This window comes from Hibiscus syriacus, unplaced genomic scaffold (assembly GCF_006381635.1).
Source record: "Hibiscus syriacus cultivar Baekdansim isolate YM2019G1 unplaced genomic scaffold, ASM638163v2 tig00110450_pilon, whole genome shotgun sequence".
Taxonomy (NCBI): domain Eukaryota; kingdom Viridiplantae; phylum Streptophyta; class Magnoliopsida; order Malvales; family Malvaceae; genus Hibiscus; species Hibiscus syriacus.
In genome coordinates this window covers 947,216-1,091,394 of record NW_024062743.1, presented here as the reverse complement: position 1 = coordinate 1,091,394, position 144,179 = coordinate 947,216, and the positions used below count along the sequence as shown (strand labels likewise).

The 144,179-nt window shown below is 34.3% G+C and overlaps 1 long non-coding RNA gene, 1 other non-coding gene and 2 pseudogenes across 2 annotated transcripts; 1 reads left to right on the top strand and 3 right to left on the bottom strand.

Moving 5' to 3' along the window:
- Window positions 1-11,286: 11,286 nt before the first annotated feature.
- On the bottom strand, window positions 11,287-11,392 carry LOC120126237. Its single transcript, XR_005516441.1, has one exon. It is a non-coding gene; the product is annotated as a small nucleolar RNA R71 (small nucleolar RNA).
- Window positions 11,393-52,411: 41,019 nt separating this feature from the next.
- LOC120126032 lies at window positions 52,412-56,907 on the bottom strand (annotated as a pseudogene).
- LOC120126033 lies at window positions 54,928-81,599 on the top strand. The gene is made up of 4 exons (XR_005516421.1): window positions 54,928-55,043; window positions 69,120-69,136; window positions 79,988-79,991; window positions 81,587-81,599. It is a non-coding gene; the product is annotated as an uncharacterized LOC120126033 (long non-coding RNA).
- A 6,866-nt stretch (window positions 81,600-88,465) lies between these two features.
- Window positions 88,466-114,961, bottom strand: LOC120126120 (annotated as a pseudogene).
- Window positions 114,962-144,179: the final 29,218 nt, after the last annotated feature.

Sequence of the window (144,179 nt, the reverse complement as noted above, 5' to 3'; positions counted from 1 at the left end):
AAGATAATAAAGTCCATATAATGACATAATTGTTATTATTAAAAGATCCCTAGTCAAGTATTATTATGGGCATGGACAATAATAATACGCTTAAGACTAACATGTTATTGATTGATGACAATGAGTTGTCATTGACATAGAGATGTCAGAATTGATACATGATTATATTGTTAGAGAATAATGTATTGGATTGACCGACCATGAGCATATGTCTTGGATTATTATGTGACAGTCATAACATTGCTCATGGTGATGACTATATGTATGATCCTCAGACTTGAGATCAATACTATCTCAACATATATTGTTGTATGTTTTGATACAGCTAAACAAGCTCTTTAAATGGTTGCTCTATAAAGACTGTTATTGAATATATCTCAATATATGTAGTGGGTGTGTATGATTAAGATAGGATTTGTTCTTCCTACATAATAGGAAATATATCACAGGCCACTTGATTGAGTAAGACTAGAAATGCATGGCCATGCTCGAATAAGTTGATATGAGATATCATAAACTATTCGTTAATTAAAGTCTACTCTAGATATCAAGAAACAATAGATGGGCTATACAAGTGTGACTATTCCAAGACTTGTGCCTATTATAGATATAAAGGACATAAGGATGTAATACATAAAAGAGTAATCACCAAGATGATATGTCGAATCATATTTTCTTGTAACTTAGGTGACAATGATATATTGCTAGATGTAACTCATTGTATGTAATATTAGAATTGTTTTAATAATTACTGCTAACGTTACAAGAACCTACAAGGTCACACCCTAGGATTGAAACGAGCAAAGATGTACAATTTGTTGTACGTTACTAAAATATATGTTTTAATAATCCCGAATATTTAATTTCAATTAATTAATTAAATATAAATTTAATTAATTTGAAATAATAAAATCCCCAATATGATTAGGGTAACTTGGATATAAGAGGATTATTAAATTCCAATTAATTAAATATAGATTTAATTAATTTGAAATAATAAAACCCTAATATGATTAGGGTAACTTGGCTATAAAAGGGTGTGTTAGGTCTAGCAGCCATTTTTGCAATAAACACACAAACCCTTCAGTCATTTTCTCTCAAAATAGTTTTGGGGAAAACAAATATTGCTCTCAATCGGGTGAACTGAGTAGAGGCCGAGACGTGATTTCGTGGAGGCTTTCGATTCGAATCGATCTACACCACCGTATTCACTGTTGTTCCTGCTGTTTTCAAGGAACCCACTGTAAGTATTCGTATCTCTTCCTCCCGATTTTGTTTTTTCATACTTGGATCGCTGGTGAGACCGCCGAGTTTTGTTTCCGCTGCGCCATAGGGTGCGCCGATGGTCCCAACAGTGGTATCAGAGACACTTGTACGATATGATTTTGGGTTAAATTTTTGGTTGATGCGATATGTATGAGATGCATGTTCTAGTTTTATCGATTTCGGTAAATATGTTGATATCATTGTTCGCCGTGCCTTTCTATATCTCTGTTGTATTTCTTTTCTCGTATGAAAAACGAGTTTCTTTTAAAATTGTAAATCTATAAAGATTCACAAGGAGCAGAAGAATGGCGAGAAGATGCCTATAGAGCAGTCTTAGGCTTTAGGGTTCTTGGTTCTCCCATTGGCTTGAGATGGGCCACCTTAATCATTGGTTTGGGCTATAACCATTGCATCTTATTTATTGCTATATTTGTTATGTATGAAATGCATCAAATGATATAATAAGAATAAATATTGATGAGATCAATAAGGGAATAATATTAAAATGAACAATGATGAGATAATTACGCAAATCCCTCTTTATATTGTGTGGGCTTTGCCAAAGTATTGGCACATAAATCTATCTTGGTTAAACGCGAAGAAAAGCAAGTGATATTCACCAGTTGAAATATTGGTAATAACTTAGCTAGGTTATTCTAATAGGATTAGAAACCTAGAGGTTAAATATTAGGATAAGTCATGAGATGACTTGAACAAAAGTTATTCACCAAAATGAGGAGTTACATGAGATATAACTAGTCAAGTGTTACTTACCTAAATAATCACTATCCTAAAAGAAAAGCCAAAGGTGATTTAGGAAATTGTTGTATTATGGATCCTCACCCACTAAAAAAAATTCGTGGAATTTATCCGAAATTAAAACAAATAGGGTTTTTAATTTTGAATAAAATAGTGGGAGTAATTTGTAAATAAAGTCTTATTTATAAATTTTAATTCGGTAAATTTAGATACTTTAATATTTCCATTGTTGTAGATTTAATGGCAAACAACACTTTATCACTGCGATCACTCCTTGAGAAGGATAAACTTAATGGCATAAACTTCCTTGACTGGTTTCGTAATTTGAGAATTGTTCTCAAACAGGAAAGGAAGGAATATGTCATTGAGGAACATATTCCTGATGAACCGACAGCTAATGCTTCAAAAGCTGACAAAGACAAATTCAAGAAACATATGGATGATATGTTAGATGTTGGATGTCTAATGCTTGCCACCATGACTCCTGAGCTTCAGAAGCAACATGAGCACATGGTTGCATATAAGATGATTCAAAATCTCAAAGAAATATATGAAGGGCAAGCACGTCAAGAGAGATATGAGACCTCTAAAGCTCTATTTCAATGTAAAATGGCAGAGGGAACTCCTGTAGGAGCTCATGTCATCAAGATGATGGGCTACATCCAAATGTTGGAAAAGCTGGGATTTCCTCTCAAAGATGATTTGGCTACCGATGTTATCATGCAATCGTTGCCAGATAGCTTTATCCCATTTGTCCTTAATTTCAACATGAATAAAATTAACAAAACTTTGCCATAGTTACTTGGCATGTTACGAACTGCTGAAAGTAACATGAAAAAGGTTGGACCTAAGCCCATTCTGATGAACCACAAGGACAAAGGAAAGGGAAAGAAAAAAGTAGTGGCAAAGTCTAAGGGAAATGGTAAGACCAAACCAAAAGGGAAAAATGCATTGAAACCCAAACGGGGAGTTAGCAAAGAAGGAAAATGTTTCCATTGTGATAAGACCGAACACAGGAAAAGAAACTGCCCTATTTACCTTGAATAGGTCAAGAAGGCAAAAGAAAACGGAATGTTTGTTTCAGTTATTTATGTTATTGATGTTAATTTGTCAATATCTACTTCTTGGGTATTAGATACCGGTTATGGTTCTCATATTTGTACTTCTGTACAGGGACTGCAAAAGAGAAGGAATCTGGCTAAAGGAGACGTGGACCTACGATTGGGAAATGGAGCAAGAGTTGCTGCATTATCTATAGGGACATATGTTTTATCTTTGCCTAGTGGACTTGATTTAAATTTAGAGGATTGTTATTATGTGCCTAGTTTGACTAAGAACATTATTTCGATTTCTTGTTTGGACAAGATTGGCTTTGAGATTATTATTAAGAAAAATTGTTGTTCTTTTTATCTCAATAATGTTTTTTATGGTTCGGCACAATTGGTTAATGGTCTCTATATTTTGGATCAAGATAACACCTTCTATAACATAAATATTAAGAGATAAAAAAACAAATGATCTTTGGCATTATCGTTTAGGCCATATAAGTGAGAAACGCATATCAAAACTTCATAAAGATGGATTCTTAGATTCATTTGTTTTCTAACAATATGATGTATGTGAATCTTGCTTGTTGGGAAAAATGAGTAAAGCTTCTTTTAATAGTAAAGGTGAGCGAGCAAATGATTTATTGGGGTTAATACATAGTGATGTATGTGGACCAATGAATACACAAGCCAGAGGTGGATTCCATTACTTCATTACTTTTACCAACGACTTCAGTCGGTATGGGTATATTTATCTTATGCACCATAAATCTGAAGCCCTTGAAAAGTTCAAGGAATTTAAAAATGAAGTACAAAATCAACTAGGAAAGAGTATTAAGGCATTTTGATCAGATTGAGGTGGAGAATACTTAAGCATAGAGTTTGATGAACTGCTAAAAGAATGTGGAATTGTCTTACAGTTTACACCACCTGGTACACCACAGTGGAATGGAGTTTCTGAAAGAAGCAATCGAACATTGTTAGACATGGTTTGATCGATGACGAGTCATAGTGATCTTCTGACTTCTTTTTGGGGATATGCACTTGAAACAATCGCTTTCACTCTAAATCGTGTTCCATATAAATCGGTTCAAAAGACACCATACGAGATATGGACTGGGAAACATCCCAGTATGTCTTTTATGAAAATTTGGGGTTGTGAAGCTTATGTAAAACATCAGATGTCTACAAAGCTCAAACCTAAATCTCATAAGTGTATATTTGTTGGATTTCCTAAAGAAACTAAGGGATATTATTTCTTCAACCCTAACGTGAATAAAGTGTTTGTTGCTCGAACAGGAGTTTTCTCGAAAGAGAATTTCTCTCAAAGAAAGGGAAGGGTAGAAATATTGAACTTGGAGAAGTTCAAGAGAAACAAATAAATGAACCTGAAAATGAGCATGTTACACAAGTTGTTGAGGAGCATTCAATAGATTTAGAAACACAATCACTGCATAGATCCACAAGAGAACATCGTGCACCTGAGAGATTTGGATTTCTCGTTACGACACATGGAGATGTTCTTCTTATGGATCAAGATGAGCCCATGACTTATCAAGAGGCAGTGTCTAGCCCAGACTCTGAGAAATGGCTTGGAGCCATGAGATCTGAGATGGATTCCATGTTAGTAAACCAAGTATGGACTTTGGTTGAACCACCTGAAGGGGTCAAACCTATATGGTGTAAATGGGTTTTCAAGAAGAAAACTGATATAGATGGTAATGTACAAACATACAAGGGGAGATTAGTCGCTAAAGGTTTTCCACAAGTCCATGGTGTAGACTATGACGAAACATTCTCCCTTGTAGCTATGTTTAAGTCCATCCGGATCCTGCTCGCAATAGCTGCATTCCATGATTATGAAATCTGGCAAATGGATGTCAAAACCGCCTTCCTTAATGGAAAACTTGAAGAGGATGTGTATATGACACAACCAGAAGGTTTTGTCTTTCCAAGAAATACTGGGAAGGTTTGTAAGCTATAGAGGTCTATTTATGGACTAAAGCAAGCTTCTTGAAGCTGAAATCTTCGTTTCAATGATGCAATCGAAGAGTTTGGTTTTATCAGAAATGAAGATGATCCTTGTGTTTATAAGAAGGCTAGTGGGAGCATTGTTTCTTTCCTAATCTTATATGTAGACGACATACTCATCATAGGAAATGATATACCTACTTTACAGTCTGTTAAAACTTGGTTAAGTAGTTTTTTTTCTATGAAAGATTTGGGTGAGGCAGCGTATATCTTAGGAGTTAAGATCTATAGAGATAGATCAAGATGACTTCTAGGTCTGAGTCAAATTACATATACAGACAAAGTGCTGAAAAGGTTCAGTATGGAAGAATCCAAGAAAGGATTTTTGCCTATGAGACATGTCATTTCTCTTTCTAAGGAAATGTGTCCTTCAACTCCACTAGAAAGAGAACGGATGAATAAGATTCCATATGCTTCGGCTATTGGTTCTATAATGTATGCCATGATATGTACTCGACCAGATGTATCATATGCTCTAAACATGACGAGTCGATATCAAGCAAACCCTGGTGAAAATTACTGGGTTGCGGTTAAAAATATCCTTAAGTACTTAAGAAGAACTAAGGATAAATTTCTTGTCTATGGAGGGGAGAAAGAGCTTAGTAAAAGGTTATACTGATGCCAGCTTCCAAACTGACAAGGATGACTCACGATCACAATCGGGTTTTGTGTTTTGTCTTAATGGGGGTGCTGTGAGCTGGAAAAGTTCGAAGCAAGACACAGTAGCTGGTTCTACAACAGAGGCTGAATACATTGTAGCCAGTGAAGCAGCAAAAGAGGCTGTTTGGATCAAGAAGTTCATATCGAAATTAGGGGTTGTTCCCAGCATATCAAATGCTATAGAACTCCGTTGTGACAATAATGGAGCCATTGGACATGCAAAGGAACCAAGATCTTATCAACGATCCAAACATATTCTTAGGCGCTTTCATCTCATTCGAGAGATCATTGATCATGGAGATGTGGAAATATGTAGAGTACACACGGATGACACTATTGTTGATCCCTTGATAAAGCCACTTACATAGCAGAGGCATGATCGTCACACTGAGTCACTCGGTATTAGATATGTGAGTGATTGGTCTTAGTGCTAGTGGGAGATTGTTAGAGTATGCTCAAAGACCAATCATATGATGATTGTAATAATAATTTTATTTACCGATTTTATTGAATAAAGGCATTGCCGCTATTATTTTCATCTATATATATGTGTCTAACATAAACTGGAAGATAATAAAGTCCATATAATGACATAATTGTTATTATTAAAAGATCCCTAGTCAAGTATTATTATGGGCATGGAAAATAATAATACGCTTAACACTAACATGTTATTGATTGATGACAATGAGTTGTCATTGACATAGAGATGTCAGAATTGATACTTGATTATATTGTTAGAGAACAATGTATTGGATTGACCGACCATTTGCATATGTCTTGGATTATTATGTGACAATCATAACATTGCTCATGGTGATGACTATATGTATGATCCTCAGACTTGAGATCAATACTATCCCAACATATATTGTTGTATGTTTTGATGCAGCTAAACAAGCTCCGTAACTGGTTGTTCTATAAAGACTATTATTAAATATATCTCAATATATGTAATGGGTGTGTATGATTAAGATATGATTTGTCCTTCCTACATAATAGGAAATGTATCACAGGCCACTTGATTGAGTAAGACTAGAAATGCATGGCCATGCTCAAATAAGTTGATATGAGATATCACAAACTATTCGTTAATTAAAGTCTACTCTAGATATCAAGAAACAATAGATGTGCTATACAAGTGTGACTATTCCAAGACTTGTGCCTGTTATAGATATAAAGGACATAAGGATATAATACATAAAAGAGTAATCACCAAGATGATATGTCGAATCATATTTTCTTGTAACTTAGGTGACAATGATATATTGCTAGATGTCACTCAATGTATGTAATATTAGAATTGTTCTAATAATTACTGCTAACGTTACAAGAACCTACAAGGTCACACCCTAGGATTAAAACGAGCAAAGATGTACAATTTGTTGTACGTTACTAAAATATATGTTTTAATAATCCCGAATATTTAATTTCAATTAATTAATTAAATATAGATTTAATTAATTTGAAATAATAAAATCCTCAATATGATTAGGGTAACTTGGATATAAGAGGATTATTAAATTCCAATTAATTAAATATAGATTTAATTAATTTGAAATAATAAAACCCTAATATGATTAAGGTAACTTGGCTATAAAAGGGTGTGTTAGGTCTAGCAACCGTTTTTGCAACAAACACACAAACCCTTCAGCCATTTTCTCTCAAAATAGTTTTGGGGAAAAGAAATATTGCTCTCAATCGGGTGAACTTAGTAGAGGCCGAGACGTGATTTCGTGGAGGCTTTCGATTCAAATCGAACTACACCAGCGTATTCACTGTTGTTCTTTTTGTTTTCAAGGAACCCACAGTAAGTATTCGCATCTCTTACTCCCAATTTCGGTTTTTCGTACTTGGATCGCTGGTGAGACCGTCGAGTTTTGTTTCCGCTGTGCCATGGGGTGCGCCGACGGTCCCAACAAGGCTATCGTATTCTGCTAAAGAAACTCGGTGTAGTGGATGTTTTCTGAGCATCAAACAAGGTTAGTTATGTGTTATCCCAACTTTTACTATTTCTAGTTGTTCTATGTTTATTTATTTTTCACTTGTAGTCTTATTCCATGGTAATATGATATTATGGGCACCTCGAACCTATCCCTTAACCTAATAGATTTTTATCCAAACATATTTATGGGTATCGATACTAATCCCTTTAGTATTAGTATTGACCTCTGGGTATCGATACTAATTGGGTATTATGAACTGATAAGGAAGGGCAGTATCGATACTCCTAAACCAAGTACCGATACTCTATACTAGGTATTGATACCATCCAAAATATCGATGCCAAATTAAGTTGAGTTAGAAAAATCCACTAAAGTTCTTGTCGTGGAATCTAAAGAGGCTGACATTATTGAGGAAGAAGAGGATTTGAGCAGCCAACAGTAGAAAGAGAAAGCTAGTGAGGAAGAGGATGATCTAGCGAAGCAAGCTGTTAAACACGTGTTAGACTTTAATGAGGCCAAAGATGTGAAGGACTCTGCAGCTGCTGAAGAACCTGAATTGGTTGCCACCAAAGTTATAAGCAATGACATTGCAGTTGTCTACCAAAACACTGTTGTGAGTACAATTGAGAACATTCTTATTACATTGGATGTCGGTACTAAGAGAGAAGAAGAATAAGTGAAAGTGACGACCTATGCATTTATAATGAAGGCCAAGCTGGACGCTACAACATCTAACACTCTAGTCTTTGATGCTACTACGGAAAAAGCCACGTCAACGTGCGAAAAAGTTCAGTGAAGACTAAAATGAAAGTGAAACATCTTCGTCCCAACATTCTCAGCCAAAGAAAAAGTCCAAGCAAAACCAACCTAGGGAGCTTCTACATTCTTTTCTCATGTTTTAGTTGTTGTTATTTTGTGTTGATGTTTTTTGCATGCATTAGGGATAATGCATCCCTAGTTGTTAAGGTGTGTTGTTAGTTATGATTTAATTATTGCATTTAGGAGAGTAACTTTGCATATAGGAGTTGTATTTGTAATGTCATTTATTAATTTTGTAGAAATCAATGAAGTTTTAAGAGAATTTTAGTGATGCCCGATGATGGGAACTATTTTAGTATGAAATGCCATGGGATACTATAGACTCCTATTGAAGTTAAGATCTTTAAGAATAATTTTCACACTTTAAGTATATATCTTCAGTACTTAGATAATTTAGAAATTTTTAAGCTGTAAACTTCTTATCTTTATTAGATGTTATAGCAATTTTATTTTGTGCTAAAAAAAGTGAGAGATAAGTAGGAAATAAGTTGGGTAATCCTGGTAATAACTCTAACATAGTTTTAGGAAATAAGTTGGGTAATGCTGGTAATAGCTCCAACATAGTTTGAGAAATAAGTTGGAAATCAAACATTGGTAGAGAAATATTATTGTAGCATTGAACATCTTTAACAAAGTAGGTGCAATTTTTCTAAATTAGCTAAATATTGATTAGATACACCTAAAGTACACACACTACACTCTGAGGATCCTTATTTTGATTGCATTAAATTGTATTCCCTAATTGAATAATATAACCATGATATGCAACATTGGCTGAGTGTTGAGAAAAAATAGAAACTTGCTTCATGAAGTTATTTTATGGCATTACAGTTGGCTAGTACATTTTATGCATTTTTTTTCTTGAGGGCAAGCAAACATATAGGTTTGGGGGTGTGATAACTCTATAAAAAGAGTTATCATTAAGATCCTTTACACCTAAGTTTAGTTTGAACTTGAGTATTTTTAGGAGCATTTTAGGATCATATTCGTTTAATTTTTACATATTTTGCATATTGAGAGTTGAGTGGGTTGTCTAAGGCTAATTTGGAATTTTTATGCTGAAAAACTATTACATTGATGTTGTAGCATTGGTTGAAGCTGCAAGAGATGTTGAGTAGATACTGCAGCAACTAATGAGTCATCAGATGGTTAGGAGAACCTTCTGGATGAGACAACTGGCTCGGGAAGCTGTCATTTTGTTGGAAAACACCTAAAATGTTAAGACATAATTAGAAGATGGAAATTCCCTCAAACCTATAAATTGAGGTACCTTGTGAGCTGAAGAAGAGAAATTTTTCTGAACTATTCGAAAGTACTATTCTTCACTTTATTTAGTCATACGCCATGGTAGCTTAAGCCCCTACCCAGAGAATGTTGAAGCATTAGTAGAGCTCGCTGGGTAGTATCAGCAATCAATGAATCATCATTTGAAGTTTACTGTTTAAGATAGAGAATGACTTCGAATGTTCTTTAAACTCTATGGATGTTATTTTGTGCTGATTACTTTACACTTTTCTATGATACTTCTTTTGTGTGATGTTTTGATTCATGATTTCAAATAGAAATAATAGTAATTAAATGTATGGTATTTAAATTATTTTCTAGAAACAAAGTTGATTGAATTATTGTGTACTTTTGATAGCATTGGTATTGTTTAGTGGCAGTGTATACATTGAGGAATATACAACCAATTGTTTAGTATTGTTAATACTTTGAACTACTTAGTTAATGAAAGTTAATTACGTAGCTCAAAGGGTTTCAATCATCGATAATCACATAGAAGTAGTTTTCTTGGTTTAATTAAAGTAAAAAATGTAATTTATCATCTCATGTGATTGGATTGTTATTTGATGCTCTCTACAGTGTTGTCGCATGACCTGGATTTTTAAACTTTGATTTTCATCTCATTTGATCTGCATATTTGAACACCCATAATTTTTACTAACATAGATTCACAAATACAAACACATTGATCCATGTGGATACGATACTCGTAGCTCTTTGAGATACCACTTACTACTTGGGCCTTAGTGTACACTTGCACTTTCTCTATAGTATTTAGCAAGCATCAAGTTTTTGGCGCCGTTGTCGGGGAACATCGGTTTTACTTAGAGTCTTTTTAATTAACTTGCTTATTTTACTATTTCATTTTTTAGGTATTTCTTAGTTTTAAGTTCTAGTAGTTTATGCCCCATAGCAATGATGAATTAAAGCCATTTGATCCAGAGATATAGAGAACTTTTAGAAGACATCATCAAGAAGTTGCAAGGAACCAAGCATCTATGGCTAGACAAGGGAATGATGTTCTAACACCACAGAAGAATGGTGAAGATATTGAGTTATCTGCTGGAAATGGAGCAGGACAACCATTTTATAATATGGATGATCATAAAAGACTCATCTCAGAACATGTAGTGTCAACGCTTATTGATCTATATACGGGCGTAGTGAGTCAGGTGATTAATACTATAAAGTTTGAGTTGAAGTTAGTCATGTTCTAAATGCTATAGTCTATAGGATAATATGTAGGGTCTGCTGCCGAAGATCCTCGATCCCATTTGCGAGCATTTATGGAGGTCTGTGATTCGTTTGTTTAACAAGGTACTCCTAAGGAAGCACTGAGCTGAAGTTATTCCCTTATTCGTTACATGATAAATCTATAGCATAGTTGAATTCATTATCTCTTGGCAATATATCATCCTGGAATGAGCTGGCATATAAATTCTTGTTACGATTTAACCTGCCTAATATAAATGTTAAGCATCAAAATGATCTTACTTCATTCAAGCAATTGGAATATGAAAGTTTGTATGAAGCATGGGAAAGATTAAAGGATATGTTGCGGAAGTGTCCGATGCATGGGTTTCCACATTGAACTCAAATGGAGATGTTTTACAATGGGTTAAACATACACACTCGTATGACATTCAATGCTTCAACAAACAGAGCTTTGTTAGATAAAACATATGATGAAGCCTATGATATTATGGAGACTATATCAATTACTTATTGCCAATATCCTAATACGAGGAATATGTTTGGCCGACGTAATACTACAACAGTAGATTTTGAAGCTTTTAAATATATGGCATCTCAAATTTCAGCATTGATGGATATGGTGAAGAAGTTACAAAAACCAGGGGAAAATAATAGGTCAAGGTTGTATTTGTCATTACTTTTGTTTATCGTCGAGAAAATCACAACTTTGATGAATGCCCTGAAAATCCTGAGTTTGTTTTCTATGTACGAAATTATCAAAGAAATTACAATACTTTTGGTAACACATACAATGCTATCTTTTAGAATCATCCAAATCTTTCTTGGAGAATTTAGAACATTGCTAATCCATAGCAGTAGTATTATCATCCATAACATTACAATCTGCAATAATCAATGACGCATCTACAGGCACAACATCAAGTTACAGAGTCGTAACAAATACAAAGTCATCAAGGATAATCTTCAACACAAACTTCCACTCTATCATCTCTTGAAGCCTTGATGAAAGAGCACATGGAGAGTCAATCAGCATTATTGAGGGCTTTAGAGAATCAAATAGGCCAAATGGCTAATGCCCTAAATAATCGTTTGTAAGGAACACTGCCTAACGATACTAAAAGTACTTAGCAGCAAGGCAAAGAGCATTGAAAGGCTATTACTACAGGGAGCGAAATTCATATTAGTGTGACAGTTGAAGAGCCTATGAAGAAAGATGAGGAGGTTACTAAGCATAGCAAGGGAAAAATAAAAGAAGATGAGTTAGAGCCACTTGTGGATCATACCACAACAAAAGTTGTAAGACATTGCAATAATTTAGACTCATTATCGATAGTTATACTTTTAAAATCAGACACTTCGTCAACTTCAATGTCGCAACATCAACAACCAATGATGCTTTCACTATTTCCTCAAAGCTTAAAAAAGACAAATGAAAATCGACAATATAAAGCTTTCATTGATGTGCTTTGCCAACTCACAATTAACATTATGTGGATTGATGCATTAGAGCAAAACCCAAACTACATTAAACTTATGAGAAAATTTCTTTCGAAGAAGATGATACTTGGAGAATTTGAAATTGTCGCTCCTACCGAAGGATGTAGTGCTATGGTTAAAAGTCAATTGCCAACAAAGCTTAAAGATCCAAGGAGTTTTACTATTCCTTGCAATATTGGTGATAAATTTGTATGGAAAGCTCTATGTGACTTGGGTGTTAGCATTAATCTTTATGACATTGTCAATTTTTAAGAAATTTGGGAGCGACGAAGCAGCTCCCACTATGATTACATTACAACTTGATGATCGTTCTACCGTGCATCCTAATGGAATTATAGAAAACATGCTTGTGAATGTAGACAAGTTCATTTTTCCTATAGACTTTATCATTCTATATTATGAAGCTGATAAAGATGTTCCTATCATTCTTGGTTATCCATTCCTTGCTATTGGATGAGCCTTAATTGATGTTGAAAATGGGGAACTCATCATGCATTTAAATGATGATCATATAGCTTTTAATGTTTTGAATGATGTTTTTTATATGAATGATAGTGTTGAATGCTTCTCACTTGATGTGATTGATATCTTTACGCAGTAACACTGGGAAGAGTGTTATAGCACAGATGTTACTACTAGTGATGTGGTGGTAATTAAAGAATTATTTGAAGATGAAAAAGGTGCATGTTGTGGTAATTATATGCAACATATTGAACCTCTAGAAATGCCTAACCATATTATCCAAGATCCAAAGGCATCCATTGAAGAACCATATGTTCTCAATTTCAAACCTCTACCGAGGCATCTAAAGTATTTGTACCTTGGAAAGAATGATACACTGCCAGTTATTGTGCCAACATAACTTATAGCCTCATAGGATGCTAAGTTGATCGATGTGATGAAGCAGCATAAGAGAGATATCGCCTGGAGCATCGTCGATATAAAGGGCATTAGTCTAGCATTTTTATGTACAAGATTCTTTTGGAAAACCCTAATAGTAGTTCAATTAAACATCAAAGAAGGTTAAATGTAATCATGAAAGAAGTGGTTAGAAAGGATATTATAAAATGGTTGGATGTTTTTATATATCCAATTTTGGACAGTAATTAGTGCTGACAAGAACCACTACGGGGTAGAGGATATGCATGGACTATAGAAAGCTCAATAAAGCAATGAGAAAATATCAGTTTCCATTACCATTCATAGATCAAATGTTGGATCGTCTTGCCGACAAAGCTTTTTATTGCTTTTTGGATGGATATAGTGGTTATATTTAGATTGTTATAGCACAAGAAGACCAGGAGAAAACTATTTTCACATGTTCGTATGGTACTTTTGCTTTTCGTAGAATACCATTTGGGTTATGCAATGCTCCAACAACATTCCATCATCGTATGATGGCTATATTTTCCAATATGATTGAAGATTATCTAAAGGTATTTATGGATGATTTTTCTATGTTTTGGCAATATTTTGAGCATCGTCTAAATAATTTCGCTGCAATGTTGAGAAAATGTAAGGAAACCAATTTGGTTTTGAATTGGGAAAAATGTCATTCCATGGTTACTTAAAGTATAATGCTCAGGTACCATATTTTTTACCACGACATTGAGGTGGATAAGGAAAAAGTAGAAGTCATTGAGAAACTATCACCTGCTACTAGTGTGAAAGCATATCGAAGCTTTCTAGGTCATTTAGTTTTTATAGAAGATCTATCAAGGATTTTTCTCAAATTGATATGCCATTGTGTTTATTGCTGGAGAAAAACAGAAAGTTTGTCATTGATGAAGAAGTGTTTAAGTCCTTTGAAACAATTAAAGTGAAGTTAGTAAATACTCCTATCATAGTAGCACCATATTGGAGTTTACCTTTTGAGCTAATGTATGACGCTAGTGACTTTGTTGTTGGTGCAGTGCTGGACAACAAGGAACAAGTGTTCTACGCTATCCATTGTGCAAGCAGAGCATTAAATGATGCTCAAATAAACTACACCACAGCTGAAAATGAATTGCTTATATTCGCCAAGAAGGATACAAAGCTTAGGTTGATTCGATGGGTGCTTTTACTTAAAGAATTTTATATTGAGATTCAGGATAAAAAAAGATCTGAGAATCAAGTGACTGATCATTTATCTATATTAGAATCTTGTATCAAATATGGATACATTCTAGTAATTCCAGATGATTTTCCTGATGAACAATTACTCATTGCTACAACATTACCTTGGTATGCTAATTTTGCTAAATATTTAGTTATTGGAATGATGCCACCCAATCTTAACTTTGAGGTAGAAAAAATCGTGCGGGATGTAAGATAATACCATTGGGAAGATCCATATTTATTCAAAGAAGGCAATGATCAAGTTCTACGGTAATGTATTCTAGAGTGTGAGTAGCAAAGCATTTTACAGAATTGCCACAACACTACTTATAGAGGCCATTTAGGTGTATACATAAAACAGTGAAAGTTCTTTAGTTTGGTTAATACTAGCCATCGCTATTCAAATATGCAAATGAGTACGTTAAATAATGTGATCGCTACCAGGGAATGGAAAATATTTCTCGAAGAAATAAGATGCCAATTCAACCTATTTTGGAGATTGAACTTTTCGATGTTTGGGATTAGATTTTATGGGACCTTATCCATTTTTGTGAAACCTTTTATTTTAGTTGTTGTTGATTATGTATCCAAATGGGTTCAAGTTATAGCTTTGCCAACTAGCAATGCTAAAGCGGTGCTAAAATTTCTACACAAAATATCTTCACTTGTTTTGGAACACCCCGAGCATTTATCAATGATGACGTATCTCAGTTTATTGGATCACATGTTGCTAGAGCATTGAACCATTATAATGTAAAACATTGAATTGCTATAGCATAAGATCCACATACCAATGGCCAAGCCAAAGTGTTCAATCGGGAAATTAAACAAATCCATGAGAAGGTTGTAAATCCCTATAGAAAAGACTGGTCACAACGCCTGGATAAAGCACTATGTGCTTATAGGTATTCTTAAAAAACTCCATTGGGGATGTCCCCTTATCGCCTTGTTTATGGCAAATGTGGTCATCTACTTGTCAAGCTGGAGAATAAGGCTATGTGGACATTGAAGAAGTTAAATTTTTACTTAGATGCTATAGGAGAGAAACAAATGTTTGAGCTTAATGAGTTGGGGGAGATCTGAAATAATGCCTATGAGAGTTCACAAATTTACAAAGATAAAAGTAAAAAAGTAGCATGATCAACACATTTTGTCAAGGAAATTTATCGTTTGACAGCATGTTGTTCTCTTCAATTCTCGATTGAAGTTGTTTTCAAGAAAGTTGCGATCTCATTAGTCAAGTATTTTTAAAGAACTTGAAATTTTTCCTCATGGCGCTATGTTACTAAAGAACTTGGTGGATGAAAGCACATTCAAAGTTAATGGGCAACATTTAAAGTATTGTTTCCAACAACAAAACCCTAACATTACTTCAATCACACTAAGTGATCCTTATTCGTTTTAATTTATTTGCATTTGAAATAAGTCAGTATTTTTGACATTTTTATTTTTCTTAGTTCTTATTTTAATTTTCTTTGTACATGATTTTGTTGTTGCATTACTAGCCTATCGCATACTCTTGATTTGATATTCGCTTCACAATAATCGTTGGCCTGGTGATAATTCAATGTTGTTCTTGATGTTACAGCAGTAGTCAGCTGGAAGCATTTCTTCTATGGTAAAAGTACGTGTGAGCTGTAATCCATTTCTACCCCTGATTTTTAACCGTCCATCTTAGCCAAGTATAGTCATCCGTTCAAAAATCTTATCTCTTCACCCTTAAATTTTAATTTTAAATCACAATTTTATCTTCCTTTTTCACACTACCCTATTTACTCACATTTACTTTACCTTTCCTCCCTTCACATTCCCTTCTTCTCTGTGACTCTTCGAAGACTCCATTTCTCTACTCAAACCTTATCCAACTTTTTCCATGGCTCCTAAAAAGAAAGCTAGCATGAAGCTGTCAGGCCGAACACTCACATCAACGTCATCATCATTTACCCTTTAAGAAGTCGCTTCATCGAAAGACGTGATATAATTCATGGAGGATGAGCAGCAAAACTGGTATGAAAAGGAGTTTCATGTTGTGATTTTCTATTTTGAACAAGGCTTTGATTTCTTTAAAGTGAAAGACCCCTAAGTGTTTGATTATATCTCTTAGATGATTACAAAGAGGGGATTGGAGAAATTTGGAAATTACCTGGGTAAAATAAATCTGCAAGTAATGTGGGATTTCTACAGCAATCTCACTGACCAAACTAAACGGTTGGTTCTCGTTTGAGAAAAAATGGTCACTGATGGGAAAACCCCATAAATGCTTTATTGGGTATAACTGATGAGCCTTGTGAGCATTCTGAGTTTGTTGAGAACTTGACTAAAGATGCCTTAGAATGGGTTGGGAGAGAAGTTTGTTTTCCTGGGCGATCGTAGACCATATCAACTACTAATGTTCATACCATCTACTAATGTTCATACCATCAATAGATTGGATCTTGACCGTGATGCTAGGGTGTTGTTTATATTTCTCCGAACTCGATTAATGTCTGCTATGCATTTTTCCATCACTAAGGATAGGATCTTGTTGCTACATTCTCTTCTGTCTAGCAGAAAAATTGTCATTAGAAAAATTATATCTTCTGAAATATTTTCATATGCTCAAAAGATGTTAGGGTATCAATATTTTCCTTACGTAAATACAACACAATGCTATCAAGACCAAGTGGTTTCATTGTCTTCATAGCATGTTATTAATAATTATAGCTCGATTACATTTATTGCTATTAGACGCACATTGCTGAAGGAAGGGTTGGATCCTAGCACAACCCATGATGAGAGGACTAGTCCCGCTACAGCATAGCTTCTGCCTCTGGATAACCAAATTTTGGAAGATTTAAAGAGTTTCATGGCATATTTCAATTAAGCCGCACTCTTCAAAACCAATCCCAAATGCACAATGCGTAGGTCCAATTTTAGGAGTATGCTCGGAGTAGGGATATAGCAACTCAGAGTATATTTACCAAGAAGTTTAAAGGAGTTGAATGAATGTTCTCGGCCTTTCTTGCAAACATCCTTGAAGATTTATTACAGCCAACTATGTATGATACTGAAAACAGTTCAACAAGTACTGACAGTGCTAATGCTACCCAACCATATGGCAATAAAGAGGCAATGGTAACTGACAACAAATCATCTAAAGTTGAGGAAGAAATAGATGGTGAAGAAAATGAATAAAAAAGTGAGAAAGAAGTTGAGTCAAACAAATCCACAAAGTTCTTATAATGGAATATGAAGAGGCTGACATTATTGAGAAAGAAGAAGATTTGAGAAGACACCAACAAAAAGAGAAAGCTAGTGAGGAAGAGGATGCTCCAGCAGAGCAAGCTAGAAAACACTTGTTAGACTTGAGTGAGGCCAAAGCTGTTAATGACTCTGCAACTGTTGAAGAACTTGAATTGGGTTCTGTAAAACTTATAAGTAATGTCATTACAGTTGTCGACCAAAACACTGCTACGAGTATGCTTGAGAATGTTCATGTTACATCGGTTGTCGACACTAAGTGACAAGAAGAAGAAGTGAAAGTTCTAACCTCTACACTTACAATAAAAACCAAGTTGAACATCACAACATCCAGCATTCTAGTCTCTGATGCTACTATGGAAAAATCCACGTCAACGTCCATAAAAGTTCGGTGAAGGCTAAAACAACAGTGAAACATCTTCATCCCATAATTCTCATCCCAAGAAAAAGCCCAAGGAAAACCACGTAGGGGAGTTCTACTCTCCTTTCTCATGTTTTTGTTTCTATTATTTTGTGTTGATGTTTGTTGCATGCATTAGGGAGAATGCAACCCTTAGTTTTTAGGGTGTATTGTTAGTTATGATTTAAGTATTGTATTTAGGAGAGTAACTTTGCATAAAGGAGTTGTATTTGTAATTTAATAGATTAATTTTGTAGAATCAATGAAGTTTTAAGAGAATTTTAGTAATGCCCGATGATGAGAACTATTTTAGTATGAAATTCCATGGGATGTTGTAGACTCCTCTCGAATTTAGGATCTTTAAGAATAATTTTCACATTTTGGGTGTATGTCTTCAATACTTGGATAATTTAGAAATTTTTAAGATATAAACCTCTTATCTTTATTAGATGCTATAGCAATTTTCTTTTTTACTAAAAAAGTGTGAAATGTAGAAAATAAGTTGGGTAATGTTGGTAATAGCTCTAATATAGTTTTAGGAAATAAGTTGGTAATGCTGGTTATAGCTCTAACATAGTTTTATGAAATAAGTTAGGTAATGCTGGTAACATCTCCAACATAGTTCGATAAATAAGTTGGAAATCCAACATTGGTAGAGAAATATTGTTTTAGCGTTGAACATCTTTAACAGAGCAAGTGCAAATTTTTCTACTTAGCTAAGTATTGATTAGATACACTTAAATTACACACTACACTATGAGGATCCTGATTTTGATAGCATGAAATTGCATTCCCTAATTGAAGAATATATCCATGCTATACAATATTGAATGAGTGCAAAGAAAAAAAAAGAATCTTACTTGTTGAATTGATTTTATGAAGTTATTCTATGGCATTACTGTTAGCTAGTACATTTCATGTATTTTTGCTTGACGACAAGAAAAAATCTAGGTTTGAGGGTGTGATAACTCTCCAAAAAGAGTTATCATTAGGATCTTTTATACATAGTTTATTTTTGAATTTGAGTATTTTAAGGAGCATTTTAGTATCATATTTATTTACTTTTTACATATTTTGCATATTGAGAGTTGAGTGGGTTGTATAGGGCTGATTTGGAATTTTATTACTACAAAACTATTACACTGATGTTGTAGCATTGGTTGAAGCTACAAGAGATGCTGAGTGGATCCTACGGTAACTGATGAGTCATCAAGAGGTTATGAGAACCTTCTGGATGGGACAGTTAGCTCGGACAACTGTCATTTGGATGAAAACCACCTGAAACATGAAGGCATATAATTGGAAGATGGAAATTTCTTCAAACCTATAAATTGAGGAACCTTGTGACCTGAAGAGGAGGAATTTTTCTGAACCATTCGAAAGTATATTCTTCATGTTATTTAGTCATACGCCATGGTAGCTTAAGGCCCCACCCAGAGAATGCAGTAACATTAGGATAGATCGCTGAGTAGCATCAGCAGTCAACGGATCATCATTCAAAGTTTATTGTTTAAGATAGGGAGTGACTTTGAATGTTCTTTAAACTCTATGGATGTTATTTTGTACTGATTACTTTACACTTTTCTATGAGACTTTTTTTTGTGTTGTTTTGCTTCATGATTGCTAATAGAAATAGTAGTAATTAAAAGTATGGTATTTCAATTATTTTCTAGCAATAGAGTTGATTGAATTATTGTGCACTTTTGATGCATTGGTATTGCTTAGTGGCAGTGTGTATGTTGAGGAATATACAACCAATTTTTTAACATTGTTAATACTTTGAAATACTTAGTTAATGAAAGTTAACTACATATCTCAAAGGGTTTTAATCATTGATAATCACATAGAAGTAGTTTGTTTAGTTTAATTAAAGTGAAAATTGCAATATCATCTCATGTGATTAAATTATTGATTTGATGTTCTTTACACTGCACGACATGGATATTTTGATTTTCATCTTGTTTGTTCTACATATTTGAACACCCGTAATTTCTAGTAACTTAGATTCTAATGAAAACACATTACTCCTTGTGGATACGATACTCATAGCTCTTTTAGCTACCACTAACTACTTGGGCTTTAGTGTATACTTGCACTTTTGCTATAGCATTTAGCAAGCATCACTAACTCCAGCTAAATGCATAACTTGGTTAACAACCCATCTTTACTAGTTAAACTCAAATGTGATAGGAATGCTTACAAATTTGTCATCGACTACTCAAGGCATCTGCTACTACATTTGCCTTACCTGAATAGTAATCGTAGTCCTTAAGCAACTCGGCCCACCTATGATGTCTCAAGTTCAACTCCTTATGCGTAATTAGGTATTTGAGGCTCTTATGATCGGTAGATATGTGACACTTCTCACCAAATAAGTATTGTCACAAAATCTTCAAGGAAAACACTACTTTCTAGCTCAAGATCATGGGTGAGGTAATTACGCTCATGAGGTTAAAGGTGATAAGATGTTTAAGCTATAACCCTACCCTCCAGCATTAATACGCATCCAAGACCATTCAACGAGGTATCACTGAAAAATGTGAAGTCTTTAATTGACTCTAGTTAAGTCAACAGTAGGACTTGAGTTAAGATGACTTTCAAATATTCGAAACTCTTCTGCCGCTTCTCATCCCAAATGAAAGAACTCCTACCTGAATCAGTTTGGTCGACAGAGCAGCTATCAACAAGAAGCCTTGAACGGATCGACGATAGTATCCAGTTAAACTTAAAAAAAACCACGCACCTCTAAAATTTGAATGGTTCTCTCATACTGTCCATCTGTCTGAGGATGAAAGGTTGTACTAAAGTTCAATCAAGTTCCTAAGGCTCCTTGCAAAGTCTTCCAAAATCTCAATGTGAATCGAGGATCTCGGTCAGAAAAAATCGAAACAGGCACACCATGAAGTCTAATTATCTCTTTAATATACATCTCATCATACTTTTCCATAGAAAAATAGTTCGAACATGAATGAAATACGCTGACTTGATCAATCGGTTAATTATTACCCAAATTGAATCTCTTTTATATGGTGTCAGAGGCAATCCCGTCACAAAGTCCGTCGTCACATTCTCCCATTTCCACTAAGGAATAGAGATTGGTTGCAATAATCCTGAAGGAACTTGATGCTTAGGTTTGACTTACTGACATGTCAAACATTTAGACACAAATTTTGTGATACTTCTTTTCACTCCCGGCCACCAACATCGACTCTTAAGATCCATATACATCTTGTTTCCACCAGGGTGCATCATCAACTCACTACAGTGAGCTTCTTTCAACAGATTATTTTTCAAATCCTCATCATTCGAAATCACAAGCCTCCCTCGATATATAGATTTATGTCAAGCTTAACCTCAAAATATTTATTTTCTTCATTATTTAACTGCTCCATCCTTTTCAAAATCTTTTCATCTTTACTCTGCAATTCTTTGATTTGATCCAACAACGTTGGCCCAAGTTTTTAATTTTGTACATAAAGCACCATCTCCATTCAATGACAGTCTTGCATATAAAGATCGTAAGGCTGAAAATGTTTTTTGACTTAGCGCATCAGCTACCATATTTGCTTTCCCAGGATTGAAATCAATAACTACATCATAATATTTGAGAAGCTCGATCCACCTTCGTTGTCTCAAATTAAATTCCTTCTGGGTCATCAGATACTTCAAGCTCTTATGATCGATATAGAGATAGCAACATTCACCATATAAGTAGTGACGCCATATCTTGATAGCGAACACTACTGTAACCAACTCCAAATCATGTGTCGGATAATTCTTCTCTCGGTTTTAATTTTCTGGATGCATATGTCACTACTTTCCCTTCTTGCATCAGTACACATCCCAAGCCACTATAGGATGTGTCACTATAAACCATGTAGTTCTTGCCAGACTCAGATTGGACCAACACTGGAGCTTCTATCAAAATTCTCTTTAACGTTTCAATACTCTCTTGACATTTAGAGGTCCAAAAAAAAGATTCATTTTTCCTCATTAACCTTGTCAAAGGCAAGGCTATCATCGAAAAGTTCTTAACGAACCTTCGATAATAACCTACAAGACCCAAGAAACTTCGAAATTTAGACACATTCTTTGGAATTTCCCATTCTAAAATAGCTTTGATCTTTTGAGGATCTACACGAATACCCTCTACACAGAAATCACATGTCCAGGAAAAGCCACTTCATTTAACAAAAACTCACATTTATATAGCTTGGCATATAACTTCTTATCTCATAGAGTTTGCAAAACTATCATAAGATGCGCATCATATTCCTCTTTACACTTTGAATATACCATAATATCATCAATGAAAACAACCATGAACTTATCCAAATAGGGTTGAAATACTCTATTCATTAAATCCATAAATGCAACAGGTGCATTAGTTAACCCAAATGGCATAACAATGAACTCGTAATTACCATATGTTGTTCTGAAAGCCATCTTTTAAATGTCTCTTTCTTGAATCTTCAATTGATGATACCCATAATGCAAATCGATCTTAAAAAAAACTAAAGCTCCCTTTAACTGATCAAACAAATCATCAATTCTTGGGAGGGGATACTTGTTCTTTATGGTCACCTTGTTGAGATGTCTATAATCAATGCAGAGACGCATTGAATCGTCCTTATTCTTTACAAACAACACTAGAGCTCCCCAAGGTGATACATTTAGTCTGATAAATCCCTTATCTAACAATTCTTGCAACTAGATCTTTAACTCGTTCAATTCTTTCAGAGCCATTCTATAAGGTACCATTACAATCGGTGTTGTTCCAAGCATTACCTCTATTTGAAATTCAACCTCCCTATCCGGAGGTAATCTCAGCAACTCAACACGAAAAACATCTAAAAACTCTCTGACCGTCGGAATATCCTCTTTTACACTTTCCTTAATCTGAGTATCAATCACATTAGAAATAAAGCCTTGACATCATTGTAACAATGACTTATTTGCCGACATCACTAATATTACACTTTCTAACGGATAAATTTTCTCTTAACACTATAACTTCTAATCCCTCTAGACTTATCAATGTTACCCTCTTCAGTCTACAATCAACGTTGGCATGATAACGATACATCCAATCTATTCCCAAAATCACTTCAAATTCATCAAAGGGAATTCAATTCCCTGAATCCTTATAGGACAAACTCGACACACCTGATTTACTCGAGTACTATACCCTAATAGGTTAGTCACTATCACATCGCTACTTGTTGCTTCTAGTTAGATTCTCAAATCTTTCACCAACTTGCTATTAATACACGAATAAGTGGAACCTGGATCAATCAATGCTAAAATAAATTTATCAAGTAACTGGAAAATACATGCAATGATCTCTGGATCATCGAGATCTTCATTGGTCTTTATGTTGTAAACCCTGGAAGTTGAACGTACTTCTTGTTGGGTGGAGGACTCAAATTGATTTCTTCCTCTACCTCTACCTCTTTCTCTCTAGGATGTCGAAGCAGATCGTTCAGACTGTACAGGCTCTTCAGCCATCATTAGACAATCCCAGATAAAATGTCTGGTGTCCCGCATCAAAAACAATCTCCAGAGATTACTCGACATACTCCGGTATGGTTCCTTCCACAAAGCTGACATTGTTTAGCTTGACCTTGATTAGATCTCCCAGTTTCATACCCAACAGATTGAGTCTTTCTGGGTCTCATCGGATTTGACCTCTAGTATAGGATACAACTAACTCAGACCTTGCCTGAGATCGAAAACCAGAATCTATGCCCCTTTTTGATGGTGTTAAATTCGACGAAGCACCATCTTTCTCAGACATCTGAGCTTTCTTCTGTCCAAACCTCTCATTTTGAGCTTTCTCAGAAGCTTTAGCATTGTTAACCAATTCCTGGAATGACGACAGATTCAAAACTATAAACATTTCTTTCAATCTAGGACGCAATCCCTCAACAAACCATTCACATGCATCCTTCTTAGTCAGAACAAGCTCAGTAGTAAAATGACTCAACTTTTTAAACTCGCTCTCATATTCATACACGGTGCGATTCCCTTGCTTTAAACTCATAAACTCTTGCTTTATTTTCCTCACAAACTGATCTCCAATATAATTGCGTTTAAACTCTTCCAAAAACATAGACCATGTCACTTTTCCACTAATCATTCTCATGGTGACATTCGTCCACAATACTCTAGCTTGTCCACGAAGCAATGAAACCACTCCATCTAGTTTCTCCACCTCATAACAGTGGACTCCATCTAGCATTATCTTTACATCATTCAACAAAAGGTATGCCGCAACAGGACCTTCCTCTGCTTTACCTTTGAATTCAAGAGCTCCTAGTCCTTTCAACTCTTTTTGTGATATTGATTCTAGTAGTTGAGGGAGCCGGAGGTTGGAAACGCGTCAAGATTGCATCCAACATACTGAAGAACGCTTCCTGATCTTGTACATGCACTCCCTGAGGTGCATGTTCTTTACTTTGCCTGGCCATTAAATGTAACACCTTCAACCCGTATACGACCCGGATACGAATATGATGTGTCACATTATCTTTTCAAATTTACTTTGAAAACATAGTGGAAATTCAAACATTTATTAAGAATAAAATAATAGAACCTTTTATCAAAAGTAAATAAGCAAAAAATCAACTTATATTGAAATTAAAACTATATAATTTACATAAATATAGTAGTGGGAAACTATAAACCATGTAGTTCTTATCAGACTCAGGTTGGCCCAACAATGGAGGGTCTGTCAAAATTCTCTTTAACGCTTCAAAGCTCTCTTGACATTCAGAGGTCCAAACAAAAGATACATTTTCCTCATCAACCTTGTCAAAGGCAAAGCTATCATCGAAAAGTTCTTAACGAACCTTCGATAATAACTTGCAAGATCTTATGAACTTCAGACGCATTCTTTGGAATATCCAGTCTAAAATAGTTTTATCTTTTGAGGATCTACTCGAATACCCTCTGCAGAAATCAAGTGACCAATAAATGCCACCTCATTTAACCAAAACTAACATTTAGATAGCTTGGCATATAACTTCTTATCTCGTAGAGTTTGCAAAACTATCGTGATATGTGCATCATGATCCTCATTAGACTTTGAATATACCAAAACATCGTCAATGAAGACAATCACGAACTTATCCAAATAGGGTTAAAATACTCTATTCATTAAATCCATAAAAGCAGCAGGTGCATTAGTTAACCCAAACGGCATAACAATGAACTCGTAATGACCATATCTTGTTCTAAAAGTCGTCTTTGGAATGTCTCTTTCTTCAATATTCAATTGATGATACCCATAATGCAAATCAATCTTAGAAAAGACTGAAGCTCCCTTTAACTTGTCATACAAATCATCAATTCTTGGGAGAGGAAACTTGTTCTTTATGGTCACCTTGTTGAGCTATCTATAATTAAAGCAGAGACGCATTGAACCGTCATTGCTCTTTACAAACAAATATGGAGCTCCCCAAGTTGACACACTTGGTCTGATAAATCCCTTATCTAACAATTCTTGCAACTGGATCTTTAACTCGTTCAACTCTTTCGGAGCCATTCTATAAGGTGGCATTGTAATCGATGTTGTTCCAGGCATTACCTCTATTTGAAATTCAACCTCCCTATCCGGAGGTAATCCCGGTAGCTTAGAAGGAAAAACATCTGAAAAGAATCTGACCATCGGAATATCCTCTATTTCACTTTCCTTAATCTGAGTATCAATCACATTAGAAATAAAGCTTTGATATTCTTGTAACAATGACTTCTTTGCCGACATCACTGATATTACATTTGCTAATAGATAAATCTTTCGCTAAACACTATATCTTCTAATCCTTTTGGACTTATAAATCTTACCCTCTTAAGTCTACAGTCAATGTTGCCATGATAACGATATAGCCAATCCATTCCAAAAATCACTTCAAATTCATCAAAGGGTAATTCCATCAGATTAGCAGGGATTTCAATTCCCTGAATCCTTATAGGACACTCTCGACACACCTGATTTACACGAGCACTATACCCTAATAGGTTAGTCACTATCACATCGCTACTTGTTGCTTCTAGTTGGATTCTCAACTCTTTCACCAACTTGCTACTAACATACGAATAAGTGGAACCCATATCAATCAATACTAAAATGAACTTATCAAGTAACTAAAAAATATCTGCAATGATCTCTGGATCATTATGATCTTAATGTTGTAAACCTTGGTAGTTGAACGTACTTCCTATTGGGTGGAGGACTCAGACTGATTTCATCCTCTACCTCTTCTTCTTTCTCTTTAGGATGTCGAATTATATCGTTCAGACTGTGCAGGCTCTCCAACCATCATTGGACAATCTCGAATAAAATGTATGGTGTCCCCGTATTGAAAACAAGCTCCGAAGATTACTCGACATACTCCGATATGGTTCTTTCCACAATACTGACACTGTTTGGCTTGACCCTAATTAGATCTCCCAGTTTCAGACCCTACAGATTGAGTATGTCTAGACCTCATCAGATTTGATCCTCTAGCAGAGGATACAACTGACTCAGACCTCGACTGAGATCGAAAACTAGAATCTATGCCCCTTTTTTATGGTGCTAAATTCGACGAAGCACCAGCTTTCTCGGACATCTGAGCTTTCTTCTCTCCAAACCTCTCATTCTGAGCTTTCTCATAAGCTTTAGCATTGTTAACCAATTCCTGGAATGAAGACAGATTCAAAACTATCAACATTTCTTTCAATCTAGGACGCAAGCCCTCAATAAACCATTCACATGCATCCTTCTTAGTCGAAACAAGCTCAGCAGCAAAACGACTCAACTTATTAAACTCGCTCTCGTATTCATACACGGTGCGATTCCCTTACTTTAAACTCAAAAACTCTTGCTTTAATTTCCTCACAAACTGATCTCCAATATAATTTCTTTTAAACTCTTCCAAAAACATGGACCTTGTCACTTTGCCACTAATCATTCTCATGGTGACATTCGTCCACAATACTCTAGCTTGTCCACGAAGCAATGAAACCACTCCATCTAGTTTCTCCACCTCATAACAGTGGACTCCATCTAGCATTATCTTTACATCATTCAACTAGAGGTATGCCACAACAGGACCTTCTTCCGCTTCACCTTTGAATTCAGGAGCTCCTAGTCCTTTCAATTATTTTGTGATATTTATTCTAGTAGTTGAGAGAACATGAGGTTGGAATCGCATCAAGATAGCAACCAACGTCCTGAAGAACGCTCCCTGATCTTGTACAAGCACTCCCTGGGGTGCATATTCTTCACCTTCCCTGACCATTAAATGTAACAGCCCCAACCCGTATGTGACTCGAATATGAATTTGAGGTGTCACATTATCTTTTCAAAACATTTACTTTTAAAATGTAGTGGAAATTCAAACATTTATTAAGAATAAAATAATATAATATTTTATCAAAAGTAAATAAACAAAAATTCAACTTATATTGAAATTAAAACTATATAATTTATATAAATATAGCAGTGTTTACAAAAAGGATAAGACCATATGTGATTAAAAATTTAATTACATGCCAACATAATTAATACAGCAAAATGACATACATTTTAAATCACTTTTGATCTGATCTTCTTTTAGAGATATGCTGCCTTGATCGATCCTAACTCTGTTCTTCCTGCTTCTTTGTACATACGTGTGAAACACTCACAAGCTAAGTCATTAACATAGTAAGGCATATAATACATGAATGAAATCATGACACATGAAACCACATACTTTTATTATGTACATAAAATATCATATATGCAATTAACAAGAATACATATATCGTTATGCACTTAATCCAACAAGAACTTATCACATTATGCATTATTAGTTCATCTTATGTCTTTTAGTAGCCCATGGTACATTACTGAGAACTTAAGGTATGTGAGTGCATTGGGGTTGTGCACAAATGTTGTCACCACAGCTCGTATAAATTGCACCGAAGTGCCATATATAAATGCCCCAAAGGACCACAGTATTATCCCGAAGGACCGCGTAGAAATGACCCGAAGGACCACCTAGAATTATCCCGAATGACCGCGTAGAACCCTCGACTCTTGGCATTCCAATTATACCCTCAGCTCTTATATCACATACTATGGGCTTTACCATTTATAATAGTTCACATAACTTATATCACATAGGCATGTCACATTTTCATATGGTCACATAGATCATTGTCATATAACTCATATCACATAGGTTCATACCACATAACTTGTAATGCAAACAAGGCATATTAATATAGTACAAAGTCATAATCATGCTTTTACTCATACAATCATACATTCAAAGTATCGAAAATAGACTTGTCGTAAGTTTATTTTCTATATAGCAATGCATATATCCTAATAGTATGCACTCACCTTGGCCTCACTAATCAAATCAAACACTTGTGACTCTTGAACACTCTAATGGCTTCGAATCATCCTAGACTTACCTCCAATCGATATATACACAAATATACGACCAATATGAATATCGAAGTTCAATTACTATAAATAATTCCTTAAGAACATATGCTAAACAAAGAACTTAATTTCATAATTTCTATATGAATAGTATCGGTACCTTAGGTACAGTACTGATACTTCTTTACTATGGTATCGATGCTATACTTCAGTATCAATACCCTTTCTCGGTTTTGGAATTCCATTTCTAAAAATGGTATTGATACTTCTACATTAGTATCGATACCCCTAGTACCGATCCTACTACTTCAGTATCGATGCTCCATGAATAATTTACCAACTTTTGACTTATGGTATTGATACTGTTAATCCAGTATAGATACCAATACCCAAATATCACCTATTTTTACTTTGAAGTATCGGTATTGTTCATCCAGTACCGATACCCTTAACCCAGAACTGACTCATTTAACTCAAAAATTTTCAAATCTTTGCTAACTTTCTCATTTAACTTTTCTTTAAATCTTTTAAACTCAACCTATACTCTCACAAACCAACTTATTTCACTTTAGTACTCCTAAACATCCAAATTTTCAATACTATACTTTGAATAAAAAAAATCATATCAATTTTTCAACTTTGTTATAAAACCTTTTTAACCTCATAAATCTCTTATTCTAATGATGACAAGTCAAATTTAACCTCAAACTTTACTTACTAACTATTTCTCAACAATTCACCTAAAAACCTCTTATATTCAATCTCTTATAACTTATTCATCTTTGAGTTTTAAGCAACCTTAAGCTTTCCTTAAGTTTTCCTAATACCTCAAGAATCAAAACCTCTTATAAATTACAAAGAATAACTAATTAGAAGAATCCTTACCTTAGCTTATGGAGTCACAGTAAGTTGAGAAAGAAATGATGAAGAAAATCTCAAGAGTTTTCTGATTTTTTTCTCCCCTCTTCCACATGGTTATATAAAACAACCATAATGAGTTTTTAATTGTTTTCTTAACTAATAACCAAGATTCCCTTCCTACTTTCCTTATTTGCTATTCAACCCTATACAAAGATATTCCAATTAAATCCCTGTACTTTTCAATTTATCACAATTTAACCACCAAGCTTATAAACCTTACAATTTTGGTCACTAGTCTGATATTTGGGATGTTAAAATGACACTCTAATACCACTAAATGTAATATTCTAATCCAATCAGACCCGAAGACCGATGAATCAGAATGTCACACGAGACCACCAAAGTGGCTAATCCAATTTTTTTTTAAACAAATTGCTGTCAATTAGTATATAAAATCCATCCCAAGGTAGAATGAAATAAAAACATAATAATCAATGTTTACAAATATGTGTTAGCTCCAATACATCCAAAATCATAAAAATATTGAGTTTAAAACAAAAAAGAGTTATGATTGAATACAAACTGGTCTACAACAGTACATGACCTCTATATAAATTAAGATGCATTATGCATCCTCGGTTGATCTTGAATATCTGATGACGATAACGCTCCATGGATTGTCTCCTAAGAACCTATGCATGGAAACATATTACCAACACTGAGCTTACGAGTTTAAAATCTTGCTAATAATTGTACTATAGTGTATGCATTCATTAAATAGACATGTTAGTGGCATAGGTATAAAGGCATGAGAAAATGATGTTTTGAACTACTAAAGTAGGCATCATGATTTGGCTAAGGGTTCTGCATCTCAGAGCACACACTCCTCTAGCCTTCCTAAAATACCCTCGGGTATATTGGGTGAGATATGGAAATGCATCGAAAATGTATACCCGACCAACTTACTTCGTCGAATCTTGGGGAATTTGTTCCCAATTGGCAACTAAAGTGCCTTGGCATTGACTGGGATATATCCAACTGAGAAAATCGTGTTATGCTAAAGGAACTTGGGTGTCGTGGCTGTTTCTCGAGCTTCAAACAAGGTTAGTTTTATGTTATCCTAGTTGTTATGTATTTATTTCTATTCTTACTTGTAGTCTTATTCCATGGTAATATGATATTATTAAGCCCCTCGAATCTAACTGTTAACCCAATGGATTTCTTATCTAAAATTATTCGCTGGTACTGATACTAAGCACTTTAGTATCGATACTGACCTCTGGGTGTCGATACCGACCCCTGGGTATTGATACTAGCTGGCTATTATGAATTGATAAGGAATGGTAGTATCGATACTCCTGAATTGATTATTGATACTTATGTACTAGGTTATCGATATTGTCCTGAGTGTCAATACCAATTTAAGCTTCAATATTTTGAAAATTACCCAGTATCGATACCCCTAGTGGGAGTATCGATACTCTACCCCTAGTATTTATACTCCCATGAGTATGAATACCAAAATTGGCTACTAAAATTTAATAAGTGACTAGGTTTCGATATTATGACCCGGTCTTGATACTCCTACAGAGAGTATCGATACCCAACCCCTAGTATTGATACTTAATGAAAGAGAATTGATACTTATATCCTAAAATCCCTGTTTTGAACCGTCTAACAAATAATATTGGTATTGTTCTTCTAGTACTGACACTCGTTCTTAGAAATACCCTATTTTGGGCACGAAAAAGACTAACTATCCTTCCCAAAGACCCTTGTGAGGTTCTCAATTGTTATTAATTTTTTATGTATGTTTAAAAGGATCTAAAAGGGCTTTTATCATATTGAAAAACATCAAAATATGCAATCTACCATGGACATGCTTCAAAATTCATGCAACCTACCAAAACTCATCTAATGATATACATGTGGTAGAGTTGAGTTAGAAGTGTGTTACCTTAAGTTCTAATTACTAAGAACTCTCAAAAATCAACAAGTACTAGCTTCTCATTTCCCTCGACCTTAGAGCTTTCCACAACTTACCTCACTAGACAAAATCAAGCATATCGATTACTAAAATCCTTCAAAAAATAAGTTAGCTAGCTAAGGCTTCTTTAAACCCCCTCAAAACTTACTTGTGGAAACCATAGCCAAAACTTGTAAAGGATGGCTTGAATTAAAGCTTTGGAAGTAAAGATTATGATTCTTACCTTGGAAATCTAAAACAAAGCTAGCAAGCTACAAAGTTTTGATCTTTACTAAAGCTTGATGAAGGCAAATGGAAAAGAAAAGAAAAAGACAAACTAAAGTGGAAGGGGGGAAGAGAAGAAACATGCTTGAGATCATCTATCATTAAAGCGATTTCATCTTTTTGAATTTAAAAAGGGTATAATTACTCCCTTGATCATTCTAGATTTGCCCAACATTTAAAAAAGTCCCTTTTCATTTACTATTGAGCTCAACTAAGCCCAACCCCACACCTATTCGGACCAATCTTCCTTCCAAGGTTAATGGTTCATCTAAATCATTATCGAGTTAGCCCAAAAATCCTAACCCAGTATTTAAGACGTTACAGCCTAATTACAAAAAAATCCCTTAAATCCTAATCATCAACTGTCCACCGCTAACAGATCATGGCCGTTGGATCAAATCAACTATACAATGACCCAAGTTCACCCAAAAAGGTCGATTGTTTGATTTTGCGCGTATGACACACAAGTCCTTACATAAGCTTCACGCATCAAAGATTTTTCTTTCAACCGTCCAACGTGCTAGAGCTGGTCCTCCTTTTATGCTTTCATGTCAGTCAATCATAGACATGTACAAGAGCCTTTATGCGAGCCCTAAAAGGCCTCATTTTGTTGTGACGGAATGAACTAGCAAGAATTTTTTGTGCCACAAAACTCCAAACGCAGGGAAGAGCCTTTCTAAGCTTGGGGATGAAGCGACGCAACCAAATATCAACGAGAAAGGTTTCAGTTTTCCCTCCCTTCATGTGCAAACATAAAATACAAAAGAAAAATGAAGGATTTTTAATTTTGGGAGAGACGATTATATATATAGGAATAAAAAAAGAAAAAATTGAAAGCTTTTGAAAAATAGAAGATGCAAAAGGAAGAGAACTCGAAATAAAGAGAAAACCTTAAAAACCTCACCTTTTCTTCTCGAGAAGGATCATTGTTGTTTGTCGGAGTTAAGAGATCCTCAAATCATCGAAGGTATACATCTTTAAAATAACCTCCTGTTTAGCCGTCGTAAGGGAAGAAGAGTGTGCTTTAGTTTTGTTTTAGGGGGGTTGTAAATCTTAATTTTGGTTCGATATAGGGGTTTTATGGTTAAGAATGATCATTTAGGGTCGTTCAACCCTTCACCGGCACCAATATACGACGAGAAAGGGCCTTTTGTTCATTTTCTCTCAAAAGGATAAAAGAATAGGGGTTTGTTCGTGAAAGAGCATCGGCTGGAGTGATGTTAAAACAAAATTAGGATTTCTTAAACCTCATTTAGAGGCTTTAAATAGGTGCCTCGAAAGGTGTCATTTTGTCTAAGTTTAGGGTTGCTTTTTGTCTTGTTGTGGTCTTATTATGTATAGACTCCCCAATATTAGTATAAATGCAATTTAGTCTCTTTTAAGAGGCTTTTAGTTTTTGAATTTTGCCTTTAATTTTACCTATGTTATATTTCAGTTCAATATGCTTGTTTATTTCAATTTTTTCTGCTTTTTACATTTTGCATATAATTGTGAAATCTTTCATTTTGATCCTACTTAATATTTAAGCGTTTAATTTCATTTCTAGTCTCTGTATTTCACGAATTTTACATGTCGATACTTGTTATTTCCCATGTTTGTTGTTAGGTCTTTAAAGTTTCTATGTTATGTTTCTTTGGATATATGTATGCACTCATATGATAATTTTTATATAAAATATGGTTTATTTCCTATATATATATATATATATATTAACTCCATATAGTGTATTATGTAACTATCTCATAGATTATTACATCACTTACATTATACATATATTTTTAAAGTACATAGTATAATGTGTATATGCGTGCTTAGTTTTCCACAATGATTAAAATATGATAATATATATATATACCTTACCCTTATTTATCATTTATATCTATTATTTTCTTTATTAAATCTCTTTTGAAGACTTATGTATAATTGTAATATATTTACCCAAAGATTAAATATGTTTTAATTATTTTAAATATACCTTTGATATTATGTATATAAGCGTGTTAGTTTGTACATTAGGGTGTAGGCATTATTTTAGTTAGTATGTATGTTGACCTTATAATGTATTACTACAATCAATCTCATAATTAATTTAAAGATAGTATTTTATTATTTTAAAATATTGACAGAAGGGTGGTATTAAGGTAAGTAGATATTCTATCTCGTTATTTAAAAAAAATAGTACTCTATTTAGTGAAACAAAAAAGACAATTGTGCTTAAAATTAACCGAGATAAATAAAAGGAAACGTTCTTTTTTTAAACTTATCGAGAAAAAGTCGTTTAATGCAAATTAAAGGCGTTAACTAGAAATTTTAAATAATTGAACATTCTTTATCTTTTCTAAATGGGTAGATAATTAAAATTAGTTGGCCAAATTTCTCATTTGCTTTTTTTTTAAAAATAAGTAAGTACTTATTTTGGAATTCTTTAGGAAAAAAAGTGATATTCTTTTTATTTCAATTGGTGAGAGAATTAGCCTTCTTAATTTACACTGGGAAGTTCTTTCCCTTCAGTTGAAAATGATGAATATAACATCAATCTCCCGTATACCTTTCCGTACCGAGATATAGATGTCACATCACTTTTAAAATAGCTTTTCATTTGAAAACCCTTAAAAATTTTGTCATGAAATTTAAAACTAAAAAACATTTTTATAGAACAAGAAAACAGTCATTGAAACATATTTCCAAAGTTATCACTTTAAATACATTATAGAGCAATTTTTCCTAATTTCGAGTACATGCCAGTAATTTTTCAAAATAACATGATTGTCCTATTGTTACTGATGAGAGTCAATCTTAGATTGATGATAGTTGCTCTTGCTCCCAGTACCCGCATAGTCTGTGTTGTTACCTACGCGTGAAATCAACACACGTTAAGTATATACTTAGTGAGACATAATATTGTAAAGAATCTGCAATTTATACATAAGTATCTCTTGACTATTTAATGACGAATTAAATCGCATACTCCATAAGGATCAAATAAATCCTTCTCAGTTAAACCAGATTTTTCTTTCATACAATTATCAAAATCATTCTTAGTAGTCCCAGCATACCTATCCTTTTGTATATTTTCCCAATTATTCTTTATTTTCCCTATGTATGTTAAATTAGAAAGTATTGTACATGTATTGCACCAAAGTGCCAAATGGTCATTTATCTTTTATAATTATCATGATTGACACCTTATATACCATTAATATACCGCTATGTATGTTCATTTGTGGCATCCTTTCATGCCAATTATGCACTATTATACATTTTCATTTATGGAATCCTTTCATGCCAATTATGCATTGTTCTTCATCTAACTTGTATTAATGGCACCTTTCTTTCAAATTGCACCGTTAGGCATTAGTCTTTTATCCTAAAGGCATTTAACCTTTCTTCTAACTTGCATTATTGGAACCTTTCTGCCAAATGCACAGTTAGGCATTAGTCTTTTATTTTAGAATAGTTTCTACTCTAATAATTATTCATAATACCAATTAACTCTTTTAATTAATTATAAACTCTATAGTTTGCACACATAGTGCCAATACGGTCATTCACAACTTATTATAATTTATGTGGGTTTCACACCCCCTACCAATATGAAAATTCATAAACTTATTATGAATTTCTTAGTTTTGCACACAAAGTGCTCATACGGAAATTCATAATTATGAATTTCTTAGTTTTGCACACAAAGTACCCATACGGAAATTCATAAACTTATTATGAATTTCTTAGTTTTGCACACGAGGGTCCCATACGGAAATTCATAAATTATTATGAATTTCTTAGTTTTGCACACAAAGTGTCCATACGAAAATTCATAAACTTATTATGAATTTCTTAATTTTTTACACATACTGTCATTTGGTAATCACCATACATATATTAAGCAACATGCATCTATAACTATCATAACATATAAGTACATAATAAATGCACTCACCCGGCTTGCCTCGCTATTATATCCAAAACGCACATCTGACTACTCAATACTTATCTTTGATATTCCCTAACATTTATACTTTAATAATAATATTCACAAGTACCATTATTTAAATTTCTATAACAATTTCAGCTTATCTTATAATTTCTGTCTCAATAGTATTGGCACCCCTACCATGGTATCGATACTTCTATATTGTGGTACCGATACTCCCTTACAGTATTGATGTAGGCTGATCTACACGCTTTGATAGAAGAGAGTAGATAACTTTATTGTCCCCCAATCTAGGATTGACAAGTACTGATGTCCTTGAATTATAAACTTGGGCTGCAAATAAGATAAGAAAGAAATAAGATTAATATTGGAATAATAAATAGAATAATAATATAAATGATGAAATGAAAGAATATGGATAGAGATGGCTGCGAAATTGATGGTCTTGATGGATGAAGTTGATAATGTTGATGATGAAATGGAGAAGGTGGTGTTGTTGTATCTCAAGCATGCCAAAGATGAAACAATTCTAAAGAGCACAATCCCGGTCTTCACCAACTTGCTTGAGGGGTGGTGAGAGTGTCTTCAACCCACTAGATATCTAGGAATTTTGGAATCATGATGGAAGGAATGACTCCACAAGTATAGGAATTATACTTGTTTAATCGATAAAGTTCACAAAGAACTTTGAAGAGAAATTAACTCACAAGAGAAATTTTTATATATGAGATGAGATCAGTACAAATGATGGCAAGCCACTCTATTTATAGGAAATGAGAGGGCTTCGCTGAATGGTTTGTTAGGATTTTTGGAAGCTCGAATCGACAATCGGAACGATTTGTAAAGAGGGGTCGGAACGATTTTGTGTTTAGGGAGTAAGGAGATTGAAAGATAAAGAATTGCACAACGATTTATAGTGGTTCGACTTTCTTAACCAAAGTCTACATCCACTACCTTAGCTCCTCACCAAGGATTTTCTAACAAATTCACTAATTTGTTCTTTCTTTTGAGGAAAAATAGATAACCTTACAACTCCCTAGTTTTTCCGGGCTAAACTAGAACCTTTCCCTAGCTTTTACACGGGATAAGCTAGAACCTTTCCCCTTTACAAAAGGATAAGAAATGTAAACAAGAGAACCTCTCTAAGGTAGGTGTTTACAAGATTGAGCTAACAAAAATAAAATATTTACAACAGAAAGATGAAATAACAATGAAAAACTCTTCTCTTGTGTTAGATTGCTTGGATAGTTGTTCTCTCTCTTCTTCAAGTGTCATTAGCTTGTATTTATAGCTTGGAATGTGTTTGATGTTGTATATAGCCGTTGGGGATGTTTTGGAGTCGTTTGGGGATGATTTTTCTACTCAAAAAGGCTGCCCATAACATAGTGCCTCGGTGCACTATCATGGTGCATCGATACCCCATCATTAAATTCAAATAAACTAGCCGTTACTAGTCGTTGCAACCTTCGTGCATGGATACAACAGGATGCATCGATGCACAACCTTGATGCATCGATGCACTAATTGCATTCGGTGTTTGAGTGCATGGATGCTCTGCATGGTGCATCGATGCACTAGTGCAGGTGCATGGATGCACTGCAGGGGTGCATTGATGCACTTTGACACCCATTAGCATTTTGGCTTAAATCCGAATTTAATGGAATTTGAATAATTTTTGAAACCATTTAAAACTTTGAATAAATTCAATTAAGTCCAAAAACATTTATTAAATTCAATTCAAGTCCAAAAACCATTTTGCCTTAAATTGTTATATCAAAACATAGTTCAAGAATCTCCCCCTTTTTGATATAACAAAACATTTGAAAAATTATTTTTGGCAAAACTCCCCCTTAATAAATTGTTTAATGAAAAAGATATCAATTGTTAACAATTGTTGGAAAATATATGAAAATGTTAAGCTCCCCCTTTTTCATTAAGAAATTGAATTTTTCAAACCAAACTTCTCCCCTTTTTTGTTATATCAAAAATAATTCAATCTTTGAAGTTCAAAATAACTTTGGAGAGTAAGTGGTAAATTTGACTTTTAAAAATCATTTGAAAAATCAAAGCTCCCCCTCAATAATAGAATTTCAAACAAAATTTAGCTTTTAAGATCATGACACTTAAACAAAATTGAATTTCAACAAAGAATAACAAACATGCTAGTAGCTCATGAAATTCAATGATCTAAGACTAAAATACTTTATGCAATACCAATTGTTGAAATTTAATATCAATACCATTTGTTAAAATTAAGTGCATATGCATAAAGTTTTCCAAAAATGTTATGCATTTTGAAAATTTTAATATCAATTGTTAGAGAGATATCGTTTTCATTTAAATCACATGCATAAACATTTAAATTTAGGTAAAAAAATTAAAATTTGTAAAATCAAAGTTTTTGAAAAATTGATATCAATTGTTAGAGATATCATTTGCATTAAAATCAATTTTGACCAAAATTTTATTATGATGAACAAAAAAATTTATTAAAAATTTAAAATGTTCATCATAACCATTTTTTTTAAAACATACATGAGATTAAAACCAATGCATAATCATTTAAAATCAAAACTCATGCATGCATAAATCCTATGAGCAACCAAATAACTAAAATTAAAAACATTAAGCTTAGAGGTTACCCATTCTTTTTCATGTATAGCTAGAGCATCTTGAATATCATCATTTTCATTACCATTGCTCTCACACCTACAAGAGACATTTAAGTAGATTTTGGTATCCAAATTGCTTTGGATCCTTGAACATTAGTTTCAATGCCCCTTGTTCCTTTCGGAACCCATACTTGCCTAATTTTAAAGCGTTTTCCTTTCTTCAAAGGACAAGTATGTTCCTTATGACCATGATAATGACAATTATATTGAACTAAATGAATTATTTAAAATGATTTCTTTTTCTTTTGTTAAGCATTCAAGCTTAACTTTTAAACCAAAATTTTCTTTTTCAAAACTTTCAATTTTTATTTTTTAAAGCTCTAAATCCTTTTTCAAAATTTCATTTTGGCTTTCAAAATCTATTTTTGTTTTCAAAAGAAAATCGTTTTCGATTTTAAATTTTGAAATCATTTTCTTATATCTGGAATTCATGGTCTCAAATCCCAAATACAACTTATTATAAGCATCTTGCAACTCACCAAAAGAATAAGAATGTAATTCATTTGAGCTAGAAGATACCTCGGGCTCTTCAAGAGCCATTAAAGACACCACCTTTGTTGGTTCTTCTTTCTTATTTCCATATATTTCCTCGAGCTCATTCCAAAGCTCCTTAGCATTCGAACAATAAGAAACTCCTTCATAGATATCTATACCAAATTCACAAAACAACATGTGCATGGCCTTGGCATTTTGTTGAGCTATCTTCCGTTCTTGGTCACTCCACTTCTTCTCCTTCTTCTTTGGAGAAGAGTATCCGCTCTCGATAATCTCCCATGCATCAAGATCATTGGCTTAGATAAATAACTTCATTAATTTCTTCCAATGACTATAGTTCGCTCCATTGAAGTATGGAGGCTTGTCGGTTGGTAGGGAGTCTTCCATGTGGAACGAGCCGGAGGTGGAAGCCATCTTCTCGGCTGTGTCGGGAATTGGTAGAGATTCTTCGAGGACCGTCTCAAGGTGGTTAAACCTTCTTAACGAGTTAGGCTCTGATGCCAATTGTTAGGATTTTCGGAAGCTCGAATCGATAACCGGAACGGTTTGTAAAGAGGGGTCAGAACGATTTTGTGTTTTGGGAGTAAGGAGATTGAAAGATAAAGAATTGCACATCGATTTATAGCGGTTCGACTTTCTCAACCAAAGTCACTAATTTGTTCTTTCTTTTGAGGACAAAGAGATAACCTTACAACTCCCTAGTTTTTCCGGGCTAAACTAGAACCTTTCCCTAGCTTTTACACGGGATAAGATAAAACCTTTCCCCTTTGCAAAAGGATAAGAAATGTAAACAAGAGAACATCTCTAAGGTAGGTGTTTACAAGATTGAGCTCATAAAAATAAAATATTTACAAGAGAAAGATGAAATAAGAATGAAAAACTCTTCTCTTGTGTTAGATTTCTTGGATAGTTGTTCTCTCTCTTCTTCAAGTGTCATTAGCTTGTATTTATAGCTTGGAATGTGTTTGATGTTGTATATAGCCGTTGGGGATATTTTGGAGTCGTTTGGGATGATTTTTCTACTGAAAAAGGCTTCCCAAAACATGGTGCATTGATGCAATAATTGCATTCGGTGTTTGAGTGCATGGTTGCACTGCATGGTGCATCGATGCACTAGTGCAGGTGCATGGATGCACTGCAAGGATGCACTGCAGGGGTGCATTGATGCACTTTCACACCCATTAGCATTTTGGCTTAAATCCCAATTTAATGGAATTTGAATTATTTTTGAAACCTTTTAAAACTTTGAATAAATTCAATTAATTCCAAAAACATTTATTAAATTTAATTCAAATCCAAAAACCATTTTGCCTTAAATTGTTATATCAAAACATAGTTCAAGAATCTCCCCCTTTTTGATATAACAAAACATTTGAAAAATTGTTTTTGGCAAAACTTCCCCTTAATAAATTGTTTAATGAAAAAGATATCAATTGTTAACAATTGTTGGAAAATATATGAAAATGTTAATCTCCCCCTTTTTCATTAAGAAATTGAATTTTTCAAACCAAATTTCTCCCCTTTTTTGTTATATCAAAAATAATTCAATCTTTGAAGTTCAAAATAACTTTGGAGAGTAAGTGGTAAATTTGACTTTTAAAAATCATTTGAAAAATCAAAGCTCCCCCTCAATAATAGAATTTCAAACAAAATTTAGCTTTTAAGATCATGACACTTAAACAAAATTGAATTTCAACAAAGAATAACAAACATGTTAGTAGCTCATGAAATTCAATGTATCTAAGAATAAAATACTTTATGCAATACCAATTGTTGAAATTTGATATCAATACCATTTGTTAAAATTAAGTGCATATGCATAAAGTTTTCCAAAAATGTTATGCATTTTGAAAATTTTGATATCAATTGGTAGAGAGGTATCATTTTCATTTAAATCACATGCATAAACATTTAAATTTAGGTCAAAAAATTTAAATTTGTAAAATCAAATTTTTTGAAAAATTGATATCAATTGTTAGAGATATATCATTTGCATTAAAATCAATTTTGACCAAAATTTTATTATGATGAACAAAAAAATTTATTAAAAAATTAAAATGTTCATCTTAACCATTTTTTTAAACATAGATGAGATTAAAACCAATGCATAATCATTTAAAATCAAAACTCATGCATGCATAAATCTATGAGCAACCAAATAACTAAAATTAAAAACATTAAGCTTAGAGGTTACCCATTCTTTTTCATGTGTAGCTAGAGCATCTTGAATATCATCATTTTCATCACCATTGCTCTCACACACCTACAAGAGACATTTAAGTAGATTTTGGTATCCAAATTGCTTTGTATCCTTGAACGTTAGTTTCAATGCCCCTTGTTCCTTTTGGAACCATACTTGCCTAATTTTAAAGCGTTTTCCTTTCTTCAAATGACAAGTATGTTCCTTATGACCATGATAATGACAATTAGAGCATATTGTCATTATTGAACTAAATGAATTATTTAAAATGATTTCTTTTTCTTTTGTTAAGCATTCAAACTTAACTTTTAAACCAAAATTTTCTTTTTCAAAACTTTCAATTTTTATTTTTTAAAGCTCTAAATCCTTTTTCAAAATTTCATTTTGGCTTTCAAAATCTATTTTTGTTTTCAAAAGAAAATCGTTTTCGATTTTAAATTTTGAAATCATTTTCTTATATCTGGAATTCATGGTCTCAAATCCCAAATACAACTTATTATAAGCATCTTGTAACTCATCAAAAGAATAAGAATTTAATTTATTTGAGCTAGAAGATACCTCGGGCTCTTCAAGAGCCATTAAAGACACCACCTTTGTTGGTTCTTCTTTCTTGTTTCCATGGATTTCCTCGAGCTTATTCCAAAGCTCCTTAGCATTCGAACAATAAGAAACTCCTTCATAGATATCTATACCAAATTCACAAAACAACATGTGCATGGCCTTGGCATTTTGTTGAGCTTTCTTCCGTTCTTGGTCACTCCACTTCTTCTCCTTCTTCTTTGGAGAAGAGTATCCGCTCTCGATAATCTCCCATGCATCAAGATCATTGGCTTTGATAAATAACTTCATTAATTTCTTCCAATGACTATAGTTCGCTCCATTGAAGTATGGAGGCTTGTCGGTTGGTAGGGAGTCATCCATGTGGAACGAGCCGGAGGTGGAAGCCATATTCTCGGTTGTGTCGGGAATTGGTAGAACTTCTTCGAGGACCGTCTCAAGGTGGTTAAACCTTCTTAACAGTTAAGCTCTGATGCCAATTGTTAGGGCTTTTGGAAGCTCGATTCAATAACCGGAACGGTTTGTAAAGAGGGGTTGGAACGATTTTGTGTTTAGGGAGTAAGGAGATTGAAAGATAAAGAATTGCACAGCGATTTATAGTGGTTCGACTTTCTCAACCAAAGTCTACGTCCACTACCTTAGCTCCTCACCAAGGATTTTCCAACAAATTCACTAATATATTCTTTCTTTTGAGAACAAAGAGATAACCTTACAACTCCCTAGTTTTCCCGGGCTAAACTAGAACCTTTCCCTAGCTTTTACACGGGATAAGCTAGAACCTTTCCCCTTTATAAAAGGATAAGAAATGTAAATAAGAGAACCTCTCTAAGGTAGGTGTTTACAAGATTGAGCTCACAAAAACAAAATATTTACAAGAAAAAGATGAAATAAGAATGAAAAACTCTTCTCTTGTGTTTGATTGCTTGGATAGTTGTTCTCTCTCTTCTTCAGTGTCATTAGCTTGTATTTATAGCTTGGAATGTGTTTGATTTTGTATATAGCCGTTGGGTATGTTTTGGAGTCGTTTGGGGATGATTTTTTTACTCAAAAAGGCTACCCATAATATGGTGCATCGGTGCACTATCATGGTGCATCGATACCCCTTCATTAAATTCAAATAAACTAGCCATTACTAGCCATTGTAGCCTTCGTGCATGGATGCACAGCAGGATGCATCGATGCACAACCTTGATGCATCGATGCACAGACGGATGCATCGATGCACTAATTGCATTCGGTGTTTGAGTGCATGGGTGCATGGATGCACTGCATGGTGCATAGATGCACTAGTGCAGGCGCATGGATGCACTACAGGGATACATGGATGCACTGAAGGGGTGCATGGATGCACTTTGACACCCTTTAGCATTTGGGCTTAAATCCAAATTTAATGGACTTTGAATGAAACCTTTTAAAACTTTGAATAAATTCAATTAAGTCCAAAAAAATTTATTAAATTTAATTCAAGTCCAAAAACCATTTTCCTTAAATTGTTATATCAAAACATAGTTCAACATGGCTACATGGTGTTTCAGCTAGATACATGACTTTAGGAAAATACATAATGCTTCAAAATGAAAGAATATGTCTATAGGCTTGGTGTTGGTTCGGCTAACCCTTCATAAAGGGACTTGATGTTTCGGCAATGATGAGGGAACATCTCCCTTTGCCGAATGGTGATATGTCTCCTTAAATTACCGCCAAATCACACATGTGCAAGGCATGGGGGTGTGACCGAATAGTCATGGATCTCTATATCATGTCCCTTGGTGATTTAAGCCTCCAATGGTTGCAATTTCTTCACCAGCATGCTCTTAGATAAAAAGGCATCTTCATGGGAAGCATCATTCCTGAAAGGTCACAATGTTTGGAAAAGGTAACCCTTCATGTTTGAGCTACTTATGGTGTGAATGAGCTGGAGGTGAGCTGGTCATAGGTGACTTGTAGCATGGTGAACGTTATGGCAGCTCCTTCTGAAAAGGTACCTCTTGAGGTGGCAACTATTCGCGAAAAGGCATGATTTCACAAATTTTGACTTAGGACATATTTGAAGTGTCCTAAGTGGTGATGATGATGGTGCAGCTCCCCAGCTTAAATGAGGTCATATTATAGCTCAAATCTTCAGCTCAATCCAGTTATGAGCTCACAACCTCTAGACAACTTTTCATCAATTTGCTCTGTATGCTCTCCTAATCGTTCCCATGTAAGTTTCCTTGATGTTGCATGCTCCATTTAGCTCCAATGTAGCTCCCATGTATTGGTCGAATATGCCTACATGCATAACATAAAGAAATAAACTAAGTATATAAACTTATATAATGTATAATATAAGAATGTGAACTATAGGTTATTTAATATTCAATATGTAACATATTAAACAACCTATTATCTAATGGTTCTTTCTCATTAAAAGATTTAATAACATTAAGGCACTTATGAGAAAGTACTTCCCTAAATTATTTTGCCTTTGCACGAGTGATAGGTCCTTCAGGCTTGACTTCAGGATCCATTTGTGTCGTTGTGATCACATCATCCTGCCCTTCTTTTGAGCGATTTGTCCTCAAATTGTCGTTGTCTTCAAATAGAGAGAGATCTAAAATATTAAAAGTTACACTTACATTGTATTCACCTGGTAAATCCTATTTGTAGGCATTATCATTGATCTTTTTGATGATTTGGAACGGTCCATCTCCTCTGGGTAACAACTTGGATTTCCTTTGGGAAGGAAAACGTTCTTTTCTTAAATGCACCCACACCCAATCACCTTCCTCCAATTTTAGTTGCTTGAGTCCCTTATTCGCTTGCTGTTCATATTACCTTGTTCGTTTTTCTATATTGTCTCGAACTTGCTGATGAAGTTTCTTAATGAACTCAACTTTATTCTTTCCATCTTTGTTGACCATCTGTTCTTATGGCAGAGGAAGAAGATCTAGAGTTGTCAAGGGGTTAAATCCATATACTACCTCAAATGGTGACATCTTGGTCGTTGAATGGACTGTCCGATTGTATGCAAACTCAACGTTTGTAAGCATCCTCCCAAGCTTTGATGATCTTTTTGATGATAGATCTCAACAATGTTGATAATACTCGATTCACCACTTCGGTTTGCCCATCCGTTTGAGGGTGGCATGTTGTGGAGAATAGCAGCTTTGTTCCAATCTTATTCCATAATGTCCTCCAGAAATGACTAAGGAATTTGACATCTCTATCAGAGACTATGGTTCTTGGAACCCCATGTAATCTCACAATTTCTTTAAAGAATAAGTTGGCCACATGTGTTGCATCGTCTGTCTTGTGGCATGGTATGAAATGTGTCATCTTGGAAAAATGATCTAGTACAACAAATATTGAGTCTCGTCCATTCTTTATCCTTGGTAGTCCCATCACAAAGTCTATTGATATATCAATCCATGGTGCTTGAGGGATAGGTAAAGGAATGTAGAGTCCATGAGGCATAACTTTTGATTTTACTTTTTTGTAAGTGACATCTTTCACATACCCTTTCAACGTCTTTCTTCATTTTAGGTCAATAGATGTGCTATTTCAAAATCTCCAATGTTTTGCTGACTCCAAAATGACCCATGAGACCTCCTTCATGTTCTTCTCGAACAAGCACTTCTCAAAGAGACCCTTGAGGAATGCATAGACGCCTTTCTTTGAATAGATATCCTTCGTGCCTATAAAACTTTTCATATGCACCTTTCTCACAAGACTTATACTTCTCTTCAAAGTCATGGTCAGTAGCATAACAATCCTTAATATATGAAAATCCAATTAACGTTGAATCAAGAGCATTAAGGAGTACATACCTTCTGGAGAGAGCATCGGCTACAATGTTTTCTTTACCTTTCTTGTAATGAATAACATAAGGAAATGACTCCAAAAACTCCACCATTTGGCATATCGCTTGTTTAACTTGTGTTGACCTTTGATATGCTTCAAGGCTTCATGATTGGTATGTATGACGAATTCCTTTGGTAGAAGATAATACTGCCAAACTTCAAGTGCCCTTAGAGAATACACCTCTTTGTCATAAGTTGGATAGTTTAGCAAGGCACCATTCAACTTTTCACTAAAATATGCAATCGGTTATCCTTCTTGAGTCAAAACATCCCCAATTCCGATTCTAGAAGCATCACACTCCACTTCAAAAGTCTTATCAAAGTTAGGTAATGCAAGTAAAGATGCCTTGGTTAAACATTCCTTCATTTCTTTGAAGGTATCTTCCTATTCTTTTCCCCGTGAAAAGATAGAATTATTTTTAATGATCCCTATTAAGGGGGCGGCAATAGAACTGAAATTAGGCACAATGTAAAAACTTGCAAGACCATGAATACTTCAAACTTGACTAATTGAAGTAGGCGTAGGCCACTCTTGAATGGCTTTGATCTTTTCAGGATCGACTCCAAGTCCCTGTGAACTTACAATAAAGCCTATGAATGTTAAATTGTTAGTGCAAAAGACACATTTCTTAATATTTGCATAAAGTTTTTCCTTTTGAAGGGTTTCAAGAACATAACTCAAGTGTTGCACATGGGATTCCAAGTCATGGCTATAAACCAGAATATCATCAAAATAAACCACACAAAACTTACCGATGAATGGTCGGAGTACATGATTCATTAACCTCATGAAGGTGCTTGGAGTATTGGTTAAACTGAAAGGCATCACCAATCATTCATACAATCCTTGTCTTGTTTTGAATGCGGTCTTCCACTCGTCTCCGTCTCGTATTCTGATTTGATGATATCCACTCTTTAAATCAATTTTAGAGAACATAGTGGCTCCACTCAATTCATCCAACATATCATCAAGTATTGGTATAGATGTCGGAATTTGATGGTAATTTGATTGATAGCACGACAATCTACACACATTCTCCATGAACCATCCTTTTTGGGCACATGTAACACTGGAATAGCACATGGGCTTAAACTCTCTTGTATGTATCCCTTATCCATCAATTCTTCAACTTGTATTTGAAGTTCCTTGGTTTCTTCAGGGTTATTTCTATATACTGGTCTGCTTGGAATGGATGCACCGGGTATAAAGTCAATTTGATGCTCAATCCCTCTAATAGGTGGCAATCCACTAGGGATATCTTCTGGAAATAACTCTTCAAATTCCTGCAATAAAGATGAAATAGAAGAAGGCAAGCCTTCTGGAATGTTAGTCAAAAGTAAGCTTTCCTTGTACCTAAGAACAATTAGAGCTTTGTAGGATAACAAATGTTTCCTAATGACTTTTCCTCCAACATATATGTTCATCTTTGTTGGTTCCTCCTCCTTGATAGATTTGAAAACTTCAATGCTTTTTTTCAAAGCGTCTTAATCTTCAGAAACTTGATTTGGTGAAAGAGGAGTCAAAATGAATTTCTTTTCATTGTGATAGAAAGAGTACTGGTTCATGAAACCATCATGGATAGCCTTTTATCAAATTGCCAAGGCCTCCCTAGGAGTACATGGCACACATTCATTGGAATGACATCACAAAGGACTTGGTCTTGGTATTTCCCAATTGAAAAAGAAATGTTGACTTGTTTGGTGACTTTAACTTCTCCCCCATCATTTAACCATTGTAGCTTGTATGGTGTAGGATGTTTAATGGTCTTGAGTCCAAGTTTAGCCACCATTAAAGTGCTTGCAACATTGGTACAACTTCCCCCATCGATAATCATGAAACAAACTTTGTTGTTTACATGACATCTAGTGTAAAAATGTTCCTCTTTGGTTATTCTCCATGGACTAAATATTCAAGGCTCTTTTCACTACAAAATTTTTCCTGAAACTTGAGACATTGTTAGTAAATAAAAATGAAAATAAACCTTACCAGCACACTCACAAAGTCTCACAAGTTCACTCCAAAGAAATGATAAGATCACTCCACTCAACACTCGTGTTTACTCTCGGGAATATATCTTCGCTTTTAATAATTCCCCTTCTGATCTCACACTCTCAATAGCCTTTTTCCACTCAATTTTTGTTGCTAAGTCCTTTGAAGAACTTACTCAAGATTATAACAAGTTAATTATTTCCTTTTGTGCGTCGGCTGCAAATAGGTTAGGGTAGAAAGGAATAGAAGAAATGGAAAGGTAGAAGAAAGGAATTAAGGTATTAAAAGAAAGAAATGGTTGAAGACAAGGAAATTAAATGATGAAAAGGGAAGAGGTGACTTACAATTCAAGAAATAACACTTACTGCAACCATTCTCAAGAAATAATAAGGTTATCTTCTCTTAGTGTAGATAAGCCTTTTTGATGTATTTGCAATGGTAGAGCACTTTCCTTGGCTTGTTTTCTTTTTGACTTTTCTTCTTTTTTGTCTTTTCTTTTCTTTTTGTACTCCAATTTTGTTGAAGGAGTATTTTTCTTTTGCTTTGTACGCCAATGACACTTTTGTTGTCAATCCAACTATGCTCTGATTACCGCTTGATGTAGGCTGATCTACACGCTTTGATCGAAGAGAGTAGATAACCTTATTGTTCCCCGATCTAGGATTGACAAGTACTGATGTTCTTGAATTATAAGCTTGGGCTACAAATAAGATAAGAAAGAAATAAGATTAATATTGGAATAATAAATAGAATAATAATATAAATTATGAAATGAAAGAATAGGGATAGAGATGGTTGCGGAATTGATGGTCCTGATGGATGAAGTTGATGATGAAATAGAGATGGTGGTGGTGTTGTATATCAAGCACACCAAAGATGAAACAATTCTAAAGATTACAATCCCGGTCTTCACAAACTTGCTTGAGGGGTGGTGATAGTGTCTTCAACCCACTAGATATCAATCTAGGAATTTTGGAATCAGATGGAAGGAATGATGCCACAAGTATAGGAATTATACTTGTTTAATCGATAAAGTTTACAAAGAACTTTGAAGAGAAATTAACTCACAAGAGTAATTTTTATATATGAGATGAGATGAGTACAAATGATGGCAATCCACTCTATTTATAGGAAATAAGAGGGCTTGGCCGAATGGTTACATAGTGTTTCGGCTAGATACATGACTTTAGGATAATACATAATGCTTCAAAATGAAAGAATATGTCTATAGGCTTGGTGTTGGTTTGGCTAACCCTTCATAAAGGGACTTGATGTTTTAGCAATGATGAGAACATCTCCCTTGGCCGAATGGTGATATGTCTCCTCAAATTAGCGCCAAATCAGACATTTGCAAGGCATGGGGGTGTGGACGAATAGTCATGGATCTCTATATCATATCCCTTGGTGATTTAAGCCTCTAATTATTGCAATTTCTTCACCAGCATGCTCTTAGATGAAAAGGCATCTTCATGGGCAGCATCATTCATGAAAGGTCACAATGTTTGGGAAAGGTAACCCTTCATGTTTGAGCTACTTATGGTGTGAATGAGCTGGAGGTGAGCTGGTCATAGGTGACTTGTAGCATGGTGAACGTTATGGCAGCTCCTTGTGAAAAGGTACCTCTTGAGGTGGCAACTATTCGCGAAAAGGCATGATTTCACAAATTTTAACTTAAGACATATTTGAAGTGTCCTAAGTGGTGATGATGATGGTGCAGTTCCCCAGCTGAAATGAGGTCATCTTATAGCTCAAATCTTCAGCTCAATACAGCTATGAGCTCACGGCCTCTAGACAACTTTTCATTAATTTGCTCCGTATGCTCTCCTAATCGTTCCCATGTAAGTTTCCTTGTTGTTGCATGCTCCATTTAGCTCCAATGTAGCTCCCAAGTATTGGCCGAATATGCCTACATGCATAACATAAAGAAATAAACTAAGTATATAAACTTATATAATGTATAATATAAGAATATGAACTATAGGTTATTTAATATTCAATATGTAACATATTAAACAACCTATTATCTAATGGTTCTTTCTAATTAAAAGATTTAAAAACATTAAGGCACTTATGAGAATGTACTTCCCTAAATTGTTTTGCCTTTGCACGAGTGATAGGTCCTTCAGGCATTACTTCAGGATCCATTTGTGTCGTTGTGATCACATCAAGTATCGATACCATTTCTGCATTTTGTAATCAATGGTATCGATACCTTCTCCTTAGTATCGATATCAATTGAATCAGTATCGATATTGTTCAGCTGATCCTTCCAATTTTAAGCCTATAGTATCGGTACTATTCTATCAGTACCGATACCCTTACCCAGATTTTTCATTTTTCAACCCGATTCTTACCCAAATTTGGTCAATTTTGCTTATGTTTACTCCCAGCAATACTATTAAACTCTTCTTTACTTATTCGTACTAACTTTCCTTCATTTAGCTTATTAAAAAATCTAAAATCTTTCAAGAACATTTCCATCTAAGAATCATACCACTTTTTCTAACATGTTCTTAATCCTAACCGATGCTTCTAATCTCTTATTTACTTCTTTGACAAGTCAAATATACTAGTAAACATCAATAAAAACTCATATTCTAACATATCATTCAAAAACTCATTTTCTTAAATCTCAATTATTTCATCCATCTCTTAGTATTAATCTTATTTCATCCTTCCTTAAACCTCTATGATGCTCAATGTTTCAAAAACAAACCAAAAACGAAGGAAAAACTTGCCATATGGAACTTTACCTTTGGCTATGGAGGAGAGCTCTTCCACGGGAAAGAATGAGAGAAAAATAACTTAGGTTTTCCCCTTTTGCCCTTTTTTATACTTTAATTCCTTATTAAAATGAATATTAAATTCATTTCCCTTTAAAGGACCAAAATGCCCTGTTTATTCATCTATTATTACAACTTAGTCTCAAACATTATTCCAAATCATTTTTTCATCTTTTATCATTTATTCACATAAATTCTCAAATTTTAAATATTTTCAATAAGGTCACTGACCTGATATTTGGGGTACTACAGTGAAATATCGTCTTTTTCTTCTCAAAACTTTTAGCTTAATAAAATGATTTTTCTTAAATATAAAAACTTTTAAAAGAAAAAAATATGATATTCCTTGTTTAAGTTGGCGAGAGAAATAATCATTTCAATTTACGTTGGGATGTTCTTTCTCTTCGGTAGGAATTGATGAAATATCATCCTTTTCTTTTTAGAATTCTTTGATTAATAAAATGTTTGTTTGAGAAAATGGATCTTTAATTAAACTAATTCAAATTCGTAATATTCTTCTATTGCAAAGACAATGAGTTAATTGCTTAGGTACTGATTTCGAGCGTTGTGAGGTATTCATAATTTTTCACGTGAAATCAATTCTCAAACCCTTTTCAAAATGAATTTTTGGTTGAACACAGACCATTTTTTCTTTTAAAAGATTTTTCTTAAAATTCTTTTAAAATACATTTTTAGTTATTCGACAAAGGTTGATGGCGACTCCCAACCAATTTGCTTTTCCAAGATTGAATTTCACCCATGAACTTTTAAAGTCAAAATCGATCCTGCCCTATTCACTAAGGATGAAGGATCGTTCCGACAGCTTGATGACTCCAATAGGGACCATTAGAGAGTTAAATCATTAGCCTATTAGTCTCTGTCTTTACAATGAAAATTAGGAATCTGACTTAATTTAAATTTTGATCCTTTGTTGTTTAAATAAATTTTGTTTGCGTTTATAATTCACTTTATTTGTAAATAGTTGTATTGATGTTTGAGTTCATTGGTTTTGAATTTGTATAAGTGTTAAAAATGGTTTGAAAGGGTTGTTGTCTTTGTTTTCCAATGGTTTGTAAGTTTCCCCTCACACACTTCACGTGCATTTCCATTCCATTCCATAAGCTCGATATTTTTAATTTCTCAAATGAGTTTGAAAGCATGCTGAAATTCATTCACCAAGTGGTTGGTTGATGCATGCTCCTACTAAGTTGTCTATTGAGATCCTTGCACCTATAAATAGAATACTCATGTTAGCACAATCCTAACACAATCACGTCCCAAATATAAAGAACACTTGCGGATGTGATGCCAAGCACAATAAAGGTGTAGGAAAAATAAGACAAATTAATTGTGTAATAATAATGATGTTACAAAATTTAATAACACGTATGCTTAATAATGCAACTACTAACTAATTTAACTATTATGCAACTAAATGTTGTATTTCGTCTAAAGCTAATGAATGCATTCAAATATCACGTTGCATTATTAAAAAAATTAGGCCAAGGTTCTAACCTCGAATTCAAGGTTTGATAAAGTATATTTGAGCTCGAATTGTTGAGTTTCTTGTCTCGATAACAAATGTTTAAACCATGCTACTTTTCCACTGATGCTAACAAGGCACCGAGAAGTTTGATTCTGGCCAAGATCACATCAGACATGTCATCTCCCAACAACAGGACTGTCAGGAAGATTTACTTTAAATCGAGGAGAGTTTGGTATAACAAAATGAGCAAGTAGAGGTCATAAACATAATAAACGACAGGAGGCATTGAACTCTAGATCTATAGAAGACAATGTAAAAAAAAAAAATTGAGGCAACCCCTCTATTTGTTAATGGGTTATTCCAATTTGATGCAAATTTTGTTTTGCAAGCACTATACATATATCATAGAGAAGATTCTATAACATGGGAAACTAAATATAAGATGGAGTGATTGTAACTGATTTCAAACATTTAAATTCTCATGCTCCCAGGCGGTCATTTACTTGTCTACACATTAATATTAACTGCATGAATATTATAATTTGCATACTATGCGTAACATTATATCCCAAACGAAGCTTATTGGCCTAGAAACCTGTTAAGAACAAACGCAAACTGTTGACATGGATCAATTTTCAATCTAACACTATTTTATACCCACACACGTGAATTATTACAAAACCGGTTTAAACATTTATGATCCACCATACATCATCATAAACATAATCACAGATAAGAATCTAAGTAGCCATACGTGTGTCTTTTGTTGTACTGCAACAAACTGGCATAAGTTCTATCCCATATTCCTATATACAGAGCCTCATCATCTGGACTCAAAGTTACCCCCGAAATCTCACCAAAGAAGTCAATCTCTTGTCGTTCCTGGAAACCCAACATTGTATTATAAACATGGGCGAAATCCGCTGGTTCAGCAACTACCATGAACTGGCCATCCGATGAAAACAGATTGACCGCACCGCACCTAAGTTTCCTTTGAGAGCCACAACTGGCATAGAGAGGTTTCTTATGTCCCACACTCGGCAGGCCTTGTCTTGATTTCCCGTGGCAAATATGCGTCCATCAGGGTGCCACGCCGATGCGAAGGAGTAATCTCGATGACCTACCACTGTGGCTACTGTCTGCAACCACAGAAAACATGATCCAATTTCAATTGAACTAATCGTTCTTAATAAAATATACATAGTAAAATGGTATGATTTTGAATATAGATCCAAAGATTTAGATTTTCAACTAGTTTTTTTATCCATATAACCTTTTTCTCAGTTCTCTAAGCTCCTCCTATAACATATATCATATTGAACCAAGCACCACTTCCAGATTCAATCAATTCACTGGGCAGTGAAAGAATCAAATGTAAACCACCTCAGCTCTACTTCCAGAGAGGCCATCTCCCAAATTTGAATATATAACTCGTTACAGAGCAAAGTTACTACTACGCCAGGGCTCAGCCAGTCACCCATGCAGTACCGGTCCTACTAAAAAAATTATTATTTACCTTGCCATTTTGTGCATCGACAAGCAACCCATTCATGTGATCTCCAACAACAGCAATAAGCCTTCGATCAGAGCTGATGGATGTATGCTGCATCAGCAAAAGCAAATTCATTCATGTTAAGGAAAATTAACATAATCCATGAAAATGACCGATGATTCCAGGTTGCTTTTTGGGTATATGAAGTTACAATCCTCTATTGTCGTTGAAACACAGATCACATAAGTTGAGATTATAATTTCTCTACATTGAGCAGAAATCATATACTTATGAAATGAACATACAACTACCTTAAGACCACTGCCTCTCACTCATGTAAATATAAGCTATGTACTCTTCATTTTTTTCTTGAAGTACTCATGTCCAAACATGTATTGTATATATTTTCGAAAATATGATCATCCATGACTCCAAATAATTAAAGAACTTTACCAAAAAAAAAAAAAACTAGATATACCCATCCCACCCACATACCCATGTCCAACACTCGCACCCGAATCCAAGTAACATAAGATATAAGATAGAACATGAAGTACTATGAAAGAACTGAATTAAGAATTAGGCATCATAACCTCAACTCAAGGGGCTTACATTTACTGGCCAAGGGAACCGGAAATTATTTAAAAGTTGAAATCTCTCAGTATCGTATTCTCTCAAACTACAGTCATTATTTGAGGCCATGAAATTAATTCCACCCCTGCAAAACAGATTCGAAGTTCAAGCTATATTTTATTCAATACATTTTCTAAGTCAAACTGTAAATCAGCAATTATCATGCTACCTCAAGCTGTCGTATATCTTGATAGCATTTGTAATTGCATTATCATCATAGGTTGTCCTGGTACAGAAGACTACTCCTTTTCTGTCCAAGTGCTGCAAAAACAGGAAAACAAAATTGTACGACACTGTATATAAAAGGAATGGCGGCCGAGAATGCCGGAACATGTTCATGCAAAACCAAAATATGCAAAAACAAATAAATACATGATAGAAATAGAACCAAGAAAAAACATTTAAGAACTAAAGCATGCTGGTCAATCCATGTTGTTCTTTCAAGAAACGTGTCAAAACATTTCGATTTCTAGGATTTTCAATAATTCAATTTCTTCTATTCTATCAGGATTCACATGGCAAATGAAGAATAATCTCATCTGTAGAAGAAACACTTGGATGGTTACTCAGAATGTAATATATCCTAGGATGTGGTATGACCTTGCACAATGCACACCCTCCGCATAGTAACTGGTTCACACTGTAACACCCACCACTATTCCAGTTATATATGACCTCTCTCAAACAAACAGACCCTGCCTTTTCTACCCATTGGAACCATGAAAAGCTATGTTGGTCCAACTCTTCGCTTTTCTTTAAGTACTCGTGTCCACCACTTGCATTTGACACATGGGTATGGGGATAAGACCTCCGAGAATCCTTCAAATATATCAAAAAACTTAGATAAGTCTAATCATACCCATATTCGAGATTTACACCCGAGTCCAAGTAACATAAATGAAAAGTTACTAAAAGAAAGATCATTAGGTACACACATCTTGCCTCAATACTACCTGATTCTGACCATAGCAACCATAACATCACGCCTCCTCAAAAAAAAAGAGAGAGAGAACCACAGAAAGAAATAGGAAAAGGCTGCAAATGTTAACCTTAAAAGTAAGCTCCCCTTGGAAACCTCCCGCAACCATAAAGTTGTCCTTGACAGCTAGAGTGCTTATTTGAGTTTGTGTAAAACCTTCTAATAAACTTCCGGGATGTTTCTAGTCACAAGGCAAGGCAACAGAAGTTAGCAGATAAAATAGTGCCAAATTACTACGATAACCAACTTTAATTAAAATCATTCATACTGCAAGTAACCGATAAGAAGCACCCAGCAAAATTAAGGATCTCAGACAGATTGCATGACAATGATGACCAATGCATAACCGAATAGTTGGACATAAGGGAAACATCATGCTTTGAAGTAGCCCAAACCAAGTTTCTGAGCTGTAAAATACATTCCACAACAGGTTATTTAAGTCAAAAACACTGGAGATATAGAACATTCAACCCAAATCTAGGACCTACTTTAAGTATTCTTAATCTTAATATTACCATGTACAATGACAAAAGTAATGGGTACCAAGAAAAAAGGGGAGGTAGAAGTTAAAGAAACAAATAGCTACATCCAAGCAGATGCAGATACACAAAAAGTTGCAATTTCAAAAGAATAAATATCACCAATCATATCCATAAATGAGAAATGACACTACTGAATTTCATATCCATTACCAAAGAAGAAAATCAAGGTCCTTTTATAGTTGCCCGTGCACGCAACTGAACCAAGAAAAGAGATGACAAAGGAAATCTTTTCTAGAACGAGAAAGGAAATTAACAAAAATATATATTCACACCAAAGTAACATCTTCAAAAACAGGATATAAGTGACAATAACAAAAGAAATAAACAATTTCTGAACTAACAAACCTGAAAATGGAGGATTGTAGGTTTAACCAATCTAGTATTATAGAAGAATTCATAGTAGTTCCCACCCTTTTCTACCTGTTTGCATTCCTGAAACAAAAATATACAAACCACACAAAGCTTAGTATGCTATTCACTTTACTATAAACTAGTTCATTCATGAATTATAGGAAAAAGAAATGAACCTTGTCAACAGCCTCACCGGAAGGCGGTATATTCTCATAGTTCTTATACTGTTCAAGCCTTGTTAGCCTATATTCTTCTCCCCTGAATGTCTTTCCCCTTCCGCGCTTTGCATAGAAGATGTATCGGTCACCTTGGTCAGCTGCTCAAATTGTAGCATGAACGTGATGAATTTCATCATTAAATTTTAAAATTAACTACAATTAACAACAAACGCATATAGAATAGATAAATATCACCAAGATGAAAAACACACCATGTCATATTCATCAGCATCCACATCTCCACCAGCTAGATCATAGTTGTCTTCGTCCATGTCATCTATGAAATCTTCATCCATGTAACAGAAATCCTCCCCTTGCTGGTAGACATGATATGTGCTGCATAACTATTCAGTCATCAAACTATTTTCTCTCTTTTTTTTACAAATAAAATTAGCAAAAAGTTAATATAAAAAATGCCCAGGGAAACCAAAACACAAAATAGACTAATGGAAACAAAAGGGATCCTAAAATTCATAGGAAAAAAAACTTTATTTAATAAAAACAGAAAAAGACTAATCACCTTCATTTTCATTTTCCTAAAGCAGATTAAAGAATAATGGTTGAGTTTCTAAACGTAAAGGGGATTTGGAGCAAAATGGCATTCCTATAATTCACAAAGGAAGCTTATTTCCAAAGAAACCGCCTTTAAAAAAACCCTAAACTATGATAAAATCATATCCAACATAAATATTCCACATGAACAAAAGAAACCCAGATTTCTTAAACCTCACTGAGAAAAGATTTACTATTTTTCTACCACAAAAAATCATTAAAAATGCAGAAAACTTAACATGTGGAAAGGAAAATAGAAGAAAAACAAACATGAAGTTCACTAATAGAAAGTTGGAATTAAAAAGAAAAAGGAAACGAGAGATTGATATACTTGCACGAAATTGAAAGCGGTTCTGGAAACTCCGGCCATAGATTTAATCCTTTATGTATAAAATATTATTAAGATATACCCATAGAATGAAGATTTTTATTTTATTTTTTAAAATTTATCTTAACAAGGGCAAGTATAGAGATCATAATGAAAAGAGGTTTTTCGGGTTATGCAATTGTCGGCAAAAACCGTCTTTTAATTGATTCCTATCGCACGCAAATGCTTTCCTGAGCTTCGGGTCGAGGGATTGCCATGATTTTCTTTAACTTAATTTTGTTATTTTCTTTGGGTAAAGTATAAATAACTCTCAAATTGCTGTTTTATTATTTTTTATTATTAAAAATTATAAAATACTTTTTCGATTATAAGACAATTATATTTAATATTCAAATTCCCGATATTTACGATGCGTTAACCCAAAATTTCAAAAAGCAAAAATAATTTATTTATTACTAAAATCGTTTAATTATGAACAGTAATTTTGTTACATTTTTATTTTATGCAAAATAAAAAATCGTATGTCCTGGGAATACAATATAGTTGATAATAAATATAAAAAAACCATATTATTATTTTCATTAAGTTTTACATATAAATTATTAAATTATTATTATTTGTTTAGTTTTCTATATATAAATATTTTTTATTAATTTAAAGTAAATATAAAGTCGAATATGTTCATATATTTTCTGGTATTCTAACTCGGAATCTCAAAGAACAAAAATCATTTTTTATCACTAAAACCACTCGGTTGATACTCCTATATATAAATATCACTTTAATAAGAGCATCTAATGATTATTTAGTTAGCTTAATTTTTCAATTTTTATAAGATACAAAACATTAATTTCTTCATACACAAGGTCGAGATATGTCATAATTATTTTTTAATTTAGATCTATCAGATTTCTCTCAATTATCATTTATTTAATATATGTTTTGTTTCAACATGATTACGTAAAAATATAAAGTACTAATGTGAAAATTGGAGGTTTGAACACTTAAGCTTCTGGATTTTTGTTTCATTATATCTAACTGATTCAAACACAAAAATTAATTATTTTTTTATAAATTGTATATATAATTATAATATTCAATAAATACTTAATATACTAAGTTTTTAGCAAAAAAATATTTAATGCATAATTTTTCATAACAAAATTAAAATATAAAAAAATAAACTATAATCCTAAATGGCTCAAATTTTTTTGATAGACTAAATAGCTCAATTTCAATTAGTCGAAAACACTTTTTATTTGATAACTTTATCATTCTACATTTACTCGTATAAATTTTAACATGTTAATAATTTGTTATGTCATTTTTAGTATATTATGTATATATTATTTATCTTTTAATATCAAATTTATACACTAAAAAATATAAAATTTGACTGTGAAAATAAATATATATATAAATAAGTATTACAAAATGAAAAAAAATTATTTTTTATCATGAACTTTTAATATATTTTATGAAAAGAGAAATAAATAATTTTGAAGTCAAAAACAATGGACGGGGCCTATGGTTGTAATGATGAGTGGCAGATAGCACAAAGTGATGACATTCCAATGGGTAACGGATAAGGGCTATATACTAATTCCATGTGATCTCTCATTCCAACTAAAGATATCATATGGTCCACCTGGTTCAGCTAATGGTCCAAAATATTAAGGTTAAAAGATACCATAAGTCATGAATTTTAGGTTTGTCTCATTTTAATCATTAAATTATAAAATAATTAATTTTATCACTAAATTTTATGAATTTTTTTTGTCATTATTTTCTTTTTGTTTCTTTTACTTTTATCACTATCATTGGTCGAGGTTCACACTAATATTGATACCAAAGTAATTCTATTTATTTTCTTTTTCTTCTCTTTAGTTTAATTTTATATGAAATTCACTCAAAATCAACAAAAATTTATTTAAAGTTTCGACCTTTTTAATGTTTTGATATCTTAAAATGACCATCTGATAAGACTAATTTTGAAATATTTTTCTCATCTTATTAGAAAATTGCTTCTCACTGTGCAGATTTTCAAACCAAAACCCTAAATCCAACATAACTTTCAACCCCTCTATCAATGATAGACTTTTTATAGTTAGTTATGTGAATTTCAAAAATATTTTTTGAAAAATATAAACCAATTGAATGGTAAATGATGGTGAGGTGAGTTTATCATTGACTATGACAACCAAAAAAGATACAAAATAGTAGAGATTTTGTACTGACTAAAAATAAAGAAAGCCCTTAAATTTAATAAACAAGATGGTGAGATGTACAAAACAGTGTCATCTCAGTGATTAATCATGATTTAAAAGAATTCAAAAGTAAGTATGTTATTACTCATTTCAGTGTTATTATTATCTACTTTTTTAAGGTTAAGGCACTTGAACTTGTCATTCATACTAATCACGAATCCTTTAAGTGGTTAAAAGACTTAGGTAAGACAAACATAGTAGTAGATGAACTATCACGAAGGTATACCCTTAACTTTCAAAAGCATACTTTTTAAAAGTTCTTTTAATGAGTTCTATTTTATAGATTGGTTTCCATTTCAAATGAACAAGTTATGTATTCCAAAAAGCTCCTCAGTAGAATTTTTAATTTATGAACAACCCATAGACTCAATGGATTATTTTAACAAACTCTTGACATGATTTTTAAACACTTTTTTGACATAGATGAGTAAAACCACTGAGAGAACATATGAAACAATTACAAATAAAGCCAACAGTGGTCAGCGCCATGTTGAATTTCAACCTATATACTAAACTACAATACTTGTATGCAAAAAGGTTTTAAGACAACAATAAATCAGTTCCATCAATGAAGAAACCTCTAATAAAGTGTATAAAGACACGTCACATTGGTTTAGGAAAGTATTTCACTAGCTTTCCTTTTAACATCTAATTCTCTTTCTTTTAGATTTTCAGATTCGTGGATAGATACTTTTGAGGAAAGAGGGAATGATACATGCTCCAAAATCCATGATGATAAGAATACATGCTTTTTTGGATTAATATTTCGACCTGAACCTATTAAAAGAACAAAGTCTTGAAGACTCAAAGCATATCTATTTAGTAAGTATAATATGAATGAATACTTTAAAGTTTCTAACTAGGGCTGTAAATGAGACGAGATAGATCGCAAGCTACTCGAGATCGACTCGGTCAAGGTTCGATGAATACTCAGATCAAATGGAATCAACTCGATCTCGACTCGAGTTCTTAAGGAACCGAAACGAGCTACTTGATATTCGACTCGAAAAGCTCGTGAGCAACTCGAAAATATAATATATTAACATTTTATTTTTTAAAAAAAATTATTAATAATAGTAACATTTATGTATTGCTTTTTTAATAAAAAAATACATTAAGATTTTCATGTATTTAAGGTTCAGGTTCGAGTTTGAGTTTAAGGATTCAATCGAGTTAATTTTAAGAATTTTTTTTTTTTTCGAGCCTTTTCGAGCTGCTCACGAGCTCCAGTTCAGGATTTCGAGTTCGAGTCGAGCTTGAAAATTTTAAGCTCGCGAGTTTTCGAGTCGAGTCGAGCTCCATTTCAGAGTTTTCGAGTCAAGTCGAGTCGAGCTCAGCAATACTTGAGCTCGACTCAGCTCGTTTATTCCCCTATTTCTAACTTCTCTTCTTTTAGTGTTTCAAATGTGAGGTTAAATCTTTTTGAAGAGAGGAATAATGATACATGCACCATTAGTCTCACATCAAAGGAAGATGGGCTAACTCTCCCAATTGATCTACACATCCAAGCCTTGGAAAAAAATACTAGAACAATAGAAGACTAGCGATGACTTTTTGAATGAGATCCAGATTTTATTTTGTTGACACGTTTTCTAGAGTATATGTCTTTAAGCTTTTCAACGATACTTGAACTACATCAATATGATATTGAGAACTCAAGATACATCCATTTTAGTGAAGATAATACATACAAAAATTCCTATATGGACTAATACAAGATTTTGTAAATATTAAACAATTTCAATATTTTTATCTTAGAAATAGTTTAAGGTTAGAAGATTAATTTGCCTTGTATCTCAAAACTCTAACCACCCCCTTTAGTTTCACCATGTCGCGACCTTCTAGAAGGTCAATTAAGACCACTCATCAAGATCCAACAGTAGAGGATCAAGCCTTGTTTTCAAGTCCTTTTTTTCATATCAACCACCATATTAAAAAGGCATAATAACAAAATTACCCCAATGTTTTCACAAATGGTCATTTTTTCCCTATCATTTTTTGGAGCATTTTAGCCTCAACGTTTAATTTTGAAACAAAATGCCTCTTGATTGGATGAAAATCATTAGTTGGCTATGGCCAATGATTCCTATTGAAGTGGTAGGTCCATATGTGATGTCATGTCAATAAAAATATTTTTAAAAGTAAATGATAATTATAATTAATTACATATACACTTATAAAAGATATTCAACAATATTATAGAAGTAATTTTTTGATGATGTGACATCACATGTGGACATGCCAAGACAATAGGAAACATTGATTGTTAGCCAACTAACGATTTTCATCCAATCATAGGGCATTTTGCACTAAACTAAAACATTGGGGTAAAATTCTAAAAACAATACATGGGAAAGTGATCATTTGTGCAAACATTGGGGGGTAATTTTGTTATTATGCCTATTAGAAACTCCATCAAAGGCCCACACCAATCACCATCCATCTTTATCTTCTACAAGCTGATTACTTTTTTAGTTTATTATTATTTTTATTCATTAGTTTCTTATATTCATGAAACTCCTCATCATATATAAAGAAGGTTCCATTCATTACTGTAAATCATCTTGTTCTTGAATAATAATACAATGTGAATACGTTCGTGCAAGTGTTGATATCCTTGTGCCTTCGAAGCACTCTTTATAAAATAATCAAGTTCTTTGTGAGGGATATCTTCACACTCTGGTTTGTCTTTCCATTGTGATTAAGAGGACTAGTTAGAGCTGATTATAGAGTTTTCCTAGTCAGTTGTGACTAGGAGGGTTCTTAGGAAATCAATATATCATCATCACCACCACCACCACCATTCATGCCACTTTCATCATCTTAAACCCTAGTTCACGCCAACTTCATGCATACTAGGGAAATTTTCAATTTGATTTGTTTCCTATATTTATTTAACTTTTCATTGTTCTTTATATATATATATCAATTCTATATTATCAATTGTCTTTCTAGTGATCACTTTCTTGTTTGGTTCTGTGTCAAGAACTATTTTAGTTAAAAACCCTAATTTGGCTAAATATTCCTATATTGCTCTTTTGTTTCTTTATTTGTCATTGTTTTCATATTTTGTTATTCTTCATTTATTCTATATATAAACTCATCATCTTGTTTGATTTTCTAGCAACCAATATTCAAGAAATCTTATTAGGGTTTTGTGTTAACTCCTCCTCCATCTAAAGGAGATTTTGGTTTTGTTTCTTTGATTCATTTTATCATCTTTCATTCAATATTTTGATTCAATTGGTGATTATCATTCATCACAAAACAAATCATCTTTTCTTATTTAAAATTTCTAATAACTTTAAATCAAGAAACCCTAATTTTAGCATTAACTCCATCTGGCATTCAAGCGTGTTCTTTGATTGAGTCTAGATCTATAGGCTTGATTCTTTAGCTACGAGAAAATTTCAACAATATGTTGTCATCTTCTATTAATTCCTCCTCATAAAGGTAGTGTCTCCAAATCTTCAAAGCAAAGATCACCACTACCAACTCTAAATCATGAGTAGGAATATTACGTTCATATGAATTAATTTGTCTCGAAGCATAAGCTACTGTTAGAGTATGCCCGAAGACCAATCATTAGATAATTGTAATGATAGTTTTTCTTTATCGATTTTATTGAATAGAGGAAATGCCATTATTATTTTCAATTGTATTTATGTGTCTAGCAGAAAATAAAAGATAAGAAAGTCCATATAATAATACGATTATTATTAAAGATCCTTAGTCAAGTATTATTATGGGCATGGAAAATAATAATACGTTTAAGGCTAACATGGAGTTGATTGATAACGAGTTTTCATCGACATAGAGATGTCAAAATTGATACATGAGCATGTTTTAAAGAACAATATATTGGATTGACTCGCTATGACCATGTGCCATAGATTATTATGTGACATTCACAACATTGCTCATAGTGATGACTATATGTATGATCCTCAGACTTGAGATTATTACTATCTCAACATATTTTGTTGTATGTTTTAATACAGTTAAACATGCTCCGTAACTGGTTGCACTTAACTGTCTCTGCACCCCTACCTTGTTTATCACTGAGCATTCATTTAGGGGCCTTTGCTGGTGATCTGGGAATGTGAGTCTTTATTTCCCATTCCTTATAAGGAGGAAAACCTACAATGTCCGAATGTCAATATACGTAGTGAGGTGTGAATGATCAAGACAGTATTTGTCCTTCATACATAATAGGAAATATATCACATGCCACTTGATTGAGTGATAATAGAAAGCACGGCCATGCTAGACAAGTTGATATAAGATATCAAAAGTTGTTCATTAAATTTTAGTCTACTCTAGATTTCAAGAAACATTAGATGGGCTATACAAGTGTGGCTATTCCAGTACTTGCGCCTATTTTAGATATAAAGGACAAAAGGATATAATACATAAAGGAGTTAGTCACGAAAAAGTTATGTTGAATCATGATTTCTTGTAACTTAGATGACAATGATATATTGCTAGATGTCACTCATTGTTTGTAATATTAGAATGGTTCTAATAATTACTACTAATGTTACAAGAACCTACAGGGTCATATCCTAGGGTTGGAATGAGTAATTTATAAATGAGTTGCACATGTACAATTTTATTGTACATGAATAAAATGTATAATTAACATTAATATATATATATATTTGATATATATACAGGAAAATATTGAATTTATATTAAAAGAATATAATTAGGGTAATTATATTTCTATTTATTAAAATTCAAAATAAAAGTCATAAGGGTTAGGGCAACGCGTTATAAATAGAATATGATGGTCTAGCAGTCGCTTACTCTTCTTGGACGAAATTTCTCGAAACAGTTTTAAGAAAAGAAATTGCTCTCAATCGGGTGAATTGAGTAGAGGATGAGATATTCTTCGTGGAGGCTGAAGATTCGAATTGTTCATGATTGCGATCGATTTGCTGTTATTTTAGGAACCCAAGGTAAATTCCGCATCACTTCCTCCTGAATTCAATTTTTCATACATAGATCACTAGTGAGATCGTCATATTATTTTTCCACTACGCCATGGGGTTTACCAATGACCCCAACAACTACTACCTTATCCTAATATATGAGAACACACCCAAGTCCATACAAGGATGCATCGTTGAAAACATAATGATCTTACTTAGACTCTAACTGAGTTAAAACTAAAGCCTCTATCAACAAGGTGTTAATCTCATCCCTAGTTTATATTCAAGAAGGTTCTTATTCAAAGAATCTAAGATAAAGTATCACTAAAACCATCACCAACATTAGAGGGATGACTATCATATCTACTCATATGATCATGACCTGAGTTATAGAACATAGTAAAGAACTCAATAAGAGAAGAATACAAAGAAGCATAGTTAGGATTCTAGTCCCGGATGAGTACAACATAAACTTATAAAGTTATATTCACTAGATATTTTATTATAACCATCATGTTACATAGAAATGGTTCTAAATAAGATCTAATACTACTAAATAAAATATCATAAACTTAACCCATCCTAAATTTGAAGGATCTAGGTCTCACTCAAAATAACTAAAGTGACTAATAATTTCTTTTTGAAAGTCTCATTACTAAGAAACTTTAAAAGCACAATCATTTTATCATAATAATTAAATCAAGTATTAGTTAGGTTATACAAAATATAGAGCTCTATAATTTAAATAAGACTTAAATATAAAAAAGGTGCCCAATGTATGCCTTTGGTTCCACTTTAGTACCTAACGTTTATTTTGTTCCAATTTGGTGTTTAACGTTTAATTTTGTAACTCAAATTGGGTCAGGTCGTGAGGGTTAAGTGACATGTGTCACAACTTGGTAATTTTAAAAATTTTATTTAAAAATAAAAAAATTAAAATTATATATATAATTTTTAAAAAGAAAACACAAATTTTGAAATAAACCCAAGACTTTGAAAACCTTAATTTTAACCCCTAAACCTACATCGACCACCACCTTTTACTACCAATGAAGCTCCACCCGACCTCCCCTTCTCCTAACGACCAAACCCCCTATGAAATCGTGACCAATCGAAGGTCAATCGGTCGTCGGAATCGCGTGGGATATCGATTTTCATCCTAGGGTTCATGGGGTATATAACTTTGATTCGACATCGATCGGTTGTCGATAATTCACGATTTTCACAGGGGTTTTGGTCGTTGAGGGAAGGGGAGGGGAGGTCGGGTGAAGCTTTGTCGATGACAAAAGACGGTGGCTGGCGTAGGTTTAGGGGTTAAAATAAAGGTTTTTAAAGTTTTGGGTTTATTTCAAAATTTGTGTTTTCTTTTTAAAAATATATTTTTAATTTTAAATTTAAATTTTTAAATAAAAATTTTACAATTATCAGGTTATGACACGTGTCACTTAACAATCAAACTAAGGTATTCAACTCTTAACAAGACTCAATTTTAGAATCCCTCTTTAGGGATGTTCTTTGGATGTTATCCAATTAATAATCTATGCAAAAACATCTGAATGTTGATCTTATCAAGATTAGTGGCACGTAACTACACTACGATTGTAAAATCCTCAAAATAGGGCTAGTGACTAAAATATAAGTTTTTGAAACTTTGTGGTCAATTTTGAAAACTTTTAAATGCTTAGGGATTTATTGGAATATTTTGTGAAGGATTGTTTAGAAAAAATTGAATGATGCAAGGGAAAATGGTCTTTAGGCAAGAAATGAATTTAATTTTTTTTATAAGATATTTAAACAAAGAAGTGGGAAGTAAAGAAGTATCTAGAAAGTGGTGTATTTCTTCTTCTTCTCCCTTTAGCCACGAGTTTCCATTCCAACGGTGAGTTCTTTACAAGTTAATTATTTCTTGAAATTTAATTTTGGGTTTTGGTCTCATGGTGATACTAAAGCTTAAGGAAAGCTTAAGGGTGTTTAAAACTAAAAGATTTACAAGTTACGGGAGATTAAGTAAAAAAGGCTTTTGAGTGAATTGTTGAGAAAAAGTTAGTAAATGAAATTTTAAGTGAAATTTGACTTGTAATAAGCTGTAATAAGAAATCTAAAGTGATAGAAATGGATTTGGGGTATGTTGATTATTTGGTGTGATTTTTGTTTCCAAGTGTTCTATGAGGATTGTTTATGTTTATGTGTGATTTAAAATGTGTAGTTAAGTTTAAAAGCTTGAAAAGAGGTTAAAGAGAAAGATTCAAGTAAGTTTAGTTAATTTTCGGGTTAAAATAAGTAAGTTCTGGGCAAGGGGTATTAGTACTGGATGAACATTATCGATATTTCAGAGTAAAAACATGTGATATTTGGGTTTGGGTATCGATACTGGAAGAATAATATCGATACCATAAGGTAAATTGTATGAAATCCTTTAATCAGTATCGATATCGAATGAGTAGTATCGATACTAAGGGGTATTGATACCAGTGAACAAGTATCGGTACCATTTTGAGAAATGAAATTCCAAAATCAAAATTGGGTATCGATACTGAAGTATAGTATTGATACCATAGTGTAGAAGTATTTGTACTGTACCTTGGGTACCGATACTATTCAAAGTGAAATAGTGAATTAAGTGCTTCGTTTAGCTCAAGTTATTGGTGATTGATTTATAGTATTATGAACTCCGATATTTATTTAGACTGTATATTTGTGTAGATATTGATCGAAAGCAAGATCCATACGATTCAAAGTTGTAAGATCGATCTAAGGTGCTAAGTGCTTAGTTTTGACTAAGTAAGGCTACGATGAGTGAATAATAGTATGAATTATGATCATATGGAAAGAAGACTTGCGATGAGTCTATTTCCATTGTTTAATGGCATGATTTAATGAATACAAGTATATCATGGTTATGGTTTCTATGGGTTCATGATGTATATGTCGATATGTTATATGTTATTCTATGTGTTACATGATCTATGTGGATATAGGAGAAATGATATAAGTTATGTGACTATGAGCTATGTGAGTACATGTCTATGTGATGATATATGTGATATTGATCTACGTGAATATATGAAAATGTGATATAAACCATTTGATGTTGATCTACGTGAATATATGAAAAGGTGATATAAGTTATGTGATAAGGTCTATGTGACTATGTGAACATATGATATAATCTATATGATACTGAATTATGTGAATAATTGAAAATGTGAAATGTGTAAATAGTAAAGCCCATAAGTATGTGATATGAGAGCTAAGGGTATAATTGGCATGCCAAGAGTCGAGGGTTCTACTCCTTCGGGAGAATATTATGTGGTCATTCGGGACATTTCTACGCGGTCCTTTGGGACATCTATGTGGTCCTTCAGGATATTCTATTTGGCACTTTTGTGCAATTTATACGAGTTGTGGTGACAATATTTGTGCACAACATCAATGCTCTCACATACATTAAGTTCTCAAAAGTGTACCATGGGCTATTAAAAGAAATAACATAAATAAACAGTACGTGATGTCATGTTTTTTTCTTTGTGAAATGTATTATATGATGTCTTATAAAAGTTAAGTACAAGATTATATGTTTTAAATGGTTTAATGGTTTAAATAGTAATTATGAGAATGGTGTTAATAATGATATTGATGATAATGATAAGGATATATATATTTGCACTTATGCTTTTGTTACATGATGTGTTTTATAGTTTCTTTAAATGATTATATTAAATGTTTAGAATATGATTAAGTGATGCAAGGTTTTATTATACATTTTATATGCCTCATTAAGTCAATGACTTAGCGTGTGAGTGATTTTCACACGTAGGTTCAGTGAAGTCGGAAGATCAAGATTAGTACGAGTCAAGACAGCATAGCTTTACAGAAGATCATATCATAATTGATTTAAGTTGTATGTTCTCTTGTATATGTTATTTTGTTGGCATGTAAATGAAAGTTTAAATTGAAAATGCTCTAATCAAATTTTGAAAACATACTTGATTATATTAATGTAAATTATTAAGTTTTATGTTTAATTTAAATATGAATTTCTCCACCATTTTGATAAGATATATTGTACAAATTTTTAAGAGTAAATGTTTTAAAAAGCCAATGTGACACTTCAGATTTGTATCCGAGTTGGATACGGGTTAGGGGTGTTACATTTAATGGTATCAGAGCTATAGTTTAATCGATTCTAGGTTCAAACCGAAGTCAAGTGTGTTTTAAAAAGTATACATGCCAACAATAAGTAAAAATTTATGATATGATAATGTAAGGAGTGTGTTGTCTTGCTAGTAGAGTTATATGATTATGTTTATTAGATGTATGACCACGAGAGCTCCCGAAGTGAAGGGAGAAATGATAGACCTGAAGGTAGTAGCAATTCACCTGTCCTGGGTAGGCAGGATGAATAGCGAACACCTCAGGGAGTACCTATACAAGATCAGAGGTTGTTTTTCCGGACGTTGAACGTTATTCTGACACGTTTTCAACCTCATTCTCCCTCAACTCCTAGAATAAATGTAGTGAAAGAGTTAAAAGGGTTAGGAGCACCCATGTTTAAGGGTGAAGTCGAGGAAGGTCCTGTTGTTGCGGACCTTTGGTTAAATGATGTGAAGATATTGTTAGAAGGTCTTCACTGCTCTGAAGTGATAAAGTTAGATGGAGTTATTTCATTCCTTCGCGGATAAGCTAGGGTTTGGTGGACAAATGTCACCATGAGAATGTCAAGTGATCAAGTGATGTGGTTGTTGTTTTTAGAAGAGTTCAAGAATAAGTATATTGGTGATCAATTTATTAGGCAAATGAAGCAAGAATTCCTAAACTTGAAGCAGGGAAACTACACTGTGTATGAGTATGAATGTGAGTTTAATAAGCTAAGTAGATTTGTTGCTGAGTTAATTCCGACTGAGAATGATATATGTGATTGGTTTGTGGAGGGCTTGCACCCCAGATTAAAAGAGTTGTTGTTAGCTTTGAATCTGTCCTCTTTTTAAGAAGTGGTTAATCAAGTTAAAGCTATAGATAGATCTCAGAATGAGAGGTATGGAGAACAAAAATCTAAGATGATTAAGAGAGTTGGTGCTTCATCGAGTTCAGCACCATCAAAGAGAAGTAGAGATTCTGATTTTCAACCTCAGACTAGGTCTGAGTCAGCTGCATCTTCTGCTAGAAAATCAAATTTAAGTCAATCAAGGCAATGTCTTCATTGCGGAAAGAATCATAGCGGAGTATGTCGAGTGGTCTCCAGAGCTTTCTTTAGATGTGGTGACATAGGACATTTTATTGGAGATTGTCCATTCATGAATGACGAGGTTGCCCAAATCGAGCGATCTGCTATAGTATCTCAGAGAGGTCGAGGAAGAAATCAATCTAAGTCATCCACTCAACATGAGATGTATTCAACTACCCGGGTTTACAATATAAGGACTAACGAAGCTCACGATGATCCAAATATCAATACAGGTATTTTTTAATTATGTGGTAAAGTAATTTTGGTTTTCATATATCCGGGATTAATATATTTGTACATCAGTAGCAAATTAGTGAGAGAATTGAAAATTTTGATTAGAAGCAACAAGTAATTATGTGATGGTGATTAAACCATTAGGGCATGGTTCTCGGGTGAATACGTTGTGTCGAATTTGTTTGAGTTACGAGAAACTTATTCTGAAAAACATATAAAGAGCTAATAATGGTTATTAATAAGAAATAAAATAGAACAAGGTTTTGTATAGGTAGTGTCGACTATCAATAATATGTGTATTGTAATTTGAATGAGGATTATACAAGAGTAAACGTTTGGTTTATGTTGCAAAGCAATTAGAGAATGATGAAAAAAAGCAACTGACTTATGATCTTGAGTTAGTGATGATTGGGGTTATCGTATTGATAGAACCCTATTATGTACATGGTGAATAATATTATACGAAGATTTAAAGATCAATAATAAGTATAGAATCGAAGGAGTGATAAGACATGCAATTGATTGAATTATTTGGAGATTGAAGACAAGTTTATTAAAGGCAATTACAAAAAAATTAGCCGAGGATGCAACATAAGAACATGAGGGTGATTTGAGTAGATAAGTTTCCATCTCTTTGTAAAGTGAAAATTCGAGGATGAATTTTCTTAAGAGGAGATTTGTAACATCCCCAAAATAGGGCTAGTGACTAAAATATAAGTTTTTGAAACTTTATGGTCAACTTTGAAAACTTTTAAAAGTTTAGGGATTTATTGGAATATTTTGTGAAGGATTGTTTAGAAACAAATTGAATGATGCAAGGGAAAAATGGTCTTTAGGCAAGAAATGAATTTAAAATTCATTTTATAAGACATTTACACAAAGAAGTAGGAAGGAAATAAGTATCTGGAAAGTGGTGTATTTCTTCTCCTTCTCCCTTTAGTCGTGAGTTTCCATTCCAACGGTGAGTTCTTTACAAGTTGATTATTTCTTGAATTTTTATTTTGGGTTTTGGTCTCAGGGTGATACTTAAGCTTAAGGAAAGCTTAAGGGTGTTTAAAACTAAAGGATTTACAAGTTACGAGAGATTAAGTAAAAAGGGTTTTTGAGTGAATTATTGAGAAAGAGTTAGTAAATAAAAATTTGAAGTGAAATTTGACTCGTCATAAGATGGAATAAGAAATCTAAAGTGTTAGAAATGGATTTAGGGTATGTTAAGTATTTGGTGTGATTTTAGTTTCTAATTGTTCTATGAGGATTTTTTATGTTTAAGTGTGGTTTAGTGAAATAAGTTGGTTTTAAAATGTGTAGTTAAGTTTAAAAGCTTGAAAAGAGGTTAAAGAGGAAGATTCAAGTAAGTTTAGTTAATTTTTGGTTTAAAATAAGTAAGTTATGGGCAAGGGGTATCGATACTTCATAGTAAAAACATGTGATATTTGGGTTTAGGTATCGATACTAGAAGAACAGTATCGATACCATTAGGTAAATTGTATGAAATCCTTTAAATAGTATCGATATCGAATGAGTAGTATTGATACTAAGGGGTATCGATACCAGTGAAGAATTATCGGTACCATTTTGAGAGATGAAATTCCATAATCGAAATTGGGTATCGATATAGAAGTATAGTATCGATACCATAGTGTAGAAGTATCGGTACTGTACCTTGGGTACCGATACTATTCAAAGTGAAATAGTGAATTAAGTGCTTCGTTTAGCTTAAGTTATTGGTGATTAATTTATAGTATTATGAATTTCGATATTTATTTAGATCGTATATTTGTATAGATATTGATCGAAAGTAATATTCGGATGATTCAAAGTTGTAAGATCGATCTAAGGTGCTAAGTGCTTAGCTTTGACTAAGTAAGGCTAAGGTGAGTGAATAATAGTATGAATTATGATCATATGGAAAGAAGACTTGCGATGAGTCTATTTCCAATGTTTAATGGCATGATTTCATGAATACAAGTATATCATGGTTATGGTTTCTATGAGTACATGATGTATATGTCTATATGTTACATGTTATTCTATGTGTTACATGATCTATGTGGATATAGGAGAAATGATATAAGTTATGTGACTATGAGCTATGTGAGTACATGTCTATATGATGATATATGTGATATTGATCTACGTGAATATATGAAAATGTGATATAAACCATTTGATACTGATCTACGTGAATATATGAACATGTGATATAAGCTATGTGATAAGGTCTATGTGACTATGTGAACATATGATATAATCTATGTGATACTGAGCTATGTGAATAATTGAAAATGTGAAATGTGTAAACAGTAAATCCCATAAGTGATATGAGAGCTAAGGGGGTGTTTGGTTCAAGGATTGTGGGATTCCCATGTTTGGTTGGCCGAGAATCTCATTCCCGGTAATGTTTTATTATCAATAGTAGATTTTTTGGGGTATATTACCGGGAATGTCATTACCTCCCTTCCCTTAGGTATTGTAACATTACCGGCGTTTTGGACTAAAATGCCTTTAAATTTTTATTTTTTTTCAAAAATATCCTTATTCTGTCATTGAATAATAAAAATTCTATGAAGGTTAAATTACAAATTTATCCTTAAATTATTTTATATTTACAAAAAAAAGTCTATAATTAAAATTTTATATGAAGTTCAGGGGTTAAAAAAAATTTTACCCTTTCATTAAACTTTTTTTATATTTTTAATTTTGTAATAAAAATTATATAAATATTATGAATTTAATTTTTTAAAGAATATATATAAATATTTTACAATTTGTAATATTATACAAATATATAATAAGGACAATTTCGTCAAATATACATTCCAATAATATTTTATTTCTTTAACCAAACACGGTAATCTTACATCCCTGCTAAACCAACCAAACACAAAATACAACATTCCCAGTAATCCTATTCCCTGGTAATCTTTTATTCCCACTGGTAATCTTACATTCCGTGAACCAAACGCACCCTAAGGGTATAATTGGCATACCAAGAGTCAAGGGTTCTATGCGGTCATTCGGGACAATACTATGTGGTCCTTCAGGACATTTCTACGCGGTCCTTCGGGACATCTATGTGGTCTTTCGAGACATTCTATGTGGCACTTCGGTGCAATTTATATAAGATGTGGATACAACATTTTTGCACAACCTCAATGCACTCACATACTTTAAGTTCTCAGAAATGTACCATGGGTTATTAAAAGGAATAACATAAAAAAAAGTATGTGATGTCATGTGTTTTGCTTTGTGAAATGTTTTATATGATGTCTTATAAATGTTAAGTACAAAATTATATATTTTAAATGGTTTAATGGTTTGAATAGTAATCATGAGAATGATGTTAATAATGATATTGATGATGATGCTGATGAGGATATATATATGTTTGCACTTATGCTTTTGTTACATGATGTGTTTTATAGTTTCTTTAAATGATTATATGAAATGTTTAGAATATGATTAAGTGATGAGAGATTTTATTATACATTTTATATGCCCTACAAAGTCAATGACTTAGCGTGTGAGTGATTTTCACACGTAGGTTCAGCGAAGTCGGAAGATCAAGATTAGTGCGAGTCAAGACAACATATTTTTACAGAAGATCAGATCAAAATTGATTTAAGTTGTATGTTCTCTTGTATATGTTATTTTGTTGGCATGTAAATGAAAGTTTAAATTGAAAATGCTCTGATCGAATTTTGTAAACATACTTGATTATATTAATATAAATTATTAAGTTTTATTTTAATTTGAATATGAATTTCTCCACCATTTTGAGAAGATATATTGTACAAATTTTTAAGAATAAATGTTTTGAAAAGTTAATGTGACACTTCGGATTATCCGGGTCGAATACGGGTAGGGGTGTTACAACGATAATTCATAGAGTTCATAATATAAGCAAGTGATACAAGTATAGGCATCGATGTATGACAATAATTTGCATGAATCATCTAAGCGTACGTCACATAATAACAACACATCATTTATTTCTACTACTATGAATATCACACAATACAACATAAAAGTATAGGAATCATAAAGTATATACCACACAGCTTCATATTAATCACTGCCCAATTCAAATTGCCTCATGCATTAGAATACTATGGTGTCCGATCCATAGAGCATCCATTAGAGTGGTATAGTGTCGGTTCATATATCTACCTCTGACAACCCTCATACGACTTTCCACATAGTGTTAACTCATTTCATATAGTATCCATTAGCATGAATCACGGATCCTTCACCACACATGGTTGGATATCAAACAATGCCAACACGATCGCATCAACAGTCACTGAGTAGTATCCCTAACTCTCTATCATATTATCCTATGTAAAGTCGTCCGATAGTATCTTCCGTCAATGTCCTTCATCAGGTTCCTCCATTAAATTGCCATTTGTCAATTTCTTTCATCAGTGTCTTCTGTTAATACCCTCCATTGTGTTCCTTCGTCAATGTCCTCCATTAATGTCCTTCGTCAGAGTCATCCATGAATCGATCCTTCATCAGTGTCCTTTGCAAGTTTCCTTCGTCAGGGTTTTCTGTTTTACAATCCTCCTTTAGGGTCTTCGTCAAACAGTCGTCTGTGATGGTCGTTTGCCATGGCAGGCCGTACAATAATCATTTTTAAGTATTATGAGTATAAGATAGAATTTGTTTCGGTGGATTTTATCTCAACACTTAAGGTTTAATTCATTTAATCCAGTTTTGTACAACAACACTGTAACAACCCGAAAATTTTAAAATAATATTTAATTGGGAATTGAGGTTTTAATTGTGAAAATTGGTGGATTTTTGGGGACTAAATTGGAAGTTTTTAAAACTTGTAGCTTGTTTTAGAGTTAAAGAAAATTTAGGGACCAAGCCCTGAATTTACTCCAAAAAAATTAGGTATTTGGTTTATATATATGATATATGCGTGAATTGGGTTCTGAAAATCAGAACCCAATTCCTCCCAAATTTCCATTTCCTTACCTCAACTTCCGACGACGATTCCGACACCGTCTGAATTCCGATCATCGTTTTGAAAGTACCATCGTGTTCGTTATCGAGTCAGGAACAATTCCCTCAATTTAATTGAAGCGAAACATTGCCAAACGTTGTGAATTTCAAGTCAAAGCATCGATTTTTTTTTAAGCTCAATCGCCTAGAAAATCCTAAATTCATCACCGATCGTTGCTCCGTTTACGACACCTCCCGCACTATCGTGTTCTTTGTGCCGTTCCGAGTCCGCCGGTGTCATCCTCGATCTCCGTTGACGGCGACGCGTGGGGAGGTGGATCAGTCAAAGATTCGGCCAAGTCGAAATCGAGCTCTCCGCCGTTCAAAAATTTGAACCGATCTTTGTAAGTATCTCGAAATCGCTCAAAATAATTTTTAGAAATTTTTCCGTGATTTTTAGAGCCCCGAAGGACGTCGCATGCGCCACACGCGCCGCCGCAGGCGAGTGAACGCTGGAAACCGATTTTGACCGGTTTAACCGGTTTTGAATCGGTTTTGACCGGTTTGACCGGTCACGACCTGTTTACCCGTTTACCCGACCCGTTGACCCGACCCGACCCGTTGACCGTTGACCGGTGCTATTCTGGAAATTAATTCAGTTTTAGTGCTATTCTAGGAATTAATTCGAAATGGGTGTTATTTTGATAATTTTTTTAAAAAGGGTGCTATTTGTGTAAAATGTTTGACAGTTTGTTGACCTCCTTTGACCAGAACTTTGACCGGCTTTGACCAGCTATTAAACGACCTTTGTTTTCGACCAAGAATACCTATCCTGATAGTTTTCGACGTCCCGAATCTGATTTTGGGGTCTGTTTCGCTAAATTCAAACCCGAAAGTCTCCAAATCGTCAGTCAAATCCGTTGACTTTAATTTTGACCAATAATTCGAAATTTCGGAAGATCATACTTTATGTTTTTCGACGTCCTGAATTTGATTCCGAAGTCCATTTTGCCAAATTCTGACCCGAAATTCCCGAATCGAGCTTGTAAACCCAAAAGGCTTAATATTTTAATATTTTGATTATTTAAATGAGATTTGGTCAAGGATTTAATCAATAAAAATATTTTATGAAGGTACTCGTGTTTCACCTGAGCAAGGATCAATTAGGTCCGGTGTTATCCGTTCGTTAGATCAGCCTGAACCGCGTACTACGAGAATTACCCGTAGGTTTCCGTATATTATTTAAATAATATTTAGATTATTTATATTAGGATTCCAATATGCATTTTTCTAATTCGTAGGATCTAGCGCTGCAGCAGAACGTGATCGACAAACCCAATAGTAGGATTCCCTATCTGATTTCTTAGAGTGTGACAGGTGTGTTTCCTGACAGTGTTGTTTTACTATTTTAAAATATTATTTGAATTGTTTCAGAATGGTGATTATTCAAAATATTGTTATGACATGATACATGATATCTGATTTCTTAATAATGGTTACCGACATCTGATTACCGTATTTCTGTATATGATTTTCAAGCATGATCCATTTTCATGTTTTAATGGATTAATCACCATTTTTACTCGAATACATATTTGTTTATTACTGTCATTGGGGGGAAAAGAATTGTTGGAGGAAGAAAATATTGCAGGCTTCTCGGCTTTGTGCTCAGGGCCTTACTGGTCGTGACGGGGTGTATGGTTATGGGAACCTACACAATTTGTTCGTGACGGATGGGGGTAGTGTTCATATTTAAAAAAAAACATGTTGCATAAATCGATTTTTATTGATAATATCTTATTAATATGTTTTTGTACGCTGTATGGAACACACTGGGCTTTTTAGCTCATTCTGTAAAATTTAACCTTTTTTAGATAACAGCAGACCGTAAGCTAGCAGATTTGGCATCAGGAGAAATCAACTACTTTATTTTGTACGAACATATATTTCTATATATTTTTCGGTTATGTTTGGTGACATGTATTTTATTATCGTTTTGGACATATCTGTATTATTAATATTATGTTCTATATTATATTTAACGTTCTATAAGTTATATAAAAAAAAACCTCTGAATGAGATATGTGACCACTTAGGATTGGGTCTAACTCACAGACCGGGTCTAGGGGGTTACATTTGGTGGTATCAGAGCTTTTGGTTTTAAACACTCGGACTGTATATGGGTCCTAAACTTTGAATTTTTAAGAAATAAAAAAAATGTCACCTTATGTTATGATTTAAAGTTTTCTCGAGATCCCTGATGCTAATCTGACATATGTTTCAAATTCTTCTGTAGAGCCTTATAGATCCAACGATGAATACTGCTAGAGGTCGTAGGACAGGACGTGGACGTGGTAGAGGGCGACTCACTCGACCTTCTGTTACGATAGACGATCCGATGTCACCACGTGATCCTCTTGTTCCGCAAGTAGATCCGACTCTTTCTCATGATGATCAGTTTACTCCTATGAGAGACCCTCCCATCACTGAAGATGAGGATTCTGAGATGAATGAAGACGCCATTAATAGAGCTATCTTCCGCATGTTTCAGAGAGCTGCTAGAGCCCCTAGTAACATGACTGTAGTGGAGATTTCAAATTCTCTGGTTGCTGCTGGTGTAGTACCATTCGAGGGTATTACTGGTGGACCTCCGACAGACGTTGAGTATTGGCTGGAGGACACAGAGAGGATTATGGATGAGATGGACCTCAGACCTGAGCAAAAGTTAAAGGGGGCCCTAACTATGTTGAAGAAAGAAAGCTTCAGATGGTGGCAATCCATTTCTGGTAGTATTCCGAGGAACCAATTAACAAGGGATCTTTTCAAGACGCACTTCCGAAGTCGCTACATCGGAGAGAGATATCTGCAGGAGCGACACCAGGAGTTTCAGAATCTGGAGCAGGGTAATATGTCTGTTATGGATTATGAGGTTGAATTCATCCGATTGAGCCGATATGCTCCTAGACTTGTGGACACTGAGACAGATCGATGCTTGACGTTCGAGAATGGACTCAGATATGAGATCAGGAGTCGAGTCGCTACCCATCGAGAGAGAAATTTTGACGCCCTGGTTGAGATAGCCAAGACTGCTGAGGAAATAGAGCGATTGGGTATAGAGCACAAGAGAGATAGTGATCGAGCCCAGAATCGATTCAGGAGGCCTTCTAGTTCTGTTAATTCTTCTGCACATCCTAGCAAGAGAGGCAGGGGTGATTCTTTTCAGAGAGGCGGTGCAAGTGTCAGACCTGTTGCATCTGGTGCTTCAACAGTTCAGTCTTCTAGACATGGTGGTTCTTTTGGGTCGCAACCCTTTCCAACATGTGATTATTGTGGGAAAAATCACTTTGGAGAATGCAGGAAGAAATTGGGCACTTTTTATAAATGTGGGTCTGGTGACCATTATTTGAAGGATTATCCGGAGATACCTCATTCTGTTCAGACACCAACTCGTACTCCCGCTAGTTCTCATAGTACAGTTCAGACTCCAGCACGGGGACGTACTCAGGAGAGAGCACCTGGATTATCTAGTAGAGGCCGAGCATCTTAGAGTAGGGGTCCAGTCAGATCTGAGGCTAGACAACCTGCATTGGTTTACACTGCTAGACTTCGACAAGATCGTGATGGGCCTAATGTGACTGCAGGTACTATTACTATTCATTCAGTTCCATACTTTGCATTATTTGATAGTGGCTCTACAAATTCCTATGTATCACATTCCGTTTCTGAGGGTCTAAATATTCCCGTTGAGAATACTGAGCATTCGGGTGATAGTTCAAAGTCCCTTAGGCAAATCCATCGTGTTGGATCGTATTTTTAGAGAGTGCCCTATAGAGATCAATGGGGAGATTTTTCTGGCTGACCTGATGGAGTTACCCTTTGAAGAGTTCGATTTGATTCTTGGCGTAGATTGGTTGGACAAACATCGAGTAAATATTGATTTTGAGACTAAGAGAGCTGTTCTGAAGACCCCAGATAATCGAAAGATTGTAATGATCGGGAACGACGTGGATTTCTGACGAATGTTGTGTCTGTCTTGGTAGCGGAGAAGATGATCAGGAAGGGTTCCGAGGCGTTTCTTACTTATATTTTGGACACTAGGAGATCTCAATCTGATATTGAAGGCATCCGAATTGTCAAGGAATTTCCCGATGTTTTTCCCCAGGAGTTGCCTGGATTACCTCCAGATAGAGAAGTCGAGTTTGTGATTGAAGTCTATTCTGGTTCCACCCCGGTTTCAATGGCTCCTTATTGTATAGCCCCAAAGGAGCTTAAGGAACTAAAAGTTCAACTTCAGGAGTTGTTGGACAGGGGATTTATTCGACCTAGTGTATCACCGTGGGGAGCTCCAGTTCTCTTTGTCAAGAAGAAAGATGGGACATTGAGACTCTATATTGATTATAGAAAACTAAACAAGATCAATGTTAAAAATAAATATCCTCTGCCCAGGATCGATGATCTATTTAACCAATTTCGAGGGGCTTCTATCTTTTCAAAGATAGACTTGAGATCTGGTTATTATCAACTCAAAGTGAAAGATTCGGATATTCCGAAGACTGCTTTTCGTACTCGATATGGGCACTATGAGTTTTTAGTGATGTCATTCGGGTTAACTAATGCCCCTGCTGCTTTTATGGATCTGATGCATAGGGTGTTTCAACCTTATTTGGACCAATTTGTAGTTGTATGCATTGATGATATACTGATGTATTCTAGAAGTGAAGTAGAACATGAGGAGCATTTAAGGATTGTTCTTCAGACTCTAAGGGAGAATAAACTATACGCTAAGTTGAGCAAGTGTGAGTTCTGGCTCAGCGAAGTGACTTTTCTTGGACATATCGTCTCTGCTGATGGCATTCAGGTGGATCCAAGCAAAGTGGAGGCTATTCTGAACTGGAAGCAACCCAGAAACGTCTCTGAGATCCGTTGTTTCTTGGGCTTAGCTGGTTACTATCGTCGTTTCGTTGAGGGGTTCTCCCTTATTGCAGCTCCTCTGACGAAACTATTAAGGAAAGATGTTCCATTTGTCTGGTCTGAGGACCAACAAGCTAGCTTTGAGAAATTGAAGACTATTCTAACTCAAGCCCCAGTGTTGATTCAACCTGAATCTGGGAAGGATTTTTCTGTCTACAGTGATGCTTCTCATTCTGGATTAGGATGTGTTTTGATGCAAGATAGGAAGGTTGTCGCTTATGCGTCACGTCAGTTAAGGCCGCATGAGCGTAACTATCCTACTCACGATCTGGAATTAGCTGCTGTGGTTTTTGCTTTAAAGGCCTGGAGACACTACCTCTACGGAGAAAGGTGTTATATCTATACTGATCATAAGAGTCTGAAGTATATGCTTACTCAGAAAGAATTAAATTTGAGACAGCGTCGCTGGTTGGAGCTTTTAAAGGACTATAATTTTGAGATAGAATATCATCCAGGGAAGGCTAATGTAGTGGCAGACGCCTTGAGCCGTAAGGCGATATCAGATCTCAGAGCCTTATTTACCAACTTGAGCTTATTTGATGATAATAGTTTGTTAGCAGAGTTACAGGTTAAACCTACTTTGGCCGAGGAGATTAAGGCTAAACAACTCCTTGATAACTCGTTGCTTCCCATTATTGAACAAGTTAAGCAAGGATCGAGTTCGGAGTATACTGTGGATCAGGATGGTATTTTGTATTTTCACGGTCGTTACTGCGTTCCTAAAGATGATGAGTTGAAATGGGTTATTCTTCAGGAGGCTCATAGTAGTCCTTATGCTATGCATCCTGGTGGGGACAAAATGTACAATAATCTCAAAGAGCGCTACTTTCGGACTGGTATGAAGAAAAATATTTCAGATTTTGTGGCGAGGTGTTTGACTTGTCAGCAGGTTAAGGCAGAGCACCAACATCCATCTGGATTATTACAGTCAATTAAGATTCTTGAGTGGAAATGGGAGCGTATATTACGATGGACTTCGTTACTGGTCTTCCTCTAACTCCTTCCAAAAAGGATTCTATCTGGGTGATTGTTGATCGACTCACCAAGTCAGCGCACTTTATCGCTATTCGAGTTAATTATTCTCTGGATAAACTGGCTAAGTTGTACATTTCTGAGATCGTTAGACTTCATGGTGTTCTGTTGTCTATCATATCTGATCGAGATCCGAGATTCACTTCCAGGTTCTGGAAAGCTTTGCATGAGGCTCTGGGTACTCGTTTAAATTTCAGTACAGCTTTTCATCCTCAAACTGATGGACAGTCTGAGCGAGTGATTCAGGTGTTTGAGGATATGTTACGGGGCTGTGTGATTTGATTTTCGTGGTAGTTGGGAAGATTTCTTGCCATTAGCTGAGTTTGCTTACAATAATAGTTATCAGGAGAGTATTCGCATGGCACCGTACGAGGCTCTGTATGGACGTAGATGTCGTACTCCTATATGTTGGACAAAGTTACATGATAGAAAAACTTTGGGTCCAGATTTGGTTCGAGAGACTGAAGATACTGTCAGACTGATCCGTGATCGCTTAAGAGAGGCATTTGATAGGCAGAAGTCATACGCAGATAAGCGACGTAAGGATATCGAGTTTGAGGTTGAAGATCAGGTTTTTCTCAAGGTATCTCCATGGAAGAAGGTATTGAGATTTGGATGTAAAGGTAAACTGAGTCCGCGATTTATTGGGCCGTATCGTATTCTGAAGAAAGTTGGACCTGTTGCTTATCAGCTTGAGTTGCCTTCCCAACTCACGTTTCATGATGTTTTTCTATGTTGAGGCGATACCGTCCAGATCCAGATCACATCATTCAGGTTGATGAGGTAGAGCTGAGACCTGATTGTCATATGAGGAGGAGCCTGTTCAGGTTTTAGAGGGATGAGCGAGTTCTTCGGAATAGGCGTATTCCAATGGTCAAAGTGCAGTGGAGTAATCGTAGCCCCTCAGAAGCTACTTGGGAGACATTGGAGTCAATGGAGGTTCAATTTCCTCATCTGTTCATAAGGTAAATTTCGAGGACGAAATTTCTTGTAGAGGGGGAGAATTGTAACAACCCGAAAATTTCAAAAAATATTTAATTGGGAGAGGTTTTAATTGTGAAAATTGGTGGATTTTTTGGGACTAAATTGAGTTTTTAAAACTTGTAGCTTGTTTTAGAGTTAAGAAAATTCAGGACCAAGCCTTGAATTTACCCCAAAAAATTAGGTATTTGGTTATATATGATATATGCGTGAATTGGGTTCTGAAAATTAGAACCCAATTCCTCCCAAATTTCCATTTCCTTACCTCAACATCCGACGACGATTCCGACACCGTCCGAATTCCGATTGTCGTTTTGAAAGTATCATCGTGTTCGTTATCGAGTCAGGAACAATTCCCTCAATTTAATTGAAGCAAAACGCTGCCAAACGTCGTGAATTTCAAGTCAAAGCATCGACGTTTTTTTTAAGCTCAATCGCCTAGAAAATCCTAAATTCATCACCGATCGTTGCTCCGTTTACGACACCTCCCGCACCATCGTGTTCCTTGTGCCGTTCCGAGTCTGCCGGTGTCATCCTCGATCTCCGTTGGCGGCGGCGCGTGGGGAGGTGGATCAGTCAAAGATTCGGCCAAGTCGAAATCGAGCTCTCCGCCGTTGAAAAATTTGAACCGATCTTTGTAAGTATCTCGAAATCGCTCAAAATAATTTTTAGAAATTTTTCCGTGATTTTTAGAGCCCCGCGAGTGAACGCTGGAAACCGGTTTTGACCGATTTAACCAGTTTTTAACCGGTTTTGACCAGTTTGACCGGTCACGACCCGTTTTCCCGTTTACCCGACCCGTTGACCCGACCCGACCCGTTGACCCGACCCGACCCGTTGATCGTTGATCGGTGCTATTCTGGGAATTAATTCGATTTTGGTGCTATTTTGGGAATTAATTCGAAATGAGTGCTATTTTGGTAATTTGTTAAAAATGGTGCTATTTGTGTAAAATGTTTGACAGTTTGTTGACCTCCTTTGACCAGAACTTTGATCGGCTTTGACCAGCTATTAAACGACCTTTTTTTTCGACCAAGAATACCTATCCTGATAGTTTTCGACGTCCCGAATCTGTTTTTGGGGTCCGTTTCGCTAAATTCAAACCCGAAAGTCTCCAAATCGTCAGTCAAATCCGTTGACTTTAATTTTGACCAAGAATTTGAAATTTCGAAAGATTATACTTTATGTTTTTCGACGTCCTGGATTTGATTCCGAAGTCCGTTTTGCCAAATTCTGACCCGAAATTCCCGAATCGAGCTTGTAAACCCAAAAGGCTTAATATTTTAATATTTTGATTATTTAAATGAGATTTGGTCAAGGATTTATTCAATAAAAATATTTTATGAAGGTTCTCGTGTTTCACCTGAGCAAGGATCAATTAGGTCCGGTGTTATCCGTTCGTTAGATCAACCTGAACCGCGTACTACGAGAATTACCCGTAGGTTTCCGTATATTATTTAAATAATATTTAGATTATTTATATTAGGATTCCAATATGGATTTTTCTAATTCGTAGGATCTAGCGCTGCAGCAGAACGTGATCGACAAACCCAATAGTAGGATTCCCTATCCAATTTCTCAGAGTGTGACAGGTGTGTTTCCTGACAGTGTTGTTTTACTGTTTTAAAATATTATTTGAATTATTTCAGAATAGTGATTATTCAAAATATTGTTATGACATGATACATGATATCTGATTTCTGAATAATGGTTACCGACATCTGATTACCGTATTTCTGTATATGATTTTCAAGCATGATCCATTTTCATGTTTTAATGGATTAATCACCATTTTTACTCAATACATTTTGTTTATTACTGTCATTGGGGGGGGAAAAGAATTGTTGGAGGAAGAAAATATTGTAGGCTTCTCGGCTTTGTGCTCAGGGCCTTACTGGTCGTGACGGGGTGTATGGTTATGGGAACCTACACAATTTGTTCGTGACGGATGGGGGTAGTGTTCATATTAAAAAAAAAACATGTTGCATAAATCGATTTTATTGATAATATCTTATTAATATGTTTTTGTACGCTGTATGGACACACACTGGGCTTTTAGCTCATTCTGTAAAATTTAACCTTTTTCAGAACAGCAGACCGTAAGCTAGCAGATTTGGCATCAGGAGAAATCAACTACTTATTTTGTACGAACATATATTTCTATATGTTTTTCGGTTATGTTTGGTGACATGTATTTTATTATCGTTTTGGACATATCTGTATTATTAATATTATGTTCTATATTATATTTAACGTTCTATAAGTTATATAAAAAAAAACCTCTGAATGGGATATGTGACCACTTAGGATTGGGTCTAACTCACAGACCGGGTCTAGGGGGTTACAAACACTCAACATGCACAACTCAATACACATAATAATATACCATGAAAATCATGATGTGTGAAAGGGTAGAATTATATTACCTTGCTCATAATTTTAAGGGCATGTCCTTTCCTCAGGCATTCTCTCCGAGTACCAAATGTATATTTAAGCCTTTTTAAAAAGAAGTTATTATGGATTTTAAATATACCTAATATATATATATTTTTTTATTAAACCTACCTAATATATTATTTGGTGCCTGAGTGTGCTACTTTTACAAATGTGGTACCTATTTTTTAATCAATTTAGTACCTATATTTGTTAAGCACTGCACATTTGGTACATGAATGTTACTTTTTCAAATGTGGTATATGACTTTTCTTTTTACCAATTTAGTATCTATATTTTCCAGATATTACACTTTTGGTACCGATTATTTTGTGTAATGTCTAAAAAAATATAGGTATCAAAATGGTAATAGCAAAAGCATGCATCACATTTATAAAAGTAACAAATTTTGGTACTAAATTGATTTAAAAACATAAATGCTACTTTTAAAAAAATGACAAATCCAAGAGTGAAAATAATATATTAAACTTTTTAAATATAGTATATATTTATAAAGTTTGATATGTTAATTTCTTTTGGTATGTTAAAATTTCACATTATTTGTTAGGGACGTTATTCTAAAAGGGTTTCGCTTTGCATGTAAAGAAAAACATTATTAATATGTCAAAAATATTATTAATATATTAAATTGAGATGAAAAACACTTTCATAAAAAAATTATTTTTTCCATAAAAAATTAGGAGTAAATATTATGGCAGAAAGTGTTTAGAAGCCATTTGTTTAAACTTTCTTTAATTCATTTGCAAAGAAATTGATAGTTCATTTCTCCCGGCTTTTCATTAGTAGTGATGATTTAGAGTAAATTGTCTATTTAGTTGTTGAACTATCATCATATTTCTATTCTTGTCACTAAATGAAAAAAATTAGCAATTAAGACGGTAAAGTTACATAAATTTATCAATCAAGTTACTCACCATTAAATTAATAACGAATTTATGTTCCAATCAAATTATCTACCATTAAATCATTATTAAAGTTAATGAAATAAAAAGATAGTGTCGCTGAATCTCCTTTTGTTCTTTGAATATGGGATTGGTCGGCCTAGCCATGGTGTTTTGGTCTTTGAGGTTGTTTGTCGTGGTTTTTAAGAGGAGCTGGAGTAGTTTTAGAATTTGTACTTTAGTGTCAGTTTTTCAGTAGTTTATTCTTATTGTTAGTCTGTTTTCCTATGGCTAGAGTGTTTTTTGTTGACAAGTTGTTTTCTGGTGGATTACTTCATTTCTCTGTTCCCTATTTGGTGGGTGTGGTTGCCCAGTGGCCTGTGTTGTGGTGGGTGGTGTTGTTCTTGTGCTTTGAAGTTCTTCCAAGGTTGAGTGTGTGTCGTTGCTGCTAGCTGTCTCATGTTTTCTTTGGCAAGACTTTTGATTTGTGGTGTTGCTTATAGATATTGTTCACCGTCCGTTCCTGCGTGTGTTTTTGCTTTGTGTATTCATTGTTGGCTCTCCGACTGATGTTGGACCGGTGAATTCAGCAGCAGTTACTGTCGAGATGTCTCCTAGGCTGCAGGTGGGTTCAAATGCAGATGCTGGTATCGAGGTAAACTTTATTGAAGAATGTTTCATTATAATAATTTAAAAGAAAAGTGAAGATGGTGCCTTGTTAAGTTGTTACTCGCATAAAGCTACTGTTGTAGAATATGGGGGCTGTCGGTATTAGTCTATTCGATATACCCATAGTGTCGTCGGATGGGTTGTTTTACCAGTGAGTGGAGGAGAGCATTGGTTTAGTGGGTTTTATTAGACTTGCACGTGTCTTGTGGTAACTTTTGCAATTTGGGTGTTGTTTCTGCTAGTAGTACTGCAAGCTTTGCCTCTTAGTTTGTCGAGTATCTCCTTTTTATCCGGGAAGCTTTTGTTGTTGATTGTGATGATTCTTGATGGGTTTCTTTTCGTTTTCGCCAGATGATTCGGGTGGCTGGGTAGTCTCGTGTAGTCGTTGATATTTGGTATTATGCTTCGGTTTTGGCCGTGTCTGTTGGTAGATAGTGTTAGTTTCAGCAAGTGTGGTACTCCATGAATCAATGCTAGCCTTCGTTCAAGGTCTGGGTGCGGTTGATGTTCTGTTTGATGTGGTGGTTCGTTCCTTTGGTTTGCTGTCAGTGTCCGATCTCGGTTTAGTTCTCAATTCATTTTATGGGTTGTTTGTGTTGTATTATTCTTGAATTGATTTGGGGTTGTGGTAGGCCTAGTGTATGGTTTATGTGATGTTACAGCTTTGTGCCTTTGATACTTACCACCTCAAGGTACACTCTTTTTCCTCCATTTAGGATTAAGGAGGTTTTTTAATGAGATCTTTGAGGTGGTGTACTTTATAACTTTTCTTAATACAAAGTACCCTATTTTAAAAAAGTGACTGACACTAAGATATTTTTTTTTTAGATTTAATGAGATTTGATGATTAGGGTTTCTAGGTTTAATATAATTGAATCGAAAAAATGTTGCTTATGATGTATTCAAAATATTATATTGACATAATTTATAAATGAGAAGAAACTAAAATTTATGAAACTATTTAAATTTAAATTTAATTAATTAATATGTAAATACGAAAACTCTTTGCGTATTATCCCAACTGAAAAGAACACATTACTAATTTTGTTATTAATTAAACGATGGATGATTTGGTGGATATATTTATGTAAGATTAGTTCTTTAATTGTCACTAATTTTATTTAATGACCAAAATAAAAACACAATCACAGTTCAGTGACTAAATAGGTAGTTTAACCTATAATTTATTTCACCCGAACTCTACTATTCATTCAATACTTCACGTTTTACATTTACTAACCTAGTATATACTATTATATATTTACCATAACCGTCGCTTTTATTCCATTTTAGTTTATACTATTATATATTTACCTTAACTATCGCTTTTATTTAATTTTAGTTTAATACCTCACTGTTAAAAAAAATTAATAATGATGTTGAAGTATCATCATAAAATAATGTTATATGATTGAAAATTTTCAAAAAATATCATGTCAATAACTCTCAATTTTTCAATGACATTATACAAAATAAAACAAAAACATTAGACATAATTTTTAAGAAAATAATAATTGAAAGACAAAACCAAAACTAAAATGATAGTAAAGACACTAAATTTATAAGTTACCCTATATTCAAACAAGTACGAAAGTATAAGAATGTATTCATTTTAGGAATAACATGCGAGATAATAACTTGTACTACGTTATTTAGTAACAAAAGCCGACATTGGGGTGATTTTCTCGATAAATCACTTTTTAAATTTTATTTTTCTGTCAAACACCGTTTAGATTATATTTTTTGATTTAATATCTTTTGTAGTAAGGCGTGCCCCCGAGGTCGCGTTTTACACTGATTTAACGTCATATGGGGTAAAACACGCCCACGTCTTACACTGACATAATTACACGCTGACTAAAACGTGTGGAATAAAACACGGCCCTAGGACACGCCTTTACTTTTTTTTGCATTTTTAAATAAGTGACCCTAGGAGAGAGACAACAGAAGAGTTCCCACTTGCTAATATTGGATTAAATTTGAAAAATCAAACAAAGCTTTGACCTTTGGGTAATATGTAAATGAGAGAAAGTTCTCAGCTTTCAAGTGTCTCTGAATTAGAGCTTTGGTGGTTCCAAAGTTCCAATGAAAATCCACACAGGGTCGAAGCCAAAAGCATTAGGCGTCAATTGCTTCGCTGTTGGTGATGAGTTGTTGGGTTCTGGAGCCACTACAGTGGTTACCTGAGCAGTCAAAGGTGATGGCTTTGGAGCTCTCGCTCTCACCGGATAAATAAACAATGCTTTCTCTCTATTTCTCTTCTCTCTTGTTAATTTAAAATTCAGAATGGTAACTGGTAAGTGACAGTGAAAGAGAGCGTGGGATGATTCTCGTTTCGAGTTGAGTGGATCCGGATCTTTGTTGTTTGTTCAGATGCAGTTCTTGGGTAGCGTGTAATTAAATGGAGCCAAATTCAAAGAATAAACAGTGTAATTACAAAGACGTGTCACATGGGTCGCGTTTTATCCTACGTGACTCACTTTAGTTAGCGTGTATTCATGTCAGTGTAAGGCGCGTTTCAGGAGCGCATCTTATCTCACGTGGTGCCAAATCAACGTAAAGCGTAATTCCGGAGGCGCACCTTACTGCAAAGGTTGTTAGATCAAAAAATATAATCTAAACGGTATCTGACAGAAAAATAAACATTTAAAGAGTGATTTATCGAGAAAATCGCCAACATTGGAACCAGAAGAATATATATTATAAAGATCATTTTTTTTTCTGTAGAATGTGAATTGTTTGTTTTTCTTCACATTCAATGGAACAATTACAAGCACTGGTCAATGAATTCCATGGTAAACGTACAAGTGAAAGAAACTACAAAAACATTGGACTCCCTTAAAAGACTGATGCTTAGACTCGTAAGTACCTTAATCCGAAATATGTATCCGATACGTATTTGGGCATAGATACAAGGATTCGAACCTCTAAATACATGGAAAACACTCGACATAATTGAGTATACTAGCGTCGGATTAGGTTATTACCTTTCATCAGTGTCCAAGTAACATAGGCTTAGTTAGAGTAACTGGCCTCAAGGGGATGATCTTCCAGGGCTCACTTTACAGACCTCGACGTTGAATCCGCAGTCCATCAGAAGCAGCAGACATGCTCTTTGTTGTTCAGATAGTTGATCTCTGGGGCCCTTAACCTCGGCGAGTTTGGCTTCATCATTGTAGTCTCCGTGGAACCGCCATAGCAACAAATCCGGCATCCCCCTGGACCAACTGCGGTAATCCTGAGCGAGATGTCTGCATAGAGAGGCCAAACAAGGACCTCCAATACATGAAACAGCTGCCCGAAGGTCGGAGAGGGAGTGTCGGTCCCAATTAACTCCTCGACAAGCTGTTCCCATATGCAATTCCCATGAAGTAATGAGAATCTCTTCGGCTAAACCATCGTGAATTTTTTGTAGGAGGAACTCGATAAGACTCTTTCTAGCAGGGTAAAAGTGATTTGTCTCCATATCCAAAGGAGCAGTCTGCAAAAGGAAATATCCGTCGATCACGTAAACACAAGGATATAAAAGTTGATCCAGTATGTTATCACTTAAGGGTGGAGAAAGTTTTGAGTTTCGATTTACAAATTGTGGATTCAGTCTCATCGCCCTTCTCCAATTTTGCAATATATAACAACTGATTTTGCTAAATCGCAGCAATAGACCTACAAATTCTAGTACTCATAATGTGTTGGTATATTTTACTGTCTCATAATCATGTTCAAGGTAATATATATTTATACAAATTTTGATATGTTAATGAATCGTATTGCATAAATTTGAAAACATTTGTATTTGGGTCATATCTTGTCAAGTTTTGAGTCATGCAACCGTTGCCACGTACTCGTATGAACCAACCAACATGACCAAATTTTCAAAATGGAATTGCAATCTAATTAACATGTAAACATGAAACCACATACTTGCATGTAAGAAATAAAAAGCATCACCGATTCGCAGAAGTAATTCAAAATATCATGTGCCTTATATGACCGGCATTGAGCATCATACCTGAAATCTGGAATGGAAAACATTTGCTACATCGGAAAATAAAATTTCCCACATGAGAAGCCCTAAGATAGTCATCCAAATACCACTCTCTGTATGGACACCATGCCACCCACCTCCTTCCGTTGCATAATATTGCAGGGCTAGCTGTTCTACAACACATTGCCCCCCATCTTCCCCATAGAACCGGCTTTTTCTACCAGTTTCACAATTCAATGGCCTCCCTTGAATATGTACCTATATGTCTCTGGAATCTAACAGTATTAGTCAAGTAATATGCCACTCAGACTTTGGTGATGTATCGGAAAATCTAACAGTCACTAAGCGAAAATATATCTTTAATGACACACGAACGATGACACATGTTAATTTATGACTTGCAAAACATGTGTCATAAAAAAATGTCATGTTTTTTAAAATCTGAACGATTTATGACTTACAATGATGTGTGTCATATTTAATAATCATAATCCAAAAAATTTACAAAAACACGGAGTATAGATGAATTTTGTGTGTCATCTTTAGGAGTCGTATTCTAATTCCCCCCTTATTTTTCATCATTTCCCGCGCGCTTGATCTTCCCCCATTTTTCATCAGTTCACGCCGTGCTTCCCCATTTTTCTCTGTTTTCCCTTTTTGTCTTTGCATCCTCCCACCGGTTTGGCCATTCACCACAACGCAGTCGAGGGAGTAAAAAATCAAGGGTTTCCACAGGTAATCCTCGTTCTCTATTCTAACATTTGTGGGTTTGTTGATTTCTATTTTCTCTGATTTAATGGGTTTGATGCTTTTACTTCATATATGTTTTTTTGAATCGAGATTTGTTGCATGCATGCTTGTTTTATTTTCTATTATTTGTTTAATCACTACTGATTTGTTCATTTCATTCTTCGTTTAAGTGGTTATTTCGGTTTTTTTTACTTCAGTGGACTCTTATGCTAGTTCTTGATCTCTTTTGATTTTTGAGTTTTGATGGATTATGTATTTTGGTTCAAATGTTGAACTTTGATTGTCTTGTGATATATGTTTTGTTATGCTTGTTGAAATGTTTACAAACATATCTTGTTTCACTTGACTTGAAGTATCATTGTCCGACATAAGGAGGGTATAGTGATATGACTCTCCAAGTACATGGACAAACCTCAAAAAGAATCTCGTATCCGTTACTCACTTCCGAGTCCAAGCGATATAGGTCTGAATGACCCTACAATAGTATATATTTCGAGGATTTTTGGAAGGTTATATTATGTTTGGGATTTTTTTGGTTTAAAAAAAATGAGTGAGGGAGGTGCCTCTACTTCCCAGTTCCCACATATGTATTTCATTTGCTAACTAGAATGGTTCCAAGTTTTTACCTAATTGTCATGTTTCAGATGGATTTACTTTTGGTTGCTTATGGCTGCTGGTTGTTGACTTTTCATTAGTAAAGAGGCTTTAAATATCTGGTTCTGTCCTTTGCATTGGTACTTAATGTTTCACTAACACAACTTTTCCTGCCTTTTTCTGCTTTCAATGTTGTTTGGATTCTTCTTTTCATTTGAAGTATCAATATCTGACATTTTGTGTCGGACATATAGATATGTGGATATGACCTCCAAAGATCTTCTAAATGCATAGAAATAACTTTAAAAAATCTAATAATACATGTATTCGACACTCATACTTACGTTCGAGTAGCATAGTTTCCTTTTTATTGTTTTGCTAGTTTAACTAAACACTCGCTCTTGAAATTTAGTTTATGTTTTTGATAAATGTAGGTTGGCATAAGTTTGGCACGGATGCTATCATTGGATGGAACATGACATTCCTTTGCTGAGTCTCTCTCAAGAAATGCCCCATACATAATATCCACAGTTCTCTGGGTATACTGGTAGTGGCATCTTATCTTATTATTTATTTTAGTCGAATTTTGTAAACTATATGTTGCTCCGACTTTTCATTCTTTACTTGAAGTGTTTATTTCTAACATTTTTGTCTATCATATGGGTACTAGCATATGACTTTTAAGAATCTTCTGTCCAATATAATCATTTCAGACATGTACTCCAATCTGATGCTCACACCCAAATTCAAGTATCGTAAAATACGATTATTAACTTAGATTTAGGCAACATTTTGAATGATGATTACGAATAGAGGCAATGAGGCTTTCTCATGTTACAACCATGTGCTTCAACTTAAATTACAACAAGCACAAGACAAAGATTTTGGGCTAACACCAAGCACGTTAGAAGATATCGAATAGGCTAACACCAATAATTATCTAACATTGTTAGGCTTTGTTCAGTTTCAAATGGGTTTTTTAGATTTTATGAATGGGTCATGACCCTTGAACATTGTTCTATAGCATAGTACAAAATGAATTTGTTAGGGTTACTTGTACTCGGTAATTTGGGGTAAACATTTTGTTCTTCATATCTTACATAAATATTTCATCAATCATTAGTTATAAAATTGTAGTTTTGCTAATACTTTATAATTATTTAGGTTGGTAAGTAATGGTCGATGGATAAAGCATGGATTTCGTCTGATAGGTTATCTGATGCATATGAAGTGGGTGTAAACATCTTTCTAGACTTTGCACAAAGTAATGATCCAAATTCAGATCTTATTCGAGTCCTTGTATACATTGTATTAATTTGTGGCACCACTCAATTCAGACCGTGCGCTATCATTGTTTGCCTATGGCTTCGATGAAAGTTATAAGGTTTGGTCTTTCTATGGAGAAAGACAACCCAAGCTTGATTCTAGATGCCTTAACAAATCTATTCCTCCCGACTTTGATTATACAAGAGATATGCTACATGATGCCTTCAGAGATGTAGAAAAAGAACCCTATTCATTAAAGTCATTTCTTGAAGAATGTGAGAAGCCACTTTACGTAGGGTCAAAGTATAATGCACTTAGTGGATTATTGAAATTCCAACATATCAAGGGTCAATTTGGGTGGTCTGAGGCTAGTTTTGAAGTATTGTTAGGTGCCTAAAAGATGTCTTACCATTAAACAAAAGAATACCTAACTCCCTATATGATGCCAAGAAATTGCTAAAAGGAGTAGGTCTACAATATGAAAAAATTCATGCATGTGAAACGATTGTGTTCTATTCTGGAAAGAACATAAGGATGCTTCTCAATGTCCAACTTGTGGCACATCTCGTTGGAAGAAGAATACCAAAAACATACCTTCGAAAGTTTTATGGTATTTTCCTCCCATCCCCAGATTTAGGAGAATGTTTTCGTCACCAGAAATGGCACAAAACTTAACTTGGCATGCACAAGGTCGGGCTAATAATGGTATGCTAAGTCATCCTCGTGATTCCCCTCTTGGAAGCTTGTTGATAGAACGTGGAAAGAATTCGGAGAAGAAAATGGAATCTTAGATTAGCCTTGTCCGCTGATGGTATCAATCCTCACAAGTCATTAAGTTCCAAGCATAACTGTTGGCCGGTTATCTTAATAACTTATAATCTACCCTCTTATTTGTGCATGACAAGAAAATTCATGATGTTGACTCTATTGATATCAGGTCCTAAACAACCTGGTAACAATATGATGTCTACTTGGCACCATTGATAGCAGATCTAAAATCTTTGTGGGAAACTGGCGTGAAGACATATGATGCTTATAAGAAAGAATACTTCAATCTAAGAGCATATTACTTGGACTATAAATGACTTTTCTGCATATGGTAATCTTTCGGGGTGTATTACCAAAGGTTATTATGCGTGTCCATATGTTCAGAGAATACTTGTTCACAGTGGTTGCCAAATTCGAAAAAAGTATGCTTCTTGGTCATAAAAGATTCATGCCACTTCAACATCCTCTTCGTAAAAGAAAAAAAGATTTCAACAATCAACAAGAGGATGGTGTTATAAAACAACCATTATCAGGTGAAGAGATTTATGACTATCTAGCGGGGTTTGAGACTTCATGGGGTAAGAAGACAACGTCTAAGAAGAAAACATCAAAGAAGAAAACGTCAGAGAAGGAAAAAGAAAGCATCGATGAGAGAGCTAAATTTTGGCACAAAAATCGATTTTTTTGAACTTGAATATTGGAAGAAGTTGCTCGTTCGTCATCAGTACATGTTATGCACATAGAGAAATGTGTGTGAGAGTGTTTATGGGACATTGTTGAATTTGCCTGGCAAGATGAATGATGGGTTAAGAGCATGACAAGATCTTAAGGCGATAGGCATTAAGCCTGAATTACAAACTCAACCAAGAGGGAATCGTACTTGGCTTCCGCCTGCGTGCTACACATTGAATACCATGAAAAAACATCGGTTTTACGAGACCCTGTCTACCATAAAAGTGCCTGATGGATACTATTCAAATTTCAAGAATCTCGTGTCTGATGATGTATCAAAGATGAATGGTTTGAAGTCTAATGATTGTCATGTACTGATGCAACAACTTCTCCCTTTTGCAGTAAAGGGGGTGTTACATGTGAAAGTGAGGAAAACAATCATAGGTTTATGTCATTTTTTCAACGTGTTGTGTAGTAAAGTCGTTGATGTTAATAAGCTAGGCAAGTTGCAAAGTGACATCGTATTAACTTTGTGTTTGTTAGAAAAGTATTTTCCTCCTTTATTTTTCGATGTCATGATCCACTTGATGGTGCATTTAGTTAGAGAGGTGAGGTTATGTGGCCCGGTTCATTTTAGGTGGCTGTATCCATTTGAGAGATACATGAAAACACTCAAAGGCTATGTACGAAATCATCATCGACCCGAAGGTTGTATTGCAGAATGTTATGTGGCAGAGGAAGCCTTGGAATTTTGCTCAGACTACTTAAAAATATGAAATCAATTGGCAATCCTCATGAACGTGTTGATGAAAGAATTCGCACCGGCAAACCTTTATCACGGGTACAGTCGAGGTTGTAGATGATAAGCTACTTGATGAAGCTCATAATGAGTATCGGTTCTATACAACATCTCGAGATGAATCAAGAAAATTTAATGTAATGGAGTATCTCTAGTTGCACATGCTATTAGATTGCTAGTGCAAAAGACTCCAATCCCGTGTATGGACTGTTACTTACTATGGTCGTTACAGGAGATATGGATCTTGATTATCGTATATTCACTGTTCCTGTTTTCATGTGTGATTGGGTTGATAGTCGTGGAATAAAAAACGATGACTTTGGATTCACAGTGGTTAACTTTGCTAGGCTTGATCACCAATCTGAACGCTTCATATTAGCTAGTCAAGCCAAACAAGTTTTTTATGTTCAAGATCAACAAGATGTGAATTTGTCTGTTGTCGGCTTCACACCACATAATACAAGTATGGAGCAATGGTGAAACTGATGATATGTTGGAATACCATGTTACTTTTGATTTTTCACAAGACTCCCCTTTAGTAGAACTTGATGATGATTTTTGTGTACACGCCCGGATGGCGAGGGCATATTAGTTTTAAAATATTTTTGCAAAATAAAATCTTTACTTTTTGGTATGTTTTTATTTCAACATCGTATGTTATTAATTCTGTCCCACTGCAAGAAATAGCAATGTACTAACTTTTTTTATTTCAATCATGTTGAAACAGGTTGTACTTGGTACCATGGAATCGGATCAGCCTTCGAGTCATGATGAAGACTCTAAAAAGAGTCCGACAATAAAGGGAAAAACTACTAAAGGAAAAGTTATCGTTACTTACAATAAAAAGGGTGTTCCGATTGGCGTTGAAGCAACGAAACTTGCTTCCTTTGAGGGCATGGTAGCAAGATCAATTGTGCCTATCACTTATGCCACTTGGCGAGATGTTGAACAGGAAAAAAAAGAAGACTTATGGCAATACATTTTGGTAAGTCTAACATCTGATCTTAACTTCCAATTAATCTTTTTCTTTTGTTAAAAATAATATTTTTTTAATTAATGCTTTATGTTTCAGATGAATTTTGAACTTGATCCAAGGAGTCGGAAGAACACCCTTCAATCCATTGGGATAAAGTGGAAGAACTTTAAGCATTATCTGTATAAGAAATGCATTGAGAAGTTTAAGAATGACCCTAATGCAAATCTGCTCAACCCTCCAGAGATGTATCCTTATTTTAAGAAAGATGAGTGGAAGGTTTTTGTATCGTAAAGACTTTCAAAGAAGTGGGAGGTTAGAAACCAGTCTGTATTTGTCAGTATTTGTTATTAATATTAGTTTTAGAAACCAGTCTTGATTGTTTTAATGTTTCTAATACAGGAAATAGTGAGAAAGCTAAAAAAATGCGGATAGCATAGATACAATCATCGGTTGAGTAGAAAAGGATATGCTGGACTAACTCTTGAGATTGTATGTAGTAAATTAATTGAATAGTTTAGATATGCATTTGTTTATGTTAATTCATTGTTGTTATTATTTTTAATTTAGATGCAAGAAACGGGAAAGGAGGAAGACGAGATAGATAGAGCATTGTTGTGGAAAAGGCAAGACAAATGAAAAAAGGAGGTTATGACCCGAATGTCCAGATTATTGTTGATAAAATGGTAAGTTCCTGTGAACATTCCTACTTTATTTATTTTCATCTTATTGTTATAGCACCATATGAGCTTTAATCCTTTGAATATTTTGAATAGGAATATTTGCTTTCACTATAGAAAGAGATGCATTCACTACAGAAAGAGATGCAGAAGTCAGAAACTTTAGGAGAGGTCAGATGTGGAACAAATGACATGCTTACCCAAGCCCTAGGTACCCAGGAACAACGTGGGCATGTACGAGGGATGGGAAAATTTGTAAGGCCACACCAATACTTTGTCTTACCCAATACCGTGAAGGAATACTTAGATGGTGAGAAGAAAAAGTTTGAAAAAAGGTTCACCAAATTGAAGGTGCAATAGAGAAACTACAAAAAGGGATGAATCATGCTTCTGAAGCGCAAGTTGCCAAGGGTGGGGCAAAGCCGATTTTGAAGACAACCCACCCGAGGAATTACTTGTAAGTCTTATTAAATTATAGTATGAATTAAATGTAAGTCTTGACTACAACTAATATATATAATTTGTAGGATACTTCATGTTATCTTGCGATTGATATTGCCTCCAATATAGTTGCCAAGGAACAATAGTGAAGCACAATGATCTATCAGGTATTACAAAAATATCAGTTTTTTTTTGACTTTTTAGAATATTGTATCTTAGTAATAACTTTATATAACAGGTGAAAACATTGAAGTAATGATGGAAATGAGTGTGCAAGGATACGCGTTACTACCGTTTCCACTAGATGAGGAGTTCATTTACAAGGTTAAAGATGCAGTGGGGTTCATAGTGAAGTGGCCTAGACATCTAGTCATTCGATGCTCTGATTTGGTAATATTTTCATTTATTTAAAGAAATTATATATGTCTAATTTAAATGATATCTTTATATTTTTTTGTAGGAAAAAGTGTTGGTGTTTATGGGAAAAAAACGTGTGAACGGAGATGAAGTAGAAAGTAATAAAGGAAAAAAAGGACAAAGAGAACTTGTTGAAAAAGAAGAGGAGAAAGGAGAAGGGACACCGAAGACGAAAAAAGAGAAAGAAAAGGAAGAGGGTAAAGGAGAAGGGACACCGCAAAGGAAAAAGGAAGAGGAGAAAGAAGAAGGGACACCGAAGAGGGAAAGAAAGAAAGAAAAGGAGGATGGAACACCGCAAAGGAGGAGGACGAGAGCACAAATGATGACAAGGCTAAGAGTTGAAAGCAACCGTGTTTTGAAAGTGTTTGCACGTATGGTTGATATACAACTTAAAAATGCGAAGTCCGTGAAAGTGCAATGTGAGGACGATATGTTTGGGTACGAGAGTTTCACGTATATAACTTGGGAAGATTTTGAAGTGGTTTTTACTGTGGATGAGATGACCGGTTCTGCGATTACTTGTTATATGATGTAAGTGCATAATTTTAATTTTATTAAAAACACAATATATTTAATCATCGTACTTGTCTAATGTTAATATATGTACTTGTTTTAGGAAATCAAGAATGGGCCAAAAAGAGATCATGGAATTTGTTTTATGAGCCCGTCTGCAATCTCGCCATCAGGACGTAAGGCAAAATTCAAAAATAGCGATGAGGCAATTCGATGCGTTGCAGATCGATTATCTCTAAGAAAGGACAATGACATCGTCTTAGTGCCATATATCCCGGGTTTGTTTTTTCATTTGATTATCAATATATTTTAGTAACTTAATTTGGTTTTTTGTTTTTATAGAAGACATTAGGTGTTGGCGGTGATAGATATGAAAGCAACAAGTTGTTATTATCTTGATTCCTTAGGGCCCACCAATGTCCATCAGCAGTTGAAGCAAGTTATTGATGCGTAAGTAACATAAATTATCGAAACATTATATATATTCTTTGATATATTTCATCAATTTTTATAGGGCAATGAAATTGTACAATGCTCAAAGTGGATCTAATAAAGGGTTAGCCTCAAATGGATCAATGTTTTGGTGAGGACTTCGAACGATCATTCCTTGTTTAAATTGCAGCTTTCATTTTGACTAATCGTTTATTGTAAACTGTTTGTAGTGTCCCTGTCAGTCGGGAGGTACCGAGTGATATTATGTTTGTAAGTTCATGAAAGAGATAGTCGAGAACGGACTTCAAGTGTTGGTCAATAAGAATGTAAGCAAACTTTTCTGATACACATCTGTCATATCATACATACACATTAGTCACAACTATCATATGGACTTGAAGTAGAATGATATTATTGGAAATTCATCTACGATAACATCTTGTCTATTCATATTAATAAGAATTGTCATGCTCTTCTTATTTCTGCTGAAAAACTCATAGTTAGATGCTATTATAGACTTCTAGTTATCACCTTGTAATTTGAAATGTTCTTTTATTTTGATGATTCACGTTTCTGTATGGAATGAAGGTTATCGTTTATAATTTGAAACAAACTTAAAATATTGTGAATTTAACTTAGTGAAAGATTACATTGATTGTAAACTTCTTGTTATTTGCTTCTATATATTGATAGATTCTGTTGTAATTAATGAGTGAATTCTTGAATCTAATTACACATTTTAAGCTTGTGGCAATCGATACTATTTGTCGATATATGAATAAATGTCTAAAGGAACAATTTGAAATGTTCGATGGAGTTGTGAAAGCATTTGACACGTAGTAGCACTTAAAATCCAAAATTTGATTTTGTCAAGTACTAGACGTAATAGGGACTCTCTTTTGGTTATTTTTGTGATGATATTGTTGTGAACAAAGTTGGAATTTTTTATAATGCTATTGATTTTATGACTTTGCATAATGTTATTATGCTTCAAAGAATGCATATGTAAAATTGGTCATTTTAGTACTCTTTAATAGTTCATTATATACTTCACTTTAAATAAGTATAAATTATATACTTATTTCATATTTTTTACTTAGGTTGGCGATGGGAAAGAAGAATACACGGATAATGACATTGATGATATTCGCAAAGAATGAGTATCTTATGTGGCAAATTTTATTATGCCTTGATATTTTGTATCGACATATGATTAATACAATATTTTTGATAACTTAATGTAAATTTATTGTATGCAAATAGATTGCTTATATATAATATGGTACATAGATTTAGTATTATGAGGCATTCAATGTGATTTAGTTTGATTATTTGTCAATCTACAATATATATATATATATATATATATATATATATATAATTTCTGAAATACAATCACGACACATGAACGTTTGTCGTCTTTTTAAATGACGTGTGCTTCAATGACACACAATGTAAGTCATATATGCGTGTCATAAATTTATGACACACAAATGTATGTCAAACAGATTTATCATAAATTTATGACGGGAGCTTCAATGACGCGCAATGTAAGTCATACATGTGTGTCATAAATTTATGACGCACAAATGTGTGTCATCTTAATTTATGACGGGGGCTTTAATGACGCGCAATGTAAGTCATACATGCGTGTCATAAATTTATGACACACAAATGTGTGTCATATTAATTTATGACGGAGGCTTCAATGACGCGCAATGTAAGTCATACATGCGCGTCATAAATGCGCGTCATAGATTTATGACACACAATTGCGCGTCATAAAAAATTCATGTCAGTGGCTTCAACGACAGACATTTGTGTGTCATCCGCACCCATAGATAACGCGCATTGCGCGTCATTAAAGGGTATTTTTCTTGTAGTGAGTATTAGTCAAGTACTATGCCAGACTTTGGTGAGTGTCTGACACAGACATGCATCCAACATGGATATTGTTCAATTTTTTCCAAGATCTCCGCATAATTGGAGAGTCCCTGGAGGATTATATCTCATACCCATGTCCAGAATATGCATCATCGAACATGGATACTTCAAGAAAAAGGAAGAACTGCAGCAACACAGGTCAAGTATACTTCATAACTTTTAAGTGCTTAGTTCAATGAGCATTTTCAAGACCTGAAACTCAACACAGAAATATTAATAAGTACCTCCATTATCTTCCTCTTAAGAGATTCTGAAAAGCTAGGTGTTTTCCGGCGCCTTGGTGGTTTTCCCAAGCAAAGAACCCGTCTTTATAGAGCCATTCTTGAACCAGAACGAATCCAAGGATCTAATAATCCAGTCTTAGCAACTGAAAGACTCTCATTGGGCAGCCAATATGCTCTAAATCAACAGATAATCTTACAGTCCAATGTCCTCTTCTTGTATCACATGTGAAGCAATTAAGCAATCGCCTAAGTAAATGTATCGCCTCATTGTACCTGAGCCAAGATAGAATTATAAAACATTAAAAAACAATATCCTTGACGTGGATTTTTTTATTTATCATGGTTATTTATCTTTCCACATGGATCAGGTTAAAGTACATAGCATTATCTCAATGAAATTTTATGGTTCACTTAAGAGTTTTCCTTTTGATATTATTTATTCATTGTTGGATCATTGTTAGTTGCATTATTATCTACCACTTTCACTAGCACTACTATCGCAATTAGCAAAATGAAACTCCTGACTCATCTTCTTTAAGTACCATGTCTAGCACTCATGTTCGACGCAAATCCAGACATGAGTACGTGAATATGACCTTTTAAGGATGTTCCAAATAGATAGATGGTAAACTTGAAAAAAAAAATTAAATATGCCTATGTCAGACACATACCCATATTCCGATATCATTGAATAATAAAATTGCTACTACTGCTGCTAATCTTCCTACTCTTTCTAAAGCTACTATCCATGCAAAACCACCACCACGTATTACTTTTGAAATAAGAAGCCTCTTCTTAAGTGAATGGTTGAACACATAAATCATGCAATAAAACAGTGGTAAAACCTAGCAAGATAAAAGATTTTAAAAGATAATTAGTTCCTTCCAAGTCAATATTCAAGTTAAAGAAAATGGCGCATTTACCAAAAGAAGCATGTGATCCTAGGTAATACCATACCTATGCTCACGCTCAAGGAAAGAAGTTCCAAGCAAGATTACTTTGGAATACACCCATGATGCTTAGAAGCAAGAAAGAAATTAGCCTTTAATTCAGGAGAAATGGAATCAATCAATTTCTTGGGAGAACTGGATATGAGGGAATCAGCTATCATGATGCATCTTAAAACCAATTCAGAGTTGTTTTCATCGAGAGACTGATCCATTATCTGAGCCACTTCAATGGCCTGCGACACATTAGAATTACATGTGGTAAAGGCAACAAAAATATTTGGCTGTTATTTTCACACAGAGAAATTGAAGACCTCTTCATACGCAAGCAAGTCACTTTAATTCAAGAAGATCTGTTCTGAAATTATGCAGTTGTAAGTAGGATACTTGACAATCCCAAGATCCACCAGTAGGAATGCCAACAGATCCTGTTCTCCATTTAGGAAGAAAAGTCTCTGCAGTACAAAACAAGACATTACATTTAATTGTTAAACACCATATGAGATATCACTGACGTATTGAGGGGCAGAACCAGAGTACGAGCACCTCAGCCCTCCAAAAAAGGGATTCAGCTTCTGATGATGTCCTAATACAAATCCCAGTTCTTTCCAAAATCCTAAGTGGTAGAACGGGACTGCAATTTACAAACCAGCAATAAGAAAATAGAATGAGAACATACAGCAGGACATGCAAAATAAGTAAAATTGATGAACTTTTGTTATGAAATTATATTACCATGATCCATCTTTGTAGCAGGAAAGAAGAGATGCAACAAGATTGTGCTTTCTTGAACCTTGATTAAATTTCTGAATACTCAACAGAATACAGAGGAGCATTAGAGGAACAAGTAGAAACACATCATATCACAACCATTAATAGCAGCAAAACTATAGGTGCACCGGGTCTTTACACAGAATTTCATTACAACAAATGGCTGCTTAGAAACACAGGAAAATGAGGTGTCTCAACAAGAAAATCAATTGGATGAGTAAAACAGCCAAGCATGCGCCAACTTTTAAAATACAAACCTACCACTGTATCAAATAAAAAAGTGACAAATCACAACTAGTGAAACATAAGGGAAAGCAGCGAGCATAATATTAGCCAACAACAACCATGCTTTCAGAAAAGTATCAATCTGAATATTATCTTAACAGAAAAATTCAAAAAATAACTGCTAAAGCATGCCATAACGGTCATTCTCCCAGAAAAAATAAGAAAGCCAATTTGAGATGGAAAAGGCAAGATCTATGCAAGCCTTAAACTTGTGATTGAACTAAAGAAATGATGCTACTATCATTGTTTGAACTAAAATCGTTTATTTACTTCTACCAAATCACATCAAAAGAGTTCAGTTGAGGGAAGGATAACCAGTTCTAGCACCAAGGCATTGAACTGCAGGAAGTGTATATCTAAACTAAGCTTTACAAGAAAAGCATTTCATTCATTACCAACCCCATCTATGTCATTGGAAAATTACATTTGTATATAACTGTTGCTGTACTAAAAAGTTAAAAAAATGTTTGACCCGTATCTGTCCACACAGCAGATCTCTTGATGTGTAGTCATCAAAGGCCAACCAATTAGTTTAGGAGCATAAACTGTGGAATCAACCAAAATTTGGAAGACCCTACCAAAATGCTCCATTTACTACTATTATAGTTAAATAATCTTTAACCACGTGTTGACCTCAGATCATGCTTGAAATAATGATGAACAGTGAAATTATAGTCATTCTTTACGAGAAATAAGATGGGATAAAGGCCTTTGTTTTAGTGCCTAAACTGTTTATAAAACATGTGCATTAGAAATGGAAATCTTGCATAAGAGTAGCTCAACAGAAATCAAAGTGTGTAAGAAAAGCATAATTGTTTGAATAATATCACCAGTTTGATTGATGATTATGACTAAAGACAATAATATGTTACAATTTCAATATCATATAGATATACCTCGATAATTCACTACTAGCGTTTAAGATTTGTAAAGAAATGCCACTTAATATGTAAAAAACACTTCAATTAGATACAAAAGTACAAAATAATCAAAGTGAAAATAAATTATTCAGAGAAAACACAATAGTATGATAAGTTTAGTGGCATCATAGTCTATAATTAAAGGAAAAAAATGAGTCGATAATAAACATATACCGCTTGACATTGTAGACCAGTTCTCACTTCTTTTTCTTTAATCCATTTGTTCTCTTTTCATGGGGCAATGAATAGCTTAACTTTTCTTATGTGTTTTTTTATTAATAAAAATTTGCAAATATTGCATGGTCATTAAGAGCAGCTAAAAATGTAAATAAAAAAGAAAGCGAAAACAAAAGAAATTATGCTAGAAATTTCTGTGAATTGTTAGATGATCGTATTGGCAAATAATTTGGCCAGTGGAACATGATACTAGGCATTATAATAAATGGGTACTACTAAAGCTACCAAATTAACCCTCACTTTACTAAACTTACCAAGTCAAACCCCACCTATTATTTTAAATCATCATATAAATTTCACATTCTAAATACCCTTCTGATTACGTACAGCTTCTGAAAACTGTCCGAATAAGATAATATCCTGATAATTCACATTCTGAATAACTGATGATTCTGTCAGTTAATGAACTCTTCCAATAGTGATTCTAAATTCCAACATTCTATCGACATACTGAAGAACTGTGTTTCTCTGCCTGATACAGTACCTCTAAATAATACCTGTAAACTCTGGTGTGTTCCCTACTCACATGAATATTTTATCTGATTTTCGATTTGAATTCTGATCTGATACTTGACATGGATTTTGATCTGATATCTGACATGGATTCTGATTTGATACTTGACTTGGATTCTGATCTGTTACTTGACCTGATTTCTGATATGATACTTGACCTGATTTATGTTTTGATTTTTGATATATCCGTTTACGGACGGAAAGTGTTTTAATTGGGGGTATTGTTGAAGGAAGAAGTTTCGCAGGTTCCTCGGCTTTGTGCTCAGGGCCTTATATGATGTTGGTTGGGTGTATGGTTCTGGGGAACCTACACATTATGATGTGTTGGGATTGGGGTATATATATATATATATATGTTTTAAAAAGATCTGAAAAGTTACATGGTTTTTGGGAACACACTAGATAACCTGTTCTGATCTCCTGAACTCAGTCATCCGAAATATTTCTCTGAACTGAAAGCTCATTGTCCGTTACCACCTGAAATATCAGTAGGATCTCTGCTCAGCATAAAAATTTGTAAATGTTTGAAAACAATAAGGATGTATGTTTATCTGTATCTGCACGTTCTTCAGCATCATCTGTTAGTTCTGTATTACTGAGCTTTTCGAAGCTCACTCTATAACTCACCTTTTCAGGTTAAAAGAATTGTACTAGTGCATCTATCGACTTCAGTAAGGGAGTTCTTCCGGCGTTGTTGCAGAGAATGGTACATGTGATTAGGGGGCATGTAATTGTATTTTGATTTATATACGAGTATGGAAATCTGTTTTATTTTTAAATAGTGACAACTGATTTTATAAGTTACATGCTTCAATAAAAGTTTTAAGTTTTCAGAAGCTGTACGTAATCAGAAGGGTATTCAGAATCCTATACATCCATGTCAATTGATCGGTTATTGGTGAAAATTTGGGGACTAAATTGAAAGATTTTAAAACTTGTAGCTTATTTTAGAGTTAAAGAAAATTCAGGGACCAAGCCCTGAATTTGCCCAAGAAAAGTTGGTAATGTTGGGCATTATATACGGCAATTGGTTTCTGATTTCAGAAACCAATTGCTCATATATTCTCCCAAATTTCCCTCTCCCAACCTCAACTTTCGACGATGATCCCGACGTTGTTCGAATTCCGATCGTCATTTTGAAACTACCATTGTGTTCGTTATCGAGTCAGGAACAAATCCCTTAAGTTAATTGAAGCGAAACGCTGCCAAACGCCGTGAATTTCAAGTCAAAGCATCGACGTTTTTTTTAGCTCAATCACCTAGAAAATCATAAATTCATCGCCGATCGTTGCTCCGTTTACGACACCTCCCGCACCATCGTGTTCCTTGTGCCGTTCCGAATCCGTCGGTGTCATCCTCTGTCTCCGTCGACGGCGGCGTGTGGAGAGGTGAAGCGGTTAAAGTTTCCGATTTGATGAAATCGAGCTCTCCGCCGTTCAAAAATTTGAACCGATCTTTGTAAGTATCTCGAAATAGCTCAAAATAATTTTTAGAAATTTTTCCGTGATTTTTAGAGCCCCGAAGGTGGTCTCACGCGCCACACCGCCGCCCAGGCGAGTGCATAACTAAAAACCGGTTTAACCGGTTTTGAACCGGTTTTGACCTGTCTGAACCGGTCCGACCCGACCGTTGACCGTTGACCCGTTGACCGGGTGACATTTTCAGAATTAATTCGAAATGAGTGTTATTTTGGGAATTAATTTGAAAAGGGTGCTATTTTGGGAATTTATTCAGAAAAAGGTGCTATTTTGGGAATTTAATTCAAAAAGGTACTATTTTGGTAATTATTTTAAAAATGGTGCTATTTCTGTAAAATGATTGACAGTTTGTTGACCACCTTTGACCAGGACTTTGACCGGCTATTAAACAACGTTATCTTTTCCGAGAATACCTATCTTGACGTTTTCGACGTCCCGAATCCATTTTTGGGGTCGGTTTCACAAAATTCAAACCCGAAAGTCTCGAATCGTCAGTCAAACCCGTTACTTTGATTTTCACCAAGAATTCAAATTTTGGAAAGTCATACTTTATGTTTTTTGACGACCTGAATCTGATTCCGAAGTCCGTTTTGCCAAATTCTGACCCGAAATTCCCGAATTGAGCTTGTAAACCCAAAAGGCTTAATATTTTAATATTTTAATTATTTAATTGAGATTTGGTCAAGGATGATTCAATAAAAATATTTTATGAAGGTACTCGTATTTCACCTGAGCAAGGATCAATTAGGTCGGTGTTATCCGTTCGTTAGATCAGCCTGAACCGCGTACTACGAGAATACCCGTAGGTTTCAGTATTTTATTTAAATAATATTAGATTATTTATATTAGGATTCCAACATGGATTTTTCTAATTCGTAGGATCTAGCGCTACAGCAGAACTTGATCGACAAACCCAGTAATAAGCTTCCCTATATGATTTCTCAGACTGTTACAGGTGTGTTTCTCGACAGTGTTAATTATTTCTGTTTTAAAATATACATCTGAACATTATGTATCTGATATCTGATTTACCGCATATTTCTGATATGATCTTGGTTACGGTATTTTATACGATTTTCTGATATTGATTATCTGATATCTGAAATTTGTATACTACTGATTTGTCTTCTGATTTCGTATTTCTGTATATGATTTTTAAGCTTGAACACTTTATGTTTTAAAGAATTAATCATTGTTTTCATTCAAATACATTCATGAACAATCATTGGAGGGTATTGTTGAAGGAAGTATATCTGCAGGTTCCTCGGCTTTGTGCTCAGGGCCTTATTTGATGTGGGCTGGGTGTATGGTTCTGGAAACCTACACATTCTGATGTGATGGGCTGGGGGTAGTGTTCATATTTTTAAAACGACATGCTTGCAAACCGACATTACGGGAATATTTTTATCAGTAGTTTTTATATACACTGTATGGAACACACTGGGTTTTCGCTCATTCTATAGTTTTACCCTTTTCAGATAACAGCAGACCGTAAGCTAGCAGATTTGGCATAAGGGAGATCTACTTATTTGTACGAACATATCTCTATATGTTTTCCGTTGTATCTGGTGACATGTTTTACTATCGTTTTGGATATATCTGTATTATTATTATAAGTATTATAAGATAAAAAAACTCTGAATGTGACATGTGTCCACTTAGGTTTGGGTTTAACTTACAGACCAGGTCTGGGGGGTTACATTTGGTGGTATCAGAGCTTTGGTTTTAAACACTCGACTGTATATGGGTCCTAAACTTTGGGTTTTTAAGAAATTTTGAAAAAAAAATGTGTCACCTTATGTTATGATTTAAAGTTTTCTCGAGATCCCTGATGCTAATCTGACATATGTTTTAAATTCTTTCTGTAGAGCCTTATAGATCCAACGATGAATGCTGCTAGAGGTCGTAGGACAGGACGTGGACGTGGTTGAGGGTGAGTCACTCGACCTTCTGTTACGATAGACGATCCGATATCATCACATGATCCTCCTGTTCCGCAAATAGATCCGACTCTTTCTCATGATGATCAGTTTACTCCTGTGAGAGACCCTCTCGTCACTGAGGATGAGGATACTGAGATGAATGAAGACACCATTAACAGAGCTATCTTCCTCATGTTTCAGAGAGCTGCTAGAACCTCTAGTAACATGATTGCAGTGGAGATTTCAAACTCTCTGGTTGCTGCTGGTGTAGTTCCATTCGAGGGTATTACTGGTGGACCTCTGACAGACGCTGAGTATTGGCTGGAGGACACAGAGATTATGGATGAGATGGACCTCAGACTGAGCAGAAGTTGAAGGGGCCCTAACTATATTGAAGAAAGAAAGCTTCAGATGGTGGCAATCCATTTCTGGTAGTATTCCGAGGAACCAATTAACATGGGATCTTTTCAAGACGCGTTTCCGGAGTCGCTACATCGGAGAGAGATATCTGCAGAGCGACGCTAGAGTTTCAGAATCTGGAGCAGGGTAATGTCTGTTATGGATTACGAGGTGGAGTTCATCCGATTGAGCCGTTATGCTCCTGGACTTGCTGACACTGAGACAGATCGATGCTTGAGGTTCGAGAATAGACTCAGGTATAATCAGGAGTTGATTCGCTACCCTCGAGAGAGGAATTTTGATAGTTTGTTGAGATAGCCAAGACTGCTGAGGAAATAGAGCGACTGGGTATGGAGAACAAGAGAGATAGTGATCGAGCTCAAACCCGATTTAGAAGGCCTTCTGGTTCTGTTGATTCTTCAGCACACCCTAGCAAGAGAGGCAGGGTGAGTCCTTTCAGAGAGGCGTGTTGTGAGTGTCAGACCTACTGCATCTGGTTCTTCAGCTGTTCAGCCTTCTAGACATGGTGATCTTCTGGGTTACAATCTTTGCGGACATGTGATTATTGTGGGAAACATCATCTTGGGGAATGCAGGAGAAATTTGGCACCTGTTTTAAATGTGGTTCTGGTGACCATTTTATAAAGGATTGTCCAATGTCAGTTACTGCAGTTCAGACACCAGCTCGTATTCCCCGCTCGTACCCAGAGTACTGTTTAGACTCATGCTGGTAGTCGTACTCAGGAGAGAGCACCTGGATCGGCTAGCAGAGGCCGAGCATCTCAGAGTAGGGGTCCAGTCAGATCTGAGGCCAGACAACCTGCATTGGTTTTACACTGCCAGACTTCGACAAGATCGTGATGGGCCTAATGTGACTGCAGGTACTATTACTATTCATTCAGTTCCATACTTTGCATTGTTTGATAGTGGCTCTACCAATTCCTATGTATCGCATTCTGTTTCTGAGGTCTAAATAGTACTGTTGAGAATACTGAGCATTCAGTGATAGTTCAAAGTCCCTTAGGCAAATCCATCGTGTTGGATCGTATTTTAGAGAGTGCCCTATAAAGATCATGGAGAGATTTTTCTGGCTGACCTGATGGAGTTACCTTTGGAAGAGTTTGATTTGATTCTCGCGTAGATTGGTTGGACAAACATGGTAAATATTGATTTTGAGAGTAAGAGAGCTGTTCTGAAGACCCCAGATAATCGAAGATTGTAATGATTGGGGAACGACGTGGATTTCTGACGAATGTTGTGTCTTCCTTGGTAACGGAGAAGAGATCAGGAAGGTTTCCGAGGTGTTTCTTGCTTATATTTTGGACACTAGGAGATCTCAATCAGATATTGAAGGCATCCGAATTGTCAAGGAATTTCCCGATGTTTTTCCCGAGGAGTTTCCTGGATTACCTCCAGATAGAGAAGTCAAGTTTGAGATTGAAGTCTATTCTGGTTCCACCCCGGTTTCAATGGCTCCTTATCGTATGGCCCCAAAGGAGCTTAAGGAACTAAAAGTTCAACTTCAGGAGTTTGGACAGGGGATTTATCCGACCCAGTGTATCACCGTGGGGAGCCCCAGTTCTCTTTGTCAAGAAGAAAGATGGGACATTGAGACTTTGTATCGATTATAGGAAACTGAACAAGCTCACGGTTAAAAAAAAATCCTTTGCCTAGAAATCGATGATTTATTTGACCAATTTAGAGGGGCTTCTATTTTCTAAAAAATAGACTTGAGGTCTGGATATTATCAACTCAAAGTGAAAGATTCGGATATTCCGAGACTACTTTTCGAACTCGGTATGGGCATTATTTTTTAGTGATGTCGTTCGGGTTAACAAATGCCCCTGCTACTTTATGGATCTGATGCATAGGGTGTTCGACCTTATTTGGACCAGTTTGTAGTTGTATTCATTGTTGACATACTGGTGTATTCTAGAAGTTGAGTAGAACATGAGGAGCATTTAAGGATTGTTCTACAGACTCTAAGGGGAGAATAAGCTATACGCTAAGTTGAGCAAGTGTGAGTTTTGGCTCAGCGAAGTGACTGTTCTTGGATATATCATTTCTGCTGATGGTATTCGGGTGGATCCAAGCAAAGTGGAGGCTATTCTGAACTGGAAGCAACCCAAGAACGTTTCGGAGATCCGTAGTTTCTTGGCTTAGCTGGTTACTACCGTCATTTAGTTGAGGGGTTCTCCCTTATTGCAGCTCCTCTGACGAAACTATTGAGGAAAGATGTTCCATTTGTGTCTGGTCTGAGGACCAACAAGCTAGCTTTGAGAAATTAAGATTGTTCTAACTCCCCCATGTTGATTCAGCCTGAATCAGGAAATTTTTTCTGTCTACATGATGCTTCTCACTCTGGATTAGGCTGTGTTTTGATGCAAGATAGAAAGGTTATCGCTTATGCTTCGCGTCAATAATTCCACATGAGTAACTATCCTATTCACGATCTGGAGTTAGCTGCCGTGGTTTTTGCTTTAAAGATCTGGAGACACTACCTATACGGAGAAAAGTGTTATATTTACTGATCATAAGAGTCTGAAATATTTGCTTACTCAGAAAGAATTGAATTTGAGGCAGCGTCGCTGGTTGGAGCTTCTAAAGGACTATGATTTGGAGATAAAATATCATTCAGGGAAGGCTAATGTAGTGGCAGACGCCTTGAGCCGTAAGGCAATATCAGATCTCAAAGCCTTATTCGCCAACTTGAGTCTATTTGATGATAAAGTTTGTTAGCAGAGTTGCAGGTTAAACCTACTTTGGCAGATGAGATTAAGACCAAACAACTTCTGGATAGCTCATTGCTTCCCATTATTGAGCAAGTTAAGCAAGGATCGAGTTCAGAGTATACTGTGGATCAGGATGGTATTTTGTGTTTTCACGGTCGTTACTATGTCCCTAAAGATGATGAGTTGAGACGGGTTATTCTTCAGGAGGCTCATAGTAGTCCTTATGCTATGCATCCTGGCGGGGACAAAATGTACAATATCCCAAGGAGCGTTACTTTTGGACTGGTATGAAAAAGAATATTTCAGATTTTGTGGCGAGGTGTTTGACTTGTCAGCAGGTTAAGGCAGAGCCCCAGCATCCATCTGGATTGTTACAATCAATTAAGATTCCTGAATGGAAATGGGAGCGCATTACGATGGACTTCATTACTGGTCTTCCTTTGTCTCATTCTAAAAAGGATTATTTGGGAATGTTGATCGACTCACTAAATCAGCGCACTTTATCCCTATCCGGATTAATTATTCCCGGGCAAACTGGCTAAGTTGTACATTTCTGAGATCGTTAGACTTCATGGTGTTCCGTTGTCTATCATATCTGATCGAGATCCGAGATTCACTTCCAGGTTCTGGAAAGCTTTGCACGAGGCTCTGGGTACTCGTTTGAATTTCAGTACAGTTTTCATCCTTAAACTGATGGACAGTCTGAGCGAGTGATTCAGGTGTTGGAGGATATGTTACGAGGTTGTGTGATTGATTTCCGTGGTAGTTGGAAGATTTCTTGCCATTGGTTGAGTTTGCTTACAAATAATAGTTATAAGGCGAGAATTCACATGGCCGTATGAGGCTCTATATGGACGTAGATGTCGTACTCCTTATGTTGAACAGAGTTACATGATAGAAAAACTTTGGGTCCAGATTTAGTTCGAGAGACTGAAGACACGTCAGACTGATCCGTGATCGCTTAAGAGAGGCATTTGATAGCAGAAATCATATGCAGATAAGCGACGTAAGGATATTGAGTTTGAGGTTGAAGATCAGTTTTTTCTTAAAGTATCTCCATGGAAGAAGGTATTGAGATTTGGACGTAAAGGTAAACTGAGTTCGAGATTTATTGGGCCGTATCGTATTCTGAAGAAGTCGGACCTGTTGCTTATCAACTTGAGTTGCCTCCACAGCTCAGTCGTATTCATGATGTTTCATGTGTATATGTTGAGGCGATACCGTCCAGATCCGGATCACATCATTCAAGTTGATGAGGTAGAGCTGAGACCTGATTTGTCATATGAGGAAGAGCCTATTCAGGTTAGAGAGGGATGAGCGAGTTCTTCGGAATAGGCGTATTCCAATGGTCAAGTTCAGTGGAGTAATCGTAGCCCCTCAGAAGCTACTTGGGAGACATTGGAGTTAATGGAGTTCAATTTCCTCATCTATTTTCATAAGGTAAATTTTGAGGACAAATTTCTTGTAGAGGGGGAGAATGTAACAACCTGAAAATTTCAAAATATATTTAATTGGAATTTGAAGATTTAATTGTGTTATTGGTGAAAATTTGGGGACTAAATTGAAAGATTTTAAAACTTGTAGCTTGTTTTAGAGTTAAAGCAAATTCAGGACCAAGACCTGAATTTGTCCAAGAAAAAAGTTGGTAATGTTGGGCATTATATACGGAAATCAGAAACCAATTGCTCATATATTCTCCCAAATTTCCCTCTCCCAAACCTCAACTTCCGACGTCGATTCCGACGCCGTCCGAATTCCGATCGTCATTTTGAAACTACCATTGTGTTCCTTATCGAGTCAGAACAAATCCCTTAAGTTAATTGAAGCGAAACGCTGAATTTCAAGTCAAAGCATCGACGTTTTTTTTAGCTCAATCGCCTAGAAAATCATAAATTCATCACCGATCGTTGCTCCGTTTACGACACCTGCCGCACCATCGTGTTCTTTGTGCCGTTCCGAGTCCGCCGGTGTTATCCTCTGTCTCCGTCGACGGCGGCGCGTGGGAAGGTGAAGCAGTTAAAGTTTTTGATTTGATGAAATCGAGCTCTTCGCCGTTCAAAAATTTGAACAAATCTTTGTAAGTATCTCGAAATCGCTCAAATAATTTTTAGAAATTTTTCCGTGATTTTTAGAGCCCCGGAGGAGGTCCCACGCGCGCCACACGCGCCGCCGTAGGGCGAGTGCATAACTGGAAAACCGGTTTAACCGGTTTTTGGACCAGTTTGACCGGTCTGAACCGATCTGACCCGACCCGACCCGACTCTTGACCGACCTTGACCCGACCCGACCCGACCCGATCCGACCGTTGACCGGGTGATATTTGTAAATTAATTCGAAATGAGTGCTATTTTGGGAATTAATTTGAAAAGGTGCTATTTTGGGAATTTATTCAAAAAAGGTGCTATTTTGGGGATTTTTTCGAAAAAGTGCTATTTTGGGAATTTAATTCGAAAAGGTGCTATTTTGGTAATTATTTTAAAAATAGTGCTATTTCTGTAAAATGATTGACATTTGTTGACCATATTTGACCAAGACTTTGACCGGCTATTAAACAGCCGTTAAGCTTTTCCGAGAATACCTATCTTGACAGTTTTTTGACGTCCCGAATCCGTTTTTGGGGTTAGTTTTCACAAAATTCAAACCCGAAAGTCTCCAAATCGTCAGTCAAACCCATTGACTTTGATTTTCACCAAGAATTCACTTTTCGAAAAGTTATACTTTATGTTTTCGACTTGAATCTGATTCTGAAGTCCGTTTTGCCCAATTCTGACCTGAAATTCCCGAATCGAGCTTGTAAACCCAAAAGGCTTAATAGTAATATTTGATTATTTAATTGAGATTTGGTCAAGGATTGATTCAATAAAATATTTATGAAGGTACTCGTATTTCACCTGAGCAAGGATCAATTAGGTCCGGTGTTATCCGTTCGTTAGATCAACCTGAACCGCGTACTACGAGAATTACCCGTAGGTTTTCGTATATTATTTTAAATAATATTTAGATTATTTATATTAGGATTCCAATATGGATTTTTCTAATTCGTAGGATCTAGCGCTGCAGCAGAACGTGATCGACAAAACCCAGTAATAAGCTTCCCTATCTGATTTCTCAGACTGTTACAGGTGTGTTTCTCGACAGTGTTAATTATTTCTGTTTTAAAATATACATCTGAACATTATGTATCTGATATCTGATTTACCGCATATTTCTGATATGATCTCTAGTTACGGTATTTATATCGATTTTCTGAATAATGATTATCTGATATCTAAATTTGTATACTACTGATTTGTCTTCTGATTTTCGTATTTCTGTATATGATTTTTAAGCATGAACACTTTTATGTTTTAAAGAATTAATCATGTTTTCATTCAAATACATTCATGAACAATCATTGGAGGGGTATTGTTGAAGGAAGTATATCCCAGGTTCCTCGGCTTTGTGCTCAGGCCTTATTTGATGTGTGGGCTGGGTATATGGTTCTGGGAAACCACACATTCTGATGTGATGGGCTGGGGGTAGTGTTCATATTTTTTTTAAAAACGACATGCTTGCATAAACCGACATTACGGGAATATTTTATCAGTATGTTTTTTATATACACTGTATGGAACACACTGGGCTTTCGCTCATTCATAGTTTTACCCTTTTTCAGATAACAACAGACCGTAAGCTAGCAGATTTGGCATAAGGGAGATCAACTACTTATTTTGTACGAACATATTCTCTATATTTTTTCCGTTGTATCTGGTGACATGTATTTGCTATCGTTTTTGGATATATCTGTATTATTATTATAATGTATTATAAGATAAAAAAAAACTCTGAATGGGACATGACCACTTAGGTTTGGGTTTAACTTACAGACTGGGTCTGGTGGGTTACAACTACATTATACTAAAATTCATCATATAATCAAAGAGAAGAGGAGCATACGGGAGAGAGAATAATTGAAGAGAAAAAAAGACAAAAAACATTTCTAGCATTCTGTCGGGTTTTCGTCGGCGATCGGATCTCCGATCAACGTTTCGAATGGTGAAAAATTTACGCAAGGTCAACACGAACAACATACTGAAAAATCAGGATGATCGTACGGTGGACAGCGACGGATCGGAGAAAATAAATCCGAATGTTTTTGGCCTCTTTATGGAGATCGGGATCTACAATTAACGTTTCGAACGGTGAAAAGTTGCGCAAGTCCAACACGAACAACTGAAAATCAGACGGATCGAAAAAATAAATCCGAATAGTTATTACCATATTAAGAAATAATAAAAATACTTTAATAAAACTTTAATAATAAAAAAATGAAACTTTAATAAAAATAAAAATATATCATTACATAATCATTACATCTATCTAAAAAGATGTAAAAAAATAGTAAAAACATAATGATAAAAAATGGTAGATTTAAAAAAAGATTTGGTATATTTAGAATAACCCATAATAAATACATTCCAAGACTGAAAACCTACTCAAGGATACCAATAAATACTTTTAAATAGTACAGAAATGCTATAGATCCACAAAGAACAAAAGTATACATAAAAAAAGCAAACCTTTTTAACTGCACAGAAATGTCACGGAGCTCAGAAACAGTGAGCGACTCAAAAGGTCTTTCATGTCATCATCATTTAGTTTAGTTTTATCTTCAAAGAGATATAGATAGCCAGTTGCTGCAATGTCCACACATATAGAATCTATTATAAAGAATTTGGTATAGAAATAGAAATATTTTTGTAAACTTAATTTACCAGACAACTCCTTGGCAGCTTGTGAGGATCACATATTTCAGTATAAATAACGGTTGACAATCGAAACCAAATAGCAAGACAAAGAAATTTATTGGCCATGGAAACAACAAGTTTTGGAGAATGTAACTTAGTAGATTACCCACTTAGTATATTCATGGCAATGAATTTGTAGAAACTTATTTAAATGCAAAATAAGCCCCTTAAAAGATCCAACACGAAAACTTGAGTTACATCAATAACCCAAGTAAAACAACAGTATATTCAATTTGTAATTCACCAACAAGTATACGAAACAGATAATCACGGACCAAAGCGTAACAATTAACTTGATCTAGGTTCAACGATAAGCAGCCAATAGAACCAAAGCACAATTTATGATGAATGATTTTGATGTTATTAAATGTTTTAAAAAGAATTTTTGGGTTGGTCATTTTGGAGTTCCGTGTGGCATCGTAATCCATGGATCTTTGGGTCCAAACTAGATTAGGGTATTACATTAGTTGTAGCGGTCTTTACGCTAAATATTTGGACACACTACATGTATGGTGAAAAGTTTATATCTATATCGATCACAAATTCTAAAATATGTGTTGACTCATAAGGATTTCAATTTGATACAACATCGCTAGTTCGAGTTTTTGAAGGATTATGATTTTGAGATTGAATATCACCTTAGAAAGGCCAATGTATTGTTGATGCTTTGAGTCATAGAGATACTACTGATTGAGGGCTATGTTCACTAGCATGAGTTTATTTGATGATGGTACTTTGTTAGGTAAACTCTAAATTAGCCCACCTTGACAGCTGAGATTAATTGAAGCAACCTCTAGATACATCCTTGTTTCTTCTGTAAAACAAGAAGAATAGGGTTCTAATTCTTAGTACACTTCGATGAGATGATATATTATGTTTCCAAGGACACTATTGTACGCCAAATGATCCAAAGTTACATAATGTTATTATGCAGGAAGCTAATGATAGTCCTTATTCTGTGCATCCTAGTGGTGTTAAATGTATCAAAAATATCATATAAAGGTAGTATTGGTCGAGTTTAAAAAGAGATCACTAATTATGTGGCTAAGTGTCTGGCCTATCAGCAAGTAAGGTTGAGCATCTTTTCCATCACGTTTACTCCAACCCATTTAGACTCTAAAGTGGAAGTGAAGCGGGTAACTATGGATTTGTTAGCGGATTGCCTTTGACGCGTTGTAAGAAGGATTTCGGTCTGCATTGTTAATCATCTCAATAAGTCTGTCCACATCATTTCGGTTCAGACTAATTATAATCTAGATAAATTGGCTCGATTGTATATTTCTGAAACTGTTCGCCTTCATGGGTTTCTTTGTTTATTATTTTTGATCGATATCCTAGTTTACGTCATAATTTTGGAAGGCTCTTCAAGAGGCTTTAGGTACCCGATTGAATTTTAATATGGCTTATCACCCTTAGTTCGTGGTTAGTCTGAGCGGGTTTATCCATATTCTAAAAGATATGATAAGAGGATGTTTATAGATTTTTAGGGAAGTTGGGAGGATTACTTTCCATTGATTGAGTTTGCCTACAATAATATTATCATATCAGATTTAGATGGAACTAAGGTCGTAGGTTTCATACTCTGTTATGTTGGACTGAGTTGTCTAGAAGGGTTGTACGACCCAATCTATTCAAAAGACCGATGGCACAATTAGGTTGATTCGGTTAAGTTTAATGCTACTTTTAATATACAAAATCTTATGTTAATCTAAAAAGGTAGGATTTCAAATTCAGTCTTGGTGATTGAAGTTTTCTTAAAGTATCTCTGTGGAAGAAAGTTCGCAGATTTTGGCCATAAAGGCAAATTGAATGCAAGGTTTATGGACCTTATCAGATTCTGTGATGAGTAGACCAGTTGCATATCAACTTGACTTACCACTTGAGCTTGAGTGCATTCAGATGTCTTTCATGTGTATGTTGGGATGCTACTATTTGGACCCGTCTCACATTATTTCTTTTGAAGATGTTGAGTTGATACTTCATCTAAGTTGTGAGAAGGACCCTATTAAAATTCTTACCTATTAGGATCGAGTTCTAAGAAGTCTACGTATATATGGTTAAGGTAATTTGGATGAACTATAGTCTTTCGAAGGCCATCTAGGAAACTCATAAATTTATTAAGGTAATTCCGTCATCTCTTTCCATTAAGTAAAACTTCGAGGCCGAAATTATCTTAAGGGAAAGAGTTGTAACACCCCAAATTTGTGGACTAAATTCAAACTCATGGGATTTTAGTGTTGGTTTTAAAAGTTTGAAGGTTAGGGTTTGATGGCATAATTAACCTAATTATTTTATGGTTTAAAAAAACCACCTTTTTCTTTCTTTTCTCTCTTTCTTCCTTAAACGTTGTTTGTACTTTTTTTATTATCTCAATTTCTTGTTTTGGATTTTCCTCGATTTATCGTCGTCCTTACCATCGTGTGTTACACCGTTAGTACCTTATTTATCTTCTCACCATCACCATTCGCCCGGTACTATAACACCCTAAACCAACACTACACACAGTTGACCAATTAGAATGCCACACAAAACCACCGAAGGGGTAACCAATTGTTTTTGACTTTCTTAAATAAATGTTTTCTTTAAAAATACTCATAATAAAATAATCAACCATAATTATAAAATCTTTACATCAGGAGATCCCAAATAATTAATCAAAATATATACACTTTAAAATGAGGTAAGACTTGAATATATAAAAAAATGGGTCTACAAATATACATGCCCTCTAGAAGATATCTTGAGGTGTACTATACACTAAATCTTGGTATGGGCCTCGTTGAACAAAAAGCTCCTCAACTTCTCCTCTTACTAACCTATATAAGGAAACAAATCTAAATGACAAGCTCACTAGTCCAGTGCCACACTAACAACTAAGCGATACTAAGAGTGTTCAATAGATACTCAAGATAACTGGTAAAATGCAACAGTGAGTATACTCATATACTGACCCTTCAGTATCGATACTAAACCTTGGTATCGGTACCCACCTACTAGTATCGATACCCCTATACTGGTATAAGCTATTTGGGTAAGGTAGTATCGATACTCTAGGATGAGTATTGATACTCGGTGCTGGGGTATAAATACTTGCTTGAGTATCGATACAAAATTTAGGTTTGATGTTTTAAAAAATACCGTAGTATCGATACCCTTATGGGAGTATCGATACTACTGCCCTAGTACCGATACTTTATGAATGAGTATCGATACTACCTCTTTAAAATTGTATAGTTTTTTCCTGAAAGATAACAATATTGATGTTGTTCTTACAATATTGATACAATCGCTATAAAGTACCCTGTTTTGGCACGAAAACACCTAACTAGCCACCCAAAATGTCCCATTGAGGTCTCCAATTAGTTTTAAGTGTTTTGTTTGATATTATGGTCATAAAGAAAGATTTAAACATGCTAAAAATAAAAATGGAATCTACCATGAATGCTCCAAAACTCAACTCTAAACTTAGAATGTATCTCTAATGATTCACAAGAGGTATAAAGAAGTTGTAAATGTGTTACCTTGAATTCTTGGCTGCTAGGAAAGTCCTTAAATCACCCAAGGGTAACTTCTTTTTCCCTCTTGCTCTTGAGCTTTCTCCTACTTCTTTTACTAATCAAAGGTGAGAAAAATGAATTACTAGCTTGATTAGGTGGTTGGATTAAAGTTAAAACACTTTATATAACTTGAATCTACCAAAAAAAGCTAGAATCCATAGATTCTCTTAGCATCCCGAAAACCTATTTTTGGAACTAAGTCTAAAACTTGAGAAATGGAACTTGAATTGAATCTTGAAGGACAGAGATTAATAATCTTACCTCAGTTAACCAAACTTACACTTGAAACCCTTCCAATCTTAACTTTAGAAAGGAAGAATAGCGAGAAAAGAAAGAAGAAGAAGAAGAGAATTTTGGTGGGAATGTAAAGGGAGTTGTTCATGTAAAACATATCATAGGGAAGGAGTTTTCATCTTTCAAAATAACAAGGGGTAAATTACATTTTTAGTCCCTCTACTTCTAATTTCAACTTAAATCACCACCAATCTTTGGGCCCAACTCAAGCCCACTTTCTACTTAAATAAGTCCAAACCATCTAATGGGTCCTTTGGTTCAATTTATGGGTTTCGAGTTGACCTGAACTACTAACCCAGATTCAGGGAGTTATAGGTACTATTAGTTTACCGCTTAATATCACCATTTATAATCAGTAAGGTTTAACTATTCAAGTTTCGTTGAAATCCCTTCTCTGTCGATCTTTTCAAGAACTGATGCTTGTAGTGACTCCTTATATAAATTTTTTGGGATTTTCCTTGAGTTTTTGACCATCGAGACGATCCACGCCCCCATGTGCGAGTTAAATAGTGAATCGGTCCTGAACTTATCTGAATGAACCAATTTTGACCCAAACCGTACCCCTGGTTAAACCGTTAACTGTTGACTTTGACCATTGATATTTTCCGTTGACCCCTACGTCTATGTTTTTCGATGTCCTAAGTATTATTAGTGACTTAATAGTCTGTTTGTGTTTAATTATACAATTTCCATACTTATGTAGTAATGTGTTATTTTAGGTCACCATTTCGCAGGACCTAGTACTACCGACCATGGGAAGTGTAGGCTTAGCTAATGTTGATTAGCTAGTATAGATACGTCCCTTGACTTGTTCGATACATTTAATGTTTTGTGTTATTATGATGTATGTTGCTATTTGTAAGCATGTAATCTGATTATATTTATCTGTAATATGTATGATTTCTTATTAATGTTGCATCACTATTAATTTGTATATTAATGTATTTATGTTGTATGTATGAATATCTCCATCCTATTTCTGCATGTGATTTTATCTTTGTATTTTTTTGCATGAGATTTATCTCGTCCTATTTTTGCATGAGATAATATCTCTATCATGATTTTGGTTTGGGATCCTTTCGGAGAGCTATATCCATTTTGATTTTTGTATTATGTTGTATACCTCTTAAGAGGTAACATCCTCATATTGTTTTTTCTATGGCAAATTTAGTGTTGTATGACATTTTTGTTATAATATTCCTGTAATGAATTTTTAATTTGTTATTGTTTTTGTTTGATTAACACATCAAATTCTATCTGAATTATTTAATATTTTTTATTACTATTTATTACACTTAGAGGACACACTAAACTTTATAGCTCACTCTTTTAGTTTTATGTCTGTTTAGATCCCTATAACCTTTAGATTACAATCGATACTTAGAGGATCATCTAGCAGCACGTTTTATTTTTAGACTTCATAAGGACATTTTCAAACAACAATATATTTTTTGTTAATTTTTATTATATACTTTTATGGGGATTTTGGAATATTTTATTTTAATCATTTTGGATTTAAACTCGTATTATGATATATTTTATGTTAACACCATTTTTCGTTCGGGAGGGGAAAGACCGATACCAACTTGGGTTATTCTTTGAAAAGGTTTTTGAAATGGAGGAGTTTCCACCAATCATTTAAGGTGCGATTGGGACAACATAAAAATCGGGTGATTTTAATAAAAACATTTTATTTTTTTATCAAAATTCCAAGTTTTAAGGAATGCGAAAATCTAAAAATCAAATTCGGGACTCGGTTACGCCTGGGGAAGGATTATAACCCCCATAAGCACACCATTGGTACCTAGTTGATTACCCTATATTTAAAATCAGAAATTTTGAGTTCGATCTTTATTTAATTTGAAAATCATTACGGATGTAAAGTCAAGAGGGTATTCGTTTATTAATGCTAATATCATTCACCCCTAGCATAAATACGAGATAGCTATTGTGCCTATAACCAAATATTGCCTCGATTTTAGAAACAATGATGCGAATTTGAAAAGGATGTCGACCTATTTCGGAATCACCAGTAGTCACCCCCTGAGCATACTTGCAGGAGATATACCATTAATTCCCTAATAAGTGAAAATTGCCTTAGGTTTAAAAATAAAATACAGTCAAACAAAATTTCATTCGTCCTAATTAACCAAGGGTGATTTAAGGCTCTCTCTATCCTAAAGTGTCAAATTATGAGAATTAAAGAACCTTAAGCACAAACCTAGAAATGTAGGTTATAATATTAACCCTATTTGGTTTTTGAAATAGAGAAGTCTCCACCAATCATTTAGGTACGATTGGGACACTATAAAAATCACGTGATTTTAATAAAACATTTTATTTTTTAAAAATACCAAGTTTTAAGGTATGCGAAAATCTAGAAATCAAATTCAGAGTCTATTACGCCTGGGAAAGGATTATAACCCCCATAAGCACCAAAACATTGGTACCTAGTTGATTACCGTATATTTAAAATCAGAAATTTGAGTTCGATCTTTATTCAATTTGAAAATCATTACGGAATTAAAGTGAAAAAGGGTATTCATTTATTAATGCTAATAGAATTCATCCCTAGCAAAATGCGAGATATTAGCTAATGTGCCTAATAACTAAATGCCTCGATTTTAGAAACAATGATACGAATTTGAAAAGGATGTCGACCTATTTCGGGAATCACCAGTAGTCACCCCCTGACATACTTGCAGGAGATATACCATTAATTCCTTAATAAGTGAACGTTGCCTTAGGTTTTAAAAATAAAATGCACTAAAACAAATTTCATTCGTCCCAATTAACCAAGGGTAATTTAAGGCTCTCTCTATCTAAAGTGTCGAATTATAAGATAAAGAACCTAAAGGCAAACACATAATGTAGGTTCTAATATTAACTGTATTAGTTTTTGAAATGTGAGAGTCTCCACCAATCATTTAAGGTGCGATTAGGACACCATAAAAATCGGTGATTTTAATAAATATTTTTTTTCATCAAATACCAAGTTTTAAGGTATACGAAATCTAGAAATCAAATTCGGGAATTGGTTACGCTTGGGGAAGGATTATACCCCCATAAGCACCCAAAATTGGTACCTAGTTGATTACCCTATATTTAAAATCAGAAATTTGAGTTTGATCTTTATTTAATTTGAAAATCATTACGGATGAAAAGTTAGAGAGGGTATTCATTTATTATGCTAATACTATTCACCAGTAGCATATATGCGAGGTATTAGCTATTGTGCCTAATAACAAAAAATTGCCTCGATTTTAGAAACAATGATGAATTTGAAAAGTATTTCAACCTATTTTGGGAATCACCAGTAGTCCCCCCTGAGCATACTTGTAGGAGATATACCATTATTCCCTAATAAGTGAACAATGCCTTAGGTTATAAAAATAAATGCAGTTAAACAAATGTTCATTCGTCCAAATTAACCAAGGGTGATTTAAGGCCCCCTCTATCCTAAAGTGTCGATTAAAGAATTAAGAACCTAAAGGCACAACCTAGAAATATAGGTTCTAATATTAACCATATTTGGTTTTTAAAATATGAGGAGTCTCTAACAATCATTTAAGGTGCGAGAGGGACACCATAAAATTTGGGTGATTTTAATAAAAAACATTTTCTTTTTATCAACTACCAAGTTTTAATGTATGCGAAAACTAAAATCAAATTCGGGAATCAGTTACGCGTGGGGAAATATTATACACCCATAAGCACCCAAAATTGGTACATAGTCGTATTACCCTATATTTAAAATTAGAATTTTTGAGTTCGATCTTTATTTATTTGAAAATCATTACGGATGTAAAGTTACAGAGGGTATTCGTTTATTAATGCTAATAGACTTCACCCCTAGCATAAATGCGAGATATTAGCTATTGTGCCTAATACCAAATATTACCTTGATTTTAGAAACAATGATACAAATTTGAAAAGGATGTCGACCTATTTTCGGGAATCACCAGTATCACCCCCTGAGCATACTTGCAGGAGATACCATTAATTCTCTAATAAATGAATATTGCCTTAAGTTTTAAAAATAAAATACACTCAAACAAATTTTCATTCGTCCAAATTAACCAAGGGTGATTTAAGGCTCTCTCTATCCTAAGTGTCGAATTATAAGAATTAAGAAACTAAGGCACAACCCGAGAAAAATATTTCTAATATTAACCCTATTCGGTTGTTGAAATATGAGAAGTCTCCACCAATCATTTAAGGTGCGAATGGGACACCATACAAATCTGGTGATTTAATAAAAACATTTTATTTTTATCAAAATACCAAGTTTTAAGGAATGCGAAAATCTAGAAATCAATTTGGGACTCGGTTATGCGTGGGGAAGGATTATAACCCCCAAAAGCACCCAAAATTGGTACCTAGTTGATTACCCTATATTTAAAATCAGAAATTTTGAGTTCGATCTTAATTTAATTTGAAAATCATTACGGATGTAAAGTTAAAGAGGTTATTCGTTTATTAATGCTAATAGCATTCACCCCTAGCATAAATGCGAGATATTAGCTATTGTGCCTAATAACCAATATTGCCTCGATTTTAGAAACAATGATGCGAATTTGAAAGGATGTCGACCTATTTCGGGAATCACCGGTAGTCACCCACTGAGGATACTTGCAGGAGATATATCATTAATTCCTAATAAGTGAACATTGCCTTAGGTTTTAAAAATAAACTGCACACAAAATTTTTTTTCATCCTAATTAACCAAGGGTGTTTTAAGGCTCTCTCTATCCTAAAGTGTCGAATGATAAGAATTAAAGAACCTAAAGGCACAAACATAGAAATGTAGGTTCTAATATTAACCCTATTTGTTTTTGAAATATGAGAAGTCTCCACCAATCATTTAAGGTGCCATTCGGACACCAAAAAAAATCGGGTGATTTTATAAAAACATTTTCTTTTTATCAAACTACCATGTTTTAAGGTATGCAAAAATTTAGAAATCAAATTCGGGACTCGATTACGCTTGGGGAAGGATTATAACCCCCATAAGCACCCAAAATTGGTACCTAGTTGATTACCCTATATTTAAAATCAAAAATTTTGAGTTAGATCTTTATTTAATTTGAAATCATTACGGATGTAAAGTTAAAGAGGGTATTTATTTATTAATGCTAATATTCACCCCTAGCATAAATGCGAGGTATTAGCTATTGTGTCTGATAACCAATTATTGCCTCGATTTTAGAAACAATGATACGAATTTGATAAGGATGTCGAACTATTTCGGGAATCTCCAGTAGTCACCCCCTGAGCATACTTGCAGGAGATATACCATTAATTCCCTAATAAGTGAATATTACCTTGGGTTTTAAAAATAAAATACACTCAAACAAATTTTCATTCGTCCTAATTAACCAAGGGTGATTTAAGGCTCTCTCTATCCTAAAGTGTCGAATTATAAGAATTAAAGAACCTAAAGGCACAACCCGAGAAAAGTAGTTCTAATATTAACCCTATTCGGTTTGTTATAATGAGAAGTCTCCACCATCATTTAAGGTGCGAATGGGACACCATACAAATCTGGTGATTTTAATAAAACATTTTTTTATCAAAATACCAAGTTTTAAGGAATGCGAAAATCTAGAAATCAAATTCGGGACTCGGTTATGCGTGGGGAAGGATTATAACCCCCAAAAGTACCCAAAATTGGTACCTAGTTGATTACCCTATATTTAAAATCAGAAATTTTGAGTTCGATCCTTATTTAATTGAAAATAATTACGGATGTAAAGTTAAAGAGGGTATTCGTATATTAATGCTAATAGCATTCACCCCTAGCATAAATGCGAGATATAGCTATTGTGCCTAATAACCAAATATTGCCTCGATTTTAGAAACAATGATGCGAATTTGAAAAGTAGTCGACCTATTTCGGGAATCACCAGTAGTCACCCACTGAGGATACTTGCAGGAGATATATAATTAATTCCCTAATAAGTGAACATTGCCTTAGGTTTTAAAAATAAAATGCACACAAAAAAATTTTCTTTCGTCCTAATTAACCAAGGGTGATTTAAGGCTCTCTCTATCCTAAAGTGTCGAATGATAAGAATTAAAGAACCTAAAGGCACAAACATAGAAATGTAGGTTCTAATATTAACCCTATTTTGTTTTTGAAATGTGAGAAGTCTCCACCAATCATTTAAGGTGCCATTAGGACACCAAAAAAATCCGGTGATTTTAATAAAAACATTTTTTTTATGAAACTACCATGTTTTAAGGTATGCAAAAATTTAGAAATCAAATTCGGGACTCGGTTACGCTTGGGGAAGGATTATAACCCCCATAAGCACCCAAAACTTGGTACCTAGTTGATTACCCTATATTTAAAATCAAAAATTTTGAGTTCGATCTTTATTTAATTTGAAAATCATTACGGATGTAAAGTTAAAGAGGGTATTCATTTATTAATGCTAATAGTATTCACCCTAGCATAAATGCGAGGTATTAGCTATTGTGCCTGATAACCAATTATTGCCTCGATTTTATAAACAATACGAATTTGAAAAGGATGTCGACCTATTTCGGGAATCTCCAGTAGTCACCCCCTGAGCATACTTGCAGGAGATATACCATTAATTCCCTAATAAGTGAAGATTGCCTTAGGTTTTAAAAATAAAATGCACTCAAACAAATTTTCATTTGTCCTAATTAACCAAGGGTATTTAAGGCTTTCTCTATCAAGTGTCGAATTATAAGAATTAAAGAACCTAAAGGCACAAACCTAGAAATTTAGGTTCTAATATTAACCCTATTTGGTTTTTGAAATATGAGAAGCCTCCACGAATCATTTAAGGTACGATTGGGACACCATAAAAATTGGGTGATTTTAATAAAAACATATTCTTTTTATCAAAATACAAAGTTTTAAGGTATGCGAAAATCTAGAAATCAAATTCTGGAGACGGTTACACGTGGGGAAGGATTATAACCCCCATAAGCACCCAAAAATTGGTACCTAGTTGATTACCCTATATTTAAAATCAGGAATTTTGAGTTTGATCTTTATTTAATTTGAAAATCATTACGAATGTAAAGTTAAAGAAGGTATTCGTTTATTAATGCTAATAGCATTTACCCCTAGCATAAATGCGAGATATTAGCTATTGTGCCTAATAACCAAATATTGCGTCAATTTTAGAAACAATGATGCGAATTTGAAAAAGATGTAGACCTATTTCGGAAAATCACCAGTAGTCACCCCCTGAGCATACTTGCAGGAGATATACCATTAATTCCCTAATAACTGAACATTCCCTTAGGTTTTAGAAATAAAATGCACTCAAACAAATTTTCATTCGTCATAATTAACCAAGGGTTATTTAAGGCCCTTTCTATCCTAAAGTATCGAATTATAAGAATTAAAGAACCTAAAGGCACAAACCTAGAAATATAGGTTCTAATATCAACCCTATTTGGTTTTTGAAATATGAGAAATGTTTACCAATCTTTTAAGGTGCGATTGGGACACCATAAAAATCGGGTAATTTTAATAAAAATATTTTCTTTTTTTTCAAAATACCAAGTTTTAAGGTATGCGGAAATCTAGATATCAAATTCAGGAGTTGGTTACGCGTGGGGAAGGATTATAACCCCCATAAGCACCCAAAAATTGGTACCTAGTTAATTACCCTATATTTAAAAATAGAAATTTTGAGTTCGATCTTCATTTAATTTGTAAATCATTACGGATATAAAGTTAAAGATGGTATTAGTTTATTATTGCTAATAACTTTCACCCCTAGAATAAATGAGAGATATTAGCTATTGTGCCTAATAATCAAATATTGCCTCGATTTTAGAAACAATAATGCGAATTTGAAAAAGATGTCGACCTATTTCGGGAATCACCAGTAGTCACCCCCTGAGCATACTTGCAGGAGATAATTAAATTCCTAATAAGTGATCATTGCCTTAGGTTTAAAAATAAAATGCACTCAAACAAATTTTCATTCATCCTAATTAACCAAGGGTGATTTAAGGCTTTCTCTATCCTAAAGTATCGAATTATAAGAATTAAAGAACCTAAAGGCACAAACCTAGAAATGTAGGCTCTAATATTAACCCTATTTTGTTTTCGAAATATGAGAAGTGTCCACCAATCGTTTAAGGTGCGATTGGGACTCCATGAAAATCGAGTGATTTTAATAAAAACATTTTATTTTTTTTTCAAATACCAAGTTTAAGGTATGCAAAAATCTAGAAATCAAATTTGGGAGTCGGTTACGCTTGTGGAAGGATTCTAACCCCATAAGCACCCAAAATTGGTACATAGTTCATTACCCCTATATTTAAAATTAGAAATTTTGACTTTGATCTTTATTTAATTTCAAAATCATTACGGATGTAAAGTTACAGAGGGTATTCGTTTATTAATGCTAATAGCATTCACCCCTAGCATAAATGCGAGATATTAGCTATTGTGCCTAATAACCAAATATTTCCTCGATTTTAGAAACAATGATGCGAATTTGAAAAGGATGTCGACCTATTTCGGGAATCACCAGTAGTCACCCCCTGAGCATACTTGCAGGAGATATGCCATTAATTCCCTAATAAGTGAAAATTGCCTTAGGTTATAAAAATAAAATGCAGTCAAACAAATTTTCATTCGTCCTAATTAACCAAGGGTGATTTAAGGCCCTCTCTATCCTAAAATGTCGAATTATGAGAATTAAAGAACCTAAAGGCACAAACCTAGAAATGTAGGTTATAATATTAACCCTATTTGGTTTTTAAATTATGAGGAGTCTCCAACAATCATTTAAGGTGCGATTGGGACACCATAAAAATTGAGTGATTTTAATAAAAACATTTTATTTTTTTCCAAATACCAAGTTTTAAGGTATGCAAAAATCTAGAAATCAAATTTGGGAGTCGGTTACGCTTGGGGAAGGATTCTAACCCCCATAAGCACCCAAAAATTGGTACATAGTTCATTTCCCTATATTTAAAATTAGAAATTTTGACTTTGATCTTTATTTAATTTCAAAATCATTACGGATGTAAAGTTACAGAGGGTATTCGTTTATTAATGCTAATAGCATTCACCCCTAGCATAAATGCGAGATATTAGCTATTGTGCCTAATAACCAAATATTACCTCGATTTTAGAAACAATGATATGAATTTGAAAAGGATGTCGACCTATTTCGGGAATCACTAGTAGTCACACCCTGAGCATACTTGCAGGAGATGTACCATTAATTCCCTAATAAGTGAATATTGCCTTAGTTTTAAAATAAATGCACTCAAACAAATTTACATTCGTCCTAACTAACCAAGGGTGATTTAAGGCTCTCTATCCTAAAGTGTCGAATTATAAGAATTAAAGAACCTAAAGGCACAACCGAGAAACGTAGGTTCTAATTTAACCCTATTCGATTGTTGAAATGTGAGAAGTCTCCACCAATCATTTAAGGTGCGAATGGGAAACCATACAATGGTAATTTTCATAAAAACATTTTTTTATCAAAATACCAAGTTTTAAGGAATGCGAAAATCTAGAAATCAAATTCGGGACTCGGTTATGCGTGGGGAAGGATTATAACCCCCAAAAGCACCCAAAAATTGGTACCTAATTGATTACCCTATATTTAAATCAGAAATTTTGAGTTCGATCCTTATTTAATTTGAAAATCATTACGGATGTAAAGTTAAAGAGGGTATTCGTATATTAATGCTAATAGCATTCACCCCTAGCATAAATGCGAGATATTAGCTATTGTGCCTAATAACCAAATATTGCCTCGATTTTAGAAACAATGATGCGAATTTGAAAAGGATGTCGACCTATTTCGGGAATCACCAGTAGTCACCCCCTGAGCATACTTGCAGGAGATATGCCATTAATTCCCTAATAAGTGAAAATTGCCTTAGGTTATAAAAATAAAATGCAGTCAAACAAATTTTCATTCGTCCTAATTAACCAAGGGTGATTTAAAGCCCTCTCTATCCTAAAATGTCGAATTATGAGAATTAAAGAACCTAAAGGCACAAACCTAGAAATGTAGGTTATAATATTAACCCTATTTGGTTTTTAAATTATGAGGAGTCTCCAACAATCATTTAAGGTGCGATTGGGACACCATAAAAAATGAGTGATTTTAATAAAAACATTTTATTTTTTTCCAAATACCAAGTTTTAAGGTATGCAAAAATCTAGAAATCAAATTTGGGAATCGGTTACGCTTGGGGAAGGATTCTAACCCCATAAGCACCCAAAAATTGGTACATAGTTCTTTCCCTATATTAAAATTAGAAATTTTGACTTTGATCTTTATTTAATTTCAAAATCATTACGGATGTAAAGTTACAGAGGGTATTCGTTTATTAATGCTAATAGCATTCACCCCTAGCATAAATGCGAGATATTAGCTATTGTGCCTAATAACCAAATATTACCTCGATTTTAGAAACATGATATGAATTTGAAAAGGATGTCGACCTATTTCGGGAATCACTAGTAGTCACACCCTGAGCATACTTGCAGGAGATGTACCATTAATTCCCTAATAAGTGAATATTGCCTTAAGTTTTAAAAATAAAATGCACTCAAACAAATTTACATTCGTCCTAATAACCAAGGGTGATTTAAGGCTCTCTCTATCCTAAAGTGTCGAATTATAAGAATTAAAGAACCTAAAGGCACAACCGAGAAACGTAGGTTCTAATTTAACCCTATTCGATTGTTGAAATGTGAGAAGTCTCCACCAATCATTTAAGGTGCGAATGGGAAACCATACAAATCTGGTAATTTTCATAAAAACATTTTTTTATCAAAATACCAAGTTTTAAGGAATGCGAAAATCTAGAAATCAAATTCGGGACTCGGTTATGCGTGGGGAAGGATTATAACCCCCAAAAGCACCCAAAAATTGGTACCTAATTGATTACCCTATATTTAAAATCAGAAATTTTGAGTTCGATCCTTATTTAATTTGAAAATCATTACGGATGTAAAGTTAAAGAGGGTATTCGTATATTAATGCTAATAGCATTCACCCCTAGCATAAATGCGAGATATTAGCTATTGTGCCTAATAACCAAATATTGCCTCGATTTTAGAAACAATGATGCGAATTTGAAAAGGATGTCGACCTATTTCGGGAATCACCAGTAGTCACCCCCTGAGCATACTTGCAGGAGATATGCCATTAATTCCCTAATAAGTGAAAATTGCCTTAGGTTATAAAAATAAAATGCAGTCAAACAAATTTTCATTCGTCCTAATTAACCAAGGGTGATTTAAAGCCCTCTCTATCCTAAAATGTCGAATTATGAGAATTAAAGAACCTAAAGGCACAAACCTAGAAATGTAGGTTATAATATTAACCCTATTGGTTTTTAAATTATGAGGAGTCTCCAACAATCATTTAAGGTGCGATTGGGACACCATAAAAAATGAGTGATTTTAATAAAAACATTTTATTTTTTTCCAAATACCAAGTTTTAAGGTATGCAAAAATCTAGAAATCAAATTTGGGAATCGGTTACGCTTGGGGAAGGATTCTAACCCCATAAGCACCCAAAAATTGGTACATAGTTCATTTCCCTATATTTAAAATTAGAAATTTTGACTTTGATCTTTATTTAATTTCAAAATCATTACGGATGTAAAGTTACAGAGGGTATTCGTTTATTAATGCTAATAGCATTCACCCCTAGCATAAATGCGAGATATTAGCTATTGTGCCTAATAACCAAATATTACCTCGATTTTAGAAACAATGATATGAATTTGAAAAGGATGTCGACCTATTTCGGGAATCACTAGTAGTCACACCCTGAGCATACTTGCAGGAGATGTACCATTAATTCCCTAATAAGTGAATATTGCCTTAAGTTTTAAAAATAAAATGCACTCAAACAAATTTACATTCGTCCTAACAAACCAAGGGTGATTTAAGGCTCTCTCTATCCTAAAGTGTCGAATTATAAGAATTAAAGAACCTAAAGGCACAACCCGAGAAACGTAGGTTCTAATTTTAACCCTATTCGATTGTTGAAATGTGAGAAGTCTCCACCAATCATTTAAGGTGCGAATGGGAAACCATACAAATCTGGTAATTTTCATAAAAACATTTTTTTATCAAAATACCAAGTTTTAAGGAATGCGAAAATCTAGAAATCAAATTCGGGACTCGGTTATGCGTGGGGAAGGATTATAACCCCCAAAGCACCCAAAAATTGGTACCTATTGATTACCCTATATTTAAAATCAAAATTTTGAGTTCGATCCTTATTTAATTTGAAAATCATTACGGATGTAAAGTTAAAGAGGGTATTCGTATATTAATGCTAATAGCATTCACCCCTAGCATAAATGTGAGATATTAGCTATTGTGCCTAATAACCAAATATTGCCTCGATTTTAGAAACAATGATGCGAATTTGAAAAGTATGTCGACCTATTTCGGGAATCACCAGTAGTCACCCACTGAGGATACTTGCAGGAGATATATAATTAATTCCCTAATAAGTGAACATTGCCTTAGGTTTTAAAAATAAAATGCACACAAAAAAATTTTCTTTCGTCCTAATTAACCAAGGGTGATTTTAGGCTCTCTCTATCCTAAAGTGTCGAATGATAAGAATTAAAGAACCTAAAGGCACAACATAAATGTAGGTTCTAATATTAACCCTATTTTGTTTTTGAAATGTGAGAAGTCTCCACCAATCATTTAAGGTGCCATTAGGACACCAAAAAATCGGTGATTTTAATAAAAACATTTTTTTTATCAAACTACCATGTTTTTATAAAAATTTAGAAATCAAATTCGGGACTCAGTTACGCTTGGGGAAGGATTATAACCCCCATAAGCACCCAAAACTTGGTACCTAGTTGGTTACCCTATATTTAAAATCAAAAATTTTGAGTTCGATCTTTATTTAATTTGAAAATCATTATGGATGTAAAGTTAAAGAGGGTATTCATTTATTAATGCTAATAGTATTCACCCCTAGCATAAATGCGAGGTATTAGCTATTGTGCCTGATAACCAATTATTGCCTCGATTTTATAAACAATGATACGAATTTGAAAAGGATGTCGACCTATTTCGGGAATCTCCAGTAGTCACCCCCTGAGCCTACTTGCAGGAGATATACCATTAATTCCCTAATAAGCGAAGATTGCCTTAGGTTTTAAAAATAAAATGCACTCAAACAAATTTTCATTTGTCCTAATTAACCAAGGGTAATTTAAGGCTTTCTCTATCATAAAGTGTCGAATTATAAGAATTAAAGAACCTAAAGGCACAAACCTAGAAATTTAGGTTCTAATATTAACCCTATTTGGTTTTTGAAATATGAGAAGCCTCCACGAATCATTTAAGGTACGATTGGAACACCATAAAAATTGGGTGATTTTAATAAAAACATATTATTTTTATCAAAATACAAAGTTTTAAGGTATGCGAAAATCTAGAAATCAAATTATGGAGTCGGTTACACGTGGGGAAGGATTATAACCCCCATAAGCACCCAAAAATTGGTACCTAGTTGATTACCCTATATTTAAAATCAGGAATTTTGAGTTTGATCTTTATTTAATTTGAAAATCATTATGAATGTAAAGTTAAAGAGGGTATCCGTTTATTAATTCTAATAGCATTTACCCCTAGCATAAATGCAAGATATTAGCTATTGTGCCTAATAACCAAATATTGCGTCAATTTTAGAAACAATGATGCGAATTTGAAAAATATGTCGACCTACTTCGGGAATCACCAGTAGTCACCCCCTGAGCATACTTGCAGGAGATATACCATTAATTCCCTAATAACTGAACATTGCCTTAGGTTTTAGAAATAAAATGCACTCAAACAAATTTTCATTCGTCATAATTAACCAAGGGTTATTTAAGGCCCTTTCTATCTTAAAGTATCGAATTATAAGAATTAAAGAACCTAAAGGCACAAACCTAGAAATATAGGTTCTAATATCAACCCTATTTGGTTTTTGAAATGTGAGGAGTGTTTACCAATCATTTAAGGTGCGATTGGGACACCATAAAAATAGGGTGATTTTAATAAAAATATTTTCTTTTTTTCAAAATACCAAGTTTTAAGGTATGCGGAAATCTAGAAATCAAATTCGGGAGTCGGTTACGCGTGGGGAAGGATTATAACCCCCATAAGCACCCAGAAATTGGTACCTAGTTAATTACCCTATATTTAAAAATAGAAATTTTGATTTCAATCTTCATTTAATTTGTAAATCATTACGGATATAAAGTTAAAGATGGTATTAGTTTATTATTGCTAATAACTTTCACCCCTAGAATAAATGAGAGATATTAGCTATTGTGCCTAGTAACCAAATATTGCCTCGATTTTAGAAACAATAATGCGAATTTGAAAAAGATGTCGACCTATTTCGGGAATCACCAGTGGTCACCCCCTGAGCATACTTGCAGGAGATATACAATTAATTTCCTAATAAGTGATCATTGCCTTAGGTTTAAAAATAAAATGCACTCAAACAAATTTTCATTCGTCCTAATTAACCAAGGGTGATTTAAGGCTTTCTCTATCCTAAAGTATCGAATTATAAGAATTAAAGAAACTAAAGGCACAAACCTAGAAATGTAGGTTCTAATATTAACCCTATTTTGTTTTCGAAATATGAGAAGTCTCCACCAATCGTTTAAGGTGCGATTGGGACACCATAAAAATCGAGTGATTTTAATAAAAACATTTTATTTTTTTCAAAATACCATGTTTTAAGGTATGCAAAAATATAGAAATCAAATTTGGGAGTCGGTTACGCTTGGGGAAGGATTCTAACCCCCATAAGCACCCAAAAATTGGTACATAGTTCATTACCCTATATTTAAAATTAGAAATTTTGACTTTGATCTTTATTTAATTTCAAAATCATTACGGATGTAAAGTTACAGAGGGTATTCGTTTATTAATGCTAATAGAATTCACCCCTAGCATAAATGCGAGATATTAGCTATTGTGCCTAATAACCAAATATTGCCTCGATTTTAGAAACAATGATGCGAATTTGAAAAGGATGTCGACCTATTTCGAGAATCACCAGTAGTCACCCCCTGAGCAAACTTGCAGGAGATGTACCATTAATTCCCTAATAAGTGAATATTGCCTTAAGTTTTAAAAATAAAATGCACTCAAACAAATTTACATTCGTCCTAACAAACCAAGGGTGATATAAGGCTCTCTCTATCCTAAAGTGTCGAATTATAAGAATTAAAGAACCTAAAGGCACAACCCGAGAAACGTAGGTTCTAATTTTAACCCTATTCGATTGTTGAAATGTGAGAAGTCTCCACCAATCATTTAAGGTGCGAATGGGACACCATACAAATCTGGTGATTTTAATAAAAACATTTTTTTATCAAAATTCCAAGTTTTAAGGAATGCGAAAATCTAGAAATCAAATTCGGGACTCGGTTATGCGTGGGGAAGGATTATAACCCCCAAAAGCACCCAAAAATTGGTACCTAATTGATTACCCTATATTTAAAATCAAAAATTTTGAGTTCGATCTTATTTAATTTGAAAATCATTACGGATGTAAAGTTAAAGAGGGTATTCGTATATTAATGCTAATAGCATTCACCCCTAGCATAAATGCGAGATATTAACTATTGTGCCTAATAACCAAATATTGCCTCGATTTTAGAAACAATGATGCGAATTTGAAAAGTATGTCAACCTATTTCGGGAATCACCAGTAGTCACCTACTGAGGATACTTGCAGTAGATATATAAATAATTCCCTAATAAGTGAACATTGCCTTAGGTTTTAAAAATAAAATGCACACAAAAAAATTTTCTTTCGTCCTAATTAACCAAGGGTGATTTAAGGCTCTCTCTATCCTAAAGTGTCGAATGATAAGAATTAAAGAACCCAAAGGCACAAACATAGAAATGTAGGTTCTAATATTAACCCTATTTTGTTTTCGAAATATGAGAAGTCTGCACCAATCGTTTAAGGTGCGATTGGGACACCATAAAAATCGAGTGATTTTAATAAAAACATTTTATTTTTTTCAAAATACCAAGTTTTAAGGTATGCAAAAATCTAGAAATCAAATTTGGGAGTCGGTTACGCTTGGGGAAGGATTCTAACCCCATAAGCACCCAAAAATTGGTACATAGTTCATTACCCTATATTTAAAATTAGAAATTTTGACTTTGATCTTTATTTAATTTCAAAATCATTACGGATGTAAAGTTACAGAGGGTATTCGTTTATTAATGCTAATAGCATTCACCCCTAGCATAAATGCGAGATATTAACTATTGTGCCTAATAACCAAATATTGCCTCGATTTTAGAAACAATGATGCGAATTTGAAAAGGATGTCGACCTATTTTGGGAATCACCAGTAGTCACCCCCTGAGCATACTTGCAGGAGATATACCATTAATTCCCTAATAAGTGAAAATTGCCTTAGGTTATAAAAATAAAATGCAGTCAAACAAATTTTCATTCGTCCTAATTAACCAAGGGTGATTTAAGGCCCTCTCTATCCTAAAGTGTCGAATTATGAGAATTAAAGAACCTAAAGGCACAAACCTAAAAATGTAGGTTATAATATTAACCCTATTTGGTTTTTAAATTATGAGGAGTCTCCCACAATCATTTAAGGTGCGATTGGGACACCATAAAATTCACGTGATTTTCATAAAAACATTTATTTTTATAAAAATACCAAGTTTTAAGGTATGCGAAAATCTAGAAATAAAATTCAGGTGTCAGTTACGCGTGGGGATGGATTATAACACCCATAAGCACCCAAAAATTGGTACATAGTTGATTACCGTATATTTAAAATTAGAAATTTTGAGTTCGATCTTTATTTAATTTGAAAATCATTACGGATGTAAAGTTACAGAGGGTATTCGTTTATTAATGTTAATAGCATTCACCACTAGCATAAATGCGAGATATTAGCTATTGTGCCTAATAACCAAATATTACCTCGATTTTAGAAACAATGATATGAATTTGAAAAGGATGTCGACCTATTTCGGGAATCACCAGTAGTCACACCCTGAGCATACTTGCAGGAGATGTACCATTAATTCCCTAATAAGTGAATATTGCCTTAAGTTTTAAAACTAAAATGCACTCAAACAAATTTACATTCGTCCTAACTAACCAAGGGTGATTTAAGGCTCTCTCTATCCTAAAGTGTCGAATTATAAGAATTAAAGAACCTAAAGGCACAACCCAAGAAACATAGGTTCTAATTTTAACCCTATTCGATTATTGAAATGTGAGAAGTCTCCACCAATCATTTAAGGTGCGAATGGGACACCATACAACTCTGGTGATTTTAATAAAAACATTTTATTTTTATCAAAATACCATGTTTTAAGGTATGTGAAAATCTAGAAATCAAATTCGGGAGTCGGTTACGCTTGGGGAATGATTATAAACCCATAAGCACCCAAAAATTTGTACCTAGTTGATTACCCTATATTTAAAATCATAAATTTTGATTTTAATCTTTATTTAATTTGAAAATCATTACGGATGTATAGTTAAAGAGGGTATTCATTTACTAATGCTAATAGTATTCACCCCTAGCATAAATGCGACGTATTAGTTATTGTGCCTAATAACCAACTATTGCCTCGATTTTAGAAACAATGATACGAATTTGAAAAGGATGTCGACCTATTTTGGGAATCACCAGTAGTCACCCCTTGAGCATACTTACATGAGATATACCATTAATTCCCTAATAAGTGAATATTGCCTTATGTTTTAAAAATAAAATGTATGTTCTAAAATTAACCCTATTTGGTTTTTGAAATATGAGAAGTGTCCACCAATCATTTAAGGTGCGATTAGGACACCAAAAATTCGGGTGATTTTAATAAAAATATTTTATTTTATCAAACTACCTTAAGGTATGCGAAAATCTAGAAATCAAATTCGGGACTCGGTTACGCTAGGGGAAGTATTATAACCCCCATAAGCACCCAAAAATTGGTACCTAGTTGATTACCCTATATATAAAATGAGAAATTTTGAGTTCGATCTTTATTTAATTTTAAAATCATTACGAATGTAAAGTTAAAGAGGGTATTCGTTTATTAATGCTAATAGCATTCACCCCTAGCATAAATGCGAGATATTAGCTATTGTGCCTAAAAACCAAATATTGCCTCGATTTTAGAAACAATGATGTGGATTTGAAAAGGATGTCGACCTATTTCGGGAATCACCAGTAGTCACCCCCTGAGCATACTTAAAGGAGATATACCATTAATTCCCTAATAAGTGAATATTGCCTTAAGTTTTAAAAATAAAATGCACTCAAACAAATTTTCATTCGTCCTAATTAACCAAGGGTGATTTAAGGCTCTCTCTATCCTAAAGTGTCGAATTATAAGAATTAAAGAACCTAAAGGCACAACCCGAGAAATATAGGTTCTAATATTAACCCTATTCGATTGTTGAAATGTGAGAAGTCTCCGCCAATCATTTAAGGTGCGAATGGGACACCATACAAATCTAGTGATTTTAATAAAAACATTTTATTTTTATCAAAATACCATGTTTTAAGGTATGCGAAAATCTAGAAATCAAATTCGGGAGTCGGTTAAGCTTGGGGAATGATTTTAACCCCGTAAGCACCCAAAATATTGTACCTAGTTGATTACCCTATACTTAAAATCATAAATTTTGAGTTTAATCTTTATTTAATTTGAAAATCATTACGGATGTATATTTAAAGAGGGTATTCATTTATTAATGCTAATAGTATTCACCCCTAGCATAAATGCGAAGTATTAGCTATTGTGCCTAATAACTAAATATTGCCTCGATTTTAGAAACAATGATACGAATTTGAAAAGGATGTCGACCTATTTCGGGAATCACAAGTAGTCACCCCCTGAGCATACTTACAGGAGATATACCATTAATTCCCTAATAAGTGAATATTGCCTTAAGTTTTAAAAATAAAATGCACTCAAACAAATTTTCATTCGTCCTAATTAACCAAGGGTGATTTAAGGCTCTCTCTATCCTAAAGTGTCGAATTATAAAAATTAAAGAACCTAAAGGCACAAACATTTAAATGTAAGTTCTAATATTAACCCTATTTGGTTTTTGAAATATGAGAAGTCTTAACCAATCATTTAAGGTGCGATTAGGACACCAAAAAATTTGGGTGTTTAATAAAAATATTATCTTTTTATCAAACTACCATGTTTTAAGGTATGCGAAAATCTAGAAATCAAATTCGGGACTCGGTTACGCTTGGGGAAGGATTATAACCCCCAAAAGCACCCAAAAATTGATACCTAGTTGATTACCCTATATTTAAAATCAGAAATTTTGAGTTCGATCTTTATTTAATTTGAAAATCATTACGGATGTAAAGTTAAAGAGGGTATTCGTTTATTAATGCTAATAGCATTCACCCGTGGCATAAATGCGAGATATTAGCTATTGTGCCTAATAACCAAATATTGCCTCTATTTTAGAAACAATGATGCGAATTTGAAAAGGATGTCGACCTATTTCGGAAATCACCAGTAGTTACCCCCTGGGCATACTTGCATGAGATATATCATTAATTCCCTGATAAGTGAACATTGCCTTAGGTTTTAAAAATAAAATGCGCACAAACAAATTTTCTTTCATCGTAATTAACCAAGGGTGATTTAAAACTCTCTCTATCCTAAAGTGTCGAATTATAAAAATTAAAGAACCTAACGGCACAAACATAGAAATGTAGGTTCTAATATTAACCCTAATTGGTTTTTGAAATATGAGAAGTCTCCACCAATCATTTAAGGTGCGATTAGGACACCAAAAATTCGGGTGATTTTAATAAAAACATTTTCTTTTTATCAAACTACCATGTTTTAAGGTATGCGAAAATCTAGAAATCAAATTCGGGACTCGGTAATGCTTGGGGAAGGATTATAACCCCTATAAGCACCCAATAATTGGTACCTAGTTGATTACCCTATATTTAAAATTAGAAATTTTGAGTTCGATCTTAATTTAATTTGAAAATCATTACGGATGTAAAGTTAAAGAGGGTATTCGTTTATTAATGCTAATAGCATTCACCCCTGGCATAAATGCGAGATATTAGCTATTGTGCCTAATAACCAAATATTGCCTCGATTTTAGAAACAATGATGCGAATTTGAAAAGGATGTCGGCCTATTTCGGGAATCACCAGTAGTTACCCCCTGAGCATACTTGCAGGAGATATATCATTAATTCCCTAATAAGTGAACATTGCCTTAGGTTTTAAAAATAAAATTCACACAAACAAATTTTCTTTCATCCTAATTAACCAAGGGTCATTTAAGGATCTCTCTATCCTAAAGTGTCGAATTATAAAAATTGAAGAACCTAATGGCACAAACATAGAAATGTAGGTTCTAATAATAACCCTATTTGGTTTTTGAAATATGAGAAGTCTCCACCAATCATTTAACGTGCGATTGGGACACCATAAAAATTGGGTGATTTTAATAAAAAAAATTTATTTTTTATCAAAATTCCAAGTTTTAAGGTATGCGAAATTCTAGAAATCAAATTCAGGAGTCGGTTGCGCGTAGGGAAGGATTATAACACCTATAAGAACCTAAAAATTGGTACATAGTTGATTACCATATATTTAAAATTAGAAATTTAGAGTTCGATCTTTATTTAATTTGAAAATCATTACGGATGTAAAGTTACAGAGGGTATTCGTTTATTAATGTTAATAGCATTCACCACTAGCATAAATGCGAGATATTAGCTATTGTGCCTAATAACGAAATATTACCTCGATTTTAGAAACGATGATATGAATTTGAAAAGGATGTTGACCTATTTCGGGAATCACCAGTAGTCACACCCTGAGCATACTTGCAGGAGATGTACCATTAATTTCCAAATAAGTGAATATTGCCTTAAGTTTTAAAAATAAAATGCACTCAAACAAATTTACATTCGTCCTAACTAACCAAGGGTGATTTAAGGCTCTCTCTATCCTAAAGTGTCGAATTATAAGAATTAAAGAACCTAAAGGTACAACCCGAGAAACATAGGTTCTAATTTTAACCCTATTCGGTTGTTGAAATGTGAGAAGTCTCCACCAATCATTTAAGGTGCGAATGGGACACCATACAAATCTAGTGATTTTAATAAAAACATTTTATTTTATCAAAATACCATGTTTTTAGGTATGCAAAAATCTAGAAAACAAATTCGGGAGTCGGTTACGCTTGGGGAATGATTATAACCCCATAAGCACCCAAAAATTTGTACCTAGTTGATTACCCTATATTTAAAATCATAAATTTTAAGTTTAATCTTTATTTAATCTGAAAATCATTACGGATGTATAGTTAAAGAGGGTATTCATTTACTAAAGCAATACTAAAGCTAATAGTATTCACCCCTAGCATAAATGCGAGGTATTAGCTATTGTGCCTAATAACCAAATATTACCTCGATTTTAGAAACAATGATACGAATTTGAAAAGGATGTCGACCTATTTCGGGAATCACCAGTAGTCACCCCCTATAAGCACCCAAATATTGCCTTAAGTTTTAAAAATAAAATGCACTCAAACAAATTTTCAATCGTCCTAATTAACCAAGGGAGATTTAAGGCTCTCTCTATCCTAAAGTATCGAATTATAAAAATTAAAGAACCTAAAGGCACAAACATAGAAATATAGGTTCTAATATTAACCCTATTTGGTTTTTGAAATATGAGAAGTCTCCACCAATCATTTAAGGTGCGATTAGGACACCAAAACCTTCGGGTGATTTTAATAAAAACATTTTCTTTTTATCAAACTACCATGTCTTAAGGTATGTGAAAATCTAGAAATCAAATTTGGGACTCGGTTAAGCTTGGGGAAGTATTATAACCCCCATAAGCACCCAAATTTTGGTACCTAGTTGATTACCCTATATTTAAAATCAGAAATTTTGAGTTCGATCTTTATTTAATTTTAAAATCATTACGGATATAAAGTTAAAGAGGGTATTCGTTTATTAATGCTAATAGCATTCACCCCTAGCATAAATGCGAGATATTAGCTATTGTGCCTAAAAACCAAATATTGCCTCGATTTTAGAAACAATGATGTGGATTTGAAAAGGATGTCGACCTATTTCGGGAATCACCAATAGTCACCCCCTGAGCATACTTACAGGAGATATACCATTAATTCCCTAATAAGTGAATATTGCCTTAAGTTTTAAAAATAAAATGCACTCAAACAAATTTTCATTCGTCCTAATTAACCAAGGGTGATTTAAGGCTCTCTCTATCCTAAAGTGTCGAATTATAAGAATTAAAGAACCTAAAGGCATAACCCGAGAAATGTAGGTTCTAATATTAACCCTATTCGGTTGTTGAAATGTGAGAAGTCTCCACCAATCATTTAAGGTGCGAATGGGACACCATACAAATCTGGTGATTTTAATAAAAACATTTTATTTTTATCAAAATACCATGTTTTAAGGTATGCGAAAATCTAGAAATCAAATTCGGGAGTCGATTAAGCTTGGGAATGATTACAACCCCGTAAGCACCCAAAAATTTGTACCTAGTTGATTACCCTATACTTAAAATCATAAATTTTGAGTTTGATCTTTATTTAATTTGAAAATCATTACGGATGTATATTTAAAGAGGGTATTCATTTATTAATGCTAATAGTATTCACCCCTAGCATAAATGCGAAGTATTAGCTATTGTGCCTAATAACTAAATATTGCCTCGATTTTAGAAACAATGATACGAATTTGAATAGGATGTCGAACTATTTCAGGAATCACCAGTAGTCACCCCCTGAGCATACTTATAGGAGATATACCATTAATTCCCTAATAATTGAATATTGCCTTAAGTTTTAAAAATAAAATGCACTCAAACAAATTTTCATTCGTCCTAATTAACCAAGGGTGATTTAAGGTTCTCTCTATCCTAAAGTGTCGAATTATAAAAATTAAAGAACCTAAAGGCACAAACATAGAAATGTAGGTTCTAATATTAACCCTATTTGGTTTTTGAAATATGACAAGTCTCCACCAATCATTTAAGGTGCGATTAGGACACCAAAAAATTCGGGTGATTCTAATAAAAAACATTTTCTTTTTATTAAACTACCATGTTTTAAGGTATGCGAAAATCTAGAAATCAAATTCGGGACTCGGTTACGCTTGGGGAAGTATTATAATGCCCATAAGCACCCAAAAATTGGTACCTAGTTGATTACCCTATATTTAAAATCAGAAATTTTGAGTTCGATCTTTATTTAATTTTAAAATCATTACGGATATAAAGTTAAAGAGGGTATTCGTTTATTAATGCTAATAACATTCACCCCTAGCATAAATGCAAGATATTAGCTATTGTGCCTGATAACCAAATATTGCCTCGATTTTAGAAACAATGATGCCAATTTGAAAAGGATGTCGACCTATTTCGGGAATCACCAGTAGTTACCCCCTGGGTATACTTGCAGGAGATATATCATTAATTCCCTAATAAGTGAACAATGCCTTAGGTTTTAAAAATAAAATTCACACAAACAAATTTTCTTTCATCCTAATTAACCAAGGGTCATTTAAGGATCTCTCTATCCTAAAGTGTCGAATTATAAAAATTAAATAACCTAAAGGAACAAACATAGAAATGTAGGTTTTAATATTAACCCTATTTGGTTTTTGAAATATGAGAAGTCTCCACCAATCATTTAACGTGCGATTGGGACACCATAAAAATTGGGTGATTTTAATAAAAACATTTTCTTTTTTATCAAAATTCCAAGTTTTAAGGTATGCGAAAATTTAGAAATCAAATTCGACAGTCGGTTACGCGTGGGGAATGATTATAACCCCCATAAGCACCCAAAAATTGGTACCTAGTTGATTACCCTATATTTAAAACCAGAAATTTTGAGTTCGATCTATATTAAATTTGAAAATCATTACGGAATTAAAGTGAAAAAGGGTATTCATTTATTAATGCTAATAGCATTCATCCTTAGCATAAATGCGAGATATTAGCTATTGTGCCTAATAACCAAATATTGCCTCAATTTTAGAAACAATGATGCGAATTTGAAAAGGATATCGACCTATTTCGGGAATCACCAGTAATCACTCCCTGAGCATACTTGCAAGAGATATACCATTAATTCTCTAATAAGTGAACATTTCCTTAGGTTTTAAAAATAAACTGCACTCAAAAAAAATTTCATTCGTCCTAATTAACCAAGGGTGCTTTAAGGCTCTCTCTATCCTAAAGTGTCGATTTATAATAATTAAAGAACCTAAAGGCACAAACATAGAAATGTTGGTTCTAATATTAACCCTATCTGGTTTTCGAAATATGAGGAGTCCCTACCAATCTTTTAATGTGCGATTGGGTCACCATAAAAATCGGGTAATTTTAATAAAAATATTATATTTTTATCAAAATACAAAGTTTTAAGGTGTGTAAAAATCTAGAAATCAAATTCAGGAGTCGGTTACGCAGGGGGAAGAATTATAACCCCCATGAGCACCTAAAAATTGGTACCTAGTTGATTACCCTATATTTAAAATCAGAAATTTTGAGTTTGTTCTTTATTTAATTTGAAAATCATTACGGATGTAAAGTTAAAGTGGGTATTCGTTTATTAATGCTAATAGCGTTCACCCCTAGCATAAATTCGAGATATTAGCTATTGTGCCTAATAACCAAATATTGCCTCGATTTTAGAAACAATGATACGAATTTGAAAAGGATGTCGACCTATTTCGGGAATCACCAATAGTCACCCCCTGAGCATACTTACATGAGATATACCATTAATTCCCTAATAAGTGAATATTGCATAAAGTTTTAAAAATAAAATGCACTCAAACAAATTTTCATTCGTCCTAATTAACCAAGGGTGATTTAAGGCTCTCTCTATCCTAAAGTGTCGAATTATAAAAATTAAAGAACCTAAAGGCATAAACATAGAAATGTAGGTTCTAATATTAACCCTATTTGGTTTCTGAAATATGATAAGTCTCCACCAATCATTTAAGGTGCGATTAGGACACCAAACAATTCAGGTGATTTTAATAAAAATATTTTCTTTTTATCAAACTACCATGTCTTAAGATATGCAAAAATATAGAAATCAAATTCGGGACTCGGTTACGCTTGGGGAAGGATTATAACCCCCATAAGCACCCAAAAATTGGTACCTAGTTGATTACCCTATATTTAAAATTAGAAATTTTGAGTTCGATCTTTATTTATTTTGAAAATCATTCAGATGTAAAGTTAAAGAGGGTATTCGTTTATTAATGCTAATAGCATTCACCCCTAGCATAAATGCGAGATGTTAGCTATTGTGCCTAAAAACCAAATATTGCCTCGATTTTAGAAACAGTGATGTGGATTTGAA